At 38.0% G+C, this 132,921-nt stretch overlaps 1 protein-coding gene across 1 annotated transcript; it reads left to right on the top strand.

The window, feature by feature from the left end:
• Positions 1-13,617: 13,617 nt before the first annotated feature.
• On the top strand, positions 13,618-80,755 carry TGFBR1 (transforming growth factor beta receptor 1). Its single transcript, XM_072604737.1, has 9 exons — positions 13,618-13,981; positions 48,284-48,526; positions 49,606-49,842; positions 57,706-57,936; positions 60,907-61,074; positions 66,138-66,294; positions 75,787-75,911; positions 78,150-78,280; positions 79,261-80,755. Exons 1-9 carry the CDS (start codon positions 13,732-13,734, stop codon positions 79,384-79,386), a joined length of 1,668 nt encoding a protein of 555 aa, XP_072460838.1. The 5' UTR covers positions 13,618-13,731; the 3' UTR covers positions 79,387-80,755.
• The last annotated feature ends 52,166 nt before the right edge of the window (positions 80,756-132,921 follow it).

The following is a 132,921-nucleotide window of genomic DNA, read 5'->3' as shown; positions in this document are numbered from 1 at the left end:
ACAAATTATCCTGGACCTTTTGTGCCTTAAAGTACAAGGGTTTTGTTTATACTTTTATAAAAAGAAATCTCTCTTTTTTAAAAAGTTACTTTTGTGTAACAGAATCAGTTACAAGAGACCGACTTAAATTTCTTCCTCCTATTATCTACAAAAAAGCTCTAATTTCTTATACCAGTATATTCCATTGTAAGTACTACTTGCAAAGTGTTCATGAAGGAGGAATTCAGTGTCAGATAATAACTCTTTGTGGTATTTCCCTCATTACTGAAGTTTTAGCTAACTTTTAAATTCTCCACGAGAAAGCTGGCCTTAGAGTCAGGAAGACATGGGTTCAAGCCCTACCTCTGACACACACTAGTTATGTGGCCATGGGGAATCACTTAACCTCTCCCAGTCCTTGGTCACTCTCTAAGACTTTTAAGTTTCAGATGAATAAACCAATATGCATTAGTAGAGGGAGTCCCTGCCCCAGGAATTCCCCAGACTCATTATATATTACAGGTTCTAACCAAAACCAAATTGCTACCATCAAGAACAAAGAGACAAAGATCTAACCATGCCATCCCCTTGCTCAAAAATCTTCAGTGGGAGGGAGGTATCCCATCAATGGCTTCAGCATTGGTTGATGACAATCTGTTGAGAACTCTATGGAAGTGTTCAACCCATCTCTCCAGGATCATGTCCTTATCACTGATAGGCACTGAGTAGTTAAGATGCACCTTAATTCCTTGGCCCATAAATTATCTACAGTACAAATTCTGTTCTCTAACATTTGAGGCACTGTATGATTTGGCTGACCTACCATTATACAGTTTTCACTAAGTCTTTTTACAAACTTGACTACTTGTCATTCACCAATCCCATTTTGACCTTTCCCATTTTGGAACATGTGTATGTTTTACTCTACACTTTTCATGGATGCTCTTCTTCCTTCTCTAAAATCCCTCCTTCAGTATGCTGACCATATGTAAAAATTATTTTCTCAAGGCTCAGTTTGTATACCTTCTATTCCATGAAGCTTTCCCTGATTCTCTCCATCTTCATAGGATTGGTTATTCTAATTTAACTCTCCTACATATTTAACTTACAGTTTCTTGTGTACATGCCTCAGTCCAAGAGTGGGGAACCTGTGGCCTTCTGGGTTCTTGGGTGTGGCCTTTTGATTGGGTCCATGCTTTCTAAAACAAATCCTTTTATTAATGGACAGTTTGGATTCAGTCAAAGGGCCACATTTGAGGACCTAGAGGGTCACATCTGGCCTAAAGATTGCAGGTTCTCCACTCCTGCCTTAGTCCCTCTATTGGGAAAAGAAAGAAATAACCTGTCCATAACCCTAATTGGCCTACATTCTCCCTGCTTTTATAGTAGCCTCAGGGTAAGAGAGAGGCCTCTAGTTTGGTGTTAAGGCTAACCCATTTTATTGTAGAAGGAAACCTACCAGTAAGTGAAGGGAGACTTGTAGAATCTGATGAGTCATCTTTGCAGCCCAATAGCATAGCTCAGGGTAGAGGTCTGAGTAGAGAAGACTGTGATTCAGGTACTGTTGGGGGTGAAAGGAGAGTAATCTGCAAGTCCACAGATGATAACAACAAGGATTTATGCAGGATGGAGTGAAAGTTAGAGAACAGCTGACTTAGGTAATGATGGCAGAAGTTTAAACAGTGACACTGAGGAGCAAGGAGTATGTATGCCAAGTCTTCTTCCAGGCCCTGTGTATAAAGGAATATGAAAGAAGGAGCACCCAGTCCTGGAGAAGGTGTAAAGGGCTGTGTTGTTCAAGGAAAAAACTAGGTTCCAGTGACTACCAGAAAATGGAAGGAATTAAAAAGGAAAAAAATCTGGGATCACAAGATCTTCGATTGAGCTAGACAGAAACTTATAGCTCATCCAGTCTAAACTCCTTGAAGAAAACTGAGGCCAGAGGGATTAAATAACTTGAACAAGGTCTCAAGTGAAAGAGTAATGATTGAGACTCATCATACTCAAAATATAGAGATTTTTTTTTCCATTGTACAACATATATCCAGAGGGTACAAAGAAAATGGAAACCAGGGGACTGGGGAGAGTTAGTTCAAGGTGCACTGAGGTATTTAGGGAGGACTAGCACCTTTGGCGTGAGGGCTTACCAAGCCCTCTTCAGGTTTGCTCATCCACCTTTGGTGTCTACCTTACCTAACTCTCATCTGTGACTACAAGAATCTGTAGTATGCACAGTGGCCACACCCTGACAAAACTGTCTCAGTAGAGGGGCTAAACCAGGTTGAGGGTAAATGACAGACCTCAAACCTGTCAGTGAGCTAGGGGAATGTCCTCAAGCATGTGAGGACTTTCCCCAGCAGAATGAGCAGATGAGAACAATTTATTCCAACATCCATTATGATAGCTGAAGCAGGCACTATGAAGTGCTTAGAGCTTGGTCCCACGCCAAAGATGCCAAGGTCATCCACTGCATTCTGGGCTATTACCAGAATGGTAATGGTGGACTTCAGTGACTCAGGAAGAGAAAATGAGGCTGAGGACTTTGTGTTAACTCTGGCTCATTTAAATCCAATTCATGGGCAAGTCAATACATCACCCTAGATGTCATTGGTCCCCTTCAAAAATGAAGGACAAGTGACAACAACAAGTGGGGAACTGGGAGGAAGAGGGAAAAATAGCAGCAGGTGGAAACAGAATATTCCCTGCCCCCTCAATTGCCACAGATCCCAGAAGTTGATTATGGGCTAATCCCAGGAGTCTGTGAGTGGAGTCTGTCCCCAGGCTGCTTCACCCAGGCAGAAGACCTTCTAGAAGGTTTCTTCTCATGACAGTTTATAAAACTTCTTCCTACCTCCATCCTCAATGATAGCCACAAATCTCTAGAGTTTGGTAGCCTGAGTCCATGAAAGGAATTAAGGAAAAAGCAAGCCTGTTGGGGTGAGGAAGGATCTCCTCTGCCACCATATATAATTGTACATGATGACATCTGAGATAAACTCCTGGTTACTCCACAATAGTTCCAGCTCCCACCTAGTGTTATCAAAGACTCCAAAATGAATGAATGACTGAATGTCTAATCTCACTTCCACCTAAGCTTGGAGTAGGTTTTCTGAGGATGAGATTATATATATATATGCACACATACATATGTAGGTATATATATAATACATATACATATATATGAACATGTTTCCTGATTGAATGAGACAATGTTGAGCCATGACCTGCACTCATATAACTTATGAAGGAATCAATAGCATTTAAGCACTTACCATGTTCTAGGCACTGAGCTAAATGGGGATACGCACACACACACATAGGCATGAACACACATACGCACAAACATACACACACAGACGCACACACAGGCACACACACAGACACACACAGGCACACATGCACATACACACAGACACACACAGGCACGCACACACATACACACACACAAACAAGAGAGAGTTATTCCTGCTCTAAAGGAAATTGCATTCTAATAGGAAAAGGCAAAACATAGGAGGAATGATGGGGAGGGAAGGGAGTTTCTGTTTGGGGAATCAGAGAGGATGAGTGGATCCAGAGGTGACTGATTCACATGTCTTTTCCAGGAACAATGGTGGTACTGACTTGATCACTGTGCTCGGAGTAGGAAGTGAAAGGGGGAGGAGAAGAGTATCCATACAGTGGCACTGCAGGAAGAGGGTTAGTGAAACATGACTGGATCTAGGGGGCTAGAGATGCCTTGATATGGTAATCTCTCAGGCCCAGGGAAAGCCCAGAATTCTTCATCTTGGATAAGGAAACACATCTTAGATAAAGAGAGATGTGGGGAAACACTGGAATTGGCAGCCTCTAGCTCCAAAAAGCTTCTAGCTCCTTTCTCCTAAAGGTTTGTTGTATGTTTTATAATACACTGTAAAAGATGGCTCTAGCTCTTCATAACAGTTAACAAAAAAAAAAAATCTCCCATAAAATAACCAGGGATCAAGCACAATAAGAGCGGCAGCAGCAGCAGCAGCAGCTGAGCCTATTAAATACCCTGTATCCCAGGGGTGAAATCGATATTTGAAGGATGGCATTTAAAATGTTATACATCCTCCTTATTAGTTTTGGTGGTAAAAACAAAAGAGGACAATACAATAATACAAGAGAACAAGACGATGAAATAATAGAGCCTAGGTGTAGCATGTAAAGGTACTTTCTCTTTCCAAAATCTCTCTTTTGTCATTTATAGTGAATCTTTCCCAAACTCTTTTAAAAGAAGAAAAGGTCAGGAGAAAAGTATAGGAAGAACACTAAGGGAGTGGCATAATTCTTTCTACCTGCATGGAAGGAAAGAAGGTAAATCTTCAGAAATATGGCACTTTGCTAAGGGCCAAATAAAGATCTATGATGAGGTTCCCCCTAGGACTCCCAGAAAATACCTTTTCTTATCATTTATGTATTGTTGTTGTTTGTCCTTTGTTTCTTAAAGAGTCCCATGACATGATTTGCAAGCTGTGCAAAGTCACCAGCTTCACTCTTTCCTCCAGAGTCATCTGGGTCCAGTGGCCAAATATAGATCAGGATGACTGGAGATGGTCCCCTCATGTAAGCATTGGAAGGTATCTTGGATTCACCTTATCTAAACATTATACAGATGAGGAAAGTTGACTTGATAGATTTGAGTCAATAGACTTTTATTAAGTACCTACTTTGTACCTGACTGCTGTGCTAAGCACTGAGGATATAAAGAAATGAAAACAAAACAGAAAACTTTGTGCCTGCGCACAAGGAGCTCACAGCCTAATATATATAAACAACATATATACATATAGATAAACATATAACAACTATGTACAAATAGGATATAGACTAGCTAAATTAGAGATAATCTCAGAGGGAAGGCATTAGTATTAAGGGATTTGAGGAAAGACTTCTTACAAAAGTGTGTACTTGAGCTGGTATCTGAAGCCAGGAATACTAGGAGGTAGAGATGGGGGGAGGGAGAATATTCCAGGTATAGGGGACAGCCAGTGCTTTCCTGCCCCCATCTCCCTTTGCAGCTGAGAGATAGTGTTGCTAGTGTGAAAAACGAGGAAGCCCATGTTACTGAGTACACTGATGGGGAGTAAGGTGTAATAAGGAGCAGCTAGGTGGTTCAGTAGATAGAATGCTAGGCTTGGAGTCACGAAGACTGCCTCAAACAGCAGTGTGACCCTGGGCAAATCACTTAACCCCATTTGCCTCAGTTTCCTCATCTATAAAATGAGCTGGAGAAGGAAATGGCAAACCACTCTGGTATTTTTGCCAAGAAAACCCCAAATGGGATCATGAAGAGTCACACATGACTGAACAACAAAAAAGTATAATAAAACTGGAAAGGTAGCAAGGCCCTCAGTGACTTCCTTCTAAGATTGCTTTTATCTACTCTGTATATATATTGGATGTATATAAATATTTACATTAGAATGTGAGCTCCTTGAGAGAGGGTTAGGACTACATTATTGACATTCTTTGCATCTCCCATACTTATCACATTGTCTGGCACGTAGTATGTGGTTAATAAATGCTTGACTATTAACTGACTAAGGCCCAGAGAGGCCTAAGGTAAGTCACAAAGGTAGCAGAGCTAAGATTTGAATTGATAACCAAAGACCTTCAAAGTGAGGTCTGAGACCTCGGGAAGGGGACCAGACTGATGACTTCAAAAGGTATGTGATGAACAAAGGGCATATTGGTTGCTTCCTACCCTTCCTGGAAAAGCCAGTCATGGGCTTTATCTCCAGTATAACCAACCACAGCTCCAGTCTTCACCCATTATACTCCAATACTTTCCTATTCCATGCCCTCCCATCATGCAAACTTCTAAGTCAAAAGTCATTCTTTCTGGGCAGTTAAAAGAGAACTCAGGCTTGGGTAACCATGGTATTAGCTGCAAGAAATTTCCCCTTTTACTTCCTTACCCTCCCCAAACATACCCACAAGGGGAAAAAATACTGACAAAGATCCACCATCAAAAAAGCCATCATCTTAGATTCCAAATATAGTGCTCCTTCCACTACAACATGCTGCCTTCCCTCTGATGGGTAGGGTCTTGGAGACTTAGAACTATTAAAGATAGAAAGGACCCCACAATAGCACCTCCAGAGAAGGGAAACTTATTACCTCTTAAAAAAATCCAACCAAACAAATACAAAAAACCCTTCGCCTATTGTACAAGTGTCCAAATGAATAAATGAATGAAAAAATTATTAAGCACTTAACTTTGTTCCAGGCATTGTATTTAGCATGGAGAATAGAAATACAAAAATGAAATAATCCCTACTCTCAAGAAAGGGATGTTTTGGTCTGGGGACTCTAGGAAGGAAATTTGATTCATGAGACAATCCGTTTTCATGCCCAACCTAGAAAGTAGTATTGATGTGAATACTCAAAGCAAGATGTGAAGTGAAAAATGGAGATAGGGTAGGGAAGGAGGAAGTTCTGGTCTGAGATCTACTTGTCCTTCTCTATTTTTAGGTCTAAACTGCAATGTAAGTATTAAATCCTTTTTTGCTTGTTTCTTTTGCACATATCTTCCACCTAAGTTGACTAAAATAAAAAAAACCTGATTTTCTTTTGACCTATTTAAGATCTCAACTTATTATAGGGTAAAGAGATGGTCTTGTGTAGACTTAATTTATGAACTGTCAGACAACTATTCTGCTGAATGTCAGTGTGAGAAGCTAGAAGATGATATGTCATTCTATGAGGCTAGTGGCTTCACTGAAAAATATTTCCCATGGAAATTTTTTCTTAACAGGAAAATTAGCATAACAATTATTTAAAAATCTGTTCCTTCTCCTTATAATGCATTTTTTTCTCCATTAACATTTTTTAAGTTCCAAGGAAAACATTCTGGACTTGTTCATGCATCATAAGATGTTGATACAATAACTGTGTGTCTGTAAGGCAGGGCCATGAATACATGTGTATTAGAATTAAAAAAAAGTGGGGCAGCTATATGGTGAAGTGGATAGAATACCAGCCCTGGAATCAGGAAGTTCAAATTAGTTCAAATTAGGACTCAAACCCTTGACACTTACTAGCTGTGTGACCTTGGGCCAAGTAAGTTGCTTAACCCCTAATTGCTAGACTGGAAGGAATGTTAGAGTCCATCTAGTCTATCTTCCCCTTTTTACAGATGAGGAAATTGAATCCCAGAGAGGCTGTTTCCTTATCTATAAAATGAAGGGGCTAGATAGATTTTCTATTATTTTCTTTCTAACATTAATATTTTGTGCTTCCAAGTCACAGAGAGAATTAATAATAGCACTAGGATTCCTCATTTTCCAATTCACTGTTTTTTTATCGTTGGACCATGCTGCTTCATAGTGGATTGGTGAATCTTTTCCAATCAGGATAGCTACCTGGGAATACAGTTCATGGGTGAGGGTAGAGAGGTATGGAGAGAATAAAGCTTGGTCTAGGGAAGGTAGACTTGTATAAGTCTTGAAGGGGCTAGGTGCCTGATATTTAAAAACCAACTTGATGAGAGAAGGGAGGATGGGCAATTACTGCAGATCATGCTTAGAATCAGCTCCAAAGGGGATTTTAAATAGCTATGGAGGGAGAGGGAGAGTAATGGCTTTAATCTTGGTTGAAGGCCAGCCTGGGAGAATGAGGATTATAACTGATAAGAACTGGGCAGGTGGCTGGTGTTGATGGCAGAAGGGCTATAGTGATTACTCTAAATTGTGGTATGGGCCAGGCCCCTGGGATGGAGATTCTCAGGGGATGATACCGAAGCTCAAGAAGCTGGTGAAGGTTGATTTTTTAAAAAAAAAGAATTTAATCAGGCATTGAATAAAAAAGGGTTGGGGGTTGCAATAGTAAACCATAGTTCTCTTCCCACCTACTTGTCTTTCTCCCTCCACTTTTCCCTCTAACCTCTTTCCTCTTTTCTATTCATTATCACATAACTGGATATCCTATTCTTTGAAATTTAAATATATTTTCAATTTATTTTGTTTATTTCTTTAAGCTCTGCTCTTTTTAAGTGGGTGAGTCAAATATTTTACATTATCTCTCTTAATAACAGCAAACATAAAATCATTCCTAAATGAATTTGCTTTTTATTTAAATATGACTTTCCATTGATTTTATTTTCCTCTTGTGGTCTCTGCTTGATAGGAAAAAAAAAGTGTTCTCCACTCCTAAATGTCTCTAATGGGAATATTTATAAAGCCCTTAGCACACTGCCTGACACATAGTAGGTATTTAATAAATGCTTGTTTCCTGACCTTCCTCCTAAATAGATTAACTTGAGCTGATACTTCCAGTTTTCACCTCTGCCAATAGATTAAACTTGTTATACTTTTATTACTAGCATTAACTAACTCATTTTAAACTATTATTCCTTTAGCCTTTCATATATCTTCTTTAAGGATATACTTGATGTGTGTATATGCATACACACGTTATTAGTGTTAAGCATTTCATAGGGATAAAAATATAGGCTTAGGAATAGATAGTTGTTGATATTCATTCCCCTCCACACTATTTGGGGATCTTTTCTGACTCTTCTCTGGGGATCTTTCCCTATTATAGATATTTTGAAAATAGTTTCCTCAGTGCTTTCGAGTCACCTGAACCAGATTCCTTTCATGGTTCTTGGTTTATACTGTTATTCTTCTTAACTTCATGTTCTTAAGTGTCATTTCAACTTTTCATATAGCATATTATATCACTGAATCATAGATTTAGAGCTGGAGGAGACTTTAGAGGTCATCTTGTCTAATCTAATCAAGCAGTCAATAAAGTTGTTTTTTTTCAATGTATCAGGCAATACACTAAATGATGTGGATACAAAGAATGGCAAAAACACTTTACAGATAAGGAAATTTAGGCTAAGGAACATTAAGTAGCTTCACCAATGTCTTATAGATATTAAATTGCAGAGCCAAGGTTCAAATGCAGATACTCTGGTCCAACCTACCACATTTTCTACTGTAACTTGCTTTTGGCATTGAATGTAAGTGTGGTGGTTTCCCTACCATCAGGGATGACAAATTGCTGGCAAATCTATCCCATTTTTCATCTATTCTTCCAATTTTATTTATAAATGCTATCAGAATAACCATCTCATGGCAAACTTTCTGGAAAATCATTTTGCCCTTGGTTATTTTTTTTTGCTGTTACATGAGGTGGCACTACCTATAATCAATCTTTTGCCATCCTACTCAATGTTTAGCAAATAAGTCTATATGCTAAGTCAGGGATGCTTTTGGTTGTCACATATCTCTGCATGGCAAAGAGATCAAGTGTTAGCTGGCTGAGATAGCTTCTGAGCTACCATGACTTCCTCATTGTGATAACTGCTTTAACTCATTAATCAGATTTAGAAACATTACCCATATCCAATTTCCATTTTTCAAAATCAATGGTTTTTTTAAAAAAAAAAGTTAAAAATGGAGTTGTCATTGATTCAAGTGACTTATCTTTATATTTCTTCTTGAGATTATACTTGATAAAAAAAAAAATATGAGAAGGGAACAAGCCGGCTTTCATAGATTACTTTCCACAACTGATCACGTTTTCACAGCCTTATAATTGACTAAAATGTTCAGAGCACATAAGGCTAAACAGTTTTTTAAAATTATAAAACATTTAAGATAGTAGAACAAAATGCTATTTAAAGTCCTTTAAGGCTGCAACATTGAACTTCCTATGCCTATAATGAGATTCCTTGATAAATGTAACTACAGAGATGATTTTTGTTCAATGACGTTTTCATTATTAATACATGTGGCATAATAAATTGGAGATGTATATTGCCAAAGGTGCTTGCCATTGTCATGGGGACTATCTTGTAGGGAGTCCAAAGACAAGGAAGATTTCCTGTAGATAATGAGGCCCTCCAAGTGTTCTTATTTGAAGATGATATTGGGTTAATTATATCAAGCCTCAGATTTCTATATGGCCTCCTAAAGAATATCAGGATAAAAGATGGCTAGTTTAACTCTCCATGTAGGAAAGAACATGAGTTAAAAATTCATTTCAACAAACACCTATTAAGCACCTACTATGTGTGAAGTACTCTACTAGATATTGGGGATATAAAGTTAAAAATTAAATACTTCTTGCCCCCAAGCAGTTTATATTCTACTTGGTTGGTTCAATGTGGGTCTGGATAATGATGTATGTATCATTTGTGTGTGCATATGTATATGTGCATGCACACACTGACACAGACACTCAGACACACATGTGGGGAAGTAAGCACTATAGGGGAAAATGCCTGTTGTCTACTGTGGACCATAATATGCAGTTAGGTGTGTAGTCTATAAAAATATTCTATTAGTATATATATATACACATACATATGTATGTATGTATCTTGGAAAGACATCACAGATGAACAATGTTCCCCTTCCAAGAACACAGAAGAATCATGGAAGATTAAATGGTATAAATTGGTTACATAGTTGGAAGTATTCCTATCAATCAGAAGAAATATTGAAATATTTCCAAAGCGATAACCTATATAGTAATCAAAGATAGTTCAAAACTACTTACATGTAATATACATAGATTACATAGGAAAACAATTACCTTGAATTACAGTGTACAGTTTAAAACTGCACTAAGATATTGGGAACATCCTGCATAGTTTTAATTTTTTAAAAAAAGTTCAGTGACCCCATTAACAACTCCTGCTCTAGATATTTCATTAATTATCCTAGTTTGCCTAAGACTCATATTCCTGAGGTGAAAAATAGCAGACTTCCTTTAGCTGTAGGATTTTACTTTCACTTCCAAGAAATGTTTGATTACCCTTTACTTACAACTTGTGTTAGGAAAAGGCCATTTGCCCTTCCAAGCATCTTGCTCCTCACCTCCTTCCTCTCTCTTAGTGACTAAACAGGGAAACAGAAAGATGTGACATACAAAGACATCCATATTTTCATAATAGCTCAAGACTGAGATCTGAGGTGGTGGTATCATAGAATCAGTGGATTTGATATATTTTCCAAAATATCATCCTAGAATAGCTGACATAAAATGCATTTCATGAAAATTGACTTGAGAATTTGAGGATTATTATTGTCTTTAGTCAATAAACGTCTATTAAGCACACATATTAAGCGCCAGACACTATCTTCAGTTCTGGAGATATATAAACAAAAAATAAGACAGTCACTATCGAGGAAGCCAATTCACAAAAGGAAGCTGAAAAGGGGAAGGGGCGTCTGGGACCCACTCGGAAACCAAGTTGGGCAACTGATGGAAAATAAATATTTGAAAAGTTCTGAGTTGACTGCTTAGCTTTCCAGCCCCTAGCTCCAAACTAAGGGGAGAGGCAACTCAGGAAACAGAAGAGGTGTTGGATTATCAAGATTATCAAAAACTGAGTCAGTCCACATGACGATGAGATTTCAGGTGAGGAATTTATTCTGGGGGAAGGAATGAAGTTCCTGGAGTTGAAACCAAGCAAAACAGTTGATTCTAAATAAGACTAGTAAGATGGAAGCCCTTATGGAGCCTGGAGAGATACAATTAGTCAGTGTCTATCGGAGACTTTCTGAGGGAGAGAAACACTGTATCTAGTCCACAAACACATTCTAATCATTAGAAAAAAAGCTAGATCAGCAATTAGAAACTTTTGAGAGTGAGACATCAAGTCGCCGAACCCCTAAGAAAGGAGATGGTTAGGAGCAGAAGTGTTGACTGCTTTCCTTTCTGTAAGCAGACGGCACGCAAAGGTCTCTAAATAGAGGTGGGGAGGAGTGGGGGGGATTGTGTCTCAGGCTTTTGTTGTGTCAGACTCACAGTGACCCTACTTGGGGTGTTCATGACATAGATACTGGATTGGTTTACCATTTTCCTCTCCAACCCATTTTTCAGATGAGAAAACTAGGGCAAACAGGGGTAAATGACTTTCCCAACGTCACACCGCTAATAAGCGTCTGAGGTCACATCTGAGCTCAGGTTCTCCTGACTCCAGGTCAGGCGATCTATTCACTGCTGCCCTGTGTCGCAGGCACCAGTGAGTTAATTCATTTATCTTAACAATTTAAACTCCTTAAATACAAGCCACTCTGGGGAGGATTAAAAGCTATATTCATTTGCATCAGCCCTAATCACTATTACTCCCACTCTTACTAGGCTTTTAAAGTCTCCAGATTTAAAGGTTTTCTTAACCACTTTTATTAATACATTATCGCCCAAACACATTTTAAGGGAATCCATAAATGAGGACAAGTTCCTTATCCAAGTCAAAAAGTCAAATCAATAAGCGTTTATAAAGCTCACCTACTTTGTGCCAGGCACTAAGGGTACAAAGTCAAAAACTCCTGATCCTCAAGGAGCTCGTAGTCTAATGGGAGAGACAACAAGTAAACAACTATGAATATATGTGTGTATATATATATATATATATATATATATATATATATACATATATATATGTAAACAGCATAAAGTGGAGATAATCACTGAGGAGAGGTATTAGGGGGAACTGGGAAAGGCTTGTTGCAGAAGGTGGGATTTTAGCAGTGACTTGAAGGAAGCCAGGAGACTGAGGCAAGGAGAGATCATTAAGTTTAAAAAAAAAAAAAAGGATTGAAGCCAAATAAATGGAAAATAGATATTGAAGCTTTCTGTTAAAAAAAAAAGTTTAGCGTTAAAAAACTGCATAGTATTTGTATCGAAAGTAAAAGTATTTTATTGCAGAATCAGAAGTCTGGCTGCTAAATTATTTTGGCACATACTGAAGTGAAGGTGGGAGGAGTGTCTCTCAGCCGAGAAAATCAAGAATGGAAAAGTAGTTCAGCTTATTTTCGTCTTGAAGGAAACCAAAGATTCCCCAAAGAGGCACGCTGGATACCCGTGGTACTGCAAACACCGCAGGTTTTAAACATTAGCCACTTGTGGTTGCAGAACGGGCTGCCTCGTCTCGGCGGCGAGAGTTCCCTCTACCCCTTCCGAGTTTCTCCCGAGTTTATTTGACTTCATGAAAGGGGCGAGCCAGAGAGGCAAGGGCTCTTGAGTCCCGGGGGGTCTCGGCGATCGTGCGTGCGGTGTAGACCGCCTTTCCCCCATCCCGCCGCTGGAGTGGTTAGAAAACGGGGCGGCCCCATTCCGGCCTGCTCGGCTCTCCGGGCTCAGTTAGTAAGAGTGGTGAAGCGCAGACGGCCCCGAGGTCACGTCTCCGAGGGCTTCGGGGGAAGGGGGGCCGTCGGAGGAGGAATGGGGAGTGGGGACGGAAGAGGGCCCGGAGCTGGCGGCAGCTCCGGAGTGGCCCAGGGCGATAACGGTCCCCTGGGAAGGGGGTGCGGCCGCCCCGGTCCCCGTGCACCGAGCGGAGAGAGGCCCCCAGTCCTGAAGTACTTCCCCTCCGCGGGCACAACATGCTGGGGCCCCTTGGGCGCCCCCCAGCTCTAGGGACCCCAGAGCCCCTGGCTTCGGCGGCCGCTTCCTCTTCCAGTGCACGGCTCACTGCTCACCCCCCCCCCCCCCCACTTCTTGCACCATCCGAAACCTCCGGCGTGGGGGGACGCGGGGTGAGGGGGTGGGGCTGAGGAGGGGGCGGGGGAGTCCTGGGAGCCTGGGAAGGAGGCGGGGTGGGAGGGGTGAGCCTGTGGAGGGACTGGGAAGGAGGCGGGGGCCCGGCCGTTCCCGGCGCCCTCCGGCCCCGGATTGGCTGCGGCCCTGCGGGCCGGGCTCTCGCCTCTCTTGTTGTTCTCCCGTCTCGGCAGCTGCCGGGAGGCGGGGCCGGGACGTCCCTCGCAGCCAATGGGAGGGCCCCCCCCGAGCAGTTACAAAGGGGCCGAACGAGGCCGCGGCGCGAGGCGAGGCTCTCTGGTTCCTCGGGGCGGGGGCACCGAGACGCGGCCCCGGCCCCTCGAAAGGACCCGACGCGGACTACGACGCGGGACCATGGAGGCGGCCGCGGCGGCGGCCGTCGCGGGGAAGACGACCGTTCCCCCCCGCTACCAGATGTTTCTCCTCCTGGCGGCCGCGGGGCTGGTCCCAGGGGCGACGGGTGAGCCGCAGGAGGGGGGAGGGGCCGGGGCGGCGGCGGAGGCGGACGGGGGCGCTGGGGCCGCGGCCCCTTTCTCCAACATGGCGCGGGCCCCGGGGGCGCCGGGGGTGGTCGGGCGGCTTGCGGGAGACGGAGGAGGGCTCCTCCCGGGGCTCCGCCGCCGCCTCGGCCAGACAGACCGCAGACGGAGATTGTGAGGAGGCGGGGGGCGGCGGCGGGGAGCCCGGGCTCGCGGGGCTGGCCTCTCCGCCCGGGGCCGGGAGGGTGTCTGGCGGGGGGTGTCGCGGACTCCTGACCCCCCCCCCCCAGCCCCGCCGGAGCCTCCGGCCCCTCCTGCCCCGAGTGCGGACCTCCCCTCCCCTATCTTTGTGCTGGCCCCGGGAGCCGGGGGCTAAGTAGGTGTGAAGCGCGGCGGCCGCTTCCCGGGTGCCCGGGGTGGGGGGGAGGGGGTGCGGGCGAATTCCATCACCAGATGACTAAGAATTATTTTCGCCCTAGAAACTTGTCTGAATATTTGCTCGGCGTTTCGAAATGTTTGAATGGGAATGACTTTTTTTTTTTTTTTTTACACATTCATCCAACACGTGTTGGGAGAAGATTTGTTTTTCCTCCTCTTGCTGCTAAATCAGATTTCTAGTGGGAGAGAGATGACTATCACGAGGACGGCGGCAGGGGAGCTGCCGCTCTGGGAGGACCCGGTTTTCTGGGACCCGAGCGAGGGATCGTTTTAGGAGGTGGGGAGGCATACCGACTGGGCAGTGCTTTTTCGTGCACGCACAGAAACGCCCTCAAAAAATAAGTAAAACCACCCAAAAAAAGCCCCTAACCCACCTAAAACCTCCCATCTTTGGAGCTGAAGAGTGACGTTGGTGGAAGGAGCTCCGTCCCTAGCGTTAGGCTAAGCCCTGCAGATACAAAGAAAGGCCAGCCTGGGTCCGTGCCCTGGAGGAGCTCCCTTCCAAACAGATAACGTGAATTACCTAGTGCTTAATCGTCTAATCTGGGCTGGAAGCTCCAGCCCTGGGAGGGATCTGGAAGGCCAGTGGGGAAAGCTGGGTTGGAGATGAGACTGGAGAGTCCAGGAGAGGAGGGAGAACTTTGCAGGTGTGAGGATCGCGTGAGAGGCACCAGTAAGTAGTGGTGTAGCGAGATAGTGTAGAGTTAAGTTGTAGCAACGCTGCAAAGCCAGGCAGCGTTTTCAGCTGCTAGGGAAGGCGTTTTCTATTTGGTCACGTTCCTGTGCTCTGGCTAAGATGCTTCCAAATTGGGCTACCCTGGGCTGGGAGGTAAAGTCTCCTGTGCCTTGGTTTTCTTATCTGTCCGTTGAAGGGATTGGGCAAGATTATCTCTAGGGCCGCTTTCAAGTACTGAGCTCCGATCCTATGAAATTACGTGTGTGTGTGTGTGTGTGTGTGTGTGTGTAATTCTGTTTGTTATTGATTTTCTTTTTATATCTTTTAAGTCACCTTGGAAGCAGTTGACCTAACAGTATTTGATTATTTACTCTGTGGATTTACCTCCACAAATTTTAAAATGTCAAAGCGCTTTTCTGCTTTCCAGTGTTCCGTTTATGGCTGTCAGTAGATGTTAAGGGATTACTATTCTTTTTAAGATGGGCTGCAAAAATGCTTGCTTTCTTTTGATGTGGATACCCTTTCCCCACCCCCAAACTCATCTTTCCTTTTGTGTGATTCTTTTTTGTATGTTTCCATAAACTTCCTATGGAGCTTTTTCCACAACAGCCCTTTCTAGGGTTTTTTTTTTTTTAACCAGTACAGCACTTGGGCTGTCTATCTGTTAATCCTTGCTTTTGCCACATGACTAGGACACCCCTACTCCTCTCCTGGTCCTTTATGTTATGGATGACATATTTTATGAAAGAATTCTACATCTGGCTTATATTTTATATTTCCATTACCTATGGAAGTAATATTTAGAAGACAAATTGCTGGAAAAGTAATAAATGTATTCTAAAGGTAAATATAAATTACTTGTGAATTATCCATACCATTTAACGCGAAAAGTTGATTTTACTGCTTTTTAAATATTAACATTCCAGCTTTGTATTTGGGTAACATTTTTTGAGTGCCTTTTCTGTGTAGAACATTGCATAGACATTCAGAAGTCACAAGTTCTATGTGCTGGACTATGCATAGAAATGAGCAACTTGGAGCTGTGGAAAGGGCATCGATTGGCCTTGGCATCAGATGATACCTGACCTATCACTTCAGGCCAAGTCGTTTAACTGTTAAAAAATGGAAATCATAATTATACTCCCTCCCTTACCAGATTGTTGTGAGGAAAGAGCCTTTAGTATTTTATAAATAACTTCCTATACCTTGGAGGTCCTTTGGAGGGAAGGCACAAACCCAGAAATCAATTACTTAACAAGTATTTGTTAAGCAGCTGCTATAGACCAGGCATTATGCTGGTAATATACCTAAAAAGAACGAAACAATTCTGACGAGAAGTTTATAGTCTAATGGGAGAGACAAGTATGTATATAGATATATACAGTATAAATACAGATATATACAAAGTTGTAAAATACAAGATATTTTAGCAGTTGGAGGAAATAATGAAAGGTTCATGCAAAAGATGATCCTTGAGCTGTGTCTGAAAGTAGGATGGGCAGTGGAAGGAAGGAGAGGTGGCGCTGCAGGCTGAGTGAGGAAAGTGCGGACCGTGTGCAAGGGCGTTATATGCATAGGGTACTTAGGAATTAATATTGAAGTGCTCACTGATACACTTCATGACTCCCTGCCTTGACTGTCCTCCAGCACTGATTCACCTTGTTCAAAGGTGCTAAAAAGCAGTCTTAATTGAGCATAAGCATATGCATATTCCACAGCTGATGAATAACAGTTACTTAATTCTGTGAATATATGACCAGGTGAAACAATGTTATGGGATAGTTTGTTTCATAGCAGTGATGTTATAAATGGAAGGCAGGTTTCAGCGTGGCCAACATTTTCACTATAGAAGTTTAAGTTGCCCTTTACAGAGAACTGAGACTGAGTTTTGGGCTAAATAGGGCTGCTTACAAATACAGAGACTGTGACACTATTGGAACATTTAGTGTCTAGAACAATCATGCATTGTATTCAGGCAGCAGAATTTTTGAGTACCTTGTCTGCGATGAGCATTGATTGCATAGATACTGGGAAGACCAGCACATCTGAGGTGTATACAGGCACGGTGGGTGGAGGGGGAAGGAGAAGGAAAGGCAGAGAGGAAGGGGAACTAGCCTAAGGGCAGAAACAAAGAATTTGATGGTATCCTAGAATAATACTGTAGGTTGGAGCTTGCAGGGGAAAGTGGCTAACTCCTGGTACTTGTACTGTAGAAGTTAGTCAATGGTACTGCATCATACCTATTGGATTGACTAACATGACAAAATGGGACAATGATAAATGTTGGAAATGTGGGAAAATTGGGACACTAATGAATTGTTAGTGGAGTTGTAAACTGATCCAACCATTCTGAAGAACAATTTGGAACTATGTCCAAACGGCTATAAAACTGTGCCTACCCTTTGACCCAGCAATAACGCTGCTAGCTCTATCCCAAAGAGATCATAAAAAAGGGTAAAGGACCCACATGTACAAAAATATTTATAGCAGCTCTTTCTGTGGTGGCCACGAATTGGAAATTAAGAGGATGCCCATCATTTGAAGAAATGACTGAACAAGTTGTGGTATGTGAATATAATGGAATACTATTGTTCCATAAGAAATGATGAGCAGGCGAATTTCAGAAAGTTTTGCATGAACTGATACTGACTGAAGTGAGAAGAACCAGGAGAACATTGGACACAGTAACAGCAACATAGTGTGATGACCAGCTTTGTTAGACTGAAGTCTTCTCAGCAATGCAATTATCTAAGATAGTTCCAAAAGACTCAAGATGGAAAATGCTATTGTCCACATCCAGAGAAAGAACTGTGGAGTCTGAATGCCAATTGAAGCAGACTATTTTCTCTTTTTTCTTGTAGTTTTTCCATTTTGTTCTGATTCTTCTCTCACAATAATTCTAATGTGGAAATATGTTTAATGTGATTGTACATGTATAGCCTATATCAGATTGTATGCTGTTTTGGGGAGGGGGGGAAGAAAGGAGGGGGAAAATTTAGAACTCAATCTTATAAGATCTTATAAAAGTGAATGTTGAAAACTAAAAATAAATTAATTAAATTTTTTTCTAAAGTTTATCGGTGGCATGAGTTTGGATGTATAGTTTTCTAAAAAAAAAAATCTCTTGTTCATAGCTGGGACTTGCCTGGTCAGACCTGAGTTGGATATGATCTATATCCTTAAAATGGACAGATGGAAAAGTGCTGAGCTCAAGAGCAAGAGAAAGGGGGCAGGGGTTAGTTGATTAGAACAGGAGCCTCACCAGGACCCAAAATTCCCTGTCATCTTTCTTTCATTAATTTCATTAATTGAATATCCAGAGGAACAGTGAAGTTCAGTTGCAGAAGTTCAGTTAACATTAGTTGTGGGTGGGTGGTTTTTTGTTTTGTTTTGTTTTTTTACAATCAAGATGCTTTTTTTTTTTTGTATTTCAGAAATAGCTAGTTGGAGCATTTTTCTTAGAATCACAGGATTTAGAACCAGAAAGGGTCTTACACATGAAACTGAGCTCCAAAGAGTCATCATTTGATCCGTTTTTATGAAGGAGGAGTAAATCAAACTAGACATTTGTCACATACTTTTTATGTGCTAAGCTCATGAATACCACAGCAAGATAGACCCTGCTTTTAAGCTGCTTATATTGCCCTGGGGGGGTGGGGTGGGTAGGGTGCAGAATGCAAAGCATGTACATGGTAGTAATGAAGAAGCAATAATGGGGACTAAATCTGCAATTTCATTGTTGTCTAGATGTCCCAATGTGTGGAAACTCCCTCTACCAATGCAGACTGACACCCTTGTAATTTGCAGTCTTTAGAAGTTGTCCAATTGCCTTGGTGCCTGGAACTAAGAATGACTTTTCCAGTGTCATTTCACTAGGCCTTATCTGGACTTGAACCCAGGCCTTCCAAACTTCATGGCTGGTTTTTTATCAATTGCCCCATGCTGCCTCTTTGTACACACATGCCACGTACACGCATATATGTGTGTGTATTCAGTATACATATAGATATATCTATATTAGATATAGATATATCTACATATATATCTATGTATACTGAATGTATGTATATATGTGTGTGTATATATATATATATATATATATATATATATATATATATATATATATATATATATATATACACTGTGGGTAAACATATATACACATGTGTGTGTATGCAGCATAAATACACAGTGATTGGGGAGGAAAACACGACAAAGGAAGTCAGGTTGCATTTGAGTTGAAAATAAAGGTACCAAGGGGTAGGGGAATAGGAGGATAGTATTCTAGACACTGGAGACTTCTGCCTGGGGACAGACACAAGCAGGAGATGGGATGTAGATAATAACAAGTAGACTCGTTTGGCAGGCTCATAGAATGAATCCTGGAAAGGGGCTAGTACATAATCAGCCTGGAAATATAGGCTGGAGCTAGATTGTGAAAAGCTTTAAATACCAAAGAACTATTTTTATTTCATCACAAAGGCATTGCTGAATTACTGAAATTTCTTGAGTAGGGAAGTAACTTGGTTAGATTAACTGTACTTTAGTGATAGCACCTTGACACCTGAGTGGAAGATAAGATTGGAGAAGGGCGTGGCAGAGTGCTGGTAGATTAGTTGATTAGGCTGTTATGGTAGTCCAGAGAGGGGTTGATAAGGGCTTGGTCTAGTGTGACTGTGCTGTGAGGGAAAAAATGAAATGAATGGATAGGAGTAGATAGATAAGAAGTTGGGATTCATAAGACTTGGTAATTGATTGAATATTGTTAGGGGAAAAGTGAGACTGAAAAGTTGAGGGTGACTTTTAGGTTTTAAACATGAATAATTAGAAGTATGGTGGTGTCCTCATCAGAAATGGGGAAGTTAGGAGGCACCTCAGTTTAGGGATGAAGAGAATGTTTTGTTTTGCATTTATTGAATTGAGATATCCCTGGGACATCTGGGTTGAGAACTCTTTATCATATAACTGGAGATGCAGGACTAAAGCTTAGTAGAGAGATTAGGGTTAGATATGTAGATTTGGGGGTCATCTGTGTAGAGATGGTGGTTGCATCTTTGGGAATTGATGTTTACCAATGCACTAGGTAGAGAGAAGTGCAAAAGGCCCAAGATGGAGACCCTGGCATATGCCGATACATCTGTGGTAAACTATGACAGATTATCTTGCAATGAAGATTGAGAAAGATGGAACATAAGTAATGTCAGAAAGACTCAAAGAGTAGTGTTTCCAGAAGGATAGAGTGGTCCATGGTGTCAAGCTTCAGCTATTTAGCAGGATAAGGACTGAGAAAAGGCCACTGGTTGTAACAGTAAAGAGGCAATTGGTGACCGTGGACCATGGGATGATTGTGATAGAAACCAGAATGCAGATGGTTGAGAAGTGAAGGGGGAGGTAAGGAACTAAAAGCAATAAATGTGGACAGCTTTTTCTAGGATTCTGGTATTGAAAGAGGAAGTTAAGAGAGAAGTCAAATAAAAGATTTTAAAAGATAGGGAAGATCTGGATATGTTGGCAGTGTGGAAGGGGCCAGTGGATAAGGAGAGGTTGAAAATTAGAGAGAGAGGAGGGACAATGGAAGGCTCTAAATTTTGGAGGTGACAGAATGGGATAGGATCAAGGGCATAAATAGAGGAGTTGGTATTTATAAAGAAAGGGGTCATCTACTACCATGAAAGTGGAGCGAGACTGAAGAATGGGGGATTGTACAATTGAGAGGGATCTTTGTTAGAATAGCCTGTAGTTTTTTTTTTTTCTTAGGAGAAGTGTGAGGGAAGGTATTCTGAGAGAGGGTAGGGGTGTGGTGATGGAGATAGTTTGAGAAGGGACAATTTGGGACAGCCAAAGTGTGAGGAGTGATAGAGATAGAGAATGGATCAAGGGAAAGTGAAAGGATTAGGTATGTGGACCTAGTTGAGGGAAGACTATAAATTGTAATAATCTCAAGTCATGAGGTGTGTGTGACTCATCCAGCTGTGTTTAGCAGCACTTGATGGAGCAGGCAGAATATTGGGAGTATTTCAGAGCTGGCTTTTGGAAATGCTTCTATAGGGACAATGAGCTATAAGGTTCAAGGACAGCATAGTTGAATTGGTTAAACAGTTGAAACTTTTTGAGAACCTAGAGAGACAGAATGGGGGTGGGTGTATTTTTATAAGTATCTTACATATTTGTTAGCTGTATGTTCATGGGCAGATTTGTTTAAAAAAGGGCTGTGATATAATCCTTCATGAATTGTTCCTATTAAGTCTAAAATTGACGTTTCTCCTCCCCTGTACCTCAAAGTTGGTTTGTTTCATTTTAGGAACCGAAGAATCTATATGGGGAACCCTATTGTAGGGTGGGCCTTAAAAGTGTGGTTTAAAGGAAAGAACGCTAGGCTTTACAAGAGACCCTCAGTTCAAATCTTAGCTTTGTCACTAACTAGTTGTTGAAATCTTTTGCAGATCATTTAATCTCTTTGACCTTAGTTTTGTCATCTATAAGATTCATTCATGCAATATGTCCTGAGCATTGTGCTTAGGCCCTGGGATGCAAAGACAAAAACAAAACTTACATTCTGTTGGGAGAAAATAACACAGGTCAAGACTGGCAAGAATACCAGGTTTGGTGTTGGAAAACTTCATTTTGAATTCTGGCTGCTGCCAGTGACCTTGGCAAATCACTTATGTTTTGTGGATCTCAGTTCCCTCATCTGTAAAATAATCTAGAAGTTGAGTTAGCTGGTGTCTAAGGTCCCTCTCAGTTTTAATTTATGATAAGTAAATATAAAGAAAGAAGTAGCTTGAGATAATGGATAGAGAGCTAACTAGAACAGGAGTCAGGAAGGTGGATTTGGGTCCTAACTGACGCTTTTTAATCCTGGGAAAATCACTTAAACCATCAGTGTCTTAGACAACTCAAAAGATTTTATGATTTTGAACAATTACAACTCTATTGGTGTTAACTCATCAGGAATTCTCTTTGTTGTACAGTCATTTTAGTCGTGTCTGACTGTGACTTCATTTGGAGTTTTTTCGGCTAGGATACCAGAGTGGTTCGCCATTTCTTTCTCCAGTTCATTTTACAGATGAGGAACTGAGGCGTACTGGGTTAAGCAATTTGCCCAGGTCACATAGCTAGTGTCTGAGGCCGAATTTGAGCGCAGGAAGATGAGCCAGTGTTGTAACCATTGTGCCATCTAGCTACCTACATCAAAGAAATTCTCTGCATCAATGAAATTACAGGTCTGGTCTCCCCTTCCCCCCCCCTCCAAAAGAACAGTTTGAAAGGAGTGGGGAAGATAGTAGCAAATACATTTTCCATTTATTAGTGGCTTTCCACAGTGCACTTTTGAGTATTCCTTAGATATTGACTAACTTGTGGGTCACTTCGTTAATTCAGATTTTTCATCTATAAAATGAAAGGTTGAATTGTCAGTTTTAGATTTAAATTTCTGTGATCTCTGATAAAAATACCTTGTATTTAAGTAATATGTTACAGTTTTCAGAGTGTTTGTATGCTTTTGCCATGTGATTCTTGGAATAACAATAAAAGGTATATAGAACAGAAATATTTGTTACTTCTATGTGCCTGTGAGGAAACCAGGCTCCATGAGATTGACTGATTTGAATAAGTTCATACGCAGTATTTTGTAAGTGATCAAACCAGGATTGTGATTTAGCCATCTTTCACCTCCTGATCCAGTGTAATTCTTGAAAGACTTAACATATTATGAGGGTAGAGATTGCATCTTCTTTACTTTTGCATCCTCTGAGGTGCTGATATGCACACATCGGCACAGATACTGATAAATAAATGAAGGAATGTGCTTATTAAATGCCTACTATGTGTAGACATCTGGCTAGGTATTTGGAAAGGTACAAAGTTTAGAGAAGATACAAGCTTAAAGGCTAGTAGAACATAAGATCAAAAAGTTCATAATACACATTATGTGATTAGAGATTTTCAAAGCAAAATTCCGTGAAATCTGAGTAGGAAGAATATGACAAGGATTGAGGGAGAATTAGGGAAGATCTTCATGGAAGAATTGGTACTGAACTATGCTTTCGAAGAAAGGACAGGGAAGCCATTCCAAGCATAGGGAATCATTTGAAGACTGTTTTGGGGATCAGGGAAGACTAGTTTAGCTAGAAAGTAGTTTTTGGAGGTGGGTAATGTGAGATAAGGCTAGAAAAATGGTGCGGAGTCTGATTTTAGAGGACTTTGAATGCCAGGCAAAGGAGTTTTAACTTTTCTTAATAGTAAATAGGGACCCACTAAAGATTTTTGAGTCAAAAAGTAAGATGTAAGAATGATAAATCTGCTATTGGTATGAAGGAAGACCAGATTAGATTGAGGTTAAGTGGGGTCATGAAGATTTAAGAGGTTATTGCAGCACTCTGGTTAGGTGGTAGTAAGAACTTATACTAAGGTGGTGATGATGGGAGAAGAGTGCATGGATATGTGACAAATGTCTAAGATGTGGAATACATCTTAGTTATTGTGAATGAGAAGTGAAGAATATAGACAAAGCGAAGACATGAGTTTTAACTGCTGATGGATCTATGGACCTTCTCTATTTAGGTGTCCTAATGCTAGATGAAATACTCGTTGTGATCAGGACTAGAGATGGAGATTGGTGTATAGTTATCCTTTCCATGTATGGATTAGGGATGTGGCACCCCCCAATCTGGAAAATCCTCGTAAAATTTATTGACCCTCCCTTTGTACCAGAGAAGAAGTCTGAATTATTATTTTCTGAGTTTCTAAACTTTTCCTGTGTCATCTGAGGCTTCCACTAAATCCTTCAAAATTCCCATTTAATTTTTTATGCCAACTTGTGATATAGCTTTGATAGGTAAATCATGATTTGAAAGGGATAACTGTAGTCTTTTCATAGAGGTAGAAGTTGAAATTATGAGAATGAATATGATTACTACAGGAGAGATGATATGTAAAGGAGAGAAAATTACTGGGCAGCACCCACAATAAGAGGCTTGAAAGAGGACAATGAATGATATGGACAAGGTACCATTTAAGGAGCATGATGAGAATAAAATATTTCTGAAGTCAGTAGAGGCAAGAGTACCCAGGAGGGATGGAGTGGTCAGTCATATCAAAGTAAAGGAGAGGTCAAGAATGAGTGACTAAACGAATGTGATTTGATTATTAAGTGTTCATTTGTGACCCTTGAGAGCAATTGCAGTAGAGTAGTGGGTTCAGGAGCCAGATTGCAAGGAACTGAGACAGTGGGGAGTGGGAAAGCAAGAGCACTAGACATAGGTGAGATGCAAGAGAGTAGGCTAAGCAAGGATAGATGACTCTGAAGAATGAGATTCTGAAGATAAAGAAAGGAACAGTTTGAGTGACAAATGTTTAAAGAGTGATGTGGAGGCGCAAAAAATTAATCACTGATTTAAATTGAACAACTTTGTATGTATGTTGTATACATGTGCACATGTTGTTTCACCCTATAGAAAATAAGCTTTTTGAGGTTAGGAATGTTTTTGTCTTTGTATTCCTGTGCCTGGCATGGTGCTTAGTACATAGAAGGGGTTTATTAAAGGTTTTTTTGATTAAACAAAGACTTAAGTTTAATAAAACAAAGTTCAATAAAGGTTTTTTTTTGTTGTTTTTTTTTTTTGACTGATGATACTTATAGAAGTTAGAAGTGTGGAGAGTTAATGGAAAATAAACACAAGCATAGCATGGTTGTAAGACTTTAAGAGCACCAGTGCTCAGACTTGAGTGAAAAAAACTAAGACCAATAGTTTTTTAAGCTACGAGAAAATAGAAAGCTGAAAAAAGGCAGTTGACCTGCTGTTTAAGGTTGATGAGATGAAACAGTGGAGAGAATATAGAACCATTTGACTTTTTATTTTGCTCCTGTTTTCTTTACCAGGATAAAAATGGCTAGTAAGGAGCTAAGAAAACATATAACTGCCCAGATGCTCACGGTACTGATAGAATAGGCATTAAGGTGATTGGTGAGCTCACACTCAAGAGATCTTTGAAACCTGTGAAGAAAAGAAAGGTGATGCAACATTAGAAAAGGGCAAATCTCTCTTTTTTTTTTTTTTAAGGGAAGAGAATGAAGTCTAAATGAAGGCCCATTCAGCTAGGATTAAATTCTGGCAAAATTCTGGAACATGTTATTAAAGGTTGCTTAGTGAATGTCATAAAAGAAGCACATAAAAGAACACAAAGAGCAGATATAGTTTCCTCAAGGACATGCCAGACTAAGGATTTTTTAGTTACAATTTACTCAGATTTTCACAAAGCATTTGACAGAGTCACTCTTGCTGTTTTTGTGAGCAAGGTAGAGAAATATGGACAATAGTACATTTAGGTGAATTTGGACCTGATTGATTAAACTGAAAGTGATCCTTACTGGAGTTCCCAGGGATGCACAATTGGCCCTTTGCTATTTAACTTTTTTTCAGTGACTTGGAAAAGACATAAATGGTATATATTTGCAGATGATAACCGGCTGAGGAGAGATTATTAACCTACTGGATAACAGGATCCAAAAGAATCCTGACAGGCTAGAACATTGGGCTGAATCTAAGATAAAAGTTAATAGGCATAAATGCCAGATATTATACTTGGAGTCGAATTCATTTCACAAGGAGAAGATAGCTAAACAGCGGTTGATTTAAAAAAGATCTGGGGATTTTAGTTGACTTAAAGCCCAATATAAGTCCATAGTGTAATATATCAACCGGAAAAAAAAAAACCTAATACAACCTAAGGCTTCATTTTTTTCATTCCCTTAGTTTTATTTTGCGTGTCTTTTAAAAAAAAATTATTTTAGTTTTCAGCCTTTACTTCCATGAGCTTTTGAATTTTAAGTTTTATCCCTCTCCCTCCCCAAGGTGGCATGCAATCTGATATGGGCTCTACATGTAAAGAAGAATTAGAAAAAATGGGAGGAACCACAAGAAGAAGAAACAAAATAAAACAACAAAAGAGAGCAAATAGTGTGCTTTGATCTGCATTAAGACTCCATAGTTCTTTCTCTGGATGTGGATAGCATTTTCCATCATGAGTCTTTTGGAGTTGTCTCAGGTCCTTGCATTGCTGAGAAGAGCCAAGTCTATGAAAGTTAGTCATCCCACAATGTGGCTGTTACTGTGTACACTATTCTCCTGGTTCTGCTCACTTCAATCAGCGTCAGTTCATATAAGTCTTCCCAGGTTTTTCTGAAGTTTGCCTGCTCATCATTTCTTATAACACAGTAGCCATTCCCCAATTGATGGACATTCCCTCAATTTCCAGTTCTTTGCCACAACAAAAAGAGCTGCTTTTAAATGTGTTTGTACATGTGGGTCCTTTTCCCATTTTTATGATCTCTTTGGGATACATACCTAGAAATGATATTGTTGGGTCAAAAGGTATGCACAGTTTTATAGCCCTTTGGACATTTTCCAAATTGTTCTCTAGAATGGTTGGATCAGTTTACAACTCTACCACCAATACATTAGTGTTCCAATTTTCCCACATCTTCAACATTTATCATCTTCCTGTTTTGTCTTGTTAGCCAATCTGATAGGTGTGATATGGTACCTCAGAGTTGTTTTGGTTTGCATTTCTCAAATCAGTAGTGATATTTAGAGCATTTTTTCATATGATCATAAATAGCATTAATTTTCTTATTTGAAAATTGCCTATTCATATTCTTTGACCATTTATCAAATGGGAAACGACTTGTATTTATATAAATTTGACTTAGTTCTCTCTTTTAGAAATGAGGCCTTTATCAAGGACACTGGCTTTAAAGACTGATTCCCACCTTTTTGCTTCCCTTCTAATCTTGGTTACATTAGCTTTGTTTTTTCAAAAGTTTTTCAATTTAATCTAATCAACATCATCCATTTTGCATTTCATAATGTTCTTTATGTCTTGTTTGGTCACAAATTCTAACTTTCTCCATAGATCTGAAAGGTAAACTAAACTGTTCCTGACTTTCCTAGTTTGCTTACAGTATGAGCCTTTATATCAAAATCATGTACCCATTTTGACTTTACCTTGGTATAGGGTGTAAGATGTTGGCCTATCTAGTTTTGGCCATACTATTTTCCAGTTTTCTCAACAGTTTTTCTTAAATAGTGACTTCTTATCCCAGAAGCTGGAGTCTTTGGATTTATCAAAGAGTAGATTACTGTAGTCATTGACTGCTGTGTCTTTCATACCTAACCTATTCAACTGATCTACCACTCTGTTTCTTAGCCAGGACCAAGTAGTTTTGATGATTACTGCTTTATAATACAATTTAAAATCTGGTATGGCAAGGCCACCTTCCCTTGCATTAATTCTCTTGATATTCTGGACCCTTTGTTCTTCCAGATGAATTCTGTTATTATTTTTTCTAGTTCTATAATTTTTCAGTAATTTGATTGGTGTGGCACTGAATAAGTAAATTAATTTAGGTAGAATGTCATTTTTACTATAGTAGCTTGGCCTATCCAGGAGCAATTGATATTTTTTCAATTTTTTAGATCTGACTTTATTTGTGTGAAAAGTGTTTTGTAATTGTGTTCATATAGTTTCTGAATTTGTTTTGACAGGTAGACTCCCAAATATTTTATATTTATAAATTTATATATTTTATATTTTAAATTTATAAATAACTCTAAATGGAATTTCTCTATCTTGCTGTTGGGCTTTGTTAGTAATGTAGAAATGCTGATGATTTATGTGGGTTTATTTTATGTCCTGCAACTTTGCTAAATTTGTTTATTATTTCAAGTAACTTTTTTATTTGATTCTCTAGGATTTTGTAAGTATACCATCATATCTGCAAAGAGTGATAGCTGTGTTTCTTCTTTGCCTGTTCTAATTCACTTCAGTTTATTTTTCTTCTCTTATTGCTACAGCTAAGATTTCTAATACAACATTTCAGAACAGTGGTCATAATGAACATCCTTGTTTCATCCCTGGTCCTTATCCTCATTACATATAATGCTTGCTGATGGTTTTAGATAGATGCTACTTATTTTAAGGAAAACTCCATTTATTCCTATTCTGGTTGTATTTTGTCAAAAGCTTTTTCTGTATCTATTGAGATAATCATATGGTTTCTGTTGTTGATATGGTCACTCATGCTGATAGTTTTTCTAATGTTGAACCAGCCCTGCATTCCTGGTATAAATCCTACCTCATCATAGTGCATTATCTTTGAGATAGGTTGCAGTCTATTTGCTAATAATGTATTTTACTTAATATTTTTGCATCTATATTCTTTAGGGAAATTGGCCTGTAATTTTCTTTCTTTGTTTTGACTCTTTTGGGTTTAGGTATCAGGACCATATATTATCATAAAAAGAATTTGGTAGGACTCCTCCTATTTTCTCAAATCGTTTATGTAGTACTGAAATTAATTGTTCTTTAAATGTTTGGTAGAATTCACTTGTAAATCCATCTGGGCCTGGAGATTTCTTCCTTAGGGACTTCTTTGATGACTTGTTCAATTTCTTTTTCTGAAATGGCCTTATTTATGTATTTTATTTCCTGTTCTGTTAATCTGGACAATTTATATTTTGCAAATATTCATCCATTTTACCAAGATTGTCAGATTTATTGGCATGCACTTGGGCAAAATAGCTCCTAATCATTGTTTTAATTAACTTTTAATTGGTGGTGAATTTACCCTTTTCATTTTTGATACTGTTAATTTGGTTTTCTTTTTTATTCAAATTAACCAAAGATTTATCTATTTTACTATTTTTTTCATAAAACCAACTCTGAGTTTTATTTATTAGTTCAATAGTTTTCTTAATTTCAGTTTTATTAATCTCTCCTTTGGTTTTCAGAATTTCTAATTTGGTATTTAATTGGGGGTTTTTATATTGTTCTTTTTCTAGCTTTTTTAGTTGCATGCCCAATTCATCAATCTCCTCTTTCTCTATTTTCAAACTAAGGCTTCATTAAGAGAAACCATAGTGTCCAGGCCTAGGGATTAGGGAAATGATCAACACCCTCAAGTCTGCTGTGGTCAGACGTTAAGTATAATGTTTAGTTCTAAGCATTATATTTTAAGAAGAATCCAGAGGATTATGGCCAAAATGTGAAGTATCTTGAGATCATACCATGAGGGAGTCTGTTGAAAGAATTGTCTCTGTTTAGGCTGGGGAATACATAGGAGTTTCATGGTAGCTATCTTCAGATATTTCAATGACTGTTATGTGGAAGAGGGAATAGACTTGTCTGATTTGGTTCCAGAGGGCAAACAAAACTAGGAGCAAGTGCTAGAAGTTTTGGAGAGGCGGACTTAGGTTTGATTAGTTTCATAACATTATTGATCTGTAACAAATAGAACACTCTTCCTGGAAAGGTTATTGGTTCCATGTCTTTAGAAGACTTTCAAGCAAATGATCAATTACTTTTTATTAGGTGTTTTGTAGAAAGAATCTTTTCTCAGTTATGGGTAGAGTTTTATGGACTCCGAGGTCCTTTCCAATTTTGAGATTCTCCAAAGTACATGTTTAGGATCAGAAACTTGGGTTTCACATGAGAAGTAATAGTGATTTACTTTGGGCACCTAAGCAGAAGAGTGACATGATCAAAATGACAGTTAAGGCAAGTGGTATTTGCTGCTGTGAGTTGGGAAATAAGAGATTGGATGGAAGAAATTTTGCTTAAAAGCTTTTGAAATTGCATAAGTGTATTAGTATCTGCACTTTTTAAAACTGTACATCCTGAGTAATTGCTAAGACTTTTTGTACCCTTTTAAATAATTTGAACTGTGTATAGAGAGATCCCATAACTTCCCTGATTTTGAGAATCTTTCAGTTTTCAATAAAATCTTCTGCAGATATTTGAAAATAAATGTACCGTTTTAGTATTTAGTCTTGGTCAGTCGCTGCTTTCCTAAAAGAGTGGTCTTCAAACAGATAAACTTTTTTGTGGCATGTTTTATGAGACTGCATCACATTTTCACCCCTACTTCATTGATTGACAGTGGAGGTGTTTGTTTTGGAGGGATCTTTTTTCATTTAGTGACACCATCTAATAGTATACGTAGGTCGAATGGCCTGTAAATATTTTGTTGATTGAGCTCAAGATTAGCTTAGCAAAACTGTTATTTTTAGAATATTTTAATTTTTTTTTGTACTCGTTATTAGCAACAGAAAGGTTTTTTTAGCCACATTATATTACATGTAGCTTTAGAAATATAATTTTGGTTATGATACATACTAAGTTTTCTGGTTTGCACTTGCAGATGGATCATTTGCACATTTTGGTTTTTTTATTTTCCTTTGCTGATGTATACTTTTTTCTGCAAAGCTTTTATCTCTTTAAATGTTCAGTTTATATAAATTTTATCAGATTGCTTATAAAATTAGTCCCTCATTTTGACCATCACAGAACAATAAAATGGTTGATAGCTATTCAAAATCACAGACTTTGGAGCTAAAAGTGACTAAGAATCAGAGAGAAGTGACTTCCTTGAAGAACACAACCAATGGCAGAAGTAGGCTTACAGGCCTATAGTACACTTTCCAATGTCTTACATGTGAATATAGAGCGAAGAAGATGGAAGAGAAATTTATAGCAACTTTTGGAATGTTTTATTACAGATTATTTTGTAGATGTGATGATCTAATAAAATGATGGCATTTTGTTAATATCAATTAATGCATTTTTTTCATTTAGGCACCACAGTTTTAATTTTTTTCTTGTTATTAGATAAGAATACGTGTTTCCTTCAGCTCATCTTCCTTATTATCTTGTTAACACATTTAGGTTTCCCTGTCACTGAATTTGATAATTTGATCTTTATTGATAATTAAATGATCATAATAACTTTCCCTTTCCCTGTTTTAAATAACATTTATTCGTAATAAGCTCACTGGTAAAATCATCATTAAAGTTCTTTGTAATTTTAAGTAGCTTACTTAAATTGTCACATTGCACATTTTAAAGTTGACAATTTCAGATCCTCTCTAGAAGAAACAACTGATAATCATCTTGCATTTATCTTAAACCAATCAATTGAGAGCTATGATGTATAGAGTGCTAAGCAGTTTGGGGGTTATAGAAAAAATATGAAATATTGGCCTTGCTCTCAATGAACTTTAACTTTATCTGGGAAAGCAAAAGCAGCAGAGTGAAGTAAGTCAACTATGCTTATTGTCATCAGCTTTTACCAATTTTCACCGGGCGTTCTCCCCTTTGTTTTCCCCTTCACTGCCACCGAAATAATTTCCCCCTTCACCGCCACCGAAATAATTTCCCCCTTAATTCACCCAAATCATAATAGGGGTTTTGAAAGCTTTAATGAAAACAAAAAGCAAAATAAATATCTATTAAAAAAAAACTTCATGGATGCTTCCCCCCCCCCCACATAAGTTATTTCCCTATATATATATCCTTCCTATCTTAATGAACCCTCTCTTACAACAAAGAAAAAGTTAAGCAAAACAGACTGATAGAGCAAACCAAGTCTGACAGCATATGTTTTGTTCCCGTAGCCTCCCACTTTTCTACCCAAAGGAAGGATATATGTTTCATCATCTGCTTTCTGGAACCTGGAGTAAAGCAATATGTAATCAGTCTGGGAAGATAGGGTGGAGTCAGATTGTGAAGGGCTTTAATTTTCAGTTATAATAAAAGAAAGGTTTTTTCATCATAATGGTTGTGCATACTTCAGAAAGATAGGTCTTGTGTTGGACTTTGAAGGATATGTAGAACTTCTGTAGGAGAGGAGAAGGGAAAGCATTCCAAGGAAAGCAGAAAAAAACAATGAATGAAAGGACATCGTATGTGTATAAGAAAGATACTCTTAGCAGTCAGTACTTAGTCATTTCCACTCGTGCCTGTGTAGGCAAGAGGATTGTCCCCAGATTATCCCTCCTTCCTTTTGGATTCCCTTATAGCAATCTTCTCTTATTGTCTGCTTGGCAAATAGAGCTGTGCGTCCTGTTCAGAAATTGGTGGTGATCATCTTAGCCTATCCTAATGCTTCCTTATTCTGCTGTCTTTTTCTGTCAGCTGCTCAATGTTGTTTCTTCTTGGTTTTTGCCTCCAATCTCTGGAGCTAGTTATGTGACTCACATACTGTTTGTTTGAGTGCCACTTGTTTTAGGTTAACAGCTTTATCCATTTTCCTAGGTGCAAACCTTACTGATTACATAATAGTTTCTATTTTTAATGTGAGGACACCTTGTACAGGCATTCTGTTATATTTTTACAATATAATATCTTTAAAAATTCATAAAACCTGAAATATAAAACTTCCAAGGTTAGTACCAGAGCGATTTGGGAGACATCAAAATAGAGGTAATATAAAGTCATAATAATAGATGAGCTTGCTAAGGAGAATTGAGAGAAAGAAGGTGACATACTTATCTGTGTATATTTCTAAGTAACTTGTAAGTAATTTAGTACCAACCATAATGGAGTAATGACGAATCTTGTTGCTCTACATATGCCTGTTGATTAATTTGATAATACTTTATCCTATTGCAAACCTAGTGTTATGAGTCTATGAAAAACATTATTTTGTAGATAATTTCTAGATCCTTAAAAATAAATCATTTTGTCAAAAGAAGCATTTTTGAATTATGAAATTATTTAGTTCTGATCTGTAATTTGCCATTTTATGTTTGTGTACATTTATAGTCAGGTGTATATGTGTATTATGTATTTTTATGTGTTTGTGTGTGTGTATATATGTACATATACATACACACAGTATGTGCATAACACATTTTTATAGTTATGTTTATTTGGAACCACCATAGAATGAGTCATACCAAAAATCATCATATTTCCCTTTTTTGATATGGTCAGTAGCCAGTTAAATAGTAGTTTCAGGGTTTCAGTAAGGCATCTTACATTCTCTTATGGTATTCTTGTTGTCAAGATGGATAAAAAATATATAGGTTAGATAGTAATATATTTTAATGTATGTATAACTATTTGAAGGACTAGCTAAAAATATTGATTAATGGATTTGATATTAATTTGGGGAAAGTCTCAGGGACTCCATTCTCAGCCTTTTTGCTGTTCAGTATATTTATTAGTCCATTGGATAAAGTTAGAGAAGGGCCAGTGTCTTCTGTCAAATTTGCTGGGGTACAGAATCTGGAAGAGGTATAATTTTGGATTATCAAATCAAGATCTAAAAAGGTCTCACCAACCTGGAAGTAGGCTAAAACTAACAAGACTGAAATTGAATGGAGGTAAATATGTAGTCCAGTATGGTACTTGTGATTTCACTCTTAAAGGAAATCCCAGATAAGAAAATTCCTTTTACCAGTGCAGGTCAGTTAGCATCTTTTTGGTGTTTTATAGTCATAGAGTAGCCTAGAATACTGAGAGCTATAAATTGCCCAGGGTCACACAGCCAGTATACTGCAAACCCAGTATTTCAATTCCAGTCTTTGTTTCCAAGGCCAGCTCTCTTCACTGTGTCACACTATCTCTTATTTAGATTTTAAAAAATACACACAGAGCTAATACCAATAGAGAATGAGGAAGGTTTTTCTTAGTAGCTTTCTTTATGTGAGTCAATTCGTAATAAATACTAAGCAGATTTAGTTTGCTTCAAGTTTCACATGATTCTGTAATGTAACAAAAACTAATGTACTCTTAGGCTTCCCAGTGAACAGAAAAGGAGGTACTAGTCCCTATTTCTGCTCTGGTCAGACTATGTTGATAAAGTTCAGTTCTGTTCAAAAGTGAACTAACAGATTGGAGCAGGTTTAGTTAAGAATGACCAGGATGGTGAGGGACCCTCAAATTTATGTCATAATAGAAACAATTGAATTGAGAAGAAAATGCAACAACGGAAATATTGATTAGGGGCTTATTATGTTCAGGACTCTTGTTTTACTTACTGGGTTTTAAAATAAGATGGATTCTTTGTCTTCTTCCCCTGCCAGGATGGAGAGAGTTTGGAAGTAGCAGTTGGGGGAACAGAGAGCATCGTGGCCCAGTGTTTTGGGAACATGAAAGAGTCTAGTGTAAAGGGAAGTTTGTTTAATAATTGAACAGGTATTCCAGGACGCAGAGTGGAAAAAGAGGGGTCAGGAGATACACCTAGGAAACGTTGGGTGGGGCAGAGCTAGAGTCTAGCATTTATATGCCTCTGTGTGCCAGATACTATGCTAAAGTGCTTAACACATATTTTCTTATTTGATTATGATCAGATATTTGATATGATCAAGTAACTCTGTGAGGTAGGTGCTATTATTGTCCCTACTTTACAGTTGAGGAAACTGAGTAAGACAGGTTAAATGACTTGCTTAGGGCCACATAATTAATAACTATCTGAGGCAGAATTTGAACTCATTTCTTTCTGATTCCAAGCCCAATATTCTATCCACTATACTACTTAATGTTATCTCAGTTCTGGACCAGGGTGTCTTCTTCCTGAGCACAGAGGTCACATAGATCTGGAGTTGGAAGGTGCCTCGGGAATCATGTAGTCCAACCCCAGCCTTGTGGCGGAAATAACAGGTACAGCATGAGGCAAGCCATTTAACCTTTGACTATTTCAACTTTGTCTTTCCTCAGCTGTAAATCATAACATCACTTTCTCAGGGTGGTTGTGAAGACTGAGTGAAATATTTGCAAAGCTTTTAGCACAATACCTATCAAATAATTAATGCTTAAAAAATGCTTATTTCCTTCTCATTTCCCTTCCCTTTGATGATAGAGCACATCCTTGGTCATAACTAGTGTTAGTGTTCTTGTTTTTCCTTGTGATCCCTTATGTTTAGGAGTTGAGTGCTGTTAGTGTTACATGATAGGAAGGGTGTTAGGACTTAGGAAATGCTAACCAACAACACATTCAAGGCATGTTAAGTTAGACATTAAAATTGCTTGTGTAAAAAGCTTAGGTCTATGTGAGTGCCCTCTTGGACCAGGAAAACCAATTCTTTCAATATTCTATGAGATTCAGGCAAGCTTCAGTTGGAAACTGAACTGATTAAAATACATTTGTTTGCATCTAAAATTTGTTTTTTTGTGAACTTGGGTATACACTTAAATTCCCTATCTTCATCTCCATAATATCCATTTATCTCCACCTGTGAATCCAGTACCCCCTATTTCCAACCATATTTTCTATTACAAGTATATACACTTCAACCACCAAAACTGGGTGAGATTGATAGAGTAAAGGAAGTAAGTAGGAGGCAAAATTCTTTTACCTCCACCATAAATCTTATTATAAGTACAAGAGGGCAGAAAATATAGAAGTTCTGTAGCCATAGGACATAGGAGTCTTTACTCTTCAATACAGCATTGGTCCCTGAGAGGGTGCTGGATGGGGGCCTTCTCTAATGCCTGGAATCTTTTCGCTTATCCTCAGGCATCCATAGTTTCCTTGACCTTATAGGGTCATCATTTGGCCCATTGTGTACCTGTCTTTATGGGTCTTCTAGTTTAGGGTAAAATAACAACTTTAACTCAACAGGAATTCTTCTGGTGATGGAAATGCCTTCTTTATAAACCTCCCTTGCTCCATTGGCCAGCTGAGCTTTATTCTAGATGTAAAGTATAGCTACATTGTATCCCCCAATCTTTTTCTTGGTGTCTGTTGATGATGTGTCATCTGTCTTTGTGGTTAGTTCTATGACCACCCTCTACTTTCTTTTCCCTCTTTTGTTAGCTTGTCCCTGGAGGAACCTTTTTTTAACTCAATTTTATTTTACTTTCAGTTCCAAATTCTCTACCTTCCCCCTTCTCTACCCATTGAGAAGGCAAGAAAAAAATAAAACTCGTTAAAAATATGTGTAGATATGTAAAACAAATTAGCCATGCACTGCCCCCCCAAAGGGAAGAATAAAAGAAATAGAAAAAAAATATGCTTCATCTGTATTCTGATTCCATCAGTTCCCTAGAGAGTGGATAGCATGTTTCATAATGAGTACTTTGGAATTGTGGTGGTTCATTGTGTTGATCAGAGTTACTCTTTAAAATTAGATTACTTTTACAACATGTTATTGTATAAATAGTTCTCCTAGTTCTGCTCACTTTACTTTATATCAGTTCATACAAATCTTCCCAGGTTTTTCTGAAACTATTCCTTTCATCATTTCTTATAACACCATACAGCAGTTGTCCATCACAATTCATATACCATAACTTGTTCAGGCATTCCCCATGTTATGGGCATCCCCCTAGTTTCTAATTCTTTGCTATCACAAAAATAGCTGGTATAAATATTTATGTATTATGGGTCTTTCTCCTCTTTCCTTGATCTCTTTGGGGCAAAATAGACTTTCTAGAGGTATTAAGGGGCAGCCAGGTAGTACAATGGATAGAGTTGTCGGGCCTGCGGTCAGGAAGACTCTTCTTCCTGAGTTCAAATTTGACCACCGATACTTACTGGCATGTCACTTAACACTGTTTGCCTCAGTTTTCTCCTGTGCTTGCCCCAGTTTCCTCATCTATAAAATGAGCTGGAGGAGGAAATGGCAAACCATTCCAGTATCCCTGTGAAGAAAACCCCAAATGGGGTGAAGAGTTGAACATAGCTGAAAGATTACTGAACAACAACAAGTGGTATCACTGAGTTAAAGGGTATGTAAAGTTTAATAGCATTTGGGGCATAATTCCAAATTGCTCTCCAGAATGGTTGGATCTAGTTTACAGCTTGACCAACAGTGCATTAAGTGTACTTATTTTCCCACATCTTCTCCAACATTCATCATTTTCTCTTTTTGTCATCTTAGTCTCATGGGTATGAAGAGGTACTTCAGATTATTAGTTATTTGGAACATTTTCTTCATATGGCTATTGATAGCTTTGATTTCTTCCCCTGAAAACTGTTTTTTCAGGTTCTTTTGACCTGAATTAATTGGGCAGTGGCTCTTAATTCTTGTAAATTTGAGTAATATATACTTTAGAAACCTACTGGAAATTTTTTTCTCAGTTCTTTGCTTTTCTTCTAATTATAGATGCAATCAAAATTATTCAGTTTACTCTCTGTGAACTTCTCCGTCTCTTGTTTGGTCATGAACTCTTACCCTGTCCATAGATCTTATGGGTAATTTCTTCCTTGTTCCAGTAATTTGCTTATGATTTCACCCTTGATGCCTGAATCACAAGCTCTTTCTGAAGTTTATCTTGGCATATAGTGTGAGATGTTGATCTAGGCCTAATTTCTGTCAGACTTTTCTAGAGGAACTTTGTTGTCAGAGCCTGTGACCTTGGTCCTCTTTATTTCTCCCAGGGTTTTGTTGTTCTACCTCATTTCCTCAACTCTTTCACAGTTCCCTTTGGTCTTTCTTTGTGGGACTGAGAAACAGCTCTCTACCCATGGTCAAATTGGTAGCTTCCACACCACTCATTTTACCTCTTTTCCGCTAGGTAACCCTGGGAGAAGAGCCTTTTACATGTTGAATGAAGATTCAGACTTTCTTTTCCTAAATGACCTAAAGTCCATCCTTTTCAGGAGGTTTGACCTTCAGATCTGTGTGTATATGGCTGTTGACTTATTCTTGGGATCACAGGGATCATTTATATCTAGTGAACAGTGATAGAGTGAGGTGGTGGGAAGATAATTTTCCTGAGCATTCGCAGCTAAATCCAGTAAAATTGAGGCTTCTTTTAATCCTTCTGGATAACAGATTCTTTCTATGAAGACACAGCTGAGCCAACAGCTAAACCCAGTTAGTCCCACAAAAGCATTGCTATAAATGGAAAAAAAGTTCCTGGACAGTCGAAATTATTTCTTCATAAAAAGACACCATACTACTAAGCACCCTTTAAAAAGAATACAGTTATCCCTGGACCCCTTTCTTGCCAGATACAGCCTTACTATAACTTGACCATTCCTGTAATGACCTTGATTCTGACCTTTCCCTGATGGTTAGAAAACTCAAACTCATTTGGGCCAGGAATATGTTAATTTGCCGGGGTCAGAATTTCCCCTTTTCCTGCTTCCTCCTCGTAGTAGCAAGTTGCCCAGCAGCCTTCCTAAACTCTTACTAACCCAGAAAGATATGGTTTCTCAGTTATGAAACTTCTCTTTGGGAAAGGTATCTTGGAAGAATGAGTAATGGTACTTAAATTTTTTTTTATATTTAAAATGGTAATTTTTTTTATCAGCAGCTGACTGTGAACACTAATGCATATTTCTAGATAGCTTAGTGTTATAATAAAAAGCTTAGGTACTAGGTGATTGACCTAGATGAGTAGACCTAAATGATAGGGAGAGGTGGTAGGCCGGGGTTTAACAAGCTTCATCTTCAGAATTTTGGCTTGGGTCAGTTCTACTTATAATTCACATACTATACTTCCACCCTGTTTCATAAGGGACACTTTGCATGGTCTGCTGCTGACTGTCCAATAGAGACTTTGCTTAATGTTGAATCTCACCCCAACCTGGAGCAATAAGTCTGGGGAAATAGACTTGGAGCCAACATCACCAATGAGTCACAACTCACATTCCTTTCCCTCAACCCATCAGAGAACAAAGGGATCAGGTGATGATTTGGCCTTCAAAGGGACTCTAGGACTTGTGAAAACAAGGGTATTTTTTTTTTTCAGTCAGCTGTGGGAAAGGGTTAAATAGATGGAATAGCTCCAGCTAGTTGTCGCAGTGGGTAGAGTGCTAGCCAGGTGTCACGGTGGAGTGACTTGAGTTCAAAACAGGCCTCTGATACTTATTTGCAGTGTGATTCAAGGCAAGTCACTTACCCCTGTTTCCTTTGTTTCCTCATCTGTCAAATGAGCTGGAGAAGGAAATGGCAAACCACTCCAGCATCTTTGCAAAGAAAACTCCAAATGGAGTCATGGAGAGTTGGATATGACTGAAATGATGCCCTCAGCGAAAGATGGAATGAGAGATTACTTTTGAAATATTTTTTTTTTCTTTTCTGACAACGTCAATTCCTGTGGCTTACCTTCTTAACTAACTGGCACATCTGCCAGTGTATTCTGCTGCCAGAAAAGGATAGTGACATTTTCCTCTTTGATGAAAACCTTGCCTTTATTTTATTGGAAACCAAGGCAACCTGGGTCTCGTAATGTGAGAGGAGACAGAATTTGAGTTGCTAAAACCTTTCAACTTTACCCCCTAGCTCAGAGGAGGGGGAAAAGACCATTTGTTTCACCTGTCCTTTGCCTGCCCTAGCAATCACTTTCCATGGAAAAATTCTTACTTCATCCACACACAAACTTTCATATTTAAAAATTAAGCACAATTGTGTAATAAGGTAGTATGGTAGCTTTTCACATGTCTATGTCTTTTTACATGTTACTTTCTAGACTTAAGCTTCATTTCTACAAATATTGATTAAACACCTTTGTGCAAGTTGTATACAAAGGAGCAGGGATTTAATAAGAATTCTTTGTTCATGGGGATTAATTACTACACATAATGCCCATTACAAATAGGGCTTACTAGGCGATCTGTGCTCGTTGGTAGGCACACTTTGAGCCAGTTTGCAGCCACGGGTATCTAAGGGCATCACAGGCCTGCTGTTGCTTAATCTCACATAGAACGTACTTGACCTTCTAAGATATTGGGACATTGATCACTTGGGAAAGGGAAGAGGTCATGTAATTAGCATGTCAGTCTTGTTCTTTATCAGAATTTACAAGACAAAATAGCTCCACCAATTAACAGCCATGCATCAGCACACACAGAACCTAGAAAGAGCTATCAGTTTGTGTTCAGACTAAGTGAGACTTTCTTCATGGTGTCATGGCACCGGGAGTACAATGGATAGAGAGGTGGCCTCAAAGCCAGGAAGAACTAGATTTAAGTCCTGCCTCCAACAAATACTAACTGAGATGAGAAAGGACTGTCTTCTAAGCATCAGGGCAGAATGTGTAAAGAGAGAAATGGGAGATGGAATGTCCCATTTTGAAAATATCAAGTAAACCAGTTTGTTTGGAAGGTAGTGTATTTGAAAAGATAGTAGTATGAAATCAGGCAGCTAGGTGGTGCAGTCTGTAGTCAGGAAGACTCATGTTCCTGAGTTCACATCTGGCCTCAGGACGCTTAATAGCTGCATGACTCTAGATAAATCACTTGACTCTGCTTGGTTCCTCATCTGTAAAATGAACTGGAGCAGGACATGGTAAACCATTCCAGTATCTTTGCCAAGAAAGCCCCAAATTGGGTCACAAAGGGTCAGACTGAAAAACAACTGAACCAAAAGTATGAAATTGTCCTGGAAAGGTAGGCTGCAATCAGATTGTGAAAGACCTTATGTATCAGGTATTGATAGGAGTTTGCATTTTTTTCTTAGTGGCAATAGGAGCCACTTGAGCAGGAGAGTGACAAGATCAGATTTGGATTTAGGAATATTTCGCTTTGGCAGTGATGGAGAATGAATTAAAGGAAAAGGTTAGAAGTAAGGAGACCAATTAGAAGACTGTTGCAGTAGGTCAGAGCAGAGGTAATAAGGGGTTGAACTAGGTTGAGATTCCTGTGAATATATGAAAGAGGTTATGGAAGTATAACTTAATTGGATATAGGGTTAATGAATTGGAAGATTGCTGGGTTGTGAATGTGAGTGAGTAGAATAATGGTGGTACTTTCAACTGAAATACGCAAACTAGGAAGAAGGATAGTTATTGAGGGGATAATAATTGAGGGGAGTTCTCTTCTGGACATGTCAAGTATGAGATTTGGCATCCAGTTGGAAATACCTAATAGTGATAAAAGACTGGAACTCAAGAGAGTTAGAAACATTTGAGGGGCAAGGGAGGGGAGAGGTGGTAAGTTAAATCTTTATATAAATGATAGTTGAAAACATGGACAATATACCTGGAAGCCCTCAGACAGGACTTTGGGAAAATGCCCTCATTTAAGAGGTAAGAGGGAAAAAAAATGAGCCAGCAAAAGAGGCAGAGAAAGAACCTTATCAGGTGGAAAGAGAATTATCCTTTCTCTTCTGGATCCAGTAGCCTAGAAACTTTACCTAATCACCCAGGATTATAGCTTCTGTGATTGTAGAAGTGGCAAGGTAAGGAATTTCTCATGTAAAATCCTCTGCAGAAACCAGTCTGTTGAAAGATTACTCAAGTAGCAATGTTTCACAACTTGGTATGGTTTATTGAACATTAGCCTTCTACCATTCCCTTTTGGAAGGGAACCATTCAGTCTGCTGTCCCTTTTAATTTTTAGACTAGTCAGAATTCCTTATCAGATACCCACCTCCCCTTTTAACCTATGTAATCAAATGTCTCCTCCAGAAAACATTTTTTCTAATGAAGATCTCTTTGACTATGTAGTTAATGAACTCTAAGGTCTGGTGTATGTGATCTTTAGTTGCTACCTAACATTTATATAGTGTTTTAAGGTTTGAAAAGCACTTTTGTATATTATCTCAATGCTTCAGTAGTCTCCTGAAGGATTAATCTTGGTGACTGAGAGGCTGTGTTTCGGTGTTGGTTGTGATACCTATCATTAGACCTTGACACATACTCTTGTAAAGTCCTCTCTCTCCTGGTTTGGTTTTGTTTGGGAGGAGGAGGTAAACAAGAGAAGCGGCTGTTTAGGAATGGAATTGAATTTTTTCCTTCATGACTGTTTTAAAAATTACATTCTTTTTCTTTTCAAATCAACAAAAACTGCCATCTCTATATACCATTGAAAAACAAAGAAAAATAAAACTTTACACACATGTATAGTCAAGCAAAAACAAATTACTTGTATAGGCTGTATTTAAAAAAAAACCCTAAGCAATAGGGTTTTTCCCTCTGTGGGACCCTCAGTGAACACTCTATTAATTCTATCAGGAGGTGAGTGATATATTCATTATGAGTTCTGGAATTGTGGTTGGTCATTTTGTGGATCAGAATTCCTAAGTCTTTCAGAGTTGTTTGTTACTTAAGTATGGTTAATGTAAGTTGTTTTCCTGTTTCTGCTCACTTCGCTCTGCATCAATTCATATCAGTCTTCCCAATTTATCAAAAACCTATATAATTTCTTATAGCCCAATAGTAGTCATTTCCTAATCGATAGGTACCCTCTCTGTTTCCATTCTGACACTGCAGAAAGAACTGCTATAAATATTTTTGTCACGAGTCTTTCTTTTTCTTTCTTTGATCTCTCTGGGGTGTAAACCTAGTATGAGCATTACTAGGTCAAATAGTCTGTACAGTTTAATAGCTTTTTGGGCTTAGTTCCAAATTGCTTCCCAGAATGACTAGACTAGTTCACAGTTCCATCAACAGTACATTAATGTATGGTACCAATTTTCCTACAGCCCCTCTAGCATTTGTAATTTTCCTTCTCCCCCTACTTTCTTAGTCAAGTGGGTATGAGGTAGAGCCTCAAAGTTGTTCTAATTTACATTTCTTTGATAATGATTGAGAACTTTTTTTTTTTTTTTTGCATTTACATAGGAATATTTACTTCAAAGGTATGGCAAGGATAAGTAAGCAAACATTCCCCCAACATCTGAGAGCAGCGCACTCTCTTCCCCTCCCCTCCTATACCATCACCATCTCTAGAGGGAGGGGAGGAATTAGGTTCAAGTTTAGCCCAATTCCTCTGTAGCACAATCCCACGTTCCAAATCCAGAGCTTCCTTGGGCTTAAGTCCTGGGCACTTTGGCTTTCTCAGAACTACAGTGCAGGGTTGTTGGCAGGCTGCATATCTAGCCTGTAGTCTTGGCTTCAAGGTCCCTGTGGCTTGAATCCAGATCTAGTGGAGAGTGCACCACCTGCATCTAAAATGAAAAGGATGAATGAAACAGAACAAACCAAAACTAAACTACAAGCTCATTTCTTAGGGCCACAGGGTAAAGGGGGAGAGCAGACTGTCAACAAGGAGAGTATTTTTTTCCATATACCTTTTTATAGCTTGGGTTTCTTCCTTTGAAAACTTCTTGTTTATATCCTTTGGCCATTTATCATTTATCAATTTAGGGAATGGCTCTTTTTCTTGTAAATTTGAATCACTTCCTTATATAGAGTAGAAATAAGACATTAAGCAGAGAAACTTGCTACAGTATTTTTTCCTCATTTAGGTATACTAGTTTTAGTTATACTAATTTTAGTTATACTCGTTTTGTTTGTGCAAAACCTTTTAGTTTTAGGTAATGACTGTTGTCCATTTTTCACCCTCTGTGATAGTCTTTATCTGGTCATGAACCTTGTCCGTAGCTCTGACAGGTAATTCTTCCTTTCTTCTCTGATTTGTTTACTTTCTGATTTCTTTTAATTCCTCTTTTTCTAACTCTTGATTCATGAGCCTGTTAGTGTCAAGATGGTCAGAGTTCTGGGAGGGCAAGTCCGGAAAGTAGAAGTTGTCTGCAAATGCATCTTTCAGGGATTGTTAGAAATTTTCTCTGCGGTTCACATTTAGGATTTGTATCTCTTAATTTCCATAGTTGTGGTGAATATCATTTTAAGTTTTGAGCTATTTAACACTAACGCATATTTTAATACTTACTGAGAACTTTTTTCCTTTTGCTCTCTTTCCTTTCTTCCTTCCATCCTCACCTGTTATCTTGCTAAAAGTGTAGCCTTCTGCATATAATGAAGTGCAACAAAACTGTTATCACTATCCAGGTTTCTTTGGTTCTACTGAGAAAAAAAAAAGTGATTGTATTTTTAAAAATACTATTATTCGCAGACTGTGGAAGGCATTGTGATCTAAAAATGTTTGGATATTTTGTCCCTTACAGATGGGATCAGTGGGGAAATGGATTAAACTGTGGGATTTTTGACCATTATAATGTGAAATAAGATCAAAATCAGGATTCCCTCTAAACTTTGCCCCAGTGTAATACACTTTGATGTACTATATGGCAAGAACAGAGGACTTATTTAAAGTCATTCAGAGGATCTAGGTTTGAGTTGTGACTGAACACACTTTACTTACGTTCTCACCTGTGGAATGGGGATAATACTATTTGTATTGTTACTTACACGGTTGTTGTGAGGTGCTTAACACTTTTTGGGAGGTTCCTTTTCTGGGATTGTTCTCTTATACCTCCCCCTTGTCCTTGAGTGTGCCATGGAGCAGCTTCTTAAACTGTGAGTCATGACCCCATATGGGGTCTTGAAAAATTTGGCAATGGTAAAAGGTTTCTGAGTGCACAATGACCAAAAATAATTAAAAATCAAATGCATAACGAATTCGAGGTGTTTCTGGTAGCACTTGCCCATGCAACACACAGCATGCTGTCAGGCCTTGCAATACCAAGGAACACTGCTGAAACGCATAAAGGGGTGGGGAATGGAAAAAATTTTAGGAAGCCTTGCCCTAGAACTTTCCCTGGGCATTTTCTCTGGCTGTCCCACATTTCTGAAATTTGCTCAACTCTGCTTCCTGGCTTCCCTGATTTCCTTCAAATACCAGCTAAAATCTTACTTTCTACAGAAAGCCTTTCCCAATCTCTGTTAATTCTAGTACCTTCCCTCTATTGCTTATTTACTTTTTGTCTTGTACGTTGTTTATTTGTATATTATTGTTTGCAGATTATCTCCTCCAATAGATTGTAAGCTCCTTGAGCACAGGGACTCTCTTTTGCCTTTATTTGAATCCCCAGTTCTTAGCACAGAGCTTGGCACACAGGAATTTAATAATTGCTTCTTAACTGACTGCCTGACTGACTAACTGTATATTCTCTCTCTTAATTCATCATCTCCCATGGATTCAACTATCACTTCTATGCACATGATTCCTAAATTTGCTAATCCAGTCTTTTCTCTCTGGGTAAATGGATATCTCCCATTTAAATGTTCCCTTCATCATCTTAAACTCAACATGACCAAAATGAATTCTGCTACTCATCTTTTTCTGCAACCCAACATGCCTCCTGATTTTCCACATTTCAGTGGAGGGGATTACTGTTTTGCCAGTAACCTATTTTCAAATCCTTGTAAGAAGACTTCACAGTCAAGGAAAACAAAATCCTACAATGCTATGTAAAAAATACATGACATTTTTCTACATCTTGAATACGATTACCTCTCAGGTGGTGGGGAGCATTCCTTCATTATTGGTATTCTGGAGTCATGGTTGGTCATTACATTGATTAGCATTCTTAAATCTTTCAAAATTGTTTGTCTTTACAGTGTTATCATAGTATAAATTGTTCCTCTGGTTCTGTTAACCTCACTCTGCATCAGTTCGTACAAGTCTTCTGAGGTTTCTCTGAAACCATTCCATTTGTCATTTCTGTGATGCAATGATGTTCTGTTACACATTTATATAATAATTTCTTCAGCTATTTCTCAATTGATGGGTACTTCCTTAGGGAGTAGTCCCCTTTCTAGTTCTTTCCCACTACAAAAAGAGCTGCTGTAAATATTTTTTTTAGTCATTTTCCTTTCTTTGATCTCTTTGGGGTGTAGTCATTAATGGAATTGATATGTCAAAGGACATGTAGTTTAGTAAATTTTTAGGCATAGTTCTGAATTGCTTTCCATAATGGCTGGACTAATTCACATTTCTACTAACAATGCATTAATATACCTGATTTCCCACAATTCCTCCAATATTTGTCACTTCCTCTTTTTATCAGTTTTGTCGATCTGAGGCAACCTACCTCAGTTTATTCCCCTTTTAAGTGCTACCACCTTCAGTAATCCTCTTTTAATTTCCCCAGTTATTAATGTTTATCCTCCCTCCTCCCTTCTCTCCCAGGCATTGTATATTTATTTTGTATATGGCTTGTCTTGGGGGTTGAACATGTTGTATCACCTCAGTAGAATATAAGCTTCTTCTGTACCAGAACAGTATTATATTTTTACCTCCAGAGCCTAGCACAGCACGTGTGTATTCTTAATAAGTAAGTGCTTGTCATTTGAATTGTAAACTCAGTAATTTGCCATAGTTACAAAATTCATCCTTCCTAGGAACCAAGAAGGGGAAATTTTGTTCTTGATTTCACTAATAGGGAGGAACTGGTTGCTTAGGGTGGATATAGTGAGAACCTTATAGGGAAGTGATGACTTATTTGGTGATACAGAAAGAGAGAAAACCTGGGCATAATCTGACAGGCATACTTGATTTTAGGAAATCAGATTTCCAAGGGTTTGGGGAAAGATAGTTAAGTGCCCACAGAGCACATTGCTGAGAGGAAGTCATCCCAGAAAGGATGGAAGATTAAGAAAACTGAAATTTGGAAGAGGAGAAGGGAAACAATTCCAGTGAGGAAGAAAAATCGAAGCATGTAAAACCAGGGCCAGACAAGCTGAATCTAAGAAAGAAAGGGCCAATGAGGGAGGGAAGTGTTGTTTGTCCTTTGTTTTTGAAGCTAAAGATGAGTTTTTTCAGTGGCTTTATTGGGAGAAAATGGAGTGTCAAAGAAGGTCTAGGGCTTAGCTTGGGGTGAATAAGCTGCAACTGAAGACAAAGAGAAGGGAGAACTGCCCAGTTCTTCTGCTTAGTTTTTTCTGCCAGTTCCCCACCCCACCCCCTGCCACTGTTTAAAAAAAAAAAAAAAGCTGAAAACATGAGATTAGTAGTGGGGAGACTCCTTGACAAGTAAGCATTGTCAAGCAAAACGGATCCACTCAGTGGCCGTGTCCAGAAATGTGTGTCTTTTTCAGCACCATGAATCCATCATTTTCCCAAGAGATGGATAAGATGCTTCATTATAGGTCCTCAAATATATATATATATATGTACACACACATATATATATATGTACACACATATATATATACATGTACACACACTGATTATTAGCTTGGTCAGCATTCTTATTTCCTTCAAAGTTGTTTTTCTTCACAGTGTTGTCTTTTTATAACTTGTTCTCGTGGGTTCTCAGTTCCTTCTACCTTCATTTATCACCTTGGGTTTTCTGAAGTTGTCTTTCATAATACTATTTGTTCATGTAACAGTTTGCTTACCCCAGTTTGATGAGTAATTCCTTAGAGTCTAATTCTCTGCTTTTTCTTTTTCTTCTTTCCCTTTTTGTTTGCACTTAACTCCCACTTCAGTGTCAGGAAGGTTGTTTTGCTTGTCTGTATTTGAGGCAGCTAGGTGGTATTGATGAAAGCTGGAAAGATAGAGGGAATCCCAAGACTGGAGTTTCCTGGATGGGCCATCTGGAAAAGAATTTGAGGACTCAAACATTCTTGAGGTCAAGGTGGTAAAGACTTACTTTGCTTTACAGTGGGCAAGAGTTCTTATGGAACCTGTGATTTGAATGGGGTACAGGTAGAGTTTATGTAGGATATTCTGTAGTATAACATGTGCCAAGTATGCTGATGGGTTGATTCAAGGCGGGATTTTGGAGTGGTTAGGTCTTAAAGGAACATGCACTTTTGATATCTGCTATGCAGGTATTTTATCCTGAGTTCATCAGACAATAGCCCAGGGGTGGGGAGGGGGCTACACGGAGGTGTGGCTTTAGACCTGAAACCAAGTCAACTAAAGGTCAGGAATCACTATGTCATACCCAGGCTGCTCTCACCCACGTCTTGTTAGACAAGATAAAAGAGGGGAGTATACATACATCTACGTCTGCAATGCATGTGATTGGTCAGTGACTCAGTACACAGCTGGTTCGAAGTAATGAATTCTATATGTGCAGCTGGCTACTGGATCAGGAAGAGAGAATGGTTTTTGCTGGGGCAGGTTGTCCTTGGACTGGGGACAAACTGCTAGAGACAGTGCTTTGAGGCTAGGGAGAAATGTGATTTTAGAATTGACATTCAAGCACCGCATCAGCATAGTGGGAAAGAGCTCTGAACTTGGAGTCAGAAAAAACCCAGTCCAAAACCTGCCTCAGACATTAACGTGGGCAAATTGTTTTATCTCTGTTTGCCTTAGTTTCCTCATTTGTAAAATGAGGATAATAATAGCACCTGCCTCACAGAGATGTTATGAGGATCAGATTAAGCATTTATGAAGCACTTAGCATGGAGGTAGGTGCTATGTAAATGGGGAGAGGATCGGGAGGAGCAGGCAATGACAGACAGGCAAAAAAGGCAATGGAGTGAAGTGACGATTTCAGATCCTTTAATTAGCTTAATAGTAGTATACCTAGCTCCCTACTCCATACATGATTTCTGTATACACAAAAAGAAAAAGAATACGGTCTAGATACAGGCAAATTTCTCTCAGCAACCAAAAGTAATTATCCAGTGTTACAGATCCCAAGCATGTTAAGTATCTTGGTAAGTTTGATTGGTCAGTTTAATATAGGTAGCATAATTGTTAACACAATTTTGTTTAAAGTATATGTAAGTATAGGGCCACTTAAAGTTTTTCCTCACTTCAAAGGTTTTTCTAATACTGAATTTTTCTTTCCAGGTTTGCAGTGTTTCTGCCACCTCTGTATTAAAGAAAATTATACATGTGTGACAGATGGACTTTGCTTTGTTGCTGCAACACAGAGTGCAGACAAAGTTATATACAATAGCATGTGTATACCGGAAGTTGATTTAGTTCCCCGAGATAGACCATTTGTATGTGCTCCCTCTTTAAGAGATGGGTTTTTGATGTCACCTTTCTGTTGTGCCAAAGACCACTGCAATAAAATAGAATTCCCAACAGGTAAGTTTGTGGGGGTTTTTCTTAATTATTTAGAATCATATAATTTAAATATAGAAAGAACTTCTAAATCAGCAGTTCTCAAACTTTTTAGTCTTAGGACACATTTACATTTTTAAAAATCATTGAGAACCAGCCTGCTTCCCCTTTGCCCCTGAACTTTTGTTTACGTGGGTTACATTGATCAGTATTTACTGTATTAGAAGCCAGATGAGATGATAAGATGACTGCCCTGAGTGCCTTAAGTGAAGTATCTGGGAGTTCTCCTTGTCTCACATTGTATAAGGACTAAAGCAAATTAGGTGCTTCCTTGAAGGCAAGGAGCCTACCAAATAGAAAGGGTGGTTAAGAATAAGAATTCTTATTTATTGGGGGTGGGTGAATATATCTCTCCTCTTAATAGGTATTATTGACTTAAGAAAATGAAACCTGTGACTTCAGTTCCTTAAACTTCGTTGGACCTTAGTTTCCCTGTCTGTTAGCATGAGCATGTCAGACTAGGTAATGTCTAAGATCTAAAATTCAGTTTATGAGTCTACCTTTGTTTCCATTAGTGTGTAATACTGAGTGAATTTGATAAAAATTATTTTGAACTGGTATTAGACCACAGTAGAAAAATTTTTCCAAGGAACTTGATCAAGGGAATGGTAGCAACTTCACCAGTACTGTAGATCAAAGGAAGCACAAGTAAAGGATTTCTGTAACTGCCTAAAGTCTGGATCTGCATGGATTTGAGCTTTTGAACAACATGGTTAGACTTTTTTCCACTTCCTGGGATCCTTTTTTCCGTTGTTTAGTAATAAGGAAGTAAGTAGAGCTGTTGTCACAGAGTACCAGGCAGCGTGGTTTTCCTGACATCTTTTTTTTATTATCGTCTGTCTGTTTACCACATCCAAGTGACTTATCCCTAGCCATATGAATAGATCTGAGGCTAGGCTAATTCTGAAATATCCATGATAGAGCAATGTCACGTAATCCAGAAGTGTTTGTTACATGAGAAGTAATAATAGCAGATAAACGTACAACACTGAATTGATTTGAAATCAGTTTACTGGCTCTGATTTCTCTACCCTCCCCTCTAGGCACCCCAATGAAGCCATCTAATCTTGGTCCTGTGGAGTTGGCAGCTGTTATTGCTGGACCTGTCTGCCTTGTCTGTATTTCATTGATGTTGATGATCTATATTTGCCACAATCGTACTGTCATACATCATCGTGTTCCAAATGAAGAAGATCCGTCCTTAGATCGTCCTTTTATTTCAGAGGGCACAACATTAAAGGACCTAATTTATGACATGACCACATCAGGATCTGGGTCAGGTAATGCTTTTATTTTTCTTTTTTGATTAAGAGATTTAAGTGATTTTTTAGTTTAAATTATTCTTAATTATTGTATCTGTCACCCAGACCTTTTAGCACAATTGATTAAAGCATGGAGCTAATGAAGAACTGTCAGATTTGATCCTCATGGGTGCATTAACTTATTACAGTTAAAACCATAGCATTAATTTCTCTTTCCCTATTGTTATAGGTTGGGTTCCAGGGGATTTTGTGCAAAAAGATGGGGCTTATTATGCGATGATGATATTTTAAATCTGAAAGGTACATTAGAAAACCATTAAGTTTAGCTCATCCATTGTGAAATAGAAGTAACACTAGGCCAGGAATCAGAAGGCTGTATTCTCATCCTTTTTCTTTTATTAATTCATGTTACCTTAGGTTCTTTATCTTTCAAGTATAGTAAATTAATAGTTAATATCTTTTAAAAAAATTTCTGAAGATAAGTGAGAAAGTATACTTTAAAAAAACTAAAAGGAGTCACTCAAATATGAGATTAATTTCATAAACAATTTTTTGAAAAGGATGTAAAGTGAATCAAGACAGTGAAAAAAATTAAGATACACTGGGGAAAAACATATTTCTTTGAGATGATAAAATAAGTTTTCTGATCTATAAAATCTAGAGTGATAAATGCCATTATATTAGTCATTTTCTAAAGATCACAATTTTATTAGTGTAAGTACTTCTTCCACTGAGGTATTTTGCATTCTCCTAGGAAGTCTCAAGAATTGTAGCCACATGAAATTCATTTTCTGGTAAACCAGTCTTCTGGAGGTGGACTTTCTCTAATCTTAGCTAGCCTGGTCCTCAAATGGTGCTACAGAAAGACCACTTACTGCACTAAGCCATTTCATCTTGGAAGGCTTTGCAAAAGCTTGTGTTCCTCTGTCATAGCTTTATAAGAACTCAGGGTCACTCTTATAACATACAGTTAGGCTCCAGAAAAAAATTTTATGGGAGAATTATGGGTTATATAAGCACAGATAAAGAAGTTTGTATTTATTTCATTAATGATGTAACATATGATAACCTAAAGCCTTGGTTTATAAAATCTTTCCTTTATAGAATCTATGTGCTAGTAATATATCCATATTCTGTTACGTCATTTGGGGCTATGTATACCGGTAGGTTTGTTGATTGTTGAACTGAATTAGAAAAACTACCCTTGAAGTTATAGGTCGTTCATGTAATTAAATCTTCACCTTTTAGTATTTTGCTGATTCTCCCTTCTTTCCTCTTCCCCTTCCCTCCCCTCCCTGCAAAAAAAAAAAAAAGTCTTGCATATAATGATGGGCATAAAACATTGAATCATTTCTTAGTTCTTTTCTGTGTTTTGTTTAATTAAAAAACAGAATTTAAGGTCCTTTTTGTCAGAACTCATATGCTAAATAAATGCCTTTTAAAATCTACTTGTGAGGGTGGAGAAAATTGTTTTCTAAATGATATGACCCTTCTCTGTTCACCTCAGATGGTTTATGAAAGCCTAATAACCATATTGTATGGGCCTAAAATAGTAACCAGTTAGGGTGTATTGGAAATGGACTTTTTAAAGTTTATATTATTTGTAAAGGAAATACTAAAAAACATTCATATGTGAATATGTGTATGTTTGTTTATAATTAAGTATTGTAGTGCTTAATAGTGCCTGGCACTTAGTAGGTGCTTAATAAATGTTTATTGATTGATTGGTTTGAGGAAAGACCTGATGAAAACTCCTTGAGAGGAACTACTTTTGCATTTGGATTAAAGATAGTTTATTCAGTAGTAAGTAGTAGCAGAGAGGACAGAAGATAGTCATGTTACCTTCTATTGCACAAGTTTGTTAACAGTCAGACAGGTAGACATTTGAGTTCTAAGTAAAATTTAAGATGTAATATTTTAATTTTTGAAGAATTGAAAGTACAGTATTGTTTTGTTGTGTGCATAGGTAGAATCTCATTGTGTGAGTATCATTCAGTTTGTATGGGATGGCGAGACCCCCTACTCAAATTGACTACTCACAGGCATCCCGAAGTTTTAACAGAAAGTCCCTTTATTTGATTCTCGAGAGAAGCGGGGCAGTCCCTCCACCAGGTAGTGTGGAGCAGGGAAGCCGAAGCACCAAGGCAGAGCACTGATATATATAGACCCTAAGGTGGAAACCCCCTCCCACCCCTGACCATTGTTCTCATTGGCTGAGAGCGTAGTCTTACATTCTGGGCACGAAATCTAACCAATCCCATCTTAAGTTTGGTTTGAATTTCCCGCTCTCTGTCCTACAAAGCCCGGAAAAATACAAGTCAGTATATGCAAATGAAGCATTGAAAGTGTATGCAAATAGGGTACATGCAAATGATGCATTGAAAGCATATGCAAATAAGACGGACCTGTGTGAGGACTGCTCAGGTACATGCATATTAGGCATTGAAGAGTTAGTGAGTTTTATCCAGTCATTGACCCTGATACACTACACGGCTTATATCCTTATATGGGCATCACCTGACTCTGAAGGCATTGTTAACCTGAGCCTCTCTGTCTCCTTTACTCCTGGGAGAAGAATCCACATTCCTGAGAAGTCTTCACTGAATCTGTTCCCATTCAAGTTCATGGGTTGTTTCTCTTGTGTTTCCCGGGAAGCTATTCAAGCCATTTTTGTAATGGAGTTTTCACAAACAATTTTCAGTATATGGAAGGGCTAAAGAGAAGAATAGAAGTAGTTCAGGTTCATTATTCTCAACTTTTGTTGCTTCTCTAGGGTTTTGTTAATGATGGGGCAGATGTAACACCTAAAAATCAATTGGCCTGCCACCTTATCTTCTCTGCTTATGGTGGGCAAGCAGACGCGTATGGTGTGTTCTAGAAGCTTCTGCTCTAATTCAGCCCCTGTGAACTTTTGGTTATTAGCTACTACAGCACAAGTATACTATTGTGTGCTTTACTTCAAGAAAATTTGAATAGATATCCAAACAAACTTAAGAGGTTAATTTAGGGTATGTTTATTCATATAATAAAATGTTTAGGGATTCCCAGCAGGGTTCTTTTAAACTCTTTGGTTCTCTAATGCATCTATGCTTATTGCTTAATCATTGACTGCTTTCAGTGAGGAGGTCAGGAAGTTTAGAAAATTAAATCTAAAGGAAGAACTTCTGATCCTTTAAGAACAAGGATAAATGATCACTGAATCCATAATGTGAAATAATGGAAAAATAATTGTGTGCAGATATTTTCTTTCATCTTATACTTCAGGTATACATTGCAGAAAATGGTGGATTTCCTGCAAAAATATTGCTGTTTACCAGCTTTAAAATAAACTTCACAGTATTGTTTTTAAATATATAATCTGACACCTTGATGGCTTTCTTTCCCCACAAAATGTTATAGATAAAATTAGACTAGCCCTTCCATATTGTAGTTGTAGTTTTAGAGAACTAGCGAGAAGGGGTGGTTTTTAGTTAATGTTTTTTATTTCTACTTCCACTTACTACTGAAGCCTTTTAAAAATAACAAGGCATAATTCAAGATAGTATATATTTTTTTTTGCTGGAAAGATTTGATTAAATTGTCTAGAACTTTATTTCCTCTGTCTTCAAAATTAAGTTTATCTAGCATTTGTCAGTAAAAGCTGTCCCCTTTGTGAACATGAGCCTTCTTTTTCTCTGTTCCCTCCACATGGACTAATTTTAAACATGAATAACTTGTCGCCAGATTTAACATTACTAATGAGAACACTGACCACTGTTTACAAAGAACAATTAAGTTAGTGAATTATGTTGCTGTTTGTTTATTTATTTTTTCAAAATGTTTGACCTTTCATATCCAGGGATCCAAGCTTACAAAAATGGTTTCATTTACTCCCTGATGAAGGTCTTCCAACAAAGGCTTGATGACCATTTAACAAGATGCTGTAGTAAGGGTTTGTCACTCAGCTAGAAGTTTGGAGTAGTTGAACTCTGAGGCAAACAGCTTTGAATTAAATAAATAGGTAGGTTTGTCTTAAGAAGAGATACGTAAATAGCAGTACAATTTACTAATTTTCCCTGGGGTTAATGATAAGGTTTTAATATAATGTTTTACATTTATTTGTGTCATTGTACTATGGGTGGAAGTTCTTAGAGACAGGAAGTAAATAAAATAACTCCAAATACAGTGTTACAGTCTAGTAGATATTTACAATTTTAAGGTAAAACACATTTTTAATATGAGGCTAGTTTAACGTTGCCCCAGTAACAAAAGCAAGTGATTTATTTTCTTTAATGTAACAGATAATAGTTAGATATACACTTGATTCTTTTCAAGTCTTGCACTAGATATTTTTTAAAGCTTTTAAAATTTTGGCTAAAACTCATTTTAACTTTAGGGTTCCTTGGAGGGAAGTCCTTGACACCATGACTAAACTTTTACATAAATCTCTTAAATGGTCTGCTTTTCAGTCTCTCTTCTTTTCTTATGCCATATAAATTAATTTATCACATCACAAAACCACAAATTTATGACATAGTCTCAACTGGGCCCTCATTGCGGCAAGGCAGTCCTTTTATACCTCACAAATCAATTCTCTGCCCTACTCACCAGAATGGCTTTTCCAAACCTATTCATCCTTCCACAAATTTCTCATGACTCCCTCTCCCTTCACCTCTCTTAGTTGAGAACCTTGCCTCATTTCATTAGGGGGAAAAAGAAACAACTGAAAGCATTCGCTGAAAGCTTCCACATCTCCCCTCCTTCACCCTTGTCTTCTTGAAGTGGTGTCCCTTCTCCTTGGCAAGGTAATCTCCAATATACACATATGATCCTGGTCCATCCCCTCTTGTCATTCCCCACTCTTTCACTAATCTTGAATCTTTCTCTGCTTCCCTTAATTTTTCAGAGGGGCCCATGCTGGTTTTTACTCCATTCCAAACTATTCTTGACGTTCTGACTTCAGAACTGTGACCCCTAAACCTTTACTTTTCAACTCTCCTTTTGTATGTTGTCTTCCCTCATTAGAATGTAAGCCCTTTAAAGTCAAGGTTTGTCTTTGTTTTGGCTTGTATCCCCAGTGTTTACGGTGCCTGGAACATAGTAAGTGCCTAATAAAGGCTTGTTTGCTTGCTTCTTTCCTCTCTACTCACAAGCCCCTACTCTCTACACTTGATCTTTCATTTTTGCTCTTGTCTTTTCTTCCCTTTTGTGGCTAAACTCCTTGAGAAAGATATCTACAGTCAGTGCCTCTACTTTGTTTCCTATCACTCTTTCTTAACTTTTTCCAGTCATTTTGACAATGAACCAAAATTGCTCTTTCCAAGAGATCAGTGATGTCTTAATGACCAAAACTAATGACCTGTTCTCAATCTTCATCTTTCTTGACCTCTCTGCCGCCTTTGATGCTGCCACTCACTTTCTTTTCTTTCATATTCTCTTTTCTCTCTCCTTCCTAGTCGTCTTTGCTAGATCTTTATTTAGGCCATCACTCAATCATGTGTGTCTCCTAAGGCTTGGTCCTAGGGCTCTTGCTGTGTTGTTCTGTCATTTCACTCTTATCTTCCTCTTTATGCCATCTAGCTGCTTCCTTCTCCCCGCCCCCCATGTATACATGTGCATGTGTACATATATGTGTATATACATACATACATACATATTTGATGGTTTCATCAGTTCCCATTAGATTCTGTATCTCTAGGTAGATGATTTTCAGATCTGTTTTTCTAGCCTAAACCTCCTTCCAGTCTCACATTTTCAACTTCTTATTGGATGCCTCTCTCTAGGCCTCTTAAACTCAACATGGTCAAAACTGAACTTAGTATCTTTCCCTCAAGCCCTCCCCTCTTCCTGACTTTCTTATTATGCTGAAGAATTCCACCAGCCTCCTGATGACCAAGGCTCATAACCCAGCTGTTGTACTCAACTCCTCACTTTCCCCTGACATATCCAATTTGTTGACAAAATCCTATAGATTCTCTCTTTGCCACATTTTTCATAGATCTCCTTTTCTCCTCATACTATCACCACACTGTTATAGGCCCTTAACACCTCATGCCTGGACTATTGTAATTAATAGTGTTCTGATGGGTCTCTCTGCCTCCCCCAGCTATCAAAGTAATTTTTATAAAGTGCACACCTGACCATGTAACACCACCCTCCCCCCATCAATAAACTTTATTGGTTCCCAGTTACCTCCAGGAACCAACATAAAATCATTGGATCAGTCATAAGATCTTTGTTCATCCTGCATTTTTGAAGAGGACTGGTGATATCACCCATGATGTATTGACTTGCCTGTGAATTGAATTTAAGTGAGATGGAGTTGCACAAAATCTCACTCTCTCCTTCAGACTCATCAGAGTCCAATTGTAGGACAGAAGTCAAGATGACCGGATGCAGTGGATGACTTGAGCGACTTTGATCTTTGACCAAGATCTAAGTGCTTCACAGCACCTGCTTCAGCCACCTCATAGCCATTGGAGCAAATAGTTCTCATCTGCTCATTTTGCCAAGAGGATGTTTTCACTTGCTTGGGATACAAATCCCCATATTTCACCAACTGGATTTGAGGCTGATCAGTTACTCTCAACCTAGTTTAGCCCATATGCTAAGACAGTTTTATCTAAGAGTGGCTTCTGTACATGCTGTAGCATTTTGGAGCGACAGGTGAGAGCTGGGTGGCAGATGAATGCCAAAGGGATGAGCACCCTGGAAGAGGGCTAGGTAGACCCTCACCCCAGAGGTGCTAGTCCCCTGAGAACACCCCTTACAGCTCATGGCAGCCTAGATGGTTCAGTGGATAGAGTACTGGGCCTGAGTTCAAATCTGGCATCAGACACTCAAGGCTGTTGTGACACTGGGCAAGTCACTTTACCTCTGTTTACCTTAATCCACTGAAGAAGGAAATGGCAGAAGCACTCCAGTGTCTTGGCCAAGAAAACTGCTGCAGGGTCCTGAAGAGTTGGACGTAACTGAACAACAACAACAGAATATAAAATCTTTATTGGGTTTTTAGAGCCTTTCTTACCTCTCTAGTTGAATTCCAGCTTATTCCTTTCCACTTTAATCTTCAGTCGTTTGTACTTGCTTTTTCACTGCCTGGAATGCTCTACCTCCTAGCTTGTCTTGCTTCTTTCAGGTCTCAGCTAAAATCCTATTTTCTTTAGCAGACTTTTTCCTGAACCCCTGTTACAAAAAGCATGGTAGTGCTTTCCCTCTGGCATTACTTCCAGTCTGTGTTGTACATGTCTTTATTTGTATATAGCTGTTTGTGTGTCTCTCTACCAGCCCTGTTAGATTGTGACTACAGGTTCAGCTGTCTTTGAGGGCTGGGATTGTTTTTGCCTCTCTTTGTATCCTCAGTGCTTCCAACAGTGCCTAGCTCTTGGTAAGTGCTTAATAAATGCTGTTGACTGACTTGTTCTGAGTTCAAACTGCACAGCCTGATATTTAAAGTCATTTGATGTGACTTTAGATTGTCTTTCTAAAGCTATCCCCATTCTCTGCTGATGTTAGTTTACTTCATTATCCCCTCACTCAATTATTTTTGTGGCTTTGCTTATATTTCCTTCTGCCTGGAATTCTTTCTCTGTTCCTTTATACCTGTAGATACTACCGGTCCTTCACAGTTCACTCAGATGCTAGCTTCTTTGTGAAGCCTTCTCAACTAAGTGAAGCATCCTTTATTCTGAACTAGTATGGCACTTAGAGTGTTCTTATTCTGCTCATCTTATGTGTCTCACTTAGCTAATAGTTCAGTTGGGCAGCTCTGTAAGGATAGTGACCACGTACTTGTATGGATTTGTACTAGCTTTCATAGTCTTTTTGCTATGTTTCATATGCACTATATGACAAATAATGTTGTTTGGTTATATTTACTAAAAATGGTAATTTATTTTAAAGGATTACCATTACTTGTTCAAAGAACTATTGCAAGAACTATTGTACTGCAAGAAAGCATTGGGAAAGGTCGATTTGGAGAAGTCTGGAGAGGAAAATGGAGAGGAGAAGAAGTTGCAGTAAAAATATTTTCCTCAAGAGAAGAACGTTCCTGGTTCCGTGAGGCAGAGATTTATCAAACTGTAATGTTACGTCATGAAAACATTCTAGGCTTTATAGCAGCTGACAATAAAGGTTGGTGAACTTTCAATTTTCTGTATGTTCCTTACAATAAAATCAACTTAATATTAATGAAGCCTTAAAAAATATCCTGTTAAGTAGTGAAATTTGGTCAGAAATAGAAAACTACCATGTAAAAAGAGTAAGGCAAAGCATCATATAAATGTGAGCATTTATGATTGAAAATGAGACAAAGTATAAAACTTCCTATTTTTAAGTTTCATCTTATTAGATTCATCCCATCTCTTCGGCCTGCCAGCGTCTCTTTAGATCCCAATTCTCTTAGTCAGATGATTAGTTGAATTCATTTTGAAACCCCTACCCCAAATCCCCCTTCTTAGTTCTGTGTTTCTTTTGGAATGTCACCCATCTTCTCGTCTCCTTAAGGATTAAGGATTAATCTTCAAGGATTGTTAAGATCAAATGGAAGCAGCGGTGACAGAGTGCTTTTGTAATGGGCCATTGGTCATGATCACCAAAGTTGGTGGATGTCATAGAAGCGTAATTAACATGCTATCCATTGTACAACTTGATTTTCATAGTCTGATTTTTGTGTGTTTTCCATCTTCAAATGGATATTTAGGGAAAATGTTATAACAAGATTGTAGGCAAAGGGCAGGAAGGTACCGTCAAAAGAATCTTGTCAAAACCTTCTTCCTTTTTAAAGCCCAGGGAAGAAAATGATTTGTTCAAATTCGCATACATATTAAGTAACAGATCGAATATTTGAACTCTTGAATCCAGGTCCAGCACTCTGTCCATCGCAGCACCTACCTGCCTTATAAAAAAAAAGAATAAGAAGAAAAAATAGCTAGCACTTTAAGATTTACAAAGCATTTTATTCTCATAACAACCCAGGGAGGTAGGTATTACTGTCTCTATTTTATAGATGAGGCATCTGTGGCAGAGAGATGCTAAGTGACTAAGTGGCTGAGGCCAAATTTGAACTCAAGGCTTCCTGGCTTCAGCTCCAGTACCTTGGGCCACTTGGCTGCCTCTAGGTATTTTGAAACATGACAGATTAAGATTATTCCTATGACATTGAGATAATGTTTATCTTATTACTCATATCAGGATGCTTATTATAAGTTTCAAGGTAATCATACCTGTTGTGGATTTTTCTGCCAGGCATCCTGAATTTGATTTTCGCTTTGTTTGGCGGAGGGAAAGAATGCTGTTTAAAAGACTTAAACTGGATTTCAGTTATCTACCTCATCCTTCATTGCCCAGTGTTGTGAAGTTAAAGGTTCCATCTTTACCACTCTTAGTATTTGACACCATTTTTGCCTTTTTGTTATAGAAGCCCTTTGTCTTTATACCAAGTAGGACTTTTAAACATGTCTTCTGCTTACTTTAAGATTATAGGATTTTGGAACACTCAGTTTTATGAACTGTTCATATAATTAATCAGGCATCAAGGACTCAGTCTATAGATTTGTTGATCCACCTCCTTCTTTACCTTTCATTCCCCTAAAAGCAACTCATTATTTTCCATTTCAGAACATCTAGAGAGTAATTGACCTAGAGAGGTACTATTTTTTATTTCTCTTTTGCAGATAGTCAAGTGTAAAGAGTTATTTGGAATCTAGAGACTTAATTAATGTATTGAATCTCTGTGTGGCAAGAACCACACTCTTCCCCAAGTTCTCATCAATGATTCTTCCTGCTGAAGTGTGCTTTTGAAACTCAGGGTACTTTGTAGGAACAGAAGTAGAAGATATGTGTGTGTGTAGGTGCTTATTTTTCTTCCCAGATATTTTACAGATGAGGAAACTGAGGGTCACACAGCTACTAAGTGTATGAAGCCAGGTTTGAATAAGTCTTCCTGACTCCAGACCTGATACCCTATTCCTTGTGCCACCTAGCTTCAACAATAGAAATAATAAAAATCAACTGACATTTATACAGACTTCTTGGTTTGCTTTGGTGCAGTGCATAGAGTGAGGTCTGTAATCAGAAGACGAGTCTTCCTTAATGCAAATCTGGCTTCAGACACTTGCTAGCTGTGTGACCCTGAGCAAGTCACTTAACCCTGTTTGCCTCTAGTTTCCTCATCTGTAAAATGAGCTGGAGAATAAAATAGCAAACCACTCCATTGTCTCTGCCAAGAAAACCCTTGAGCAGTTGCCTCTTCAGGTTATCTGTTTAGGGTTTGGTTATTGTTGTCCTGCGGGGACAGGGTGGAAGAGTGTTGGGATAATGAATGAAAGTAAGCAAATGTGGCTTCTCACTCTCTGCTCAGCTGATTAGATAATCTGTTCCTTCAGTGTTATACCACAGTCCCCTGGGGACTTCTGTTTGGGCAAGAAACCATTGCTGTAGAGGAGCCAACAAGTCTAGAGGTGTTAAATGGTGTGTCTGAGGTCATGTATGTAGTAGTAATACAACTTCAGTTCAAATTTATCTCTAAACATCAAGGATCTGGTTTTGCACACTGATAGGGATTACAAATGCCCTTCAAGTTAGTAGATAATCTTTTAAAAATTTATCTCCATGTAGCCAACCTGCTGAAGAACTTCTCCAAACATAGGCTAGTCATTGAAAAATGGACATGCAGGCCCACATAAAAAATTTAAAATAATACATTGTTATTACTTAGTGGAGTAGAAAAAAGAATGCTTTAAGAGGCATGGATTATAGGCCTCATCTCTGACAAGTCACTCAGTGACTCAGCCTTCGTTTTGTTTCCTTTTAAAATCAGTTTTAATCTTTGACCTAACACTAGGAGTTATTTTAAGAGTCAAATACATGTGTGTATGTATATATATATATGTGTGTGTATTCATGTGTACATATATGTATATATATAATATATGTATATTATAAATATGTGAGCTCACTGAAAACTATAATGCAAATATAAAAAACTTGTAGAGCAAAATATGGGGTGGTGCTAACAGTGGTGTTTCAGTATAGATATTTATATAACAGTTTTAAATGTTTTGTATAAATCTTAGAAAATTTTACTCTTCCTTTGTTTTGCAGACAATGGTACATGGACCCAGCTGTGGCTGGTTTCAGATTATCATGAGCATGGGTCCCTTTTTGATTACTTAAACCGGTACACAGTTACTGTGGAAGGAATGATAAAGCTAGCTTTGTCCACTGCTAGTGGTCTTGCACATCTTCACATGGAGATTGTTGGCACTCAAGGTAGGATTTCAGGTGGTACTTCATTCCTATCAATGCAGAATGGGTACAGTGTCATATGTTTATATGTGACTCTACTAAGAGATAAGTATTAAGAAACCTCTGTTTCTTTCTAATTAATCTCAGGTTGAATTGTGATGTGAACTTGGGAAGAATTTCTGTTGCTAATTCTCCTTCATCCACTTCATGCCATTGGTATATTACTGGAATTTGGTATCCAGGCTTGGTTCTGGTGACTTCTGGTACTCTTTAAGAATTAGACTAAAATTGTATGTATTTATAGTAGAATGTTCTGAGATATCTGAGAATGAAGACTTCTTATGAAATAGGATTATATGTGTGATGTCTTAGCTGTGCAGCAGTAACAACGGTTAAAATTAATGTTACTAAGAATTTGAAAACATTTTACTTATTTACTCTCAGTTCTATCTACATTCTAATCTTGTACAATGTAGTATCATTCACTCATTTTCTCATGTTGTCTGGTTCCATGATTTTTATATATCCAAGTAGAAACCTTTCAAGAGCAGATCCTTTTTGAAAAAAAAGTTCACTATTTTAGTTTTTCCCCAGGTACATGTAAAAGCAATTTGTAATGTTTGTTTGGTTTTTTTAATTTTGAGTTCCAGATTCTTTCCCTCCCTCCCCTTTCCCCTTATTGAGAAGGCAAGCAATTTGATATAGGTTATATATGAGCAGTCATATAAAACATATTTTCATATTAGTCATGTGAAAGAACAGATCAAAAAAACAAACAAGAAAAACAAAGTTAAAAGCATGCTTAGATCTGCTTCAGATGCATCGCTTCCTTCTCTGGAGATACATAGCAGATTGTCTGGGATTGTTGTATTGCTGAGAATAGCTAAGTCATATATATATGATGCTACATGTAATGTTCTCCTGGTTCTGCTTCCTTTTTCTTCAATTCATGTAAGTCTTTCCAGGTTGTTCTGAGAGGGTGCTGCTAGTCATTTCTTATAGCACAGTGATATTCCATCACAATCACATACCACCACTTGGTCAGCCATTCCTCAGTTAATGGGCATCCCCTCAGTTTCCAACTCTTTGCCACTACTAAAATACCTGCTATAAATATTTTTTTGTACATAAAAGTCGTTTTGTTTACTTTTTGTTTTTTTATCTCTTTGGGATACAGACCTAGTAGTGGTATTACAGGGTAAAGGGGTATGCATGGTTTATAGCCCTTTGGGGCATGGTTCCAAATTGCTCTACAGAATAATGTTTGAATTTTCCTACATGCCCTCCCAGTACTTTTTCTTTTTCTGTCATTAGCCAATCTGATAGGTGTGGAGTGGTAGTTCAGAGCTGTTTTAACTTGCATTTTTTCGTATGACTAGAGACAGCTTTGATTAACTTTGTCTGAAAACTACCTGTCATATCCTTTTGACCATTTATAAAATGGGAAGTGGCTCTTTTTTTAAAAAAATAAATTTAACCAAGTTCTTGTATATTTGAGAAAGGTGGCTTTTTATCAGAAAAATTGGCTGCAAAATTTTTTAATACTATTTCATTGTCTATGATACCTTTCAATGAAATGTAATTTCCCTGATTGTCTCTTTTAATTAGATGTATTTTTGCTTTGTCTGCAATCATATTTGCTATCCGTGACTCTTACCTCAGCTGAAACAAAGCAGATTTTCCTCCAGCCCCTTATTTTACTCTGTATATCTTTCTATTTCAAGTGTATTTCTTGTAAACATTAACATACTATTGGATTCTGGTTTCTAATCCCTTCTACTATCCATCTCTATTTTATGGATGAGTTCATTTCATTCACATTCACAGTTATGATTACTAACTATTTCTCTCCATCTTATTTTCTTTTGTCTGTCCTTCTCTCTCTTTTTACCCTGTTCCCTCTTCATCCTCCCTTTTATCATTCCCCCATATCTCTTATCCCCTTCCCCTCATATTTCTTTATTGGTAAGATAAACTTCTGTACCCCAAACTGAGAGAGAGACAGACAGACAGACAGACAGAGTGAGTGTGTGAGTGTGTGAGTGTGTGTGTGTGTGTGTGTGTGTGTGTGTGTGTGTGTGTGTGTGTGTGTGTGTTCTTCCCTCTTTGAACCAATTCCAGTGAGAGGTCAGGTTCAAGCATTGCCCACCATCCCCTCTGATATTTTCTCCTCAAAAGCTCTTCCTTGCCATGCCTCTTTAATATGAGATAATTTTCTTCATTATTCTTTTCCTTTGTCCCAGTGCATTCCTCTTTCTAACCCCTTCATTTATTTCAGTCACCACCATATAATCAACATATACCTGTTCCCTTTCTGTGTAGATTCCTCCTAGTTTCCCTAACAAGGATAAAGTTCTTATGAATTATGTGTATTTTTCCATATAGAAATGCAGATAGTTTTAATCTTATGAAGTCTCTTTTGATTTCTCTTTGACATTTACCTCTTTATGCTTATGTTAAGTCTTGTATTTGATTGTCAGGTTTTTTTATTCAGTTCGAGTATTTTCATGAGGAATACTTTGAAATCTTTCATTAAATGTTGATTTTTTCCCCCTCCTTGAAAGATTATGCTCAGTTTTTCTGGGTAGGTTATTCTTGGTTGCAATTCTATCTCTTTTCTCTTCTGAATATATTCCAAGGCTTCTTTACCATGAAACTGCTAAATCTTGTGGGATCCACACTAGTTGAATGGTTTTTTTTCTAGCTAGTCACAATATTTTCTCCTTGATCTGGGAGCTCTAGAATTTGGCTATATTTCTGGGAGTTTTCATTTTGGGATCTCTTTCAGGAAACAGTTCTTTCCATTTCTATTTTGCCTTCTGGATCAGAGCAGTTTTCCTACATAATTTCTTAAAATATGGTGTCTAGATTCTTTTTTTGATCATGGTTTTTAGGTGGTCCAATAATTCTTAAATTCTCTCTCCTAGATCTATTTTTCAGATGAGATTGTTCACATTTTTTCTGTTTTTTCATTCTTTTTATTTTAATTTTTTTCTTTGATGTCTCATAACATCATTAGCTTCCACTTGCCCAATTCTAATTTTTAAAGAATTATTTCCTTCAGTGAGCTTTGTGTCACTTTTTCCATTTGGCCAATTTTTTTAATGATACTTGAGTATATTTTTGTGCCTTTTTTTCTTACCCAAGCTTTTAATTCTCTTTTCATAATTTTCTTGCATCACTCATGTCTTTTCCTAGTTTTTTCCGCTACCACTCTTATCTCCTTAACTTTTTCTAAGGATTCTTGTTGGGCTTGTGTCCAGTTTGCATTTTTCTTTGAGGTTTTGCTTGAGGCTCCTTCATTTAGTCGTCTTCTACGTTTGTGTCTTGGTCTTCCCTGCCATCATAGTAACTTTTTATATTCAAGTTCTTTGCTCATTTTTCCAGCCTCTTTTTTCCTTTGAACTTTATTTTTAAAGTTGGACTCTGCTCACCTGAAAGTGGAGAGGCACTGTCTCAGATTTAAAGCTCTTTTGCACTACTGTTTTCAGAACTAGTTCTGGGGGTCTGCAAGTTTTCAGTGCTTCCACAGTGGTGGTATCTTGACAGAAGCATGGTCACTGCTCTGCACCCTGGTCTTTACCCAGGAAAGGTCCCTGCTCCCCTGTAGCAACAAATGATGGTGTTCTTCACTGCCCTAGAACTGTATAATCCAGAATCACGTGTGGGTGGGGGAGTTACCAAATGACACCTGATCCAGTGCCCATGGTCAGCGCTGGGTCCCCATAATCTCTTTGCCTAGTTCTCCAGTTTCCTTCCTGTCCCTAGTCTGAGAGCTCCCGAAGTTGCTGCTTTGCTACCATCGTCAGCCCCTCCAAGATCCATTGTTGGTGTTGCTGACGTGCTTTGGGCCAGCTTTTACTCTGTTGTCCCGGATCTCTCCTGTTGACTTCCTAAGATTTCTTGGGCCAGCATAACATCTCATCTCAGTCTTTTGTTGGCTCTGCCGCTCCAGAATGTGATTTTTTGTATTATTTTAAAGTTGTTTGGAGGGGAGTGTAGGGAGAGTTCAGCTGGGTTGCTGCCTCTACCCAGAAAAATGTGGTTTACACAATGGTATAGTTAGGTAGCTTTGAAATATTGAATACCTGTATGCAAAGATTGTGATTCAAAGGGCTAATTGATGTCAAGTAGGAGGTACTAAAGAGGTACAAATTAAAGTATAAGAGCCATGGCATAATGAGAAAAGTGCTAGATTTAGAGTCAAAGGACTTAGTTTCAATTCTGGCTCTGCCTCTTACACGATTTGGGGCAAGGCATTTTTCTTCTTTGGCCATGAGTTTCCTCATTTGTAAAATAAGGGGGTTTTACTAGCTGATCTCTGTAGTCATTTCCAGTTCTAGAGCTATCATCCTATAATCTAATCAGATTTGTAGATGGCCTAAAGCCGAGAGGGATCACTAATACAGTGGATATTTGGGGATCCAGTTAGCATTTATTAAATACTCACTGTGTACCAGGCCCTGATTTCAATGAGGTTACCTTCTATTGGAGAGAGAGAATATGGATACATTAAAGCAATGCAAATTATGCACAAAGTAATTTCCTGAGCAGGAGTAGGGAAAGCTCTAATAACAAAGAGGATTTCAGATTTGGGGGAAAACTTATTTTTAAATATTAATGCTTAATATAGACAGTTGCACAATTATCCATGATGATAGGCTAAGGTTAGTACTTTTGGATATTTCCAGATAGTGAATTATAAAAATCACTCTTCATGTAATCTTTAAAAATTAGATATTTTTTTACTGTCCAGGATAGTATTAAACTATTCTGTTTATCAACTTTGGCAGCATAGAGAAGTAGCTTGGTAGTTGATAGGGGGAAAAGAGCAAACGGGGATCAGAATTTCTTTGACAAATCTCCAGGGTGAATATTTTTCAGTCCTTGAGTTGATAGAATAACAGAATTCTTCAAGCTGGAAAGGATTACTAGAGAGCATATTAGTCTCTGAAATGTGTTTCTGCCTACATTTTCATAGTAGGCATTTAATTTTATATTTTATTTTTGTCCTAAAAAATGGCTGACAACTTGTGGCTACTGACGTTTTATCTTTTATCCACTCATGTTATCTTTTGTTCCTTTAGGCAAACCAGCAATTGCCCACAGAGATCTGAAATCAAAGAATATTTTAGTCAAGAAGAATGGAACATGCTGCATTGCAGACTTGGGACTCGCAGTAAGACATGATTCAGCTACAGACACAATTGACATAGCTCCAAACCACAGAGTGGGAACAAAAAGGTAAACATTATTAAAAATGACTTAACACACTTAAAATCACTTTTTATTCCCCCCTTCCTGTTTTGTACTTTATTATTCTTGATCTCAAAGTTATTTTATTGATTTCATACACACCCCCAGTAGTTAGAGGAACTTATGTTCTTTCCATACTAAGTGGAAAACCCTGAGACCAGCACACCTAAAGAAAAGGTGCAGATTAGTAAAAGTGGCTACTTTCTGTATCACACACATATAATCAAGAAACTTTTTTCAGCTTGCAACTTTAGACTTGAGTAGCCCTTTATCTTTGGATAGAAGAGTGACCTGCTTCTTTCTAAAGTTATGTAGTATCTGGACTTTGTTGGGACCTGGAATTCCTGGGACACCACAAAAACCTCAAATGGACCTCAGGGTTCCCAAGAAGGGGAAACTCTTTGGTTGGTGAGTTCAATTTTGAATGCTGGGGAAATTCTAGAATGAATAATTAAAGAGGTGGTCACTGAAAGTCTAGAAAACAAAGTGATGATTGCAAGGAGCCAGCATGGCTTTGAGAGTAAGGTTATATGAGACTGGAATTTGGTGATCAGTGTCACAACCTACATACCAACTTTTAGAGCTTAAAAACAAATTACTATTTAGTTAAAAATAAATAAAAGTCTAGGTCCCCAGACTTTTATATTTACATAAATATACTTTATATGTGAAATGCACAATATATTATGTATAGATTACTGGTTAGATTTTTTTTCTTCAACTGTTAATTAAGATGTCCTTCTTAGATGAAATATACATATCCTCAGCTAATGTTTAAGGACATTCATATTGGCTTTATAACCATATCTGAAATCATAGGATCTTAGGGCTAAAGGAGGGAAGCTTAGAGGCCTTATAACTTAGCTCCTTTTAGTTTGTACATGAGAAACAACATGAGGTGTGGATAGCAAGTAGTAGAACTAGAACTATCAATTAAAAATCTCGGTCCTTTTACTCCACATTCTGTCCTCTTTTCATTTTAGAACTCTTCCCCAACCTGGTTTTTTAAACGTGTTGTCCCAAAGTCTTTGATGATGAATTCTTTCACTTCTCTGTAAAAGTCGTATTTCTGCACGTATCGTTAGTCGTTATGGAAGAATACTCAGACATTTTTTTCTTGAGTCACTTTAAACTATTAAAAGGGTTTAAGTTCTGTTTAAAAATATTTGTTAAAAAAAGTCTTATGCATAAGGTCTAAAAAATCTTGGAGAAGTAGTTTTATCTCATTTTATGTGTGAAAGAAATGATTGTTAGGGTAATTTCTGAAAAAAGATGCAGTATGCAAATTTTGAGTGATACTTGGCACTCTTTTTGAAGAATGATTGGAAAAAAGGAAATCATAGGGGATGTTAACATAGTTACGAAGAGGCACAAATATGATTGTAATCTCTGATGCACAGGGAAAGAATATCCAGACACATTTTATGTGTTCTACAGCATGGAATATTTATGCAACAGGTATTTGAGTTCCTACTAATATGCAAAGCATTGTGAGAGACACTGAGTTATTCCAAGAAATGAGCTTTGCTTTTTATAACCTTACCATCCATTAGAGGAGAAAAGACACATAAATATGTAGACAAGAATAACACACACAAACACACATACACATATATGCACACATATATACATTATATATATGTATATATTCACATGCATAAATATCTCAGTATGCATTTATACAAAAGAAACAAAAACCAGTAGCCCATGCCTTGTAAAAAGGCATTCAGAGATTAAGATGTTCCAATTTCTGATTTTGAAAAAGTATGATCACTGGGATAATTTTTAAATGACAGGAAAGTTTTTGTAGAGAACAGCCTTTAGCTCAGATTTTTCCAGGTTATTCAGAGTACCCCCTATAAATCCTTCTGAAATTCTAAGAATGCTAACAAAATGATCATTAAACATTTCATTTATAAATAGCATTAGTTTTAGTGAGGCCATGTTTTTGATACAGTACAGTTATGTATATTTTTTCAGGAGACACAAATTTATTGCAAAAATAGAAGTTACATTTACAACCATTTTAGAGGATTTTATTTTTTTTTAAGGGAGGCAGCAGCCCTATGTTCTGGTAAACTCAATGAATGTCAGGTCAGGAAACCTGTGTTCCAGTCCTGGACCTGCTACTGTCTAACTAACTATAAGATCTTGAGCAAATCTTTAGGGTTCACTTTTATTCCTGTGGAAAGCTACACTGGGGTTGAATTTGTGGAGGACCTTGAACGCTAATCGGATAAGTCAGGCCTTTTGTTTTTCAGTAAGTGGAGGGAAACTTGAAAATTTTTGAGTAAAGGAGTAATGTGATTAGTTATGCAATAAAAGATTAATATGGCTAAATCAATCAGCATTTACTCGAAGTTTAGCATTGTGATGGTGAGGCACCAGAAAGCAGGGAGCCACCAGGTTGCCTAAAAAGGAACAGGGTAGCCCAATGTGAAGATTGGATAGTCCAGAGTCCTGTACCAAATGGAGTGGGCCTGGGCTTGTAAGTGGCTCTTGTACCTCCAGTCTAGGGGAAATAGGGAGACCCAGTTTTGTTTTGTGCAAGTAGAGTCTAAACAAGAAAGAAATGGCTCTAAGCGGGAAGTCAGTCTGTGTCTGTAGTCTTAGACAAGAGATAATGGGAGCCTTGGAACAGAATGGAGACAAAGGGAGAGATATTTTGAAGGTAGAAAATATGGGATCTGTCACCTTATTAAATGAGGGAGTAAGGGATAGGAAAGATCTAAGTTGACTCCAGATTCCAAGCCTGACTTTTCTGGGAGACTATGACTGATTCCCTGGTTCTGTCCTTTGGGGCCCACCAAAGTAAGTCTAATCCCTCCTCCATCTGATAGGCCTTCAGATATCATGTGTTCTTCCTCCCCTCCAGTCTTTTCAGCTACAAACTCAGCATCTCTGAGGCTCCTTCTTTTTATACTGCTATGTCTCAAGGTATTGCCTATCCTAGTTATCCTCTTCTCGGTGCTCTCCAGCTTATCACTACCCTTTTTCAAAGTGAGGCACCGAGAACTGGATGCAGCATTCAACATGTGGTGGAATCAAGGGATCCTCCTTCATTCTAATTGCACTAGTGTTTCTGTGGTTGCTATATTTTCCAGTCATGTCCCCAAACTACTAATCATACCTATTGCAGCTTATATGTGTAAAGCTTTTTTTTAAGTGTAATTTTGGAATAAAATTATTTCATAATTTCTATGATAATAACAGTTAAGTATCATCTTATTAGTTTTGTCCTGTATTCTAGCTTGCCAGAATCTTTTTCTGATCCTAATTCTGGCATTCATTTTGATTGCTCTATCTCCTAGATTTGTGGGTTTGATGAGAGTGATTTAGTTTCTATAGGAATAATTGTTGAAGCCGTGATAGTGGATAAGATCATCAGGAGAGAATAAGAGGGTTCTTTTCCTGTGGAGTTGGTGGGTTTTTTTTTTTTTTAAACATCAGTAAAATTATTTTTAAAAAGGACCAATGAACTAGTCATAGGTTCCCAAAGTGGGCAAATGCTGCCTCCTAAAGGGTGCAGGAACAATGGGCGACAGTAGTAGCCTCAGGTGCAATTGGGAGACTTTGAATAAAATAAGGGGGTGGTGGAGTATAAGAAGACAAGAAAAATTTTGAAAAACCATTTTTATGTTTCTTCTGTTGTGTAACAGAGTTAAAATCATAGTGATTATATTTTCCAAATCAACACACAAAATGCAAGTTAGAACTCTTCAGTGGTCAAGTCTGCCAACAGGTTTTAACAAGCGTATGTTAGCAGGCAAGTTGCACGTTGTCAGGAAGTCCAGCATGCATCAGCAGGAATATGTGTGTGTAATGACTTGTTTACAATACAGTGCTATACGGTTACGTGATGCAGTATTGCATTATCAAAATTTCAGTTGGTTGTCCTTCGTTCTTGAAGAGGCCAAAATGACATCACCATGATTAATTCAAGTTTCAGTGTGTTTGACTGTGGCTGATCACCAAACATGAGCTCAGAGTGCTCTGCCGCAGATTGAGCACAGATAGAATGTGTGGACATGTGGGGTGGATACTCCAGATTTGCGCATCCTGCATTTCCTTTGTGCTGTGCTTTGCTTATAGAGCACAGCACCCTTTCTGATGTGGGCACACTATGCTGAGCGGTCCTGTGCCAGTGTCTCCCATGTTGCAGCATTTGAGTAGACGAAAACCCAAATTTACAATAAATGATTAAATTTAAGATGTGTCATTTTAAAAATATATACATTTTATATATTTTTTTAAATGATGCAGATTTCAAAGAAACTCTTAAAAGATTAAAGAAAGTAGATTTTCAGGGAGGTGTGGAGTAATTTTTTTTTTTTTTTTTGGAAAGGAGGTGGTAGGCCAGATAAATTTGGGAACCTCTGAACTAGACAGAAGAAAGAGTTAGGGAGGTTCAGTGAGAACCAGGAATGTTCATTTTTATAGAAGCTGTGAGAAAAGAATTCTAGGAAGGAGGATCATTTTTAGTGACAAACATAGAAAATATATCACTAATAAACTGAGAAAAGGGTTTGAACCTCGAATCTCCTACTCTCAGTCTTTGTCCCTTCTACTTTCCACCCAGATCTTTGCAGAGTTAGCAAGCTGCAACAAGGAAATCTCCCTGTATCAAGAGAACAATGTTGTGTAATATATGAATTGTTCTATCACTGATAGATATAATACATTAAATTAGAATGGTATAATTAAAAAAATATTTTTTGTCTGAACCCATAATTTCATTAGTGTTAGAAACTCTCTGTGAAGAAATTTTCTCTGCTAACACAGATGATTCTGTTCTGCAACTTTATATACTTACAGAGTTGCCTGGGTTAAGTAAGAGCTTAAATGTTCTCATAGCCAGTATGTATCAGAGGTAGGACGATATTAAAAGTACATAAAAGCTAAAATTTTAACAGTATTTATGATGAAGCAGTTAAGATTACATGGGTTAGCAACTGAGTTAAGGATGTTACCAATTCAACCATTTATCAAGTTTGAATATGGGAAAGGATATGAAGAGAATGTTTTTGTTTGATCATTTTCAAGCGTGTATTTATCTTTCTTCCACGAGTAGATAATTCAGCATAGTCAGTGTATTTGTAATTTTCCTGCTAGGCACTGAGAACAATGCCTTTATAATAAAAATAGACAACATGACATTTTATTTAATAATCAAGTACCTTCCTACAAGCATGTGAAGACTTCATCTGGTGGAATGGGTGGATGAGAATGATTTGTTCGAACAGCCATGAAGGCAGATGAAGCAGGCGATGTGGAGCGCTTAGACTTTTGCTAGACACTGAAAATGCCAGTTATCCCCCGCATCCTGAGCCATCACCAGCTGTCCTGACTCTGTCCTGCCACTGGACTATGATGACTCTGGAGGAGAGAGTGAGGCTGACATCGTCATGCAACTCTGCCTCATTTACATCCAGTTTACGCACGAATCAAAAGATATCACCCATACCATTTCACTATATGCCTCAAAGTCCTGTAGTGACAGGCAAGTGATGAAGCAGCAGGTGCGGATACACTGGGAGCTGTAGTCACAACCCTGCACACAGGTGGCCCAGGCCATAGGGTTGTTTCTCACTGGAAGCAGCAGTGGGACTCGGCAGCCCCCGGGTGTCTGAGCATCCTTTTAAGGATCACACTACTCACCTCCTGGTGTGAGGAAGGGGGGGGGGGGCTCAAAAAGGTGCCCTAAACATTGCCTGCTTACCCAACCCTGACCTGATTACCATGGCAGGTGGGGAATCCCACCATGTGGTCGAAACACAAAAAAAATGTACGAAAACATCTGCAAAGATTATTTCACTCACCGTCAGCACATGGAACGTGCTCACACTAACAGAAAACACAAAATCCAGTAGACTTGAAAGTAGAACTGCTCTTCTTGCAAGAGAACTCAACAGGTATCGCATCCAAATAGCAGCCCTGAGTGAAACAAGTTTGGAAAATGAAGGCCAGCTTACTGAAGTTGGAGCTGGATAAACATTTTTCTGGAGTGGCCTCAGTGAAGGGGAGCACTGTGAAGTTGGTGTGTTTTGCAGTCAGAACTGATCTAGTCAGCAAGCTGGCATGCCTGCCAAAAGGAGTGAATGACAGTGCGATTGCCACTCGCAGGAAAACACCATGCCACCATCATCAGTGCCTATGCTCTCACCATGACGAACCCTGATGAAGTCAAAGAAAAATTTTATGTAGACCTAGAGACTGTTATCATCAGTGTGCCAAAAGAGGACAAGCTTATAATTCTGGGTGACTTTAATGTTAGAGTAGGCTCAGACTACCAGACTTGGCAGGGAGTCCTAGGGAGGAATGTAATTGGAAATAGCAACAGCAATGGTCATTTACTGCTGAAGACTTGTGCATCACATGACCTTCTCATCACCAATACTATTTTCCGTTTACCTAAACACAATAAAACTTCATAGATGCACCCTCGCAGCAAACACTGGCATCTAATAGATTATGTGATTGTAAGGAGAAGAGACAGACAAGATGTGAGAGTTACAAAACCAACGTGTGGTACAGAGTGCTGGACTGATCATAGACTTATCCTTTCCAAGCTAAATATTCACATTCATCAAAAATGCCACCCCCCAAGGCAAAATGACTATCAGAAGAATTAATGTCAACAAATTAGAGCTCTTCTCTGTTTGTAAACAATTTGCTGCTGACTTGGAGGGAGTTTGAGCCAATATAGAGTTGGCAACAGTGGAGCAGAAAAGGAGTGGGCAGCTCTCAGAGATTTAGTGTACAGCACTGCATTTGCTCATCTGGGTCAGAACACTCACAAACACCAAGACTGGTTTGAGGAAAATGATGGGGAAATTCAGAAGCTGCTAAAATGAAAAATGTGAACTCCATAAGATTTACCAGCAGGATAGTTCATCCACCTCCAAGAAGACATCATTTAATTCCATCAAAAGCAAAGTACAAGCAAAGCTTAGAGAGATGCAAGATTCTTGGCTCAGAAAGAAGGCAGATGAAGTTCAGTTTTATGCTGATAGTAGCAATCCAAAGTACTTTTATGATTCCCTGAAAGCTATTTATGGACCAAAAACCTATGGTGCATCACAACTACTCAGTGCTGATGGAGTCACATTGATTAGTGATAAGGACATGATCCTAGAGAGATGGGCTGAACACTTCCATGGTGTTCTCAACAGACCATCATCAATCAATGCTGAGGCCCTTGACCATTAACCTCAGGTTAAAGTCAATCCCTCCTTAGCTGAGCTTCCAACTGAAGAAGAGATTTTGAGGGCCATTAGGCTCTTTTTATGTGGCAAACCACCTGGTGCTGATTCTATTCCAGCTGAGATTTACAAGGTAGGGAGAGCATTGCTCATATAAAAGCTGACTGAAATTTTCCAGGTTATATGGCAAGAGGAGTTTATACCCCAGGCATTCAAGGATGCCTCCATTGTCCATCTCTATAAAGGTAAAGGGAATAGGTTGTCCTGCGACAGTCACAGGGGGATCTCTCTCTTAGTCATTGCTGGCAAAATTCTTGCTAGAGTCCTACTTAATAGGCTGATCCTTCACCTGGAAGATGGGCATATACCTGAGAGCCAGCGTGGTTTCAGAAAGGGCCAAGGAACAGGTGATATGATGTTTGCTGCCTGACAACTCCAGGAGAAATGCCAGCAGAACAGAGGTCTGCACACAACGTTTGTGGATCTGACCAAGGCCTTTAACGCTGTAAGTCGTGAGGGCTTATGGAAAATTATGTCCAAATTTGGTTGCCTGGAGAGTCAATTTCATGATGGCATGTTTGCCCAGGTTCTGGATAATGGACAAAGCTCTTGTGCCTTCCTAGTCTCCAGTGGAGTGAAACAGGGCTGTGTGCTTGCTCCCGTGCTTTTTAGGATGATGTTTTCAGCCATGTTGACAAATGCTTTCAATGAGAATGAACATGGCATCAAGGTAGACTACTGTACTGAGGGTAAGTTCTTCAATTTGGAAAGGTTACAAGCCAAGACCACAGTGAAGGGAGTGTTGGTGCATGATTTTCTGTTTGCAGATGATTGTGAACTCAGTGCAGCCTCTGAAGCTGAGATGCAACAAAGTGTGGATTAATTCTCTGCTGCTTGTGCTAATTTTGACCTAATAATTAACACCAAAAAAACACAAGTGCTCCATCAGCCACCACCACACCATCCATATGTGGAATGATCAGTTACACAAATGGAGAAATTTTGAATGCTGTGGATAAGTTCACTTACCTTGGTAGCGTACTTTCCAGGGATGTACACATTGACAGTGAGGTTGATGCACGCATTGCCAGAGCTAGCTCAGTGTTTGGGAGGCTCCCAAAGAAAGGTTTGGGAGAGAAGAGGTATTAGACTGACTACCAAACTGAAGGTCTACAGAGCCATTGTGCTGACCTTGTTGTTATATGCTTGTGAAACATGGACAGTCTACCAGTGCCATGCCAGGAAACTGAATCACTTCCACTTGAACTGTCTTAGGAAGATTCTGAGGATCACCTGGCAGGATAAGGTACCAGACGCTAAAGTCCTTGCTTGAGCTGAACCTCAGAGTATTCAAACTATGCTTCAGAGAGCACAACTCCAATGGGCTGGCCATGTTGTTCGAATGCAAAATGTGTGCTTGCTAAAAAGACTATTTTATGGAGAGCTTGCATGGGGCAGGTGATCACATGGTGGCCAGAAGAAACGATACAAGAACACTTTCAAGAACTTTGGATTTGACTGTGCAACATGGGCAACACTGGCACAGGACTGCTCAGCATGGCATACCCACATAAGAAAAGGTGCTGTGCTCTTTGAGCAAAGCCAAATTGAGACAGCACAAAGTAAACTCAGGATGTGCAAATTTGGGATATCCCCCCCAATATTCACATGGATTATCTGTGCCCAACCTGTGGTAGAGCATTCCGAGCTTGTATTGGTCTGATCAGCCACAGTCGGACACACTGAAATTTCACTTTACAATGGTGATGTCATTTTGGTCCTCTTCGAGGATGCAGGACAACCACCATTGTATATTGACGCAGGTAACCCTTAATTGGCTTATTTACTTTTAAGAATATTTGATGGTTTTTCACAGGGAATTTTCAGTGTAGAGATGGAGCAATTCTTCAGAATTTTATTTTATATATAAGATTATGAAGTGTTTTTAAATAAGGAAAAAAAGTCATTCAGGTGCTTTCGAATACTCTTCCCTTTTCTGCTATGATCACAGACTTCCCTTTCTTCTTTTAAGTCCCAAATAAAATCTCACTTTCTACTGGAAGCCTTCCTTCATCCCCTCTTAAGTCCAATGCCTCTCCTCTGTTAATTGTTCTTTTTTGTATATGGCTTGATTTATATGTATTTATTTTCATGTTTTCTGCCCTCATTTGATTGTCAGCTCCTGGGAGGCAAAAACTGTCTTTTGCTTCTTTTTTGTATCCCCAGCTCTTGGTATATACAGGACTCTTAATGGCTTATTGATTGATTTTTTTAATAGGTACATGGCCCCTGAAGTTCTAGATGATTCCATAAATATGAAACACTTCGAATCATTCAAACGCGCTGACATCTATGCAATGGGATTGGTTTTCTGGGAAATAGCTCGGAGATGTTCAATTGGTGGTAAGTTGCAGTTTTAAACAATTATGTGAATGTTATCTCATTCCGTCAAGGTGTTGTAAGAAATATATTTAATAAAAACTGCAAAGGATTACATAAATAAGCTGTTTTTAAAAAAATATATCATGCATAATTAATATACATAAAATAAAGGCTTATCTAGTACTTAAGCCATTTTACCTGGGTAATCACTTAATTCCAATTAAAAGTGGAAAGAAAAGGGAGGAATTTTTGATTAAGGAAGAGAAAATAACCTGCTTCCAAATACCTGTCTTTATGCATCTGTGTCTCCATTTACCTTTTCCTATTCTGATGTTTGGAAGACACTGGATTATTATGGATAAATTAAATTCATATTGTAATGGAAATTATCCATAGAACAGTTGTCACTTAAGAATTTACTTTTGTGTATGTGGATTATTCCTTGAACTGGCAAGAATTTCATCAAGTATTTGTCCCAACAAATTAGCTCATTCTAAAAAAATTTTCTCACTTAAACATCAATTCCTATAACACCCTTATTCTATTCCTCATTTCTTTTATGATATATATATATATATATATATATATATATATATATATATACATGCACACGCGCGCGCACACACACAGAACATGTCATTATACTCAGTGGTTTTTTTTTGTTCTCACTCATAGTTTAACAACCCAGCATTGATATATGTATGCCATATGCCCATTTTAAAACAGTAACACATCAAAGAAATTTTTTTTAGAAATGAAGTAGTCATGCATTTGCTAGTAGGGTCCGGAGAGAGCATAGATTGAAGCAGTTACCTCTATCCTAGAACTCAATGCCAGACAGGAGATTATGCTGATAACCTCTCCTCCTTGCTCCCAAGTCACTCGTATTATATACATTGATTCAGTCTACTCATAAGCCTTTCACATCCCATTGAAATAGCTGAGGCAGCTCCAAGAACTAAATCATTCTTCCAGTCTTCTGGGTTCTGTGACCTCCCATAAGCTGATAGTTAGTCTTCATTAAATATATTGTGACTTAGGTGTTTTGTGACTGTTGATTCCCAGTCACCACCTGGGTGGATGTATGTGTAAAAAACGCAAATGTATATATTTTTATAAAGTATCTTCTGTTTGATAATTTTAATGTATTGAATGAAGGGAAAAGGGGTGGGGAGGAAGAATTATGCCCTTTTAAAAAAGCATGAAATCAGGCTGTAATATCTAAAAATAAACAAGAGGGAAGGGAATCCATACAGAAGATTTCTCCATGTTGTGAAACAGCAGATTGCTGAGACAAACAGAACAGAAGCTGAATTAAAAACCTTTAACTTCTGGGTAGAGAAGATGGATGCTAATTAATAAAGAGGTCTATTTATTTTTGCGTGTGATATAAATGTGTATAAATATTGCACCTACGTATGACAATATGTACTTACATGGCAGTTTTTATATAGCGGTGTGTAGTGTAAGATGGGCTCTTAAAGAAGTGTGTCTGCATCTAATGTACGTCACAGTCCCAGAGGTGCATATAGAAGTATATGTACAAATAGGTATGTCAGCATGTATATATACTGTATTAATTTGGCAGCACATATCCATCACTGTGTATCAGATACACACAATGTACCAAGTGATTATTGAGGTCTTTGAATAGACATTATCTTTGCCTCTTTTGTTTATCATTGAAGTTGGGGCTGCATGTGTTGCATATTAATAAAGAAGTTTTATCTATTTGTGTTTATTTCATGTGTCTACTTATAGGCAACATGCATTATATTAGCATATAAATTATGCTACATGTATGTATATGTTATATACAGATACGTCACAGGCCATTAATTGTATCTTCATGTGATAATTTGAACGTGAGGCCACATGACATCATCATCAGCCAATCAGAGGATTGGCTTTAGACTTGGAAGAAGCTGGATTCAGGACCAGCTTTTGACATATCCTAGTTGTGTGGCCCTGTGCAAACCCTGTACTTCTCTATAACCCTAAAAAGAAATCCAAAAAACCCAAAACCTTTTGCTTGGGTTTACTTTATGGAAGAAGTTTCCCATACCAATTCAGTTACTTGATGTAGGCTACTCTAAACAGATACCTTGAGTGCAGATACTTAGTAAAAGATAAAGCATGCTTTCCTGATCTGAAGAAATTGTGAAAGCTAACAGAGCAATTATCCCTAATTCACTTCAGCTTATAGTACTTACTTTATAGGGTGCGCTTCTCACGTTGTACATATTTTTTAAACAACAGGAATTCACGAAGACTACCAGCTGCCTTATTATGATCTCGTACCTTCTGATCCATCAGTAGATGAAATGCGGAAAGTTGTTTGTGAACAGAAGTTACGGCCAAATATTCCAAATCGATGGCAGAGTTGTGAAGTAAGTGTTACATACAATTACTGTATCATTTTTAACTTGTAATATTTAGGGAAAGTTTTTTTTGCATTGAAGACAAGCATTATAATAAAATGACTTACTTTTATATGAACTAATTTAAATGCATGGAGATAAATGGTCATTGACATTTTGGTTGGACACCAGTTTGTGCAGAACAGTATTCAAAACAAACCATACTGCTTGAAGACACACCTGCTTATACCTCCCCACGGCCAATATTTTAATCATTAACTTATTTTTGCCCTCTTTGCCATTTTACCAAGACTGCATTGTGGGAGGAAGTAGTAGCACCTGGCATCTCAGCTCTTAATTCCACTGCAGATCTCTAGTACAGACACTTGAACATGTTGAATAGGATGCTTAGATAAAGACAGCGTAAGCATGCATTTGTCCTACTACTATCTATTTACTTCTTCTCACAGATACATCCGGTGTAAGATATAGAGCCTGGTATGCCAGTGTATTTCCCATTCAGTATAGAACTTTTGAGTAGTTCTGTGAGTTATCTGAGTGCTTTTATCACAGTCAGGTAGATCATGAACTTCTTTGAAGAGGTTCATTAGCAATTTGTTAATGGACAGTGATGACTGGAGCTTATAAAATTCTTTGAAAGTAGAATTTAGACCAAAATCTCCAAAATTAACGTAACTGCAGGTTTTGCAATATTGCATTAAAAAATTGAGCTCACCTTTAGAATTCAGTTATATTGGTTCTATTTTTAAAAGTTTAAAAAACTGAAACATTTAAAATTTTGTGGGATATAAAGTACATGATTTTGGACTAGTCATTTTAGTTCTCTGTGTCTACATTTCCTCTTCTATAAAACGCATATAGTATCTGTTCTTGCCTTCTTTATAAAACTGTATATTTATGCCTCTTATCACAGTTTGTATCATAAACACAAATGTTAAGATTGTCTGGATCACCTATAAAAATATTGATTTTGTTTCCTCTTCTTGCAGGCCTTACGAGTGATGGCCAAAATTATGCGAGAATGTTGGTATGCCAATGGAGCAGCTAGGCTTACAGCTTTACGTATTAAGAAAACATTATCACAGCTCAGTCAACAGGAGGGCATAAAAATGTAATTCAACATTTCAGCTGAAGAACATTCTAGATCCGTATCTACTCCTGGGTTTTCATGTTTGGAAGGTCAGTTGTTCTACCTCACTGAGAGGGAACAAAAGGATATTGCCTCCTTTTGAAACATGGAAGTAACAGTGGATTACTAACCCCAGGATTACTGTGGCCCCAAGAAGAAGCTGTGTGGGTTCTTCTGTGCACTATGAACACATCTTTCCCGGGACAGTTACAAAAAAATGTTGTGTAGTCTCTTTATTTTTATTAACATGAAAGTTGTTTTTTAAAAGTTGATTGCCAGTCTTAACTTTAGTTAACACTGCTAAAGTTTTATCTTTTTAAAAAGGGGAGCTGAATTGTACAGGACATTATTATTAATGTAAGTGATTTAATCCTGGTTAGTACAATCTCAAAGTATTCTGAACCACTAAAATTATCCTTGATTCAGACTTTGAATGTACTGCAGTTTAATTTTCAGGATCTTTTAAAGCTAAACTACCCTTATAAATTCTTACCTTGAATTTTAAAATGACCTCATCCAATTGAGAACTTAATTTATGCAGTTATATTTTGTATACTATTGTTTCACTTATTCAGAATCACAAGCCTTCAAAATGAAATTGTACTATACCGGTAAGTGCCACTTCCGTGTCTTTCTAATTCAAATGAGTAAAACTGTAGAAAGTCTACTTGTATAATCAGATCTACAGAGAATAAATTGAAAAGGTTAATTTAGCTGATTGAAAAAACATAGTATTTTTGGCATATAATTATACCATTCTTAAAAATCTTACCAAAATATGCTTTTAAACCACTATGGAAATTAGGTAGTATTAAAGTTAGCTAATTTAGTTATGGTCACATTTTAACAACATGCTATTGAGTTTTAATTGTGAGATCTATAGAATTTTTAAAAATCAAGTGGCACTCTTTAGATGCTTGTAGTACTTTAATAATTTAAAATGAGCATAAAGACTAATTTTTTTAAAAAAGGGAAAGTGCTATATTTAGCTGCTTGTAAAAAGGTGTTTGTGTGTGGCTCTATAAACATTTTTTTTCTTTTATCTAATCAAAAACAGTCTTTTTTTTTTTTTAAAATAATGTAATTACCACACTGTTAAAAGTTCAGTAGATTTTTTTTCCTTAGAAAAGTGAAAGCATTTATAGATTGAAAGATAATGGTTGTACAAGATACAAGTGCATCAGTTAAGTAAAAGTAAATTTGTCCTGTGTTCTGTTGATATTTTTGTAATTAAGTTGAAGCTAGAGTGCTTTTATGAGGTATCATTAAAACCTGGAAGTGAGAAAGCTTTTAATTCAACTTTGCCTCTTTGTAATATGAGCAGAATATTACAATATGCTTAATATATATTTGAATTTAATGTATCACTTGGTGTTTGAGACAGAAAAATCTGAAAGTTGGGTGAATTTCAACATTCATAAATGTTTTTTGAATTAAGTACATAAAGTAAATTTGTCATAGACTTCAAATTAATGAGTTGAGTTTATAACTGTCCTTTTCTTCCAGTGCTATAAAATCTTTTCAGTGTTTTCTCAGTTTTCAAAACTTTTATTTAATCACTACGACCTATCCAGTTCTAAGAAATATCCCTCAAGATAGCTATAATAAGTTAGTTGTCTTTGATTTTACGTTATCCATTTTTAAAATAAATAATTGGAATAACTTTATAGTATTTTTATTTTAAAGATGATAGCCATGCAACTGATCAGAAGTTGCATTACAATACCTTGTCTCTTAAAATCTGAAAGAACAAATTTGAGAGACAGTTAGTCCCAAACCAAAGTAATATTAGAATTAAGTGACATATAATTTACAAATTTAGCATTTATTTCACTTAGATATCATGAATGAAACCATGATTTAGTAGCCACTAATACATACAGCATAGTATTTAATTTGCATAAATTTGAGCTTTTTTTTCCCCCTGTAGTTATCCCAAAAACAAGTTTGTTGGAGAGATTCATTTTTGTAATTGTTATATTATTAAAACAGGAAATAGATACCTCTAGCTTTGTGAACACTTTTAAAAAAATTAAGATTTGTAAACTCAGTTCATTTACTTTTATTAAATTCAGGGGACCAATACATTTTGTCATTTAATAGATTTTATATCATTTTAAGAATATACCAAAATTTCTTGTCTAATTAAAAAAAATTATAGTGCATGATTTCATGATTTGTGAAAGGTAAAATTTCAACAAAGAATGTATTTAATATCACTAGAAGAGAGGTTGAATTAACATTAGACTATTCCTGGCTGCCTAGGCATAGATACACTTTTGTTAAATCAGGGATTTCAATTAGTTAATTTCTTTATTAGGTTCTAATATAGTTTTATTTATGAATACAACTCTTATTGTTTGGGCCAATGATGGTTTAAATCACCCCAAATTATCTAATATTGGAAAAGATGACTTAAAAGTAAAAATGAGCATTTGTGAGTCAGTAAACTGTAAGTGAAAATAGCTTGATGGTGTTAGTTTGGTAATATGGAAGCAGTTGCCTTCTTGCATGCTGTTTACATTTCATATGTAAATAGAAAAATAGATAACATGAGTTAAAGTGTCATCTGTCCGAAAACCCCATTCCCCACCCTGGAAAGGAAGCTACAAAGCAGAGCATATGTTGTGTCCACAAGCTGCACCAGACCTACAATGTTATGCTTTGCCAACTCTTTAATTTAGAGTCTTCAACTTTTTCCTAATGAATTTCTTTGAATTTCCCCGGAGTTTTATGGTTGTTGACTGAAGTTGTCCACTGTTTAACAACATCCCTTAATTCTCTGAGAGTGAGGCATGATAATGGCAACCAATTTTCCACAGATCATAGTCTTCTGGATGGAGCTCTCCAACCTGAAACTCCTGCAGACTTGTATGGGATTTGGTGAGATGACAGGTTGCCAGTTATAGCCACACTGATTGACCTGGAAATCATGAAGCACATGGGAAGACTCTCTAGATCCAGGAGTAGTGTGGGAGCTATGCCTTTGCATCAGCCAGGTTCATCGTACGATCAAAAAGTGCCTACGCTAAGCCAGAATGGACATTTCTGTATAAGTACTAAATTTCCCTTCCCTTAAACTAAATTTAGAAGGGTTAATTAGCTGTCATTTTTCATCATAGAAACCAATATCCTAGTTCCTACTGAAAAAACGGTATGCTATGCAGATTAAAAGTGTGAGTAAAAAAGTAAAACAACATTTTATTACTTTTTGCTATGTTTCATCAATGTTTCATTCATGTCCTTATATAGAACCAGTAATTTAAAGTGGAATGTTCAAGATATTTCTTTTGTTTGGCAAATGGGAGAGGAGATTCTTGTTCCAATTTAATAGATTTCTAGTGTAATTGAAAAGAAAATGACAGTTTTCCGATGGTTTCAGTCTTTTAAGAGTAGTTCTGGATTGAACTACCACTGATACTTTGAGGGACCGTTTGGAATGCTGGAATACTTCTGTATGCTGGATTTCTTGGATGTTTCAGAGATTATAGTACAACATTGGCACTTTTCACTACAAGGCTAAATTTTTTTGTGTATTATACCTATGAAAATGTGGCTAATAACATTTGATTCTTTGTAGAGCATAAGCTTTCATTAATTTTTCTAAACAGAATTTGTAAAAATAAGTCATGATGAACCTTTTTTTAATATCCTTTTTCACATCGTGCCATCAGAAATGATTATAGAGGTATTTGGTGTTAATTTACATGTAAAGAAAATGCTTCAATATATCATTTGCTTTAAACCTGAATTACCTCTTGAAAGACCAAGGTACATTTACCTCATCGTGTATATAATGTTTTAATATTTGTCAGAACATTCTTTTGATTTGCAGTTGTTTCTATAAACTTTGGGTATTATATCGCTAAATTTACAACTCCAATGGTACTGTTGTTTATAATTGTGCCCCATATAACACCATCTGTACTTTCTATTTTCTGTATTTTATTGTATTTTTGCAAATTGTTGTGGCTTTCAATATAGCATATGCCCTTCTAGAGATGTACAAATTTTGCCCTGTATAAAATTTACATTTTAGGTGATTAAATTTGCAAAGCTTACACAGGTGACAAAAAGAACTCCACAAACTACATTTTCCCATAAAATTTTGGAAATTATATATTGTATTTGTAGTACATACCCCAAATGGATTTGTAAGTAGGAAGTAGAAGAGTAATGCTTATGTTAGCATTTAACACTACAATAGAAAGATTAAAGCAATGCAAATAAACTACTCTTTTTCCAAGCACTATTATTATAAGTTTAAAGTGTGTTAATTGTACTGTGCACTATGATCTCAAGCAGAAATGAGCCTTCACTATTCAGGAACTTAGATTTATAAAACGGGGGAGGGATATTTGGGCAAGATGGTTGAGTAGTCGTCATGTTTAAGCCCAGCTTTCCTTTATCACCTCATGAGAGCAAGAAAAGGAGCATATAAATTGGGGGGGAGCAGGAAATACCCAAGGAAAACTTCATAAAAGCAGCAGAGACCAGAGAAAGGAATGAATAATAGTGTTACTGTTACTGAATATTAGGTAACCAAAGAGGGCAAGTAGAGATCTCCAGAAGGAAGGAATGCTCCTACCACAAGAACTAGACCCCACTTCCCCTGAAATGAGCCTGGAACAACCTTGAGAAACTCCAGAATGATTGAGGGGACAATACGAAGAGAAAAAACTGACCTACGATTAATAAAAGGCTAAGAATTGGTGATTTAGAACAATGCAATGTACAGTAAAAACAGCAGAGATGGAACAGCAGGAAGTGCCCGTTTGTAAGTTAGCAAGGGAAGACATTTGAAGTCCTTACAAACCAAATACAGTCGTAGAGCTTATAGACCTAGCTTGGGAAGATGATCTGACCCCAGACTCCCAGAAAACATAGTGGAAGGGCCTGATGGCCATATTTCAGAAAATCATGTAATTAAAAATACTACAGTGGAGATAACAGTTCACAGCCTCCTACCATAAATAAACCTTAAGTTTAACTCAAATATAATCACCAAGATCCATGCTTTTAATATCAAAAACAAGAGAAGGCCATTTTATTTAGTGAACACTAGTTCAAATTATTCAGGGATATTATTCGTTGATGAGAAGAAATAAAAGGCTCCAGTATGATATAATCCAAGAGAAACTGGCTGATACTGAAAGTACAATCCATAAAGCTTCAAGTGTGCTTCGCAAGAAAAGATTGATCTTCAACATCCTTCCTAAGAAAATGAAGAGGTGAGCATTACCTTTGACACACATACTCAGATTATAGCCTATAATTCAATAAAATTGTAGCTATTAAAGGCAATATGAACAAAAGATGGGGACCTAAATGACTTGCTAAATGCTGAGTAGATTCAAAGAACAACTCATTGAAACAATCATGTTAAACGAGGCAATTTATGCAGGGGGTGGGGGTTAGGAGGAGGTGATAACTTGGCACCTTTAATAATAGGTCAAAAACAGGACAACCCCCTCCTATAATAAAACCCAGGCTTTATTCCAGTTCTACTTAATGTTCTGTGCATCAATCACATTATTTATTAATTATACAAGTAAGGTTTTTTTCTTAACCATTCTGTCTACAAACTCAATTATTAATCCCTAAACAAGAACAAAATAATTTTGAAAATCAAAAGGGAGGGCCAAATAAATTTGAAACTATGCCTATTGGACTGATGAAATAATCTTTTAAGGACTAAACAATTATTAGCTAATGTGACAAAGATTGGAGAAGAAAAACCAAAACCAGTTTTGAACCAAGTTCGAAAGGAGAAAGGCAAGGAGGAAAGAGTTTGAACAGATAAGGAAAGTACAATGTAAAAAAAATGACTGGATGGGGAGTCAGAGGACCTACATTCAAATCCTAACTGCCACTTATACATGTGACCTTAGGCAAATCAGTTAATCTCTGCTTCAGTTTCCTCATGTAAAAATAAGGGGTTGGACCAGATGAATTCTAAGAATCCTAGGGCTAAATGAAATCAATCACTCATTAAATAAAATCATAAGCTACCACATCAAATATATGCTATCAAGTGAAAGCAGAAATTGATGACTAAAAAATACAAACACTGATTTATACAAGAAAAGGATTAACCCAACTCAGAAATTAACAAGCCATGGATGAAAGACTAAATGGATGTGAGTGAATTCAGTGGAACATTTAAAGAAAAAATTCCTGCAGTGTATAAGGTATTCTCAAAAGTTGAAGAGGGGAAAAAGCCTTTACCAAGCTTCCTTTTAGGTAAATATGAGCCTTAAGCTGGGAAAGATAAAAAAGGAAAAGTCTATAGGACTATATCAGTAATAGAAATTGATCATGTATAGATAAACAGACAATATAGTGACATCCACCCCCCACAGAAAAACTTCATTATTACCATGGATTCAAATCAAGAATGCAAAAATTACTCAATTTAAGCAAAATAACAGCCTAGTTAGTCATTTTAATGACGACAATGGAAAGCACTGGAGTACATCAATAAATGCAGAAAAAAGCCTTTTAATAGACAACACATGAAAAATGCCCCAAAACAAATGGAAGTCCTTTTCCCTCAGCACAATCAAAAGCATTTATCTAAAACAAAGGCCTAGTATTATTTGTGATAGAGAAGTACTGAAACCTTTCCCAGTGAGACCAGTGGTAAAGGGTATCCACTGTCTCCACGTTTTTAGGTATATTAGTAAAAAGGCTAACTACAAGAATACAATGAAATTGAAGCTATAAGGAGGCAAAATTATCTCAATTTGTAGATAAAGTCCCCAAACAAATCAGCATCAAATTAAGATGATTGCTTGAGTAAAGTAGCAAGAGACAATCCACAAAAATCTGAATGTTTTTAGATTTCTAACAATTTGAAAGGAGAGGAGACAAGATAGTGACCCTATTGAAAAGCTGAAGCGCATGAAATGTCTGAATTAACTTTTTATGACTCCCAAGACTCACATAAGGATGCTATAAGTAGGACTACAAAAATAAAACTTTACAGAAATAAAGGAAAATCTAAAATATATAGGAATTGAGGAGTTCCTGGACTCTGGGGACTAGATAATGGTGTCATGTCATTTAAAGCAGAGCCAGTGCCTTTCAGTAAATAAATGGTCAATTAATATAAACAAGCAGCTCTCAAAATAATTAAAAACTAGTGACAACCACGTGAAAGATTTTCTATTAAGTCAAAACTCAGGTTCCACCTCATATCTAAGCAAATTGACAAAGACAACAAAACAAATAGTGTTGGGTAGGCTATGGAAAGAGAAGCAAGCTACCACCCTGTTGGTGAAATCGTTCTGGAAAACAACTGGAATTATTTAAAAAAAAAAAAAAAGGTCCCATATAAGTAAAATTTCCATTTGCCCCAGGAATTCCAGTATTGGATTTAAACCCTAATGAAGTGAATGATAAAAAAAAAAAACAAAGGTCCCATATACATCAAAATGTTTTTAGCAGGACTTTTTTTTTTTTTTTAAGACAGCAAAGAATTGCAAATAGATCCACATCTACTAGGGAATGATTAGACAATTTTTGGCATGTGAATATGATGAAATACTGTGTATGAGACATAATGAATGTGACTAATACAGAGAAAATAGGAAGATATCAGTTGAATCAAACAAGCAAAACCAGGAAAATTATATACTAGTGGTATACATAGAAAATAAGAACAAAAAATAAACCCTGACAACTGTGAAGTTTTAATGGCTAAGCTTAATCCCAAAGAAGATACATGAAAAAACACCTCCCCCATTTCCATATAGAGGTAGGGAGTGGGGGGAGCAGACCATGACTATATGTACTTCATATATTTATTTGGCTTTTTCAGTTAGACAATTCAGTTTTTCATTTCAATTGTTTTGATGAACAGGTCTTCTCTTTAAGATTTTTTATTATGGGGATTAGTCTCTAGAACACATAGGAGAAATTAAAATATGAGTGATATAAAAATAAAAGAGCAGTGCAAGTTTATTTTTAAAATTTTTACCAATTATTACTTTACATGTCCTTCATTTCCAAATGTATCCTTTTCCCTCCATCATCAACCATCTCGTTACAAGGAATAAAAAATGGGAAAGGGCATTTCAGGAAAACCTAACCTTATCCCTAGTCCATACTTCTTCAAGAATAGGAAGTTGAGGAAATCTAGAATCCCTCAGACTTTTCTTTTTTTGCCAAGCAAATGGAAGACCTCTCTCTCTCTTGACCCAATGAAAGTTGCTAATGTGCCTTTCTTTCCAAGGGGATTCCTTCTCCTTTTCTCCATCCAGATTTATTTATTAGTATTTACTAAATATTCACTAATACAAAATAGTATTTTTTTACTTGGGAGCTCTGAGGGTCTTCCCCTGCCAGTGTGATTTTCTTTTTAAATAAAGGGACCTCCCCTTGAGTAACTACTTAACTAGCCTATTGGTTGAATGGATGTATCACACTCAGTGAGAATCTGATAAGATCTTAGCCTAAAATGGCCAGGGTCTCACATTGCAACCTGGGCCATCTCCATTCATCCTGATAAACATCTGGTCCCTGGACCCAGATGGCTCTGGAGGAGAAAGTGAGGCTAGTGGACTTTGCACAGCTCTCCTTCACTCAAATCAAAGTCAGCTGCAAGTCATATCATCATCTTGATGTTACAGTCCTTTTTGAATGAAGGACAAACACAACCTGACCCAGACCAAGGACATATGAACTTTCTGGTATCCTTCCTTATGGGTTAGGTTGCCTAATGGCTTCCTCCCTCTTCATGGATAATGGCCCCTTAGGGATTCCTCCAAGAAAGTTCTGAGAGCCAATCAGAATAACAAGTAGATCCACTAGATTCCAGCACGGATAAGAAATACCAGCTGTTTCTGGGCTCAGAGTCATGACTTGGCATGGAATACCCTTGCTATGGTAGATTAGTTTTTAGAGAGTATAGCCTTGCCCATTCAGGATAAATGAGCCTTGGCAGACATGACTATTGACCTGTCTGCACTTACTTGGCAATTTATATGCATAGAGTTCCACTTCATGCTCACCCTTGTACCAGACTCTCCAGCACATTCCTGCTTGCCCACTAAGGGCTGTTAGCTGATGGGGGAGGGGGGCTGACACAGGGAATGAGGTAAGGGTGGATGCAACACAGAAGTTGTGTGAAAAGGAAGACTTCCTGTTGTGCCTCAGATGCTTAACAAGTGGTATAATCCTGATCAAGTCATTTAAACCTCTGTCTGCCTCAGCTTCCTCATTTGTAAACCAGGTATAATAATGGCACCCACATCACAGAGTTGGGGAGATTAAATGAGATAATATATGTAGGGTGCTTTGCAGCCCTTTAAGCACTATTTAAATGCCAGCTCTTGCAGGGTATGTAGAAGATGCCAGCTCTTTTCATGATTATTTGTCTTCCTGCTATGTATGCACAGATCACCTTTGCCTTCTGATCATAGAGTTCCACTACTCAGAAGTGGAGGCAAGCAACTACTCAAGGATTGCTAGCCTGCTTGGTACCACCATCACTTCCTTTCATTCTTGGAAAAACCTCACCCTCACCATCCAGAACTTTGAGACAACGGCCAGAACCCTAGATATTGTTTGTTCCGGCTCCAATGGACTTGGAGACCTCTGAAAACTTTATGGGCTTGGGACTGGTTCAAGAAATTTATTACCCCAGAAACTCCATGTTCTTGCTATCAGTGGCCCAAAAGACCAAGCCCTTACTGAGTCAAAGCAGGGGAAGGGGGAGGACATTGAGGTCTGAATATTACCTCCCTACTTTTCCTTCTAGTAGTGAGGATTGGTGGTGCTGCTGATTGCAGTGATCATTTAAGACACACAGAAATGGTTGTCTTCTGTTCTTAGTACTATCTGATTCATTGCTTTGTCTAGCCTCCAAACTCAATTCTCACATTCTCTTCCTGGTCTCCTTCCTAGTGCTAGGCTGAGAAGCTGCCTCTATGTAAAACAATGTCAAAGTACAGAGCTGATCATGTTTAGCTAAAAAGCTTTAGTGCTCTTTATTGTCCCTAGGACAACAGGAACTCCTTTGTTTGACTTCTAATATCTGGCTCCCACCTATCTTTCCAGACTATTTCTGTATTACTTTTCCTGTGCTCTTAATTGATGTTTTAACCAAACTTGTTTCTTATACATGACATTGTATTTCTCGTCCCTTACAAAAGGAATCCTTTCCCTTTTCATCTCTACTTCTTAGACCCCCTACACCTCCAGTCAGGTCTCAGTTAAAGTTCTGTCTCCTCGTAAAGCCCTCCTGAACAATCCTAATTGTAAGTGCTCTCAGGTCCCATTCCCGTCACCCCCGCAACCCTCCTAAATGACTATATCTCTATTTTGTATGTGTTTATTTGCTACCTGTATGTCCCTGGGCAAGTCACTTAACTTTAGTCAATCTATTTCATCATCTAGAAAACTAAGACAATAACATCTGCTTTCCAAGATATTGTGAAGATACAATGAGATATTTGAAAGTACTTTGTAAACTTTAAGGCATTCTATAAATGCTAGCTATTATTATTATTAATACTTAATATTATTAATAATAATTAATTATTAATATTATTATTAATAATATTAATAATAATTAATTGTTAATATTATTATTATTAATGCTTAACCAGTATGTGTACATACTGGTTACCCCAGTAGAATATAATTTTCTTAAGGTCAGTGACTATTTTGTCTTCATATCATCAGCACCATACAGCCTTACACATAGTAGGTTTTGAGTAAATGCTTGCTGAATGTAGTTCATTGTAACAGGTGATGTCCCTTGGATCCCCAATCCTAATTGTCCAAATCAAGTCTGAATGAGAGGAGGAGCTAAAGCTCAAGCTGCATCTACTTCACTAACTGCTTTCTGGTAGCCTCTGGGTGTAACCAAATGGCTCCTGAGTCACTTAAGGGCATAAAAATCTTACCCAACTTAGAGTTACATCCCTTCAGGCTTGGCAGATATTCTAAAATCGTCACTTCACTCCGTCCTGCTAACCAAAGGAGTTTTCTTGTGGGAGTGAGAGGGTGGGAAAGACTGGTTCCAATATGAATCAGAACAATTGGTCACCCCCAGCAGAGATCTGGTCCCAACCGACTTTTCCAGAGTTTTTTCATACTCCCTTTCATACACTCTACATACTAGTCAAAGACTGTTCATCGTTACCAGATCTTATCCTTCACTGTTGTTTGTACAAGAAAATCCTCTCCCCCATGTAGTCCCTGTGCTTGAAACATTTGTCTCATATTTCTGTCTGCTGAAATCCTTATTCTTCATGGCCTAGTTCAGATGCCACCCTCCCTATGAATTCTTCTTTATTCCTCCTAGCTAGAGGGGATCCTTTTTTCTACAATCTTTCATTTGACTCTGATCTCCGCTATACACTCTCACATTCTAATTTGTATTATAGTTATCAGTCCATGCGTCTTTTCTGATGATAAACTCCTAGAGGGCAGGTTTTTTTAAACCTAGAGGCCATTTTTTTTAACCTGCTAGGAAGGAATAGGTCTACTGTCTGTTGGTGATTAAGGGCAAGTAACACGTTTGAAAAATGAACTGTCTTAAGGATAGAGAATGTGATTCTAGAGGGGATTAAATAAGGTAACTAAGAGATATCAGGTACCAGGTCAAGCAAAAGTTCTCCAAATGGGAAGTGGGAAGGGAGTTTTTGACCCTGGGTCTAAAGCTATGGCATTCAGCACAGATGCAGTGAGTATATACTACGAAGTGGGAAGTTAAATGCTATTTTTTTTTCCTCATGCAATTTCCCTCTCAAGGTAGCATTCTTTTAGTGTGGTAGAGTCCTTGCCACAATCCATCCTTACCCCTTGGCTTTAGTGTTGCCCCTGGCCTGCACATCATAGACCCTTATTTTTCATCTTTCCATTTCTAGGACCCAGACCAGTGCATTATACTATGGTAAACCTTTAATAACAGTGTGCTGAATTCACCTGATTCAAGATTCTGATGTATTCAGAGAAACCTCTGGATCTTCTGCAAAATAATAAATTGTACTTGAAGTTTGCAGGTCTCAGCTCAGAAGGGTAATTAGATCATGACTTCTAAGATCAGGCCAACAAGCATTTATTAAGGGCTTATGTGCCATAAACTGTTCCTTTCTAGTTCTCAGTCTATAATCATGCAACTTCTTAAACTAAGTCGGTAAGAAAGAAAAGTATATATCGCTATTTTCCCAACCAGTTCTCAATAGATGGCAGTATTGGACTTTTAAAAATCAGCCTCAGAAAAGACCAGCTCTAGCTTTTCATTCATTGTAGATCTGGGCCCCATGTGACATGTGTACATCAGCAAGGAGACTGTACTCAAACAAAGCACCTCTTAATGCTTTTTATTCCCATCCATCAGGAAGCAGTGAATAAGTAAGAAATCAAGTGCAAAAAAATTAGTTTAAAAATGTTCTTGAACATTAACTTTTTCAAAATTTTAACAATTTGAACAATCCCTGGGGGGATGGAGGGAGAGAGAAATACTGGCATTTTAGGATACTGGAACTCAGAGTCAGCTTTGATTCTTGGAAATATGAAAAAAAGTGATTTATGACAGCCAACTATCACAAACCTCTATTGATTTAAGGAAAGAGAAAGTTCAAATTTGTTTAATTTCATCTTCACAGGAATGCTTATGTGTCAATAACTTTAGGGGTATTCTTTTCAATTGTGCCTTCAATTTGCACAAATAATTTTTGGTAGATTTATATATTTATTCAAAAATGCAAATTTCCATAAAAGTCCATAGGCTTGCTAGTATCCCTGTTAGATAACCTTTACCTTTCTTGAGAAAAGTCATATCTGTAGAAATTCAGTCCACCTCAGTTCTCTACTGGAGGATAAGAGAAGGGAATGAACATTTATTAAGTGCCTACTCTGTGCCAGGCTCTGTGCTAAATGCTTTTTAAATATTATCCTTATTAGGTATTACTTATGTGAACAAGATCTGATCTTGAAGAGTGCAGCAACAGGCTAAAAAGAGGGCACCAGGATTTGGAATTCTGGAGTACAGCTTAAATAATAATAGGCATTTAAAGGTACTTTAAAGTTTGTAAGACACTATACACACACACATTTTATACATTTATATAGTTATATTATTATATATGTATATATATTATTTCATTTGAGGGTAATAAGTCAATGATGAAAACGCTACAGGTATCAAAAACCCCATTTTATAGGTGAGGAAACTGAGGCCTAGAGAGGTTATGTGGCTTGCCCATGGTCACATAGCTAGTAAGAGCTAGAGGCAATCTTTGAAGTCATTTCCTCCTGACTCCAATTTAACTAGCCACTATTCTACACTGCTCCTTACAATACAGACAAATCAAAGACTCTGGACCATGGATGAAGCGTACGCAACAAAAGACTGGTAAGAATTTACTTCCTCATTGTCATGTCAATCATATTATGGGAACTTTAAACTGAAAATGGAGTGAGAGGTAGAAACTTACATGTATCTACCTCTACATACACACATACATACACACATATATGCTAAAATACATATCACAGACAGCAGCAAGTTGGAAGAAAAACCCAGATACCCCAGACAATTACAAGAGAGGAAGAAAATAGCACAGAGTTCGCTGGTGATTCACAGGAGACAAATGTCCAAGAGGAGAGTTGGCAATAAAACTCATGGCCTCAGGTGTTTATCTATAAATGGATAAAATGTGGGTAATAAACTGAATGATGACTCCTTCAAATAAACCGATGAACTAGAGGTTTTAACACGAGGAGATCAAGGTAACCACATAGGAATTACTGTGACTTGATGGGGTGGGACTGGAATATGGTTCTGGAAAGATTTAATTATTTAATAGAAATGGGATAGGTAAAAAAAAAAAAAAAAGGAGGAGGGGTAGGACTGTACACTGCATATTGAGGATACTCAAGTGAAGAAATCCAGGAATAGAAAGAAGTAGAATGGGCTGATATTGCATATTCCAATTGAATAAAGAATGATGGAGACAGATATAGAAACAATTTTATTCTTGGGGTATTCAATTTACCATCTGGATGAAAAGAGGAAATACATGAGGAGTATGGGAAATATATTACAAGCCTGGTATGGTAGTTTGATATATTAGGATGGGGGACTTCAATTATTGGGACAATCATCTGCTAGAATTTTCTCCCTCTCTCTTCTTCCCCCAGAGTAGCTAATATTTTCTTGCTTTGCTTTAATAATTTCATCTCTTAAAATTTATAAGAAACTTAAATAATAATTTGTGTCTGACTCTTTGTGACGCTATTTAGGTTTTTCTTAGCAAAGGTACTGCAGTGGTTTTCTATTTCTTTCTCCAGCTCATTTTACAGATGAGGAAACTGAGGCAAACAGTATTTCATCATTTGCCCAGCATCACACAGCTAGCAAGCAGCTGAGGCCAGATTTGAACTCAGGAAGATGAATCTTCCCGAGTCTAAGCCCGGAACGCTAACAATTGTGCTACTTAACTGCCCTTAAATAATAAGGGGAACTACTTTTTCTGTACCTGAATCTCTCCAACAAAGAGGAACTAGTTACTGTTGGTGGAAATTATGGGATTCTTGTGAGATGGAGGGGAAAATTAGTCACTGTATGAAGAGTCTGGTGAACATCCTAATTTAGAGTGAGATAAGTAGATTTCAGAGAAAGTATAGGTGGTCTCCAATGGCCTAAAATATTATTAGGAACATTGGCCCAAGAGGGATGGGAAATCATCCAGAATAAAATTCGGAAGGCACAAAAAGAAATAATTACTATGAGGATGAAAAAGGGGAGGTGTTTAAAGAGACCGATGTGGGTTCATTGCCTAATTTAGATTTTTGAAAGATATGTACAGAAGACAAAGCAAGAATATATAATGGAAGATCAATATAGTTCAATACAAGTAGTGTCAGGAAAACTCAAACTCAGAATACTAAGTTCAAGCTAGTCGTGAATGTTAAGATGTTTACAGATGAGAAGGCTGAGATAGAGGTTATATGACTTGCCTAGAGTCATACAGCTAGTAAGAATCTGGGGCAGAATTTGAATCTCTTTCATTCAACTCCAAGTCCAATGTTCTATCCATAACACAATGCTGTCTTATTCCTTCTTTAATTTTTCTCTCTCCCCAGTATACCAGTGAAATAAGATCACTTTCTAAAACAAACAAAAATACAGCAGTAAACCAGCCAAGGATGCTGAGCCTTGTAGCAGGAGACAATAGCTCCCAAGTATAACGGGGGTCATTCATGTTACACAACTAAGACTCAGACTTAAAGAGGAACTCAGCTCCTGATGAGACAATAAGATTCATGGGTGGAGCTGAGAGAAGCAAGAGAAGAGGAAGCCATTACAAAATGGTAGCTGTGAATCTTTTTTGTCCTGTTGAGATCCTTCATGGAAGCCTGAAGACTTCCATTTGGATCACAGGTAAAGTTCTTTTGGCTTTCTTTGTTTTAAAACATTTAATTTGTCTTTATAAGCAATGTTAACCATAGGTTTTTGCTTGCCTGGGTCGACTCACTGGAAATACAATTAGGAAGAGGTAATTGAGAAGGGAGCATCTCCAGAGAAGAGAGAGGAGATAAATCTAAAATTGTGGTGTTTTGTAGTAATATTCCCTCTGGCTGGTGACTTGAATTTAATAAAGGGTAAAAGAAAATGGGAGATCCCTTTCTCACAAATTCCCAGAGTAGAAAAGAGAGTATTTATAGTGGGAAATCCATCTAGGCAATAGGTCTAGTAATAGGGTTTGGGGGGGTGGAGTGGGCAATAGAAGAGACTGCCACATTGAAGAACCACGGTTCCATAATTCACATTATCTTGAGGGCATTTGAAAACTAGAAGTACAAATAGATCAAAGTCATTAAATAAGTGCAAAGATTTTTATAAAATGCTATTTTAATTGTCACTGAATCTACTATATTTATTTAGACTCTACTACTGTAATCTCTAAAGCACTTCTAGAGGAAGTGCAAACTGAAATTGAAGAAATCAAAGATGGGAAAAGTAGTTTAGAGTAGATCAAGTATGAAGAGAGGTGATCCATGCTGGAGATGAAATAATTGTGAGGGACCACTTTGCAAGATATTTGAAAGATGGGAAAGATATAAAAATCATGGGAAAAAAATCTTTATTCCAAATAGATAATATCAGCTGATTCATATTCCTACTTTCTCATCTGTATAAAAATTTTATGAGAATAATCTGCATATTCCTTAAAGATGTCCTTGATGAGAATATTAGAAAGGAATGGACAGGATTTTGCAAAGTGATATTCCACAAAGGACAACATAATGGCTAGTTAACATCTATGTAGCACCTGCTTACTATGTGCCAGGTATGTGCTAAATGATTTTACAAATATTATCTCATCTGGTCCTCACAACAACCCCAAGTGGGAGGTGCTATAATTATCCCCATTTTATAGTTGGGGAAACTGAGGCAAACTGAGCTTAGGTGATTTGGTAAGGGTCACACAACTAGTAAGTGTCCAAGGCTAGATTTGAACTCGTCTTCCTGACTGCTGGCCCAACACCAATCTACTGCACCATCTAGCCACGTCTATCAACATCTTTATTGTTAAACATTTGTCTGAAGGATGGAGAGAATATAAGACCCAATACTTCCCTTGTTCACTAAAAAACAGCATTTAAGTAGGATAAAATTCTGCCTCAAAGACTTTTCTCCCATAGGGTACATCTTATTCTTGTTAAAATTATATATAATTCCTTGAAAGATATAACAGAGACAACTTCATCTGATGACCTAATCATTAATATAAAATTATGATGATATAAACTTGCTGAAGTTAATTATTATAACATATATATATATGTCTACTATAACTTATAACAGTATTTCACTAGGCTTGCCTGTGATTTACAGGAGAGATGTCAAGCTCATGCAGAGCAAGGTCCAAACCATATTCGAATATAAATAGAAAATGTTTGACAAAAATAAATAAAAATACAATTCAACATAGACAGTGGTTTTTGAAGCCAGTATGCAACTCACAGGGATCTGTTTCTATCTGACACCAACACCATTGCTCTACAGTTACTGTTATGATATATTTTAAGAGAGGAATATTGAGGGAGAAGAAGTTCTGGTTGACGATTTAGAATTACAAAAGTAACTGTCAGTCGCTGTGCGGTAAGGAAGGGTATTTTTTAATGTGGATCTATCATTAAATTATAGAGAAGATATAGAAAGTGAAGAGAAACTTTTTTCTTATAATAACTCAATATATCTTGGGAAGAAAATTATACATAATTATAAATTACATATAATTGTATGTAAATATATATAAATTATTATACATAATTATATGTGAAAATTATAAAAAATATTTAAAAATTCATGATGAGTAAGCCTGAGAACTGAAAACTGTTTAGAGTGATGGCTTGAGAGATACTAAAGATACTGTTTGGAGAGAAGTTAGGAAAAATAGAGAGAAAGGATGAAGAGGGCTTCTTTCTTGATAGAATTGTTTTAACATGAATTTTGTGAAAAATAAAGAGAGAGAGAAAAAAAAATCCACCGATCACCTCCTGAAAGAAACCCCAAAAGGAAAATTCTGGCAATGTCATAACTAAAATTCAAAACTTTCACATGAAAGAAAAAATGCTACAAGTATCCAGAGAGTACCAGGGACTATTGTATTCCACTCACATGGCCACCAATTCTAAGGAAATGAAGCTGTCAGGAGTAAGGGATCATTTATGACCTCTGTATGAAGAAATGCCTGTTATAAATTTGGTATTCTGTAATGTTTATTAGATCTTCCCCACCCATCAATAGGCCTCAAGTACCTTTTGCTAATTTTCTAATGAAGCACTCAGTTCTCAAGGGCTGTGATGCCTTCTGGCTCTGAAAAGTGTGTGAATACTCTGAGGTGAGGTATTATTTTGGGGTTTACTCATTAGAAGTGTTTGTTTGGCCAGACTAGACTCTGGGCAACTGCTAAGGAGTTCCCGGGCTTTGAAAACTTCTGTCTCTGGTAACTATGTATATGCAGCTAGGTGGTACAATGGATAGAGCACCAGTGCAGGAGTCAGGAGGACCTGAGTTAAAATCTCACCTCAGACACCTGACACATGTGTGACCTTGGGCAAGTCACTTAACCCCAATTGCCTCATCCTGAGTCACCTCCAGTCATCCTGATGAATATCTGGTCACTGGATTCAGATGGCTCTGGAGGAGAAGTGAGGCTGGTGACCTGCACAGCCCTCACTCAAAGGAAAGTCAAGAATAAATCATGCCATCATTTCTCTGGTGGCATGGTCTTCTTCGCAAAGAAGGATGAACACACAACTGTGTATATATGACCAGACAGTTGGATCTGTCTCTTGATCTATGATGTATGTATTGCTTATGTCAGACAGTTGGAAACCATGTCTGTTGATTTTGATTTCTCTGTATTTTTTCTGAAGTTCAGGGTGCTGACTTTTTCTCCTGAGCTAAGTGAATGAGACATGTGCTTGATTAAAGTGGTTGTTGACCCCTCAAAAGTTGCTTTCCTTTTAGAAAAGCAGATCTAAGAGCAGGTGCTTGCTGATACTTATTCTTTAATCACAAGGAGAGAGAAGCAAGCCTGGAGTCAGGAAGACTTAAGTTCAAATCCAGCCTCAGACACTTACCAGCTGTGTGACCCTGGCAAGTCATTTAACCCCATTTGCCTTAGTTTCCTCATCTATAAAATGAGCTGGAGAAGGAAATGGCAAACAGCTCCAACATCATAAGAGAAGGAGCAAACCTATTTCAGGAGTCCCTTTCTAGGCTAATTACATATTCCCTTTCACAACCTGTATATTCTGGTCTCTTAGCCTATTTCCTTTTCCTTCTGTTTGACATTCCATCTCCAATTCTCTGCCTTCAATCAGGCTCATGCCTAAAATGCATGACTCCTTACTTCATCCTCTTAGAATTCTTAGCTTCTTTCAAAAACCGACCAGGCAAAAATCAGAAGGCACTTTCTATCTGAGGTTTTTCCTGGTCTTTCTTTCCCCATCTCTCATTAGTACTTTTTACTGCTTAGATGCTACTTAAATTACTTCGTGTCAGGGATATGTGTATGTGTTGTTTTCTTCAATAGAAGAGAAGGTTCTTATATGTAAGCACTGTTTTGCATGCCTCTATATGCCAAGAACCCAGCATGTGACCTAAACCATAGTAAATGTTTGATCAGTGCTTATTGAATGAATTAAGGATCCAGATCAGGTGTGGGGAACCTGCAGCCTCAAGGCCACATGTGGTTTTCTAGGTCCTCAGGTGTGGCCTCTTGACTGAGTCCAAGTTTTACAGAACAAATCTTTTTCTTAAGGCGATTTGTTTTCTAAAGTTTGGATTTAGTCAAAGGGCAGCCCTTGAGGACCTAAAGGGCCACATATGACCTCAAGGATGCAGGTTCCCCACCCCTGATCCAGACTAAACTCAGAATGAGTAGTATCTTTACATTGTAGGAATCAAAAGGAGAATGGAAAGAATTGAGAACAGACTGATCCTATAAAAAAGGATAATGAACTCCAAGTTGACAGAATCATTTAGAGATCTAGAGCTGTTCATTTTGCATGTTTTCAAGTTCCAACAGAAAGGGAAAAATTAAATTGTAACTGGACAAGAAGGCAAACTATGAAGCCACAAACCTTCCCATGAAGGGAGAACTTTTTGCTCTTCAGATTTCACTGAATATATTAGAATCTTGGTTTGGATTTGGGAATAAGAGAGTTGGAACCAGTCAGCCAATAAACAGTTATCAATCCTTGGAGATACAGAAAGAAGCAAAAGACAATCTTTGCCTTCGAGGAGTTGGAATACCAGATATTGGCAGTGTTATCTGAGGGACTTGCTAATACCCTCTGGCAAGTGAATAATTGTTACCATATTTAGAATTCTAGATCTAAGCAATTTACATTCTTTGCAGGTAATATGAAATTGATGAACTTCAAAATTATAATTAGATGTAAATTGGGTTTGAAATTAGTCTAATTGGAAACATTTATTTATTGTTTGGGATAACATCGAGTTGTTGATATTAGTTGAGGACACAATTTTTATCCATGGCACATTTGATTATCATTGTGAATAGAAACTGATGGACAATCATGGCACATCTTTGTAGCTATGATGAATTGGTATTGATGGTGATACTCTCTGGTGGGTTTTTATAACACCCAAACTGGGAAACATTCAAATGAAGCAATTAATCCATATGGACATGTGTTCAACTGAATTTCAATGGTTCATTATTATAGAATTGGTAGTGATAAGATTTTGATTTTAGACTTCAATTATGTCCACCAAGTTTTTATATTTCTTTATACATTTTTATCTTTGGTATGTTCAAGTTCAGAAAATCCTATGAAACCATGCTGTTGATTGTTAGGAAGAGGGGGTTTTAACAGTACTGATGTTGCCCTAGAGTATAATGCCTATACGATGATGAACGCAGAACTGTCTCTGAGGAACGGAGTGGTACAATTTTAGTTTATGAATAGGAGCAACATTAACTGACTATAAGAGAGAAGCTGCTGGGGTTTTCTTTCTTTTCTGATTTCTCTTGTCTGCCCTATTTTGAAGTTGGATGGTATATTTAGGTGGCACCCTTGTGATAGATTTATGGGAGAAAATTGGAGAAGCATCTCAAAGGATGGACAGGCATGGCTGGTTTGCAGTCTGCCTCCGTGAGGACTCACATTCGACATTGGTGAGATCATAGACATACCCTTTTGGATGAGCCTCATTGATTTTTGGAAGTTTATTTTTCATATATAGAAAACCTACACCTGATCTCTTGTCTTGACAATTTTTTCATTAAATTAACCTTAATTTTCAATAATGGTAAGAAAAATTGTTTAGGATAATTTTCCAGTGATTGACTTATTATTTCTGTTTTCTTCTTGGAATTGGCTCTTTTCTTTCAGGCATATGTTTATTTTTTATATACTGCTTCCTTCTCTCCACCCCCCCCCCAACTCTGTCCCCCATCTCTCTGTTGCCTTATGGATAAATAAGGTATATCCAGGTTGGGATTCCAATAAAAGGACTTTTAGATGTCCCCTGGATTAGAAATGCTAAGAATATATTTTGTAATTAATATTTTTCAAGAAAAGTTTCATATTTTCAACATATTCTTATGTCCTTTTACAGGAGATTCCATCCTTTTAGTCTAAAAACTAAAAGTTTGGCTTGATTTTTGGACAAGATTGCAATGTAATTTAGATTTGTTTGCATTATGAAATGAAAATAAAGCAAATCAATAAGCGTTTTTTAAATACCTACAATGTACTGGGCACTGGGCTAAGCTTCAAATGAGAGTTTACTTATTTTCTTCATATTCTGTAATATGAACCATCAGGTTTTGTTTTTTTTTCCTGAGTGGTAGAATTTTAGTTTATATATGGAAGCAATAGCATAGACTTTGTTAACTGGCTTTTCTCCCCCCATGGCTAAAGTTTCTAGTGGCTTTCATAGAGGTATTTAGTTCTTCATTCATATATACCAGGTCTCATAGCTAATAGTGGGTTTAGATATCATTCAGTGAAGGTTCCTAACCTGGAGCGTATGATCTTTATGATCTTTAAAGAAAATATTATTTTGATAACCACATTTCAGTATATTTGGTTTCCTTTGAAATATTCTGCATTTGATCTTAGATATTTAAAAATTTATTTCAATATAAAACATATAACAGGTATTATTCTGAGATGGATTTGCTAAACTGTCAAAGGTGTCCCTGACACAAAAAAGATAAAGAACTTCTGTCATATGATAGAGACTCAGAAGTCATTCCTGATATGCTTTTATAGTAAAAAAAAGAAATCTCTTGGACAGTCATTTTGTCCTTTCCAAATCATAGGAACTACAATTGGCATATAAGATCCATTTATCTAGCCAGTTAGGAGTTTAATATAAGTGATATAATATAAGTGAGGAACCCAACCCTCCCTTTAATTGCCTGTTTCCTAAACAAAATTGGGTGCATATGCTCTCAAATAGAGAAGCAAAATTTTGTCTCTGGGATTTAAAACTTAGCTCACTCTAACAGAAGGTAATTCATATTATTGACTCCCTTATGCACATGGTAAGAATTTAAGTAATGCACATCAGTGACTACAAAGTACAAAATCACTTGAGGTAACAGAACTAGAACTCATAATGTTTCTAATTATGTAATGTGATATCATGGAAAGAACTCTGGTTCTGAAGTCAGAAAACATATATTCAAATACCACCTTTGTCATTTACCATCTGAATGACTCTGAGCAAGTCACTTAATCTCTATGGTGCTCAGTTTCCTCATCTGTAAAATGGGGAGGGAGAGTTGGACTATATGTCCTCCAATGTCCCTTCTCTAATTCCATGACTCAGTGGTCCTATGATTGTCTGCTACACTGGTAGGCACATAATATTAGGAAGCTACTATGTATCAGCTCCATAGAGGTGATAGTAAACCTATTAGAACACATGAGGTCACCAAATGAGACAGGATACAGAGAAAATAGAAGAAGGCTTAAGATAGACTTTGGGATATACCCACTATGTATAAGTAGGACTTTGTTATCTTTGTTATCTTTTAGAGTTGATTTTGTCAGGATCCATGGCCATGCGAATGTCTAGTTTCCAGGTGCTAGGTAATAACTCCCAGAATAGTTCCAAGGACCCTAGATAATAATTCCCAGAATCATAGTAGACGGTCCTACTGAATCTGTGCCATGAGATATGGGAGTAACATAATATAATATTTATTATGCTTGCACAGAATGACAACACTGCTGAAGTTAACTTGTGAGCTTAATGTTGTGTGTTGCCCTATAAAAGTAAGTGGGCATTGGTCAGTGAGGGGGAAAACCATGGGGAACCCATAGGGGAATCTGTGCATGCCTCAACCGGCCCCTATTGAGGCTTGAAGGGATTTAGGGGAGTGCATAAGTATGTCTGACTCCACTGACCCTTTTGAGAAGCAGGGGTAGCTGCCCTACCTTCTTTCTGGCACCTTTGAGAGGGGTGATTTCGGGAATGCTGTAGGAGCTGGTTCCCCCACAACCCTTTGAGAAGACTAGAATAAAATAAAGCTGATTATTAACCCATCCGAAGCTGTCTGCCTGATTGACCAGATCAAGAATGAGCCTGTTAGAGACTGGAGTCTGAAACCTCCAGTGTCTCCAGTGTGTTATCTGTGATACATCCACCATTGAGGGTGGGGTGGGGCATGATTGAAATTGAACTTTAAAGAATTTTTCAAATGACTTGATTTTGGTTGAGATTGTGCTGAGTTGGATGAAATGTAGGCGTGAGAGGGGTATAAAACTTTGGGTGTTTGCAACTTTATGAAACATAAACATCCAGCTCCTACAAACTTCCTGTAGCCTACCTACATCTAACAATGGAGTTTTGGAAAACTGACTGGTGCATTGATGATTTTCTAGATGTGTTCATCCATTGGGCTCATCCATGTTGAAATAAATCTAAATGTCAGATACAGTGTATTTAATAGAAACTTCAAAAAACTTTTTAGGACTCAAACTTCAGTGGCTGCCTATTACTATCAGATTAAATGTGTCATAAGGGACTGACCAATGAAGACTCAACATATCAAATCCTCTGTCTGGCATAAAAAGTCCTTCAAAACCAGGCTTCTTCCTATTATTCTTACACTAAATCCCCTCTCTGAACCTGCTACACTGGTCTATTTGTTATACCTTGCACATGTTGTACCTTGCACATATCTCCATCTCCCACCCAAGTCACTGCCAATACCTCTTTCCTCACCTCTGCCTGCACTTTCCTGATCTCCTTTAAGACTCAGTTCAAATTCCATCTTTTGCAAGAGGCCTTTTCTGGGGATCCCCCATGCCTAGCATCTTTTTTCTGATATTATCTTCCATCTACTTAGTACTATATGTAACTTGTATGTACCTCATTATTTACATGTTATTTCTCCCATTAGAACTTAAGCTCTTTGAGGTCAAGAGACTGTGTTTCCTTGGTATCCCTAGTGCTTAGTAGAGCACCTGGTATGTTGTGCTTAATATTTGTCAGTTTGACTTACCAAGTAAACATCATTTTGAAGGTTTTGTTAAAATATCATGTGTGTGTGTGTGTGTGTGTATACATATGTATGTAATAGAGTAGATCTGTAGGTGAGAAAAAAAGGCATTATTTAGTCTTGAGAATTTCCCTGAGCATATATATAAAACCTAGGTTAGAGATGACAGAAATCATTTATTGCCCAGATTGTATGTTCTCTCTTTGAATCTGAGATGGTTACAGCATTTTATTCAGTTGCTTTTGCAGAAAGAACTCCCTCTTACAGCTAGGGTTTGGTTGAGGGCAACTGATGGTCAAACAAGTTTTTGTTTGTGTTTAATCACATGGCACAAAGCAAAACACCTTGTGTAGGACAGTGGAGAAATAGTTTCTGGCAATCAGAGGGAAGTTGTGTGCTTGGCTGCAAAGAAAGAATGATTTTCAGAGTACTTATTTCCAGACTCTATCTCCACAAAATAAACACAAACTAGGATGTGGAATAGAACTCACTTTTAACATGGTTCATTTTTATATAGATCTGAATATTTTTCAGGTTGAATCACATTATCTGATTTTTGTCTAGAAATTTAATGGGGACCCGAGGAGAAGGCTACATCCTCCAGTAAGGGATGAAATGTTTAAAAAACAGCTTTATCACTGCTCTAACTAAACCAGAAATAGTAAGAAGGACAGAGGGAAGAAATACGCAGGATTTGTGATCTCTTTTCTGGCATATATATGAGGGGGCCTGTTGGCAAATCTGTTCATTTGGTAAGAGTCTCCAGACATATCCAGAAGGCCACTTACCATCTCTCTCTCTTTGACATTCATGTGCCTTCAAATTAAGGAGAGATATGGGTTTATAGCTAATTTTACCCTCTGGGCAGGAGTGTTTATATGCCTTGAAGGAAGAATGGGGAAGTTCAGAAGAAGGGTGGGTTTTGTAGGGGGGAAAACACTGCGTTCTGTTTTGGATATATTGAGTTTGATATGTCAATGGGATACCAGTATGAAGTGTCCAATAGGGACTTCATAATGTTTCTGAAGTTCGAGAGACTAGGGGTGGATATATAGATCTGAGAGTTATCTGTGTAGAGATGAAAACTGATCTATGGAGCTGATGAAGTGACCAAGACAGAATTTACAAAGAGAAGAAAGCCTAAGACAGAGCCTTGTGGTAAACACTTAGTTTGTAAAAGTGACGTTCAGTAAAAAAGACCGAGGAGTGAATGAGACAGATAAGAGAAAATCATCAACAAAACAAAGGGAAGTATGCTAGATGGATTAGAAAGCAGAATTCAATGATGTTTTTACAAGAAATGCATTTAAAACATAAAGACTCATGCAAACATAAAAAGAGGGCTGAAGTAGAATCTAATATGCCTCCAATGAATACAAAAAAGGGTGGTAGGGATAATCATGATCTCGGAAACAGTAATAGTAAAAATAGACATAATAAAAAGAGTTAAGCAAGGAAATGACATTATGTTTAAAAGTACTATATATAACAAAATATATGACTATTAAATATATAGTTTCTAAAGGAAAATCCAATTAAACTGCAAGAAAAAATAGCAAAATAATAGTAGTTGGGGACTTTAACGTGACACTTTTAGACTTGGGCAAATCTAGTCAAAATATAAACAATATACACAGAAAATAATTTAAAAGCTAAACAAAATTTTAGAAAATTTAGACATGATAGATATTTGGTTATTATTGAGTGGGAATGGAGAGGAATGGGGTGTGTGTGTGTGTGTGTGTGTGTGTGTGTGTGTGTGTGTGTGTGTGTGTGTGTGTGTGTATAAAACTGAGCCATGCAATACACCTTTATTAAAGTGAAAAAACAAATGCAGCAAAAGAGAAATATCAAACATCCTTTACTGACTACAATTAATAATAACTAAAGCAAAAATTATAATTTGTAAGGGTAATTTGAAGAAAAGATTCAGACTTAAATGGAGACTACATAATAGTCAGTCATAAAGCATTTTTTTAAACCCCTACTAAGTGTCAGGCACTGTGCTAAACAAAGCACTGGAAACATAAGAAGACAGCAAAAAGGTCCTGCTGTCTCAAGGAGTCCACAGTTTAATAGAGGTGACAACTTGCTAACAACTATGTACAAACAAGATATATACAGGATACCTGATGATAATCTCAGAGAGAAAGCACTAAGATTAAGGAGGATTGGGAAAGTCTTCTTGTAGAAGGTCTGATTTTACTTGGGACTTGAAGAAAGCCAGGAAAGTTAGGCAGTAGACAGAAGGAGAGGGAGAATTCCACAAATAGGAGACAACTAGCGAAAATTGTGTGTCAAATAACAAGTTACAGAAATAATAAGAATTTTATCAAGGAAAATCAAAACAATGACATAACATGCCAAAATGTGTGGAATGCAGCCAACATCATGCTTAAGACTTTTCTAAATGAACATGTTCTAATGAACATTTCTAAACATGTTCATGAAAAATAAAAATAATGAAGTGGGCACATAACTAAAAATTTGAATTAATTAAGCTAGAAGATTGACTAATTTGATTTTTAAAAGAAAGGAAAAGCAAATAACCATTATCAAAGATGAAAAAGGAGAAATTACAACAGATAAATAATATAACTTCTTAACTTTTCTTTTTATACATTACATGCTAACGAAACTGATAACTTCAAAGAAATAGCTACCATTTACCAAAATAAAATACTCATTAACAGAATAAGAAGTAGCAAAATTAAGTAGCACAGTTTCAGAACAAGAAATAGAATCATTAGGGAACTCCCTAAAGGGGAGAGGGGGGAGGGAAGCCCAGACAGATATATGCTGAATTTCTAAAAAAAAAAATTTAAAGAAAAATGAATTCCAATTATACATAAACTACTTAGAAAAAATAGAGAAACAACATATCTTATCAGATTCTTTTTGGAAAACAAATATGGTCTCAATACCTAAATCAAAGTGAAATAAAGTAGATTAAAAGAAACAACTGTAGACCAAGATCTCTAATGAATATGGATGCAAAATGTTGAATAACATATTAGCAAAGAGATTACAGCAACATATTCAAAGATTATTGACTGTAAGTGGTTGGATTTATAACAAGAATGCCAGGAGAGTTCAGTGTTAGGATAATTATAAATATAATAAGCCATACTAATTCAAAAAACAAATTTAAAATCATATATTAAAAACTTCAAAAATACAATATTCATTTATTTGGGAAAATATTAAAAAGCATAAGTAAAAATGGACCTTTTCTCTAAATGGTAAACAATATTTATCAAAACCCAAGAACTACTAGACTTTATAATGCAGAAACATTAGCGACCTTTCCAACAAGGTTAGAGGCTAAGCAAGATGTTCATTTGGCACTAATATTATTTAGCATACTTTTAGAGATCTTAATTGTAGCAATGAAGCAATAAGAAAAAGAAAGTGGAAGAATAAGCATTGAAAAAGAACAGACAAAATCATTGCAATTTGCAGATGATATGATGGTTCACCTAAAAAAATTTAGACCCAATTGAATTTTAATTGAAACAATAACTTCAACAAAGAAGCAAGATATATAACAAATCCACAAAAATCAACAAATTTCATATTACTAACAAAAGTCCATTAGGAAGATATAGAAAAAGAAATCCCACTCAAAAAAATTATATATCAAGTATCTAGAAGTCCATTACCATTACCATGGCACCAGTACTTATATGTCACAATCACAGAACACTCACAGAAATAAAGACAAATAATTGGGACAATATTAAATTCTCATCATTGGATCATGTTGATATAATAAAAATAATGACATTAGATTAATTTGCAGATTTGACAACATAACAAACTAACAAGGAGTTATTCTATAAATCTTGATAAAATGGTAACAAAATTTATCTGATGGAACAAAAGGTCAAAAACCTAAAATGAAAATAGTGGGAACAAAGGAAGCCTGTCAGTACCAGATCTCAAATTATACTCCATATTTTGGGTATTCTTCTTCAAAAACATGAATATTTTTTTGAAAAATTTAAAACCTGAAAACAATTTTTGAAACAAGATTAGTGAAACAAACACTTAGAAAGAAAGCATAGGGTTATGTCACTAATAGGCTTCATTTAGCTTTTCCTTTTTTTCCTTCAAAAATCATAAAATTTCAGAGATGGAAAATATTTAATAAGCTAGACCTCTAACCCTCCTCCTCACTTCAAAAGTGAACAAACTAAGACCCAGAATTATGAAATGATTTGCCAGTTCCTCGAATCGCTGCCAGCTCGTTTCCACATACCTCCTACACTGCATCCTCAAAGTAGAAAACCTCACCTTAGATTTTATTGAGAAATAGGTCATTTACTTTGATCCCTGCTCCTTGTCTCTAAATCCAATCACATCTCAAAACCCCATCACATCATACTCCATTCCCTTCCTCCTTTATTTCAGTCTTTGAGGTGGCTAAGGCCAAAACCTTAACGTGATAATTTGACCAACTCTTCCTGTATCCTCCAGTAGATTATTTCCACAATCATCTCCCCTGTATCTAATCTTTAATCTTTCCCTTTCACTTCTTATTTTTCCGTTGCCTACAAACATATCCATATACCTATCATAAAAAAAAAAAACCAAAACCTCAATGATTTCCACCATCCCCTCAAGGTATTACCTATATCTTTCCTCTATTTCATAGCCCATTTCAAAAGAAAGCTCCCTATTCATTACTTCTACTTACTCCTCTCCTTTTCTTTTTCAGTGCTTTGTATTCAAGTTTATCGCATCATTCACCTGAAAGTCCTCTCCAAAATTACTAGCGATGTCTTGGTTGCCAAATCTGACGCTTTTTATCAATTCTCGTCCTTCTTGACCTCTCTGTAGTATTTTACTCTGCTGATCAACCTCTGTTTCCTCTCTTTTTTCTGGGTTTTCATGACACTACTTTTTCTTGATTTTCCTATTACCTATACGACTGCTTCTTCTTACACTTCAGTCACTCCCAGGGACAGCCTCCTGTCCATCCCTTGCACATTACATGTCCCTCATGCCTGGAGTTCTCATTTACCACCTCCTGACTTTCAAGTCCCAGCTAAAATTTCACCTTTCTTATAAACTTTTCCCATTCCACCTTAGTTCTATAGTGCCTTCTTTCTCTTCATTACCTCCACTTTATCCTGTCTATCTTTTGTTTGTGCATAGTTGTTTACATGCTGTCTCCCCATTAAACTGAACTTTCTCCCTCTAGTATTTAGCACATAGCAAGGGCTTCATAAATGCTTCTTTACTGACTTTCAAGGTCTGCAAAAATGCTTTACATGTATCATCTCATTTCACCCTCGCAACAGTCCTTCAAAGTAAATGCTGTTATCTTATTTTTGACAAGAAACTGAGGCTGATGGGGGTGAAGTGACTTGCTCAGGGTCACACAACTGCTAAATATCTTAGGCAACATCTTCCTAACTTTACCACATTAGCCTGCACTAACTACTGCACCATTAATTAGAGAGACTTTAAAAAGCAATCTGGTCTTCCGATTCCCAGCTAAGGAAGAAGAGCCCAGGAACAAATGGTTGAATACCAAGGTGAGTTCTGTCCATCCACACATCAGTAGAAGGAAAGTTAAAGAGATAATTAGAAGGTACTTAAATCCAACAGATAAAGAGATTTCTTTTTAACAGTTGCTGTATTATAATACTGTATTTGTATTTAAAAATACATTAGGGTGAACACCACCAAATTAAACCACCTGGACTTGTAATTTCCCACTGCTTGACAGTCCAAGTATCAGGACACTGAGCACCTTTACTGTGAAGAGTTAAAAAGGCAAATAATCCTTCAACAGCCCTTATACTTTTTTCTACTGTCCTCCAAGGCTGTTCATCAACTACAACCAAGGCCGTGGGAGCAACAGTTACTAGCAATTAACCTACAGTTATGGGAACATTTTTTTTTCCTCTGGAGCATAGTATTTTAATTTGTACACCCAATTACTTTAAACCCACATTTTGCCAAACAAAGGTCCCGTTAATTGAGAAGGGTAGAAAGTGAAAGCCCTCAGACCTACACAGCCTAACTCAATAACCTCAAAAGAAGCCATTAATTAACGGGAAAATGCTTCAAAGTTAAACCCCTTTTCAGGCTGTTAAATGTTAATTGGCTATTTGCTTCCAACCTCTCCTTTTAGGTTTGTTTTTCCCCCTCCCTTCAGGAATTCAGGTTATAGGAAACACATATACAAATCTGATTTTGTTTTCATTCATTTAATATGAAATTCCACAATGCATGCACTGTGTTTTATCTTCACCATGGTGAACATCCAGATCTAGGAGACACCACTTTTCATTTGGACAGTAATAACAATTCACATTTATATAATGGTTTTTGGGTTTCCAACGTGCTTTCCCTCTCTTTCTCAACTCATATTTATTCCCTTCTCTCTCTGCACACTTTTGTAGTGATCCCATCTCTTTCCATGGCTTCAATTATCATCTCCAAATGGTTAACTACTAAATCTATGTATCTAGCCTTTAATCTCTTTGCTAAACTCCAGTCTCATATTACTAACTGACTTTTAGACATCTCCACTTGGATGTCTCATTGGCATCTCAAATTCAACATTCACAAAGTGAAAGTGATTATCATTCCCTTTAAAACTATTCCTCCAAATTTTTCTATTTCTTTTGAGGGTACCTCCATCTTCCTAATTTCCCAAGTTCATGACTTCCAAGTAATCCTTGACTTTTCTCTCATTTTTCAAATCTCAACAAGTTTACAGTTGAGAAATCTGAGGTAAGCACAGGTTAAGTGACTTGCCTAGGGTCACACAGATAGTAATCTAGGATGGATTTGAATTCATGCCTTCCTGACTCTAAGACCAGCACTTATCCACTGCACTATTTAGCTGCCTCTAAGAATTGGGAGTACAAAGAAAGGCAAAAGACAGTCTCTGTTCTGCTCTGCTCTCAAGACACTCGGAGTCTAATGGGAGAGAACAGGCAAATACTCTAAATACAGGATAAATTAGAGATAGTCAACAGAATAAAGGCACTAGCACGGGGCAGGGTAGGGTGGGAGGGAGACCCAGAAAGGCTTCCTTTAAAAGGTAAGATTTTATTTGGGACCTGAAGGAAACTGGGGAAGCCCTAAACACAGAGATAAGGATGGAGAAAATGCTAAGCATGGAGGACAGCTAGTGAAAATGCCTACAGTCAGAACATGGAGTAATGGACATCAGTAAAAATTAGAAGTATGAAACATTAAAACCCCTTTTTTAAAAAATAAGTAAGGATTATCTCAGACAAAAATAACAGACTAGAAGAATACAGGGGGAATGGAAAACATTCCAAGAATAGGCAGGTAAGCACAGAAGCAGAAAACACAGAAAGTGTGTTTGGAGGACAAAGAATGATCCAGTTTGGTTTGGTTAGAGTCCTATCGCCAGGGAGACACTGGATCCAGCTGGGGAGTGTGTATTAGTCTAAATAAACTGTCTTCCTTCTAGTAACTAGTGAAGGTGGGGAGCACTAAGGGAATGGAAGATTCAAAGTGGAGGAGGGAGAGGAAAGAAAGCCTTTAGGAACAAAAAGCACTTCAGAGAAAGGCTGGCCTGGATAGAACCACTCAGTGAAAGGAAACAGGAAGACCAGACACCTGAAAAAACCTCAAGGCTGAACATCCCCTCTACATGGGTATTTTTCTATCTTAAAAGAAAATTTTATTTTTAATGTGAAATTCGAGATAGTGGGACAAAGTGAAGGATTTTTCATGCTGGGACAGAGCTATTTTTGAGCATTGGGAATTCCCAGCAACTCTTAAGAGTTCATTAAGAAACTGCTTATTTAACTTCTGTGCACAGCTCATCCTTCAAGTCTTTTTAGGATGGTTGCCCCCCATACCATATCCTGTTTTCCTTAACCTTCCCATCTAACAAAATCTAGTCTTCCATCATGTTTAATCTTGGATGTCACAGTGAAGAGCAATCTGGAAACTAATAAGTCAATAACAATAATAATGATAGTAGTAAAAATAATATAAATACATTTTATAGAGCTTTAAGGTTTACAAATTGCTTTATAATTATTTTCTTATTTAATCCTCATAATAACCCTGTGAGGAAGGTGCTACTATTGGTTATATTTTACAGAAAATGATGAGTTAACATATTATTCCTTAAAAGATATTTTCAACTTAACAGAGAACTCCAGGAGTTCTATATTGGGATAGGATACAGTCAAAGGGATGTCTCTCCAATGCTGGGATTTCAGGCATGATGGCCGGACATCATAGAAGATATTTGTGACTTCCTAAAATCATACCACCTAAGATACTACTGTTAGCCATGGGGTGACAGAGCTATGTGAGTGACAAAGCAGCAGGTAAGGTCAATAGCCCTGAGGAAGGTGGCAGACTCTATCACACACTGAGGATGCTGGCAGAGAACACATAAAAGCTGGGATAAATGGGGACTTTGCTGCCAGGGTTTAAAGCTAGCCTTCGTATTATTGCTTGAACAAAACAGCAACATTTCTAGCTGAAGGAGAGAAAAGCCACATGTGGCTCTGTAACAAAATGGCATGGCTACAGGTGTAGCGCTAGGTATCTCCCACGTTTGTATCTAGGCTTATTTCTGTGCCTTGGACTTAGCCTTGTGTACTAGGGCTGAGTAGTGAGCTGTCCAAGGACTGAGGCACAGGACACCAAAGAAATGAATCTGTGTTACAAGTGCAGTTGCTACAGAATGATTTCCTCTTTCCCAGGTTTTGTCAGTGTCAGAGACAGTAGGATTCAGACAGTAATAGATTATCCCTAAAAGTCTCTACTTTGCCTACATGTAAGACTAGTTTAGGTGTCACATACTATAAATATGGTGTGAAACTACACTTAAATTTTGCTATTGAGATCTCTACTTCCTTATTCCTAATCACCTGGGGTGATTACTGCATCACCACATAATCTATGTCCCACACTCTTTCCTTTAAAGCAGTATCATTGGATAGGAGGAAGAGGAAAGCACTGACTATGACAGTAGTTTCTATGGATTTTAAAACAGGGAAAATTTAAGACAAAATCCATTTTTAATGGAAAAGTTTGCATGAACTGACATAGAAAAAAGTAAGATAACACTAACACAAATGAATACAATGGTGTGAATAAAGAGAACACCAAAAAGCAATTGAACTCAAATTTATTTCAATGACCTTGATCCTAGAGAAAACATGAGAAAGACACTTTTTCTTGACAGAAACGTGGAGAACTATGAGTGTAAAATGTGTTGTAAGCTGGAACACTTCCAGTTGGTTTTGCTTGTTTTTGTTTGTTATTAAGGAAGGGTTTATGAGGGGTATGGGTTCATCCTAGGAATGTGCGTGGCCTAAAAAAATTTAAAAGGCATTGCTTAAAAATTTTTAAGACTATTTTAATATTAATATTTTATATGAATGAATAAAAATTCTAAAATTTAATTGGATTTATTGTTTCCTTTGGACTAATTAATTCTAATTCAAGAAATCATTAAGAAGAAAAAAAAGAAGAACGTTAGCTTTTTAGTCTCATAACAAACAGAGAAAGGTAAAGAGATGCGTTAGCAGTATAAACTGATATTTCAAAGTATCTTGCAGTCTGCTTTTTAGGGTTTTTTTGTTTCAAAAATATTTCAAATTTATAGCTAAGAGCACAAAAAATTGACTACACATCCATGTTCTTGTGCATTACATTTTCTAAAAATGTAACCTGTCTCTGAGAACTTCATTCTAAGGTCATATCAAATAAGAATGTGTACCTGAAAGGATAAAAAAAAAAAAATTAAATTGAGTATTCCTGGCCAGCGATTTGAAATCAAATTTACCTTGATTTAAAGAAAACAGCTTGGAAATCTGTATTCAAAAGAATACAAGCCAAACCTTTCTCAACCTGATTCTGACTAAAAACTTGTTTTGTGTTCCAGCTGTCAGGTCTGGCTGATGTCTTAGGAAAGGTGGTGGCAGTTGTGTTGTAGGAACATCTGGACAGCAGCCATTTCTCTAATAAATTTAAATCTGTGTTTCAGTGTAGGCACTCAGCTGCCTTTGTCAGAGTCATGAATATTCTGCTCACCACAATGAATATTAGATCTCCATTCAAGCTGATGTTATTAGAGTTTCCTATTGGGACCAGATGCCATCCTGAACCATTAAAATCACATTCTCAGAGCTGAGACACCTTGAGGATCACCAAGTCCAAAACCTTCATTTTACACAGGAGAAAACTCTGTGTGGAGAAGTGTGGAGAGTTAAAGCAACTGAGCTGAAGTCTATAACAAGCTAGTAGCACACCTGGGTCTCCTGATTCCCAATCAAGTATTTTTTTTTCTTTTACCTTGTAGAATCTTACTACTTATAGAATTGCTTCCCTCCATTCCCAAACACACAATGCTATCAGTACATCTTCTTATGGGTTAAACTAAAATTTTGTAGGCCCCTCTGGGAACCCAGTTACCATTTAAAAACATTCTTTTGTTTTTTTTTTTAAAGAGGATCATTTTAACTGCATTCTAAATTCCATACATTCTTACACTCCAACTTATTCCAAATGGAATTGGTTGGGTCTCATAGTAACTCAGATGCATGACTGGTCTTTCTGGGCCCATTCTAGATTAGAGTCTGATTATTAGAGCTTTAATCTTTACTGTCAGGGATGACAAGATTGTCTAGGGTACATGAGACGGCCAGTAAAGAGCCATCAAGATTTGATTTGGGCCATGAATCTGAATCATGTGAAGTTTGAAACAACAAAGTTGTCAACATACAGGTAGTCTGAAGGTGGCAAGGGAACAGTGCCAGTGATGCAAATCTATGATTTCTAAAAGATTGAAGAAACCTCAGATATAAATCTAGAATGAGAGAAAGTTTTAGTTATGGTATGGTATGGCAGTTCCAGAAGATAGAAAAGAAAGGATGGGCAAAGCTAAACTGGGACAAGGGGTGAGGTGGAAAGGTATGAGAGTAGAGAATCAGACATGGGACTGGAGGTAGTTAATTCTTAGAGTCCTTGGTTGTTTATTACTGGAATTAGGAGGTAAGAGGGTTTGCTAGCCAGAGGGGGCAAGTTCAGGCAAGGGAGCAATGGATGACAGTCAGCGTACTGGGAGCACAGAATGTCTCATTCTATGTGCAGGTAGAGTATTTTCCCTCTACTTCCTTGTGCCAGAAGCCTAATATGAAGCTAAACAAAAAGACCCCTAAGGATTTCCACAGTAGGGAATATAAGAGGAGACATCTAAATTCATCAACACTCTCACAGGAAGATTATCTCCCTGCTTTCCCTTCATGCCCCCCACCCTCCATAGTGTTTCATCAGGCAGCAAAGACCCTTTGGTTGTGGCCTGCTCTGTTCCGACCAGAATCATCCCCTGTTGCTATCAGCTTTGGTGGCTTCGTGTGAACATAGCGTCTACTGTTTTCATTTCTAATTCTCATCTCTGTTAGGTAACACAGTGGTTTTTGATTGTTGTCCTTTGTTCTCAAAGAGGACGAAAATGACATCGCCATGATAAAGTGAAGTTTCATTGTGTCCAACAGTAGCTGATCAGACCCATATGAGCTTGAAATGCTCTACCACAGATAGTCTGTATGAATTTTGGGGTGGATATTCCAAATTTGCTCATCCTGCATTTACTTTGTGGTGTTTCACTTCTGCTATGCTCAAAGAGCACAGTACCTTTTCTTATGTGGGGATGCCATGCTGAGCAGTCCTGTGCCAGTGTCTCCCATCTTGCACAGTCAAATCCAAAGTTCTTGAGAGAGACCTTGAGAGTGTCCTTGTATCATTTCTTCTGGTCACCATGTGATCATGTGCCCCATGCAAGTTCTCCATAAAATAGTCTTCTTGGCAAGTGTACATTTTTGCAATCAAACAATGTGGCCAGGCCATCAGAGTTGCGCTCTCTGAAGTATAGTTTGAATGCTGGGCAGTTCAGCCTGAGCAAGGACTTCAGTGTCTAGTACTCTATCCTGCCAGGTGATGCTCAGAATCTTCCTAAGACAGTTCAAATGGAAGTGATTCAGTTTCCTGGCATGACACTGGTAGACTGTCCATGTTTCACAGACATAAAACAATGAAGTTAGTACAATGGCTCTGTAGACCTTCAGTTTGGTAGTCAGTCTAATACTCCTTCTCTATCAGACTTTTCTTTGGAGCCTCTCAGACACTGAGCTAGCTCTGGCAATGCGTGCATCAACTTCATTGTCAATATGTACATCCCTGGAAAGTACACTATCATGGTAAGTGAACTTATCCACAGCATTCAAAACTTCTCTATTTGTTATAACCGATGGTTCCCCATATGGATGGTATGGTGGTGGCTGATGGAGCACCTGTGTTTTTTTGGTGTTAATTATTATGCCACAATTAGCACAGGCAGCAGAGAATTGATTCATACTTTGCTGCATCTCAGCTTCAGAGGCTGCATTGAGGGCACAGTCATCTGTAAACAGAAAATCATGCACCAACACTCCCTCCACTTTGGTTTGGGCTTGTAGCCTTTTCAAATTGAAGAACTTACCCTCAGTACAGTAGTCGACCTTGATGCCATGTTCATTCTCATTGAAAGCATTTGACAACATGGCTGAAAACATCATACTAAAAAAGCATGGAAGCAAGCACACAGCCCTGTTTCACTTCATTGGTGACTGGGAAGGCACAAGAGCATTGTCCACTATCCAGAACCTGGGCAAACATGCCATCATGAAATTGACATACAAGACTCATGAACATCTCTGGGCAACCAAATTTTGACATGATTTTCCATAAGCCCTCATGACTAACAGTGTCAAAGGCCTTGGTCAGATCTACAAACATGTACAGATCTCTGTTCTGCTCTTGGCATTTCTCCTGGAGTTGTCATGCAGCAAACACCATATTGACTGTTCCTCGGCCCTTTCTGAAGCCACACTGGCTCTCAGGTATATGCCCATCTTCCAGGTGAAGGATCAACCTATTAAGGAGGACTCTAGTGAGAATTTTGCCAGCAATAACTAAGAGAGAGACCCTCTTATGATTGTTGCAGGACAATCTATTCCCTTTATCTTTATAGAGATGGACAATGGAGGCATCCTTGAACTCCTGGGGAATAACGTCCTCTTGCCAAATAACCTAGAAAATTTCAGTCAGTTTTTGTATGAGCAATGGTTCCCCTACCATGTAAATCTCAGCTGGAATAGAATCAGCACCAGGTGCTTTGCCACGTGAAAGGAGCCTAATGGCCCTCAAAATCTCTTCTTCAGTTGGAAGCTCAGCTAAGGAAGGATTGACTTTAACCTGAGGTAAATGGTCAAGGGCCTCAGCATTGATTGATGATGGTCTGTTGAGAACACCATGGAAGTGTTCAGCCCATCTCTCTAGGATCATGTCCTTATCACTAATCAATGTGACTCCATCAGCACTGAGTAGTTGTGATGCACCATAGGTTTTTGGTCCATAAATAGCTTTCAGGGAATCATAAAAGCACTTTGGATTGTTACTATCATCATAAAACTGAATTTCATCTGCTTTCTTTCTGAGCCAAGAATCTTGCATCTCTCTAAGCTTTGCTTGTACTTTGCTTTTGATGGAATTAAATGCTGCCTTCTTAGAGGTGGATGAACTATCCTGCTGGTAAATCTTGTGGAGTTCTTGTTTTTCATTTAGCAGCTTCTGAATTTCCCCATCGTTTTCATCAAACCAGTCTTGGTGCTTGTGAGCATTCTGACCCAGATGAGTAAATGCAGTGCTGTACACCAAATCTCTGAGAGCTGCCCACTCCTTTCCTGCTCCACTGTTGCCAACTGTGTGTTGGATCAACTTTCCCTCCAAGTCAGCAACAAATTGTTTACAGCGAGAGAAGAGCTCTAATTTGTTTTGCCTTGGGGGCAGCACTTTTGATAAATATGAATATTTAGCTTGGAAAAGTTAAGTCTATGATCAGTCCAGCACTCATTATCTTTGTCACTCTCACATCTTCTCTGTCTCTTCCATAATCACATAGTCTATTGGATGCCAATGTTTGCTGTGAGGGTACCTCCATGAAGTTTTATTGTTTAGGTAAACAGAAAACAATGTTGGTGATGAGAAGGTCATGCGATGCACAAGTCTTCAGCAGTAAATGATCGTTGCTTTTACTGTTTCCAACTCCATTCCTCCCTAGGACTCCCTGTCAAGTCTGGTAATCTGAGCCTACTCTAGCATTAAAGTTGCCCAGAATTATAAGCTTGTCCTGTTTTGGCACATTGATGATAAGGGTCTCTAGGTCTTCATAAAATTTTTCTTTGACCTCATCAGGATTCCTCATGGTGGGAGCATAGGCACTGCTGATGGTGGCATGGTGTTTTCCTGCGAGTGGCAATCACATTGTCATGAGGCTGTCATTCACTCCTTTTGGCAGGCATACTAGCTTGCTGACTAGATTAGTTCTGATTGCAAAACCCACTACAGCTTCACAGTGCTCCCCTTCACTGTAGCCACTCCAGAAAATATGTGTATCTAGCTTGAACTTCAGTAAGCTGGCTTTCATTTGCCAGCCTTATTTCACTCAGAGCTGCTATTTGGATGTGATACCTGTTGAATTCTCTTGCAACAAGAGCAGTTCATCTTTCAAGTCTACCACATTTTGTGTTGTCTATACATGTGCACACATTCCATATGCCTGTGGTGAGTGGAATCATCTTTGAAGATGCTTTTGCATATTTTGTACATTTTTTTGTGTTTTGACCACAAAGTAGGATTCCTTGCTTGCTGTGGTGATTAGGCCAGGGTTGGGTAAGCAGGCAATGTTTAGGGCACTTTTTCTAGCCCCCCCCTTCCTCACACCAGGAGGTGAGCAGTGTGATCCTTAAAAGGCTGTTCAGACACCCAGGGGACTGCCAAGTCCCACTGCTGCTTCCTGTAAGAAACAACCCCATGGCCTGGGCCACCTGTGTGCAGGGGTGTGACTACAGCTCCCAGTGTATCCACACCTGCTGCTTCATCACTTGCCTGTCGCCACAGGACTTTGAGGCATAATAGTGAAATGGTATGGGTGATATCTTTTGATTTGTGTGTAAATTGGATTTAAGTGAGTCAGAGCTGCACAAAGTTGTCAGCCTCACTCTCTCCTCCAGAGTCATCATAGTCCAGTGGCAGGACAGAGTCAAGACGGCTGGTAATGGCTCAGGATGCAGTGAATGACCTTGGCATCTTTGGTGTCTAACCAAGCTCTAAGTACTCCTCATCACCTGCTTCAGCTGCCTTCATGGCCATTGGATTGGGAGTTGATGAGATCACATGAAATAACATGGAGGGAGAAGAAAAGAATGTCCAAAAAGAACATTAGGAGATGTCCAAGGTTAGTAGATGCCCCCAGGGAAGATCCTGAGATTGAGGATCAATCCTCAGAAAACTTGGTGATCACATAGGTTAGGAGGAAAACCAGAAGAGAACAGCGTCACAAAATTTTAGTTTTCTGAGTATTTGGAGGGGTGTCATGAGGCTGAGGGATTAGGATATGCTTGGTTGCACAGGACAGAACTAGGTGTAAAGAGTAAAGCTTTCATTTTTTTAAAAATTATTTTTAATTTATGGAATAAAATGAGCATTTCCATCACATAGTATAATAAAAAGATAATTGCACATGAAACTGCAAATCCATTATGTACAACTTGCTATTCCTTTTAAATATACAAAATTATCATGTAAATTTCTTTTTTTCCCCTTTCCTTCTACCCTTGCCCTAGAGATGGCTTTCATTAGGTAATAATAGATACATGTATGTAAAATTATTCTATACATACTTCTATTTATCAGTTCTTTCTCTGGATGCAGAGAGCATATGTTCTTTATAGTTAATTTGGATATGTATAGTAGTCAAAATGACATTCACTGAAAGTCATTCTTCGAACAACATTGCTGTCACTCTATACAGTGCTCTCTTGGTTCTACTTATTTCACTGTCCATTATTTTGTGTAAATCTTTCCATGTTTTTCTAAGACCACTGAGCTCATAATTTTTTATAATAGAGTAGTATTACATCGTTATCATATACCATACCTTGTTCAGGCATTTTAAAAAATTAAAGCCTTCATTTAAAAACATTCATTTTTGGATGAAGATCCAGTGAATGAGTCCAAGATGGAGCCATCAGACAGATATGTAGGAAGAGAACCAGGAGAGAACTATGCTATAGAAAACCAGAGAGGAGAGAATGTCAAGGAGAAGAGGGTGACAGCAGAGAAGGCAAGTAGGCTGAGAACTGGGTGATTAAGAGATTGCTGGTCAATTTGGAGACTCCAGTTGCAACTAGATGATGAAACCATAAGCCAGGGTGATGAAAGATGAGAAAAGAAGTGGAGGCATTATTGTGGATAATCTCAAGGAGTTCAGCCACAGAAGAGAAAAGAGAAAGTGAGAAAGAGACAGAAAGATGGAGACAGAGACAGAGGCAGAGAAATGAGATCACTCATGGAGATAGACTGATCAAAGAAGAAATAATTTTCTAATAATTGAACCCTGTACATAAGTACGAAATAAGCTTTGAGTTTCTTGTAAATGGAGATTTTAAAGGAGAGCCAGGGGTGGGGAACCTGTGGCCTTGAGGAAACATGTGGTTGTAGATCATGTAAAAGGCAGGTTCATACCTCAAGTAGGGATCAGGTCAGATTACCTCCAAGATCCTTTCCAACTATAGGGCTCCTTGGTTCAGTGTGTTATATTAACCATCAGACAATTCTTATTCAACACAAACATTAGTATATATGGAATGAAATTACATCTTACTTATTCAGTATAAGGCTTCTATCTAATCAAGGTACATCCTGTAAGCACAGTATACTTGGCACACAATTGGTGCTTAATAAATGTGAAATAAATGAGTGAATGAGTCAAATTATAACTTTATGTCACATTTATTGTATAAAAAGAAATTCCAATTCCTGGGAGATGGTACCACTTTGCCAAACTGAACTTTGGTATCCAGACAGCTTAATTTTGAGAATCAGCTCCTAAACAGTATAAGTAACAAAAGTGAATGAAGTCCTGTAAGTGGAAATGGGCCACAGCAATTGGAACATATTTGGTTGAAAAATCAAACTGCTTAAAATATGTTTGGCTTCTCTGGTAGCCAAGCAAAGTCCAATTACTGGAAGAAAAAAAAACCCTACCTCTGCTTGGGTGATCTATCCCATTTGTAATGTTGTCTTTTCATTTAATAGTGGCCTAAACCTTATAAAGCCCAGCTTCCTCCCATCCCCATGTGGCAAGTATGTATACAAATGGCAGGTACTGATGAAATGTTTACTGAAAAGATTAGCTTGTCAATGAGAGGAAGAATGGATATTGATCCTCCTCTGTGTTTGTCAGCCTCTAACCTGTTTAAGACAAGGCCTGTGGCAATGCAATCCAATCAAGAACTGTGTACAGCTGCACTTTTCCAGGAATACAGGGTCAGGGATTCAATCATAATCAAGTAAATGCACCACTTATCATACAAATGGATGTAGAGCAATTAACAGGTTGCAAATTTGAATGGGTGGCATGGTTACTGAAACCACAGAATCTTCTGTAGCCTAGAGCTCTGGGATTCAGCACCAAGGAGAGATCTGATGGAAGGGGTTTTTGCTTCTGGTGGGGGGAGGGGGGGTTAATTTTTTTTAAAAACTGACTTAGTTGTCAGAATGAATATAATAGACTATAATGGGTTCCATACATAAAAGAGCACATTTATATTAGCAATTTTCTTCACCAAAGTCCCAGGCAGGTTCCACGATGTAGAGTGGAGACAAACAGCTTTATACAAGTCAGTTTCTTTAGTCCAAACCCCTTATTTTACAGGTGAGGAAACTGAGGGCCAGAGTGAACCTTATTACGGTCTTCTGTCTTATATAAGGGAAAAGAATAAGCATTTATGTGGCACTAGTTTTGTGTCAGGCACTCTGCTAAGTGCTTTACACATATTTCATTTGGTTCATACAACACTGGGAGATGATGCAATTATTATTCCCATTTTACAGATGAAGAAACTAAGGAAAGAGAGATTAGGTGATTCGGCCAGGGTCAAACAACTAGGAGGCATCTAAAGTTGGGTGTGAACTCAGGTCTTCTTGACTCCAAGCCCAGCTCTCTGTTCAGAAGATCTTCTGGTTCTCATCTCTGCCTCTTACTACTTGTGTAACCTGGGAAAGTGACTTAATTTCTTTAGACTTCCTTCATCTAAACTGATGGGGTTAGACTACTAGATGGCATATAAGATTCCTTCAAATTTGACCCTCTTTCTTAACTCTCAATCCAGCATTGTGTCTAGTGTGTACTGCCTCTCATAAGTGATGATCATGAATTAAAATAAATGTTCTTTTTTAAAATGATTCCAGTAGCACTTCCCATAACAATTCTTTTGAAAATAAATTTGTATCAGCATTTCCCCCCTGCAACTTATATATTTCTCAATATATGCATCTCATTTCCCTTCCAAAAAGGCATCCTTTATAACAAAGAATTTAAAAATAAGAAAAATCTCTACATCAGCACAATTAGCTAGCATATTAAAGAAGTCTGACGTTATGCGCCACATAGCATGCCCATCATAACCTATCTATAAAAGAATCAAGTGGAGGATGTCCTCTGTAACATTTCTTTAGAGTCCAGATGGATTATTATAATTCCAGTTTTCAATTTTGATTATTGTTGTTATTTCAGTCTACATTATTGTAACCATCATGTATATTGTTTCCCCGGATCTGCATATTTCATTTTCCATGAGTGTCTGTATTCATCATATTCACTATTTCTCACAGCACAGTAACCTTCCATTCCATTCATGTACTCTAGCTGTTAAACCATTCCTTTATTATGGTAATTCTTAAGAGTGCTTGTTACTACAACTATGAAACTTTGTCTTTATCCCATCTGAACTAAAAAGCAGAAGGGCACTTTTTTTCCTAAAATACTACAGAGACCCAAATCAAACTAAAAACTATTTATTGCAGCTCAACAATGAGTAAGCCACTGTATACTGCATGATGGGGTGAGGGGAGAAGAGGATTAAAAAGAAATATAATGGCAACTCGCCATCCTGGATTTTCCAGGAAAGGCCTGATTTCAAGAAAACATAGCATACTTTTAATGAAGCCGTGCGAGAAGAATTTCCTTCAGTAGATCTTATGTTTGTAAATCATAATCACTCTGAATATAAAATTCCAGTAAGATCCTACTTTGATGCCTTGTCAGAGCATAATGATAGCTCTGGGTTTTCCAAGGCTTTGTATGCTATTAAAGCCCAAGTTCTGGTAAATCTTACCAAGCTATGAAGACTTTGAGTATGGGCTTAACAATCGACTGTGTGTTTGTCACCCGAAGACTGGTAAATCTTGGTTGAGGAAATTCCATCCCAGGAGTCTTGGCCACAATAAAATACTTTTTTTGTTTTTTTAGCTATAGCAACTTTGTGAAGATGGTCTCTTCAGGTCTTTTGTGATGTAATTGTGTGTAACCACACAGAAAAAAATCACAGATCATTTGAAGATGAAATCCTTAACCTGGGTTTCCACTCATTGTATAACCTTGTTCCAGGTACTATGTATCAGGGTTCCATGAGCTCTGATATAGGCAGACCTCAGAAAACAGGAAAGGGTTCAGATGTCAAGGAAGATGTAGCTTATCTTGAGACACAGGGTAATCTTTGCTCAGTCCCCTGGTGTGCTCTCTTACTAAGACATTAAGATGCTCATATCGCATCCCAGTGTACAAGGTTTTTTTAGGAACATATACCACAGAGAAAATTATAAATACACACACACACACACACACACACACACACACACACACACACACACACATTATCCAAGAGCACTAAACCTCCAGTACCTCACTGATTTGTCACAAAGATGTCTCACCTGGTTCTCTTGGTCTCATTCATGAATATACACATCCCAGCCATGACATTATCATGGGCAAGCCTAAATACCATCCCAGAAATTTTAGACTGTCAGCTACCTACTGACTGTTTCAGTTTGGGCAAGAAGCTGCTATTCAATTCATCAACAAGCATTTATTATAGTACCTACAATGTGCCAGGCATTGTGCTAGGCCCTAGCTGTGCAGAGCTGAAAACCAAGCATTCCCTGTTTAGTTAATTCTACCTGTGAAACACTGTGTGTGTGTATGAATGTGAAAAAAATCAGACATATGCAAAATAAACAGTGATTTTTTTTTAAAAGGACGAAAAGGGAAGGGTTAGATGGCATAGCTCCTGCCTTTCTGCCCCACAGATCCATAGCCTTGCCTTCCTGATTATGGAGTCACAATTGTGGTGACACTGTGCCTGCTCTCCCCATGCCAAGATGTCAAAACCCACTTGTGCCCACTCACTGGCACTCACACCCCCATACATACTCCATTACTAGCGGTTCACCTATTAGTCTCATCCTTATCTGGAGACTATCAGAAGCCGATAATTAGTCACTAAAATACAGACAGAATCGGAAAAGGCACCTTCATCACTGCTCCTCGACATGGGTATCCCAATTTTCCCCACACAGTCCTTCTCAGTTCAGGACTCACTACAAAGTTGGAATACACTTTTCTCTCACTTGACTGGGTCAATTCATGGTCCTCCTTTTTTCAGAATTACAACTGGGACTTCAAAGTCCAAGATACTGGGACTTCAGTTCCCCAGACACTCTGCCCTCTCCCATATCTTGACTTACAACCTTTACAGACTCACACCTGGTCAGAGTTCTAGTCTCCTGCACCTTTCCTTAGACATCCCCTTCCCCTTCCCCTTCCCCTTCCCCTTCCCCAAATCCCAGCAAGTTTACCTTTCTCTCCTTTCTGTGGACAATCATTCTGATGAGTTTTTTCCTCTTGTATCATTGTTCTGTCTGCTGACAATCTTTCTGACACATTTATTTTTCCTCACAAACACACTCAAGGACTCATATACCCAAAGGCTCATGTCTAGCGTGACACTTTCTCCAATGTTACCATCAAATATATGTCTTCAAGCTTCTTAGTGAACCTTAGTGAATAATTTCAATTGCAGGCAACTGTGTTTCCCTGTAACCTCAGGGACGCAGCTGAATCCCTTTCAAAATCTTTCATAAGGTAAGGCAATCTTTACTTGTGTGAACCCTTTAAAGTTAAACTGACCCACATAAGCTTTATGCACACCACCAAGGGGCACCCCTCCCTTCCCTGCTCCATCCCTCTCCAGGTTGTACATATTAATTGTGCCCAGTTCTAATTCAAATATATGAGTTTGTACTTTTTGACAGATCTAAAAAATAAGGAAATGAAGTTATTGGGGTTTTCCCCCTACTCTTTTCAATGACTACACAGCATTTGTGTTTATACCAGACAGCACAAAATCATTGAATCTCAGAACTGGAAGGGGCTTCAGAGGACATCTAGTTCAATCCTTACCTATCTGCCCAGGGATCTACAGTGGTGTTTCCTCTAGATGCAACCTCCGTGTGGACATCCCCAGTGAGGCAGCTCGATGTCACCCACCTGAAAACCCCAATTGCTACGACTGTTCCTTCCCATGCTAGGTTGTAACTGGGAAGATAGAACTCTTCATTTCCCTTTTCTGAGGTCAAGTAAAAAAAAAAATCCCCCTTCCACCTGACATCCTTCAAATACCTAAAAACTTTAATCATATTATTCTTATGTCCTCTTGAGGCTAACCACCTGCAGTTCTTTCAAATAATTCCCAAATGGCAAAGCCTCTCATCTCACTGTTCTGGTTAGCTTTAAAACTGGAAAATTTTATATTTGATCCTGGAAGTAGTAGGTAGTTGATCAGTTTATTGAATGGAGGTGAGGGAGGGGGATGAGGCGAAGGGAAGATCGTGTGGTCAAACCTGCATTTAACTACCTCTGGTTATAGTCTAATGAGTCTAATCTGGTTTATTCTGTAAAATTTGAATAGAGTCAAAAGGCAGTACCCTTGAGAAAGACTTGTCTTTTTCATGAAATCTTCCCCGTTCTACAATGGCCATTTGTTTTCTCTAAATTAATTTTGCTTATTTAGAGTATGTACTGTTCATGTATGTACTTATGTGGGTTTCTATAGGTATAAAATTCAATTCAGCAACATTTATTAAACACCTACTGTGTACAGAGGACTGTACTAGGCACTGAGGGAGATGTAAAAACTAGAAAAGACACTGTTCATGTCCTCAAAGAACTTAGACTCGACTATCACTTGCTGATAAATAGCCTTAAATTGTTATTTAATTATTTTAGGTATTTTATTTTTCCAACTAGAGCAGAAGCAACTGAATCTCTGTTGCATCTTACACAAGATGTATATCCATACATCCTTGTCAATTTGAACTGAATTCACCACAACTTAGGAACAATACTGACATTTCAAGGGGCTAACATTTCATTCAGGTGGGCACTCATTTTACTGAAGATTCGATTCTTCCAGATGTTAGGAAATGCTCATCATGAGTTACTGTGGCTGAAATCAATTATTAACTGGTAATTAGCCACTTCTGGTGGTGAACCAGTGAACTTCTGGTCCTGACAATAAGTATATAAAGTTTATTGGTGGCTCTGAACTTGACATGTTTCCTCTTGGTAGGTGCTACTAGAGTTTGTATTGTGGGTCTAACCTTGGAGAGCCCAGGTAGATCTCCATGCATTGAAGCAGGGCTTAGTGTGGTAAAGTAATAAGTGTCAAAAGGTTAACTGGATTCGTTTTCCCAGGATCTCAGATACAGTCCTAGGAAAATCCCATTTCCAGAATATGACTACAGGAGAAAAATTAGGTATGCCACATTCCAACACAAGTTCCTTAATAATACTGACATTGATTTGGTTACACTGAATTATCTGAAAGCATACTCCTGTAGAACAAATGTGGGGCTGAAACTTGTAATCAAGGGAAAGATGATTAGGCTAGCCACTAGGAGATCTGGGTTATACACCTGCACAGACTACTTGGGTGAATTGGGCAAGTCTCTTAGCTTTTTGGTTCATCCTGGGATTTGTAGTTCAGAGGGATAAGCATTCCTGCTGATTTGGAAGGATCTTTGATGCTTCAGCTGGAATGTAGAGCTGAGTCACTGCCTCAGCTCTTAAAGGGATACACATAGTCTTGGAGAACAGAGTGGATATTTTAGAAGCTAGGTAGCAACAGCATTGGGGAGACAGGAAATGAGGAGATGGACAGGAAAGAGTCACTGACTCAGGGGTAGCAGGCAAAAGGACAAACTTAAAAAGAAACACTGAAGCTCAGAACCATTGTAGTTACGTGACTTGTCTACAATTGTGCTACAGATAAGTGTGTGAACCAGCTCACTATCCAGCACTCCAACTACAGGCAGCATTGGCTTTCACTTGTCTATATCTTTCCTAAAGTATTGTCCTGAACTGGACAAAGTATTTCAGATAATAGGCTCATACATACAGAAACAGAAGGAATCTCAGGAGTCCTTCAATCTGTGTACGTGTACATGTATGTCTATATGTATAGATACATACATATTCATAACATACATACATACATACATACATACACACACATAACAAAACCTGTGAGTAATAACTCCTCCTCTCCGCTCCCATCTTCTCCCCTCCCCTCTTCTCCCCTCTCCTTTCCTCTCTTCTCCTCTCCTCTCCCTCCTTACCTGGGGGTTCTCTGCCCAGGGGATGGTACATTTCAAAGGTCAAAAGTTGCCTTTTTCCCTTTGGGTTTACTCTCTAGATTTCTTTCTCAAAGATCAAGCCTTAAGCCCAATTCATTTTGGAGTTCATAGATTGGAGGCCCCTGCCCTCTTAGCACAGAGTGAAAGTAAAAACTAAATAGCAACTTTCTTTTTTGGCCAGTAACCCTGAGGGTCTTCCCCTCCCAGTTTGATTTTTTTTTTATTAAAGGGACCATTCCTTGAATAATTACTTAAAGAGGCCTGTTCACTGAATGGGCACTATCTCACTCAAAGTGAGAACCTGAAAAGACCTTAACCTGAAAGGGCCAGGGTCTCCCACTGCATCCTGGGCCATCTCCAGTTGTCCTGATGAATATCAGGCCACTGGACCCAGATGGCTCAGGAGGAGAAAGTGAGGCTGGTGACTTTGCACAGCCCTCCCTCACTCAAATCAAAGTCAGCTCCAAGTTATGTCATCATCTTGATGTCATGGTCCTCTGAGAATGAAGGACAAACACATACACATACATATATACACAAGTGTGCACAATATATACATATATGTATATGTGTGTGTATATATACATACATACATACATACATACATACATACATATATATATATGGAGAGAGAGAGAGAGGTCATCTAGTCCAACTCCATAATTTTGCAGATGAAGAACAGCTCCCCAGGAACTAGCTCAACTTTCCACAGACAACCTGAAGTCCATTTTTTTAATTTAAATTTTACTTTTTTTAAAACTTAAATTTTTTTTTTAAAGAGATGGCCAAGTTGAACTATAGTTTTCATTAGCTGGTAACCACCTTAGGTGGCTCATACATTCCTTCACCAAACATTTATTTTATTATGCCTACTCTGGACAGAGTACTGGTAATATGGAGTTATATCAAACAGCTTGGGGCCCTTGTCCACCACTGGTGTAGAGCCTTTTGGCTAGGCCTTGGTATGATCCCGGCTAAGACACAATTGCTGGCTATCAATCTTGAGTGAAGCAGTGTCCCCTAGAGAAGTGGGGATGGTAAGTATTTAACTGGGAGGCTGCAGGAAAACAAACCTTAAGAGGGGAGAAAGTCCAAAAAAACAAAGTTATAAAATAGAGGATGGGAAGAGTCCAAGGACTGACCCCAGGTTATGTGGACTCTATTTTGACAATGGCCCAAATGAAGCCCAGACTGATAGGGCTCCCCCTCACTAGGGGAGGGGATGTCATTGTCCCTATTATTTGACAGTACTTCGCTGTTGGTGTGGGTCACTGTTATTGGGACCCAAGTTGAGTCTCTGAGAGAGACAGTGGGAAAGACAAGGGCAGCCGGCTCATTGATACCACCTCTGACTACAGCTTCTCTCAGCTCCCACAAGTTCAATGATCATCTTTATGGAGATGATTCCCAGTTGTATTTCTCCAGCCTAGTCTCTGTTCTAAATTTCAGTCCTGCATCACCAACTGCTTACTGGGTTTTTCAGACTAAATGTACCATATGCATCCCAAACTCAACATGGCCAATGCTGAACTCCTCTTCTGCCCCACCCCCTAAGCCTTTCCCTCTTCTGAAATTCCCTATAACTGTTCAGGGCACCACCGTGCTCCCAGTCAGCCAGGTTTGCGACCCGAGTGCAATCTTCAATTCCTGACTCTTATTCCTTCTACATATCCAGTGAGGTGTCAAATCTTTTCATTTCTTTCTCTACCCCAATTCATGAACACCTGCTATTCTCTTCCTTCATATTCTGTCAGGCCCTTATCCCCTCTTACTAGGAGTATCATGATAACCTTCTAACTGGCTTCCCTGCCTCAAGTTTCTATCTGCTCCAATCCATTCTCTACACAGCTGCCAAAGTGACTGGATGTCCTTCACATCTACAAATGCTCTCATTTCTAACTTTCTTCTACTAGAATCCCTGGCTTCCTTTAAGTCTCTGTTTGAATGTCACCTCCTAGTGGAGGCTTTTCTTCCTCCTTCTAGCTGCCAGTGTCTTCCAATGAGGCTTCCATCTAAGGCTACTTTCTGTTGACTTTGTATTTATTTTGTAAGACATGATTTGTATGTGTATATATGTGTGTATGCATGTACATATGCGTATGTCTATGTACATATACACACATGTGTATAATATTTGCATGTGTTTATATGCAGAGAATCTTCTCCTATTAGAATGTAAACCCCATTGAAGTCAAGGAATGATATTCCTTTTTTTTGTTGTTTTTGACATCACATAGCACAATATTTGGTATATAGTAAGTGCTTTAAAAAACTGTAATGACTGAATGATATTATCCAGAAGAGAAGTGACCCTAATGGTAGGGTAACTAGAAAGCTTATTTAATTAGGAACTTTTGAAAGAACTGAATGATGGAATTCTAATAAAACTGTCCCCAGCCCTAATATTCTAACTTCCTTATAGGCCCTACTGAACAGCAGACATGTCCTGGTTTAACCACACAATCTGACTTTAGCCACACTTCAGGCTCCCAGACTCAATACAGCCACTGCCCATAGTGAGCCACAGCCACCAGACTCAATACAGCCACTGCCCGTAGTGAGCCACAGCCACCAAACTCAATACAGCCACTGCCCCTAGTGAGCCACAGCCACCCAACTCAATACAGCCACTGCCCCCAGTGAGCCACAGCCACCAAACTCAATACAGCCACTGCCCCCAGTGAGCCACAGCCACCAAACTCAGTACAGCCACTGGCCCCAAATCAGATTCACATATTTGATCAGGTGTATTCTTGTACTCAACCACAATCACATCATCTATTTAGCCCAAGATAAGACAACGAGACCTAACTGTTCATCTTGATCAGACAGGACCACAATCGCTGGCCAATCAGAGAGCAATAAGAGCAGGATATTTGACCATCGAACCATAGAAGGGACCCCTCCCCTAATCCCTAAATAAGCCCCTCCTGCCTTTTTAATATTCATAATTTCTGTTGCATAATCAGCATTCTTACACTATAAATTTGCCTGTGTTGTCTTTTCCAAGTTGCTGGTTCCTCTTGGAACCTAGCCCACTTCTGAGGGACATTGATCCTCAGTAAATGACTGTTCTTGGATTAGAGGTAGTCTGGCTCTGAATTCTTGGAGATGATGGGATGCACCTCGAAGCTGCAATGCTGAGGATGTTGAATGTGAAGGAGAAGAGTCATAGAGGGGACGTGATAAATGTCCTCAAGAATTTGAAGATGGATTAGACATTTTCTGTTTGGAAAATGTAGAGCTAGGAGAAATGGGTGGAATGTCAGAAAAGGAGATTTAATTTTTATGAAAGGCAAAAGTTTCCTCACCATCAGAACTCTCCAAAAGGGGAATAAGCTACCTTAGGAGATAATCATTGAATATAGGGATGAACACCACTTGGGAATAGGACAGAAGAAACTCTTTTTCATACATGAGTTGGAAGAGATAATCTCTGGGTCACTTCTAGCTCTTAAATTCTGTAATTTTGTGAATGGATAGACAGGGCCTCAATTATACCTCTTTGAGGGTTAAATAGATATTATCGTGGTACTAGTACCTGACAGCCTATAGTGCAATAGGAGGCCAAAGGCTCTCTGATTTTGATGTCATTGACTTAGGACTCAGGCATATTTTCTAACTATGGGGGCTGATGTAGAGTAGTTACTTATTTAAGCATTTAAGTAGTTACTTATTTAAGCATTCCACTTCTAGGAAAGTAAGGGTGTTATGCAAATCAAAGTCTGAGTGAACTTTAACACTAACTATTAGCATAAATAAAAAATATTCTATTTTAAAAATGTTTTCTAAAAATAGAAAAGGCTGGATTGGAAACCTGGATTTTGAGGGAACACAAAAAGCCTGGGGTTTGGGATGAAAGGAAAGCCAGTCAGAAGCTAAGAATCAAGCCTAGGAGTTTAGCCCTATATCATAGAATCACAGATCTAGAGCTGGAAAGGACCTTTGAAGTCATCTAGCCCAATCTCTCCATTTCAGAGATGAGAAAATTGAGACCTAGAGAGGTTAAGTAACTTATTCAAAATCACACAGGTAATAAGCCTGAAAGAGGCCCTCAGTCCAGGTTCTCTGAAAAAAGAGCTAATACATCTTTCATTTGACCATTCTGCCTCCCTCTAAGATCAGAGGTCAGAATATAGGGAGTGCCAGGGAGCAATTTGTCTGAGTGAACCAATCTCCCCAGAGCTTCACCATTTTATGGTGGCTGCAGGTATTCCCTCCCCCTTCCTTGAGCTGACATATTGCTGTGACCATGAGTGGGCCGTATACACTTTTGACTCAGCTATGCTGGTCATAATGACCTTGAACATCAGGGATCATAAACAGTCCCTGGGGAATAATATGCTTTTAGTTCAATTGTCTTGAACAGAATCAATCCATATTTATTGAATGCCTACTATGTACCAGGCACTGTACTATGTACAAAAAGAAGCAAAAGACGGTCCCTGACCTTAGGCATTTCACTATCATGCAAAATGCTACGTACAAAATTATATCAAGGATAAAAAGGAAATAATTAACTCTCTGTTAATAATGCCCTCTCTCTGAGGGCATTGGAATTAAGAGGGCTTGGGGAAGGCTTTTTGTAGAAAGTGGGATTTTAGTTGGGATTTAAAGAAATCTAGGGAGGTAAATAGTCAGGTTGGAAGAGGGAATAACATTCTAGGCATGAGGGACAGCCAGAGAAAATGCCCAGAGCCAAAAGATGGAGTTTATTCCTAGAACAGCCTGGAGTCCAATGCCACTGGATTAAAAGATTAAAGATACTTCTCAGGGAATAATGTGCAAGAAGACTGGAAAGGTAGGAGGGGACTGGGTTATAAAGGCTTTGAATACCAACCAGAACATTTGATCCTGTATCTGATTCTGGAGGCAATAGGAAACCATGGGAGTTTTATTGAGTGGGGGGTGTGTGTGTGTGTGTGTGTGTGTGTGTGTGTGTGTGTAATGATTGAATCTGTGCTTTAAGAAAATCACCTTAGTGGCTGCATTGGAGTGGGGAGAGACCTAAAATAGGCTGACCCATCAGCATGCTATTGCAGTAATCCAGGCATAAGGTGATGTCTGCATTAGAGTGATAACAGTGTCAGAGGAGAGAAGGAATCGTACTGGAGAGATGTTGCAAAGGTTTCACCATGGAGGGTGAGAAATGAGGTACAATCCAGGATGACTTCTAGGTTGTGAGCCTGAGGGACTGTGAGGATGCTGTTTTTTAGGGGAAAGGATATTGAGTTCTATTTAAGATATCTAGTAGATATCCAGTTCAAGGTGTTTGAAAGGAAGTCAGATGTGAGATTGGAGATCAGCAGAGTTTGGGGCAAGATAGGTAGATTTGAAAATCATCAACATAGAGATGGTGATTAAAATCATGGGAGTTGATGAGATCACCAGATGAAATACAGAGAGAAAAGAGAAGGCACAACATAAGTACTCTGAGGGAGACACCTCTGATTAGAAGGTGTAACTTGGAAGAAGATCCAGACGGAGAATGAGTGGTCAGATAGGTAGGAGGAAAATCAGGAGACAGTGGTGTCCTAAAAGCCTAGAGAGAAGAGGGTATCAAGGAGGAGAAAGAGATCACCAGTCTCAGAGGAGAATGAGAAAGAGAACTGAGAAAATAAAATCCAAATTATTGTCAGTTTGTGAACTCACATACATATAAAAGAGTGATGTGCTGATAAATGTTTAACAGTCAGCTCTCTGGTAAAAAAAAAAAAGCACTCATGACACCCTTTTAACTTTAGTCTGTGATATTAACATTTTCTCCATTACCTTCTTAAGACAATTAATTTAACAATAAATTAAGACCTGATTTATAGCGGTTTGTTGATTTCCAAGGTATAAATGCTTATACATAAAATTTAACTATCTGCTTTCTCAAGTTAGTTTGAGATAGTTCCAGCACA

Source organism: Notamacropus eugenii, chromosome 1, assembly GCF_028372415.1.
Source record: "Notamacropus eugenii isolate mMacEug1 chromosome 1, mMacEug1.pri_v2, whole genome shotgun sequence".
NCBI lineage: Eukaryota > Metazoa > Chordata > Mammalia > Diprotodontia > Macropodidae > Notamacropus > Notamacropus eugenii.
This window is presented reverse-complemented; position numbering and strand designations above follow the sequence as displayed.

Excerpts from the sequence above, each read along its gene's own strand:
- TGFBR1 (XM_072604737.1), top strand. The coding sequence starts at position 13,732 with ATGGGAGGGCCCCCCCCGAGCAGTTACAAAGGGGCCGAACGAGGCCGC. Across the intron at positions 48,527-49,605 it reads TAAAATAGAATTCCCAACAG|GCACCCCAATGAAGCCATCT; the intron begins GTAAGTTTGTGG and ends CCTCCCCTCTAG. Across the intron at positions 61,075-66,137 it reads GGAGATTGTTGGCACTCAAG|GCAAACCAGCAATTGCCCAC; the intron begins GTAGGATTTCAG and ends TTGTTCCTTTAG.